The sequence below is a fragment of the Schistocerca gregaria genome, chromosome 2 (assembly GCF_023897955.1).
Source record: "Schistocerca gregaria isolate iqSchGreg1 chromosome 2, iqSchGreg1.2, whole genome shotgun sequence".
NCBI lineage: Eukaryota > Metazoa > Arthropoda > Insecta > Orthoptera > Acrididae > Schistocerca > Schistocerca gregaria.
Window position 1 is genome coordinate 469045638 of NC_064921.1, and position 123633 is coordinate 469169270.

Below are 123633 nucleotides of genomic sequence, written 5' to 3' on the forward strand. Positions count from 1 at the left end.
ATGTCGATTTGCATTAGGCCGGGAAAAAGTAGATCCGCCACGATGTTGGGAGCTACCCCGTGACATTTGTAATCTCAGTGTATGTGCCTTTAAGATTAACCATAGAGCTTACAGCCTTAATGATGAGGCAAAGAGAGATGTCTCAAGGCACAATTAAAAGTGAGAAAAATTATGCTATCTCTGATACAGTGAATGCAACACTGAGCAGGAACTGTAACGTTGATTCACTCTAAAATATAAGTTTATCAAAAGAAAATTAAATTCTGCAAAAATTACATTATTTTTTTGTGCATTACTTTCTCCAAAGTATAATTTTCTTATAACGGGCAGACAGCTACGGATCTTTCCTACTTTCCTTTCTTCTTTTTTTCCTTTTTCTTCACTCTTTCTTTCACTTTTCTTTCTGCTTAACGTATGGAATAAAGCCGGAAGATTTTATCACCACAAAACGATAGGAAGTCACGAGCAGGTGAACAAGGGTGGCATTCTAGAGCCGTTCTTCGGTATGAATTACTTAACGGCAATAGGGGATGACAGGACATCACTATGAAGGAAAAGATTAACATTTTATTTCTCTGCGGTGTCAGTCTGCTTGTAATAAATTGTCACAGTACAGTTCAAGTCATCTTAGAGAAGTTCTCTGCGTAGTGTAGATGAAATAACAAAGAAAAGCTGTAGCAAAGAGAACCTGTATTTTGCTCTCACTCATACAGCTTCACCATTTTATGGTCCATTTTCTTATATAGCACCGCGTGACCGCTACGGTCGCAGGTTCGAATCCTGCCTCGGGCATGGATGTGTGTGATGTCCTTAGGTTAATTAGGTTTAACTAGTTCTAAGTTCTAGGGGACTAATGACCTCAGAAGTTGAGTCCCATAGTGCTCAAAGCCATTTGAACCATTTTTTTTCTTATTTAGTAGTAAGAAGCGATGATTAAAATGGACCCCATCCATTCAGATTTAGGCTTATCGTCATTTTGCCAAATTACATCAGGCGAAAGCCGGGATGATTCCTTTGAACGGGCCACGGTGAGTTTCTTTATCCATCTCTGTCTAAGTGAGTTAATGCCCTATCTCTAATGTCACTGATGTTGACAGACTGTTAAACTCCGAACATCCGTCTTTACTTCCTTCACAAATAATCAACTCAAGTTAGATTTCTGTAGAGGGAATCAGCCCCCTCTTCTTCTTAGCGAATTAATGAAGTCAAAGAATTCCAAGTTTTGTGTTCTACTGTTTTTAAGTAACGAATCGAGGAAACCGTTCCTCACGAATTCTTTTGAATTACTCTCATCTGTAATGAAGGCCGATGCACACGACTGCAAACATAAGAAAGTTTGCTCTAGTTAGAAACTGTTGGAGCAGCGATCATATTGAGCATTTTTGATCCTCATTTCAGTAAAACTCTTTCTTTGGACAGACTCTTAGGTCTGTAAATGAATTTCATTAGCGAATTATGCTGGAAAGTTATGGAATGTATACCTTCACTCACCAAAAACTTCATTACGATTCGCTGTCCAACCAGAAGTATTATCTTTTGCCCATTTGATATTTGATTTTGTGAAAGTGAGACCAGGGATGAGAAGGGGAAGGGTATAGGATATTTGTACGTTCCCACTATTCAGTTATACAATCAGCAACTCCGTCGTCAATTAAAAAAGTGATTCAGTTTCAAATTGAAAAGTATTTCGAAATCACGTCAGCAGGCACTCAAAAAGTGAATAAAGATCACCTGTTATACAACAAAAAGATTGAATCTGAAAGTTTTGTTCTTATCTGATTTGTTTGGAGAGAGTCACGTCGCCAATATAAAGCTTTAGATAGCAAATAATTGAACTGAGATATTAGTGACATTACAGAGATGTAAAAAAATCTTAAGTGATAATTCTTGATCAATGACACTTATAAATTTAATCAAAGAATCTCTCACACGTACGGTGCTTTTCTACAGAATGAGTGTATGATCTACTGGACACAAACAGCAAAGAACTGAGAGATATTATTAAATTAGCGATGTGAAAATACTTTATTAATGTTGTGCACCATACATTAACACTGTACACAGGTGCAGAAAACATATTGTGAAGCAAGTCTGATTCGAAGGAGGGTTAGCATCCACATTAGAATGCTTAGTGATCGTGCACTAGCTTAGCTGAATAAACCGGGGCAGATGAGGAAATCTGTCGAGGCTGACTGAAGAGTCCATGCAGAAATCCACATCAAGTGATTTACGGGAAATATTGAAATCTTGTTTGTCGATGGTTACTCGAAGATACTTCGGAATGTGGTTCACCACCAGTTTGTCCTAGACAGACTGAAGTATTGAGGGTTGAAACTTGTACACAACAGTGACGATTCAGATAACGTTGTGGACGACACGCCAGTTCAAGGCTGCGTGTCATGTCACAAAATTTAAAACTTACAAAGACAGAACAATTTACAGTACAGTAGTTAGCTTAGTGAGCACTTTTAATAAACAACAGCACAGTTTATAGTTAACGTGGCTGATCAGTAGCAGACATAATAATTTACTTCATACGAAATTGAGGCCACTTGTTGACGTATTTCCTATTGGTTTTCGTTTTTGGGTATTTGCCTGACGTCTCTTTATCGATTTTTTTCTAGCGTTTCGCGAGCATAAGTGGCTGGCATTGTCAAGGATTCATTTTCCACTACTGGGGCGGGCTAGACTCGAGCCCGAGAACGGAGTTTGTGTGTACATGCCGAGCCAACGTCTGGGGACTATCTCTGATCATTACCGCCGTGGTTCTCTCCTGTTATCTGCAACAGCCATTCTCTGCAGCACAGGAATCCAGGATCCGTTCACCCTAAGTATTTCTCATTTCTTGTTAAGACTACTGCCATGCTCATGTATTTCAATGGCTACCCAGAGTAAACTGGCGCGATAATTCTCCACAGAGAGAACCTGCATGGTGAATTCGGTCTCTCACAGCGCGTGTTCTACCACGGCCGTCTTCTTCGCCTGTCCCATCCTATGATACTGTTTTCAAACCAAAGCGGTAATGACCAAGGAAAGGCTCCAAAAAAGACTGTCAGGAAAGGCCTTTAGTAATAGCTGCTTAGCCATTTTTATCTTCTGTCAATTCCAGTTTAGGTCCAAGACATTGACTGTTGCCAATCAGAGATCTTCTCACTAACAACTGGGTGTAAATATATGATGGTATAGATAAGTCTAGTCTGATACAGCAAACAGTTGGAGTGTTGCAAGGTGATCCACTGAGCCTCTTACTCTTCATCTTAGCTATGGCAGACATCATTGAGACAATAAAACCTGACAACGTAAATCTATCCATGTATGCAGACGATATGGCATTAACGTCAGTTTCTGACGATGATCTGCAGAAAACCTTCAACCAGTTAGGTACTGGGAACGAAAAAACGACCTATCCTTGAATGGAGAGAAGATAGTCTTCATGACCTTCATTAGAGGAGGAAGACCGGCACATTCTACGTTAGACAGACACCACTAAATTCAGTCACTAGTACCCAGGAGTTACCCTTCAGTCACAGGGAGCAGTATTCACACGCAACATAAACTGCAGAGCCTGCGCAGAAACGAGAGCTCTGAATGATATCAAGTCGATAGGCAAACTCTCCCTGGAAACAGCCCTACGACTGTTTGAACTCAAAGTTGAAACTGTTGCAATTTACGGATTGGAAGACACATGGATACATCTGAAGAAAACAGATCTCGAAAAAATAGAGAAGCTGAAGGGTACTCACTTAAAAAGGGTGCTATGTCTCTCCAAATACACACTCTCCCGGCTTGCGTTTGAATTGGCCAGAGAGCTCTTCTTCATAGAAGAACTGCGACTGAAGCACTTACCACCAGTGACGATAGCCTACCAGGACTCATTGGCAGAACTACATGAGAAGAAACGCAAGATATGGAAGGATATGTTACAGACACCATGACAAACCGTGAATTGACGCAGGGAGGATACGAACTCCGCCACATAGTGACAAGACTCTCCGTGCATGGATTCCACCGCAAACTGTGCAACACCCAGAGGTGCGGTGACCAGTGTGGGGGACATCATGTGTTAATCTGTAGGATAAGAACAGAATCTCGGGTGAAATTCTATAGTGAGGGTTGGGTTGTTTGGGGAAGGATACCAGACAGCGAGGTCCTCGGTCTTATCGGATTAGGGAAAGATGGGGAAGGAAGTCTGCCGTGCCCTTACAGAGGAACCATCCCTGCATTTGCCTGGAGTGATTTATGGAAATCACGGCAAACCTAAATCAGGATAGCCTGACGCGGGATTGAACCGTCGTCCAGTGTCTAACCACTGCGCCACCTCGCTCGGTCTTCTATACTGACTAAGGATAATAATAGTGAATATAGAATAACTCCTGTACTTCACGCACTAAATGGCCCGTTTTGATGCAGTAAATTTATCATTATGATTGCAGTTTATACACGTTCTATTTCCTTTCGCCTATTTCACTTTTATGTATTCTCCTTTCATCAAATAAACTTTTCTGCGTTATCCATTAATTCCTTCCCCCAGTTCAAGTAAGCAGTTGCATAACGCAGTCTTGCAAACGCTCGACAACCTCTAGTTCTTTCTACTTTTGAAGGTCTCATGTCCTTACTTTCTTACCTTCCTCCAATTTATCCAGTTTTTGTGCCCAACTTACGACGAATAACTCATGATCAGGATCCACATCACATGGTGTAAATGTTTTTCAAGTTAAAATCAGTTACTCTCTCTCTTATTATTATATAATATATCTGCAACCCTACGATGACTAAGCGATTCTCCCACATATAGAACATTTTTTTCATCTTTCTTAAGCCAAATGTTAGCAATGACACCGAGGGTTATCGATAATGACTCAGAGCGGCAGTTGATTTAAATCAATGGGGTAAAATCGAAAATTTTTACTGAACCAAGATTCGATCCCAGGTCTCCTGCTTACGAGGCAAATACCCTTACCGCTCCGCCAACTTCATGAACTACCCTAGCACCCCTCTCATCTCTCCCAGATTCTCAACTTACTCACACAGCCGGCCGCGGTGGTCTCGCGGTTCTAGGCGCGTAGTCCGGAACCGTGCGACTGCTACGGTCGCAGGTTCGAATCCTGCCTCGGGCATGGATGTGTGTGATGTCCTTAGGTTAGTTAGGTTTAAGTAGTTCTAAGTTCTAGGGGACTTATGACCGCAGCAGTTGAGTCCCATAGTGCTCAGAGCCATTTGAGCCATTTACCCACACAGTACTAATGTAGTGCCCCTGACCCATTTACTTCAATACTCGCGGCGTTCCGTCGATTCCCCTTGAAATTTATGACAGACCAGAATTCGAATCGCCTTCTCCTATTTACTAGACAGATGCTCTGAGCACTGCGGCATGCTCTGGCAACTTGTCCGTCTGCCAGAACATATTCTCCTACCATTTTTCCTTCTCTTTCTGTTCCTGCTATCTAATTCCAGTTCCCGATGCCATTAAGATTTCGTGTCCCTTAACTATCTGAACAATTTCTTTTACTTCATCATACGAGTGTGGTCTTTTAAACTCTTTATTAGCTCCCCTGCCAATAGGCATATAAACTTTTGTTACTGCGGTGGGTGTGGCCTTCATCTCTGTCTTGTCTACGACAGTTCGTCCACTATACTCGTACTGATCATAACAGTCAGAAATTTTCTTATTCAGTTTCAGGCCTACTTATATGCTTCGTATTTGATTTTGTATTTATAATCCTGTACTCAGCTAACCAGAAATTCCGTTCTTCCTCCTACTGCGCTTCATTAATACATATATAACATTAACCTAACTATTTCCCTTTCCAATTCTCTAATCTGGCCCGTAGATCTCCAATTTCGTTTTTCTGATGACAACATCCTCCTATACATTCCCTGCTGGGACTTGAGCTAGTGTTTAACCTCCCGAATATTTCACTCGGGGCCCTCATCATTAAACCATAAGGTAGAGCCAAATATCTTGAGTAAATATTACGGTTGTAATTTCCCCTTGCTTTTAGCTTTAAGCAGCGTAAACATGGCATTTGTAAATGCTGCCCTCTTCCGGTACCGCATGTTAATCTGTCCTTTGTACAAACGCTTTCCGACATGGTTTCGCCTAGGGTACTACGTTACCTGTATCTTTGAGGAACACAAACCACACCATCTCGATAACATACGTTGTCGTGGAGGAATTAACTTCCATGCTCTTGAACCAGTTCAGGAGGGCACGTAAGTAGTCTTTAGATTCTCCAGTAAGCTTCAAATTTTGTGAGCGTGGTTTACGAAGCGGTGTGTGTGTGTTTTTTTTTTTACTATCATTTGTTACTAGTTGTTCAATATGTAATACAAAACCGTTTAGGGACACCTTTTCTCCACATAACAATTTTGTTTAAACGCTGGGGTTGTTTTGTTAAATATTGTCATCTGATGATGAGTTTCAACGTTTTAAACGCAAAGGCAACAGGCTTGGAAAAATACGCAAAAAGATGTAAGAAAATATTGGTCGAAACTTTGCGTTGATTGATGAAAATAACACTGCAAAATCATGACAGTTCTGCGCAACACGTTTTAAAAGCTGATGATTCTCCTGACAAAGAATATATTTGCCAGCAAGTCTGCTAAAGGAGCGTCGCAAACTGTTACCGGTATTTTTAAATTATGTTTACAAGGAAATTCATCTAGCTGTAGACTAATTTGGTTATCTATATTCTTATATATATAACTATTTTAAGCATTAATTTATTCTCTTTTTACTGAAATGTACATATGTTACCTACCTGTTGGTAATCGATAGGTTCAATGTACCGAGGGAAACAGGCGTTGCCAATTCCATGGTAGGCACTGACTCAGTTCACATTTTTTTCTTGTAGTCTTGTGTAGTTTTGTTGAGTAAGAATGTACATTTTATTTAAGTACATTACAATGAAATCAAGTAACATGAAGCATGTAATTAAATATATTACTATGGTGAATTTTTGTGAAAGTACTCTTCAATGGAGTAGGACGTGTTGCATAAAAATTACTTACTTTTTTGTAAATTGCACTACATTAATCACAAAACATTTAAAACTGTCTGTCAAGCTGCTGAGTACATCTGTAGACATGTACCTGACTCTTTTATAATACTTATATTTGCCCTTCAGAAGTTGTTTTTGTTCCTAATGTTGTGTTGACGTTTACCATTTTCTTTGAGAAAAAAGACAAAGAGCGTTATCCAATAATGCGTTGTGAACAGTTGACAATGTATCTAGACTTTGAAGGTTTGATCAAGATGTTTTAGAACTGGCAGCAGACATAAATCCTATGGTAAATGTCTGCTTTTGGAATTATTGTTACTGTATGCTGAGTTTGCCAAACATTATTCCAAAACTTATTGGTGAAATGAAATATTTGGAACTAAGTTGTTTCTTTACTGTTAATTCCTATTTAGCAAGCAGCAATCATGCGCACAGAAAATACAGTGGAAAGAAAGTGATTTATTAATTCTAAGATGTGGTTTTTCTCATTAAGGTTATGGTCTAGCTGTGGTTCTAAAAACTTGTAATCTCTCCTTCGCGTTGTACAGTTTTGAATGTTTTAAGCAATGAGCAAATAAAAGAAACTGAGAAAGGGCAGATTACAGTTGACTGATGGGGAGGGCGGAAAATCGACATAACTGGTGGTAGTCTTTCCATCGTTAATAAGGTGATGCATGACCGTGAGAAGACAATTAACAATTTCAATGCGACTACTTGCTTTATAGAAAAAATGATCGTTTAAAAGTAATATCGAATTTCGTAATAACAACCTAAAGTGAAGGCACTTCTTGCAATATGCAATTAAATCTGCTATAATGGTGGCTGATCAATGACATCACCGTATTAAGACGACAAATTTGTGCTCTCCAACGATCTTCAGTGTAAAAGTATTTAGAGAACAAGACAGAACAAGTAAATGTTTAAGCAATAAGTAATGAGCAGATATTCCTCATTAAATACACAATTATCATAAAATATACAACGAGAAATAAAATCACCTCCTGCCTATCGAGCTGTCCGGAGGAGACGCAAGAAAGAAAAAGGACAGAAGCATATGCTGCACCTCTAGAGTTTTTTCTCTAAACAAAATACAAACCAAAAGTTGAGGCAGACTACTTTTAAGCTATGTATGAATTCAATCGTATCTTCTTTGGATTGAGAAGCTGTCAGTATTAATCGCACATATAATAACATTATAATACAATAATAGTAATAATAATAATAATTAATGTATGTCTACACATAGGGTGTTACAAAAAGGTACGGCCAAGCTTTCAGGAAACATTCCTCATACACAAATAAAGAAAAGATGTTATGTGGGCATGTGTCCAGAAACGCTTAATTTCCATGTTAGAGCTCATTTTAGTTTCGTCAGTATGTACTGCACTTCCTCGATTCACCGTCTCTTGGCCCAATTGAAGGAAGGTAATGTTGACTGCGGTGCTTGTGTTGACGTGCGACTCATTGCTCTACAGTACTAGCATCAAGCACATCAGTACGTAGCATCAATAGGTTAGTGTTCATCACGAACGTGGTTTTGCAGTCAGTGCAATTTTTACAAATGCGGAGTTGGCAAATGCCCATTTGATGTATGGATTAACACGGGGCAATATCCGTGGCGCGGTACGTTTGTATCGAGACACATTTCCAGAACGAAGGTGTCCCGACAGGAAAACGTTCGAAGCAATTGATCGGCGTCTTAGGGAGCACGGAACATTCCAGTCTATGACTCGGGACTGGGGAAGACCTAGAACTACGAGGACACCTCTAATGGACGAGGCAATTCTTCGTGCAGTTGACGATAACGCTAATGTCAGGGTCAGAAAAGGTGCTGCTGTACAAGGTAACGTTGACCACGTCACTTTATGGAGAGTGCTACGGTGGAACCAGTTGTTTCCGTACCATGTGCAGCGTGTGCAGGCACCATCAGCAGCTGATTGGCCTCCACGGGTACACTTCTGCTAATGGTTTATCCAACAGTGTGTCAATACTCATTTCAGTGCAAATGTTCTCTTTACGGATGAGGCTTCATTCCAGCGTGACCAAATTGTAAATTTTCACAGTCAACATGTGTGGGCAGACGAGAATCCGCACGCAATTGTGCAATTACGTCATCAACACAGATTTTCTGTGAACGTTTGGGCGGCATTGTTGGTGATGTCTTGACTGGGCCCCATGTTCTTCCACCTACGCTCAATGGAGCACGTTATCGTGATTTCATACGTGACACTCTACCTGTGCTGCTTGAACATGTGCCTTTACAAGTACGACACAGCATGTGGTTCATGCACGATGGAGCTCCTGCACATTTCAGTCGAAGTGTTCGTACGCTTCTCAACAACAGATTCGGTGACCGATGGATTGGTAGAGGCGGACCAATTCCATGGCCTCCACGCTCTACTGACTTCAACCCTCTTGACTTTCATTTATAGGGGCATTTGAAAGCTCCTGTCTACGCAATCCCGGTACCAAATGTACAGACTCTTCGTGCTCGTATTGTGGACGGCTGTGATACAATACGCCATTCAGGGATTCCATGCGACGGAGGGTGGATGCATGTATCCTTGCTAACGGAGGACATTTTGAACATTTCCTGTAACAAAGAACAAAGTGTTTGACGTCACGCTAGTACGTTCTGTTGCTGCGTGTTTCCATTCCATGATTAATGTGATTTGAAGAGAAGTAATAAAATGAGCTCTGACATGGAAAGTAAGCGTTCCTGGACACATGTCCACATGACACATTTTCTTTCTTTGTGCGTGAGGAATGTGTCCTGAAAGTTGGGCCGCACGTTTTTTTGGGTCATCAGTCTACTGACTGGTTTGATGCGGCCCGCCACGAATTCCTTTCCTGTGCTAACCTTTTATCTCAGAGTAGCACTTGCAACCTACGTCCTCAATTATTTGCTTGACGTATTCCAATCTCTGTCTTCCTCTACAGTTGTTGCTCTCTACAGCTCCCTCTAGTACCATGGAAGTCATTCCCTCATGTCTTAGCAGATGTCCTATCATCTTGTCCCTCCTCTTTATCAGTGTTTTCCACATATTCCTTTCCTCTCCGATTCTGCGTAGAACCTCCTCATTCCTTACCTTATCAGTCCACTTAATTTTCAACACTCGTCTATAGCACCACATCTCAAATGCTTCGATTCTCTTCTGTTCCGGTTTTCCCACAGTCCATGTTTCACTACCATACAATGCTGTACTCCAGACGTACATCCTCAGAAATTTCTTCCTCAAATTAAGGCCGGTATTTGATATTAGTAGACTTCTCTTGGCCAGAAATGCCTTTTTTGCCATAGCGAGTCTGCTTTTGATGTCCTCCTTGCTACGTCCGTCATTGGTTATTGTACTGCATAGGTAGCAGAATTCCTTAATTTCACTGACTTCGTGACCATCAATCCTGATGTTAAGTTTCTCGCTGTTCTCATTACTACTACTTCTCATTACCTTCGTCTTTCTCCGATTTACTCTCAAACCATACTGTGTACTCATTAGACTGTTCATTCCGTTCAGCAGATCATTTAATTCTTCTTCACTTTCACTCAGGATAGCAATGTCATCAGCGAATCGTATCATTGATATCCTTTCACCTTGTATATGTTAGCACATTAACAATGTTTTTATACTACATGTAATAAATCTTGCCAATATATAACAATGAATCACTTGCCTTAGGACCATAGGTTAAGGGTGTCAAATATTTGTTTAGGTGCCTTTCATGTAAGAGCAGGTGTATTACAGTACTCTTTATCCATGTAGCTTTAACAGGAAAGGAAATCAGATTCAGAGAATGCAATTAGAAGGTAGTTTATGTATATCAAAACCAACGCAGGTTACAAAATATCAGCCTGTGGTACATCATGTCTGTTTCCTTCAATTTTGAGTGAGCGGTGCGCTGTAATAGACAGGTAACTAATACATGCTTCTTTCAGTTAAGCATATGGTATAAAAACTATAGACATTTGTGCCTGCTGTTTTGAAATATTTTAACTTTTGCATTACAATCTCAAGGTTCCTGCATTCAAGTCATGAAATGTATTCACAGTGGTTAAGCTTCTACTTTACTGATTCTAATACATCATCTAATAAGATAAATATGGACTGTACAATTGATAATCAAATTTTAAATTCAATCTGTTTGCTAATGAGAAAGTTTTTTTGTACTAAGTATTTGTAAACTATATTGTACAAGGTATTCGCTATTATTTTTGTAGGTTCTGAAAATAGTGAGATGGGCTAGCACTTCTTTCCGACTGCTCTGTCACCTAATTTGCACAGTGGAGTGGCAATAGCAAATGCCACAATGAAAAGATTCGTTTCGTAAGTAAATTGGTGTATTACATAACAAAGATGGACAACATTTGATGCTTTTACGGCTGGTTTTGTCATAGCCACTTAACAATTTATTTTTAAGGCAGTATGGTTTTGGGTAATTCTTTTGGAGTTGTAGAATGTAGTTGTTCCTGGTAAACATTTTTATGACGGTCTTTCTGGGATCTGTAGGTTAGCTGCTAAAGAAACGATCTTTTTTAAATCATAATTAACTGATACTCAAAGAAAAATGTTATAAACAGTATCTGCTATTTTAGTACCGTACTTGATCAGTTCATTATGTGCATTTAAAGAAATTTCCTCGTTTTCCTGATCCATTTTTCTCTTCAGTCCTCCACTGTTTTTCAAACAGTTCTCATCTTGTTGCTGAAGAAGCATATTTTTTCCTTAAAAGTTAATAAATTCTGATACCTTGATGACAGATCTGCAGAACAATTTGTAATCTTTTATAACCTTTCAGTCATCTCCGTTCCGGGGCGTTAAGTAAAGTTTCTAGTAGTTTCTCATGATTTTATGATTTCATTTGTAACCCAGGGTTTAGGAAGATGTATTCTGCATGGTCGAAGTAGAGTGTATATAAAATGTGTACTGGCAATGGCAAGGAAAGCGTTTCTTCTGAAGGAGAGAAATTTATTAACATCGAGTATAGATTTAAGTGTCAGGAAGTCGTTTCTGAAAGTACTTGTATGGAGTGTAGTCATGTATGGAAATGAAGCGTGGACGGTAAATAATTTAGACAAGAACAGAACAGAAGCTTCCGAAATGTGGCGCTACAGAAGAATGCTAAAGATTAGATGGGTAGATCACGTAAGTAATGAGGAGGTATTGAACAGAATTGGGGAGCAGAGGAATTTGTGGCAAAACTTGACTAGAAGAAGGGATCGCTTGGTAGGACATATTCTGAGGCATCAAGGGATCACCAATTTAGTACTTGTGGTCAGCACGGAGGGTAAAAATCGTATAGGGAGTCCAAGAGATGAATACAGTAAACAGATTTAGCAGGATGTAGGTTGCAGTAGGTACTGGGAATGAGGAAGCTTACTATGTCATTGTGTACTTAGACGTTAAGCTACATTCGGATTATATTCCTTCCTGTTGGTTTTCACATAGTGATCACACATAATGCTGGTTATACTCGGCACCTGGACTTTAGGTTACAACATTAAGTAACTTTATCTGAATGCTTCCTTTATATGAAGCACAAAAACTATGGATTTTCTTCCTCAGTACGCCACTGTGAATGTAACACCGACAACTTAAGCTCTATTTGGATTATATATGTTTTTCTACATCTTACAGACGTTGATTTTTCATACGATTAACTTCACGAACACGTATAAAAAAAGAAAAAAAAATTACTATCAACAGTTAACTTGTATTTTGACTTATATCGCATGTGTTATTGTTGGATGATGTATTCGATAACAAACATCTGGGAATAAGGTACCATGATTATATTCGTGAAGTTCGCTTTTTGTAACCGTCCTTAATGTAACATTTATTGACTCAATTGTACCACATAAGTTTTATCCATCTGTTTACTGGTTTGTAAGGAAAGCCAGTAACAACGCTGATCATGAAACTTCCTGGCAGATTAAAACTGTGTGCCCGACCGATACTCGATCTCGGGACGTTTGCCTTTCGCTGGCAAGTGCTCTACCATCTGAGCTACTGAAGCACGACTCACACCCCTTACTCACAGCTTTACTTCAGCCAGTATCTCATTCTGAACGCTGATCATAACTGGCACGTAGACCTTAAATTACAGTTTTATTTCGCTTCATTATTCGATATTATGTATTTATAGTTTTTGGATCAGTGGCACTGTATGGTACATACTTTTCTGTATTTTAAAACACTGTACTGCTTTCAGCTGTGACCACATATTAATTTCCTTCTCTTTTAGTATGTCCTAATTTGCATCACTTAACGAAGAGCCTATGTCTGGTATATCTTTACTACAGATCTGTTCGCCCCTGGTAGCTGAGTGGTCAGCGCGACGGAATGTAATACCTAACGGCCTGGGTTCGATTCCCGACTGGGTCGGAGATTTTCTCCTTTCAGGGATTGGGTGTTGTGTTGTCCTTACCATTATCACTTCATCCCCATCGACACGCAAGTCGCCGAAGTGGCGTCAACTCGAAAGACTTGCACCAGGCGAACGATCTACCCGACGGGAGGCCCTAGCCACACAGTATTTCCATTTTTACTACAGATCTGTAGGAACTGAACATAATTCGTTGTATCTGATATAACGTAAATCCAGGAGAAAGATAGTCATGTTACAACTCTTTATTTTATTACAGAGTCATGACTTTATAAAATCTAGTTGGCCAGTAGCGCCATCTGGCAGTCAGTGTTTTCTTGTAACTTTGACGCTACTTAGTGGTCAGTTACCTTACAACCGTAAAATGCATGCTTCCCTACTGTAGCTAGCGTTGCGGGTGATGCGCCTTATTTGCTTCCACACATGTGAGGCGTAGCGCCTTGCACCGCACCTGTCTAACTAAGAGACGGAAGCGAACAGCTAGATAGAATGAGTCACAGTTGGCGCATGACAGATGCACTCGGTTCCAGTCGCTAGCTGCAAGTAGTTTCTGCTTTGGCCCAAATGAATCACCATCTTTTGGTTTATGAAATTATCAAGTAGTCAAAACTGTATATTTGGGAAATTTTTGCGAATTTCATGAGTTATTGCTAATTTGTTTAATTATTAGTGTAAATGATGGTGTGAATCAGAAGTATTAAATAAATGAGTGTTGTTATGTCTATTAACTGAGTATACATTAGAATCAGGACAGTGCACTGAAAGAGTGAGTAGTACTCAGGAGAAACTATAGAGTGCAACTAGCCAGTTTATGGGGCTGAGATATATTTTATGATAATTTTGTTATTCAAAAAGGGACTTATTTTGATATTTGTAGATTTTATGATTTTTTTATTTTGATAAAATATTCATAAAAACTATTAAGTTGTGATTGGTCAAAAGAAAAAGACGCGTGATTACGAGGTTTAATAATAATATTGGGTTGATTACGACGTGTATCAGTCAATCTGAAAACAGTACGTTCGCGCATATTTTGTGGGCTAAGAGAATAGGTTAAGCCCAAGTTCAGTTTGGAGTTCAGTTGTGATTATATTCGAACGTGAATATCAGGAGCTCTGAATAGATGTGAAAATATTACGAAATGATCCAAAGTGGATGCTAACGTGTAAAAAAGGAACAAGTAATTTCCGATTTTTATATGTAAACTGTGACTTTTGAATAATCAAATTCCTTGTGGCGTGTTATACAAGGCGTGTTCGCAAACCGAACATTCATAGTGGTCAAATTGTGTAACATTTGAGCGAGCATTCTGTCTCGGACAATCCGTTTGTTAATACTTTTGGTAACGGTTTTGTTTGTTTACTGTAAGCTAGCTATTAAGAGTGAGTGTGACTGCCTGTGAATGGCGAAACTGTAACATAAGGTTAGCGTGAGCTTAGCAATGCTTTTGTTTGAAACAAGTGCCAATACATCGAAGTTTTCACTCGCAAACTACCTTTCAATTAATCGCTCATTTAACCCGATACTGATAAAAATTTGTTGCACCCGTTGGATTCGTATAATGCTACTGGTTCTACTGCAGCTTTTCCATTAGAGGAACATAATTCGTTTTTAACAGCGAAGGCGTGTGGACAGGCCTGCGGAAGAAGAGATCACCGCAAGGTGAGTGAATATTATTTCTGCGGGACGAACCCCAAATAACCTCGCCGTTGTACATGGACTGTGTAACTACTCGTATTACCACTGTAAGTCACCTTTTATTGAAACACAATATGGCAATGTGAGCACAGGTTATTTATATACCACATCCCGACAGGAAAAATGACCAAGTAAGAAATCTGCAAAAGTAATTAACTGAAATTTAAAGGAAGCTTATACCATCTCAACATAAGATTTACAGAATTCTTTAAACCGATTTTTCTCCTTTCTCAAATATTGCAATTTTTGAGTTGTCACCGTTCTTGCAGGGGTGTGATACGATACAGGACTAGCGTTGGGAATTATGTTACCATGATGATCTTCTTTAGGTAAGACCATAGCTTTGTACAACCTACCAAATATACTTTGTATGTCTTTATATCTTTGTCAACTTTTATTACATTTTTAAATACATACATTACAATAAGAGCAATTCAGCTCACCCATTATGATGACGTGTAGTTCGTGATGGCTGATACACACTTTGTCAGGTAATATATATTTGCTATTATTCACCTCTTATATGTATTTTTGTGCGTTTTAGATCTGAAGATGGCTCGTCAGCGAGTTGAAAGTAATTATCAATAAATGCATTTTTGCGATTATGACTTAGGAGTTTCATCCACACATTCTAATTTCATAGTTGTGAAAAATAGCGGATGAAAACTACACCGATGGACAACCGCCCACTTGTGATGCGAGGATTTTAATAACGACTCATTCCTGAAACATTCTCGCTATTTAGAGAGATATGTAAAAGAAATATTCGAGCTGTTGAAATAAAATGTATTCTGGTGAGTTGCAGCTTATCGAGGCAGAGCCCACAGATGCGATAGAGATAGAAGGCATTTTCCTTCTTACACTTTCCACTGTATGCGTGCGATGCTATGGCTTCTAATCACATCAAATTTGTGTGACTGTGTGCGACAAAGAAGGAGCATTTTTATCTGCTCTCTCTCTCTCTCTCTCTCTCTCTCTCTCTCTCTCTCTCTCTCTCCCTCTCTCTCCAGCTCTCCAATTGTGTGGGATGTTCCATCCTGTTGTTGACTGCGTGAGAGAATGGTTCTGAGAGTTAAGACACACCGGCTATGGCTTTGGCTGTGAATGGGTGGCGTCAGGCAGGTGCCTGGCTCCCCAGGCCAAATGGTGTTACCAAGCAGATATACGCGAAGCAGAAGCGGTGGCAGTGTGCCCTAAATTAGCTATCTGGGTACTCGTATGGTACTACTCTTCACATTATTTTTAGTTCGTTTTAAATACAATACATTCTTCTATTATTCCTGTCCCATGACGGGGGTCAGTTACGGTAGTTGCTTAAAGTGCAAATTGTACATCGATTTTTCCCATCGTTATTTTCAGGCCTACTATAGTCTGATAGTGTCATAGTCCTCTAAGGCAACCTTACAGCGACGTCATTGTTCTGTAATACAGTAATAATGAAGGGTTGAGTTGTTTGTACATTTGGTATATATTGGTTGCGGTGTGCAGGTTGTTTAACGTGCGATGTGAGTGTATACGTTAAACTATCACGTTGTGCTAATTGTGCAGTATCATTTACAGGACGTTTCAAAAAGAATATAGGCATTACAAAATACTATATTGTCAAAACTATCGTTCGATTTGTTAAGGTCCGGTTATACGAATACGTTGTCGTTGTTTATATTTATTACCGCTAGTTGTCAGTTGTCTTCTGTTTTCTCGGTTACCGTCACATGTTGCAAAATGCCTACTCTGCAGCAGAAATCACTTTGTGTTCTCGAGTTTGCGTTGTGTAATTCCCCGATTACAGTGCAAACACTTTTCGGTTTGAGGTAACAATTGGTATCGACAGTTTGTAGACATAGGATGTGTATGTAAAGAAAAGAGTCAGAATTCTTTCCCCCGTGTTTCCGACGAAAATGTGGCACGAATTCGATCCGCTTTCCAACGCAGTCCTACAAAATCAACTCTTCGTACTAGTCAGGAGGTAAAAGTGTCTACGGAAACAACTTAGCTTGTTTTGAGACGTCGGTTGGTTACGAAGCCGTACAAGTTACTTGATACAGGCTCTACATCATGATGACGAACGCAAACGTTTGACATTTTCCGACGATCTTCAGAATGCTATTGACAGTGTCAACATTTTCTCACATCGTTTTGTGTTCAGTGATGTAACGACTTTCCACCTTAGTGGGAAAGTAAACGAACACGATATTCGAATTTGGGGCCCACAGGTCTCACATACACAAATTGAACATGTACGAGATTCACCAAATGTCAATGTCTTTTGTACAGTATTCGATTCATCTGTTCACGATCCATTCTTCTTGATGCAAAGACGGTTAACGGTCACCAGTACCTTACTGTGTTACCAAATTGGCTCTTTCTGAGGTTACACGAGGATAACTTCAATTTTTACGTCTCCCTGTGAGGTTTCGTTAACCGTCTTTGCATCAAGAAGAATGGATCGTGAACAGATGAATCGAATACTGCACAAAAGACATTGACATTTGGTGAATCTCGTACATGTAATGTCAAAGTGTCTTACCTCATAAATTACGGTACCACCATTTTTTAAGTAGGGTAATTCTTTGCTGATGAATCTCTCACTGCGGTACAAAGATGTTAAATGACGAAAGTCACCCAATTACAATAGTAATAAGAGGGAGGGGGAAGGGGGGCTTGATTTAATACTTCATATTGGCCTAGAGCGTGAGGGAGCTGGGCGAGCGAGAGGGGGGAGGGGGGAGGGGGGGGGCGGCGGCGGGTGGAGGCTGACATTCACTTATATTATTGTCTGGGCTAGAACTCTCAAAGTATATTTTCCCGCCATTTGTATGTCATGTAATTGCTCGAGAAGTCTGGGCGGTGTATTTGGTTTGATCCTGAGTTTCAACGTACCACACAAAAGTAGCCTAAAGGTGTATGCCACGGGAGGGGGGACATGTGACCGGTATTATGCAACATATGACGCAGGCAGTTGACCGACAGGCGTGGGTGTGACCTGAGGTAAGACCTTTATTTGATCTATTGATCGACAGGGGTGGGTGTGACCTGAGGTAAGATCTTGATCTGTGCCCATAGACACCCTTCCCAACTATTGGCGTTGCGTCCTTTTCACTTTGGCTTTTCACGTTGCATTTCATAGTTTTTAACATTATTTCGTGTCTTACTAATTTCTTCCCACATCAAATATCAGCCTTTTCATTTAGATTATGTTAGATATCTCCTCCGATACTATTTCCATATTTCATATCATCCACTTGTTGATTCTTCTGTCATCCTAGGTTAGAGTAACTCACTTTTCTTTTTTTGTTTGATCCTGCTTTGTTTGATATGATGAAATTAATCACTCAACGGAACTGCATGTGCTCCCTCTAGCGGATGGACGTTTGCTCCTGTCTTAAAAAGTAGCATTACAAAATGCACAGCAGTTTCAGTGACACAGTACGTGCTTGTAACTTATTTGACGAGTCATTCACCTTAACGAGCTTTTAATGGTATATTCTACGTTGATCTGTGTGTGCAGTACATGTCGTATGTACTTAGAACAATTTAAGAACAATGCTATTTTTGTTTATTGTAGATACGCATATGATTGCCTGTTCGGGTGAAAACGGTCATCCTCGTATAAATTTCGATCTAAAAAAATTATATATTGAAAATCAGTATTGTGTAGTTCTACACCAAAAACTTGACTTATTAATCTCTGAAAAAATGTTATATCAGACAAGGAAAAAAAGATATTCTGTACATTATTTGATAGGGTATTTTTTTAATTTTTTAAATTTTTTAACACAGAAGCTTTGGAGACAGCAGTATAGGGGAAGAGCCATGGGACTGGCAAGAGACCCTCCGTCGGTTTGGCCAAGCCACTCATCAACTCAAGAATTTGTGCCCAGCTCGTCAACGTGAAGGGGTGATCAGCTGATGAGCAATAAATGATCTAGAGACGAACCGACGGTTCGGATCCAGAGGCACCAGCCAGTCAGTCCGTGGTTAGCTCCCTCAGCTGGTGCAGCGGCATCTACATGCTCCTGCTCCTGCTCCTTCTGTCTTTGCTCACAGCAGTTTATGCCGTTCGACATTTGCACGTTGTGGCCTGCAGACTTCAATCACACTGTAATAGTCTGTATCGATTTTCTTTCAGTACAATGAGTCGAGATGTCTCTAGCCAGTTACAGTTCTCACGCTATGCGGGTGTCATATCGCTAGTTGCTGAGCGAGCTAGTATCAAGTGGCTAAATGATAACAACTTATTGACTAATTTTTTCTGTTCAAGTACACCGATTGCAAGAAAATCTTACCCTTCAATTCTTACAAATAGTAATAGTAGATCACCATTCAAGTCTCAAGTTCATAACTTCAGTGGTTGCTGAGAAACAAAAATTTACTTAAAACTCGAAAATTTCACTCTTGTATACAGAGTGCTACACTAATTCGGCATTGTACACTTACCATAGACGTACCATAAATATTTCGAAAACTTCATTCCCGCTTCAAGCTGTTCTAAATTAATGGAATATATATGTGCTGTCACTGAGTGTGGTGGAGTGAATAAAGATTGTATGTGAAGAATGAATTCTACAATTGTAAGTAATCAAATATGCATGACTGTGCATATAATGATGTGCAGTCACGTAGTTGATAACGTGCAGTGTATGAGAGGCCTTTTGTAAAACAGCCGACATTTAAATCGAGTTAGTAATGTGTTTACCTCAGCCCTTGAGACACGTAGGAAATGCTGTCTTGCTGTCTACAGTTTATCTGGCTTTTTAAGCCCATAGATTGGCAGAATAATACAATAAATTAAAGATCTATGATTAACTGGAATGGGGTGGTGCCTAGTTATACGAGCGAAACGACGAAGTTTATAGGCCATAGTTTCTCTCAGCCAGTCAGAAAACATTTACTTTCTTTTTTAGTAATCAGTCTTCTGATTGGTTTGATGCGGTCCGCCACGAATACCTCTCTGTGACAATCTTTTCATCTCATACCAGCAATGCAACTTATTCCCACAGTTATTTGCTGGATGTACTGTATTCCAGTCTCTGTTTTCCTCTACAGATTTTACCATCTACAGTTTCCTCTAGTACCGTGGAAGTCATTCCCTGGCATCTTAACAGATATCCTATCATCTTGTTTCTCCTCCGTGTCAGTATTTACCTTATATTCCTTTCCTTGTTGATTTTGCAGAGAATTTCCTCATTCCTAAGTTTCAGCAGTCTTCTGTAGCACCACGTCTCAATTGCTTCGATTCTCTTCCGTTCCGTTTTCCCCACATTCCATGTTTCACAACTATACAATGCTGTGCTCCAAACGTACATTCTCACAGCTTTCTTCCTCAAATTAAGGTATGTTGGATATTACGAGACTTCTAAATGCCATTTTTGCCAGTGTTAGTCTGCTTTTAATGTACTCCTTGCTTTGTGTGTCATGGGTTATTTTGCCGCCTAGGTAGCAAAATTCCTCAACTACGTCTACTTTGTAATCTACAATCGTGATGTTAAGTTTCCGTTGTCTTATTTCTGCCACTTCTCATTACCTACGTCTTTATTTGATTTACAGTAAATCCACATTATGTACTCATTAAACTGTTCATTCCATTTAATACATCCTGGAACTCTTCTTCACATTCACCGAGGATATCAATGTCATCGGCGAATCTCATCACTGATTCTTTCACCTTGATTTTCAGTCCCACTCATAAACCGTTCTTCTTCGATGTATAGATTGAATAGTAGGGGCGGAAGACTACATCCTTGTCTTACACCCTTTTTAATCACAGCATTTCAGTCTTGGTCTCTCAGTCTCATTATTCTCATTTGGTTTTTACACACGCTTCGTATTACCCGTCTTTCCCTATAGCTTAGGGCTATTTTCCTTGGAATTTAGAACATATTTCACAATGGTACGTTATCGAACCATTTTCCAGGTCGACAAATCCTGTGAGTATTTTCTTCAGTTTTTCTTTCGTTATCAACCGCAACGACAGAAACGTCTCTCTGATGCCTTTAAATCTCCTAAAGTCAAACAGATCCTCAATTTCATTTTCCACTCTTCTGTATATTATTCTTGTCAGCAACATGGATGCACGAGTTGTTAAGCTGATTTTACGATAGTTTTCGCACTTGTCCGCTCTTGCTGACTTCGGAATTGCTTACATAATTTTTTTTCCGATACTCTGACCGTACATCTACTGTCTCATACATTCTACGCGCCAAAGTGAATAGTTGTTTTGCTGCCACTTTCGCCAATGATTTTAGAAATTCCAATGGAATGCTATCTGTCCCATGTACATTATTTGATCCTAAGTCGTCCAAAGCTCTTTTAAATTCAGATTATAATACTGTGGCCCCAATCTCTTCCGTGTCGACTCCTGTTTCTTCTTCTGTTATCTCATCAGGTAAGTCCTCCTCCCCATGTTTCCTCCTAATGACTCTCTCCTCTGCATTTAATAGTTGAACTCTCACTGCCATCTTAATGCTGTAGTCCTTGCTCGTTTTTTTTATCTATATGCTGAGTCTGTCCTTGTGACTACCATGTCTTTTTTTCAATTTCATGACATTTTTCACGCAGACATTTCTTCTTACCTCCCTGCACTTCCTGTTTATTTCATTTATAAGTGACTTGTATTTCCCTAAACATTTTTGTACTTCTATCTTTCTTCGATCAGCTGATGTATTTCTTCTGCTACCTATGGTTTTGTCACATTTACCTTCCACGTATGTTTTTATTTCTAACTTCTGTGATAGCCCTTTTTAGAGATTTCCTTTTCAACTGAACTACCTTCTAGGCTATTCCTTGCTGTAATATCTATAGCATAAAAGAAATTCAAGCGTATCTCTTCATTCCTTAGTACTTAAGTCTTCCACTTTTTTGTGCATTGACTCTTCCTGTCTAGTTTCTTGAACTTCAGCCTACCCATCTGAGTCTATATCTGACCCTGGGTTCGCTTAACAATTCACTATCTGATTTCCAGTCTCTGCCTGACCATGATGTAATCTAACAGAAATCTTCCCATATCTTCCTATATCTTCGATCTTTGACAAGTATACCTCCTATTACTAGCTGAACTTTATTACAGAGCTCAATTAGTTTTTCTCCTCTCTCATTTGTAGTGCCGCGCCCATATTCTCCCGTCACTCTTTCTTCCTCTCCTTCCCCTACAAGCTCATTCCAATCCCCCATGATTATTAGATTTCATCTTCCTTCGTGGTTAATACCCTCATATACTTTCTCTATCTTTTTATCCTGTTTCCGACGTCGGCATGTGTACCTGAACTGTCGTTTTCGGTATTATTTACTGTCGATTATAATGAGAACAATCGTATCACTGAAATGTTCTCTCTGCACTAGAGTCCTATTCATAGCAAATCCGAATATCTTTATTCCATTTTCTGGTGGTGTCGATATTTCTTTATACTAATCTGACCAGAAATCCTTATCTTCTTCCCATTTCACTTCTCTGACCCCCTACTATATCTAGATCGAGCCTTAGCATCTCCCTTTACAGATTTTCAAGCTTGTCTATCATTTTAAAACGTCTGATGTTCCACGCACCGACTCGCAGAACGTTATCCTTTGTTAGTGACTCACTCCTTTCCTCATAGTCGCCTCCCCCTTTGCAGTCTCCTTCCCGAAATATAAATGGGGGACTATTCCGAAATCTTTTGCAAAAGTAGAAATTATCAGAACAATATTTCCATTACAGGATGTATGTCATCTGGATGCATATTATGTTTCTCAAATGCAGTGGTTTCCATTGCTTTCTGCGTCCTGATGTTGATGATCATTGCTGAATCTTCGGTCTTTTAGGCGGTTTCACACCCCAAGGGCAAGAATGTGCCCTGAACCTCTGTTGTAGACTACACAGAGTAATTGTCAAGGAGTTGATATCTCGCTGTTATATTGGAGGGTTATATTTGCAGTTGCTCTGAACATTTTGGTGGAGATTCAGTCATGTGTCGTATAAGGAACAGGGTGATAGAGGGCAGAGTAAATTGTTAATACCTAATTTAGATCAAGTTACTGAGAGTTTTTATTAGCTATCTGAAAATTTTCCTTTCTTCTCAGAAGTAGTAATTCTGTATTTCACGATGTACAATCTTTGCTTGAAGACAATAGTTTGCTGGTAAGGAAGAGACGGCGTGCTACCTTGGGAGGAAAATCTGATCACTCAATCAGCGAGAACACGTTCACTTAAATAAACTTATTTTAGTTGTGGTTTCAAACTAGGTCAATGGTTCGAAATCGTCACTGGCTATTAGTGATAGTGTCCAGTTTCAGTGATCTGAATGCCAATAGAAATTAATTTACAATAAACATTAATTTGATGTGATCCAAGAATAGTTTGTGAACATTTAATATTTGTACAGAGAACTATTCATTATAATCGTATACTTATTGTTTAACTCAATCTTGGTGACAGTATTTGGAAGTTTTCGTCATGAGAACAGAGTACAGTTATTTTTCAAAGAGGTCACCTCATTTAGCTAGTAAGCCTACATCTGATAGGTCGAAAACACTCTCAGGAAACTACACGGATGGGCCAAAGAAACTGGTATAGGCATGCTTATTGAAATAGAGAGATACGTAAAGAGGCAGAATACGGCGCTGCGGTCGGCAACACCTATATAAGATAAAAATGTCTGGCGCAGTTGTTAGATCGGTTACTGTTGCTGCAATGGCGGGTTATCAAGATTTAAGTGAGTTTGAACGTGGTGTTATAGTCGGCTCACGAGCGGTGGGACACAACATCTCTGAGGTAGCGATGAAGTGGGCATTTTCCCGTACTACCATTTCATGAGTGTTCCGTGAATATCAGGACTGTCATCAAATCGCTGACATCGCTGCAGCCGTAGAAAGACCCTGCGAGAACGGAACCAACGATGACTGAAGAGAATCATTCAACGTGACAGAAGTGCAAACCTTCCGGGGTTGCTGCAGATTTCAGTGCTGGACCATCGATAAGTGTCACCGTGCGACGCATTCAACGAAACATCATCGATATGGGCTTTCGGAGCCGAAGGCCCAATCATGTACCCTTGATGACTGCACAACATAGACCTTTACGCCTCGCTTGGGCACTTGGACATGAACTGTTGATGACTGTAAACAATTTGCCTGGTCGGACGAGTTTCGTTTGAAATTGTATCGAGCGAATTGACGTGTACGGGTACGTAGACAATCTAATGAATCCATGGACCCTGCACGTTAGCTGGTGGAGGCTGTATAATGGTGTGGGGCGTGTGCAGTTGGAGTGATATGGGATCCCTAATACATCTAGATACGACTCTGACAGGTGACACGTATGCAAGCATCCTACCTGATCATGTGCATCCCTTCATGGCCCTTGTGCATTCCGTCTGACTTGGGCAATTACAGCAGGACAATGTGACACCCCACACGTCCAGAATTACTACAGAGTGGCTCCGGGAACACTCTTCTGAGTTTAAGCACTTCCGCTGGCCACCAGACTCCCCAGGCATGAACAATATTGAGCATATCTGGGATGCCTTGCAACATGCTTTTCAGAGGAGACCTCCATCCACTCGCACTATTACAGATTTACGGACAGCCCTGCAGCATTAATGGTATCAATTCCCCCTGCACTACTTTAGACATTAGACGAGTCCATGCCACGCCGTGTTGTGGCAATGTGTGTAATCGCTGGGGCCCTACATGCTATTAGGCTGGTGTACCAGTTTCTTTGGCTCTTCAGTGTATTAGTCAACGTTAGCTAATTTAGAACCACGTCCAATACAGTCAGCTTTCTGTAGTTCTTCTGACTGAGTTACATTGATCTTTTTCCTAGATTAGTGAGCAGATTTGTACATTTTGCTGATGTAAGTGAGCACAAGAGCAGAAAACACTGAGCTAACCCTCGCTGCAGCAACGTGCTTACTTTGTATCAAAAATTAACTGCGTGCTGCCTATGGACGCTGCTTTGCTCACGAGCTTTGCTACTCCCATCGCCTTCGATTTTATCAGTATCCAGTGGAGTTTTTTTTGAGGTTAATGCGATCCGCAGGTCCTTATTATAGCACTTGTGTGAGCCGTTTGCACTCAAGTGTAGAAAAACCTTACTGGATATCTTTCTAGAACAATTTTTTCAGCAAATACTTCTTGACTGGCAGAATCCATTCAGTCAGATCCCTCCCCGTTCACTTATGTGGTGCGGACAGTGTGAGGATATCTTATTGCTGTGGCGGTGACCTGTTAGACGTTTCAAGCGCGTATGAATAACTGCAACCACTGCTTTTGCTGTGTGCCATAACGTTGCGTTTGCATAGTGTCGCAGGGGTGTGTAATGCTGAAAAGGGAGAAGCTCCTCTCGAGCAGAACGAATACAGCTCACATGCTCAGCTGTCTTGCCCGACGCCCACTTTTTCAACAGCAGTGGCATTAGAGAGATTTGAAATTTAACTCAGGTAGTTAGCACACACCTTTCTTTCTTATTCTCCTTTCCGGTAAGACATTAATTATAAATATTCTTCCAATAGTAGGATTCAACCTGCCTCATCTGTTATGAAAAACTACTACATTAACATCAGTTAGCGACGTGATTTATAAACACGGGAGACCGTTATACTTCATTAAAAGAAGAGTAACATCCACTGTGTCGCAAGGGGTAGGAAGAACGATTAAGGTAGAGTGACCAGCCTGTCCGTGTTCGATTAGAGAACGACGGCTCATTATTAAATACATATAGGTAGTGACATATTTTCCCCGTTTTATTGAAACGTTACTCCACCCATCAAACCAGAAAAAGTCTCTGGTGACAAACATGTGCAAAGATGGATAAAAACGATTCGCACATAAAATCTGTCGAACATAAAGCTTGTAACAGTCTGGGACAGTTGTAAGAACTTTAAAACAGGTTAATAGGAAACTGAAGCAGAATCTAAATGAATCCAGTCGAATTACTTGATTTTATGTGCAAGCCCTTCACATTAATAACTTTACGCAAACGTTCCTTGTTTTACTGTAGACATGATGAATGAGGCTTTCCTCTCAATAATGATTGCTGGTGTTACATATGCAGCTGGTATTTAATACACTGTATAGAATGAATAACAGATAATCGGTCGCACATTGAATCATAATTGCTTCTTGCGGAATTCATTACTGGAGAAAAAGAAAGGAGTAGGGATAGTTTTCTGTTCCTTCGATTTGGAAGTAACCGTACACGGAGTACTAATTTATAATCGAAGGGTTCGAGGAAAAGATAAGTGGCGGATCTTTTTAAGAAACCGACTCATCTTTCACTTAAAGTGGTTCAGAAAAATGACGGAATCGTAGTGAATATAGTGGACTTGAAAGCTAAGGTAGCCTGGGAAGAAGGTGCTTTAATTGCTACTCTACATCATCCGATGCATTTGTGAATGACACAGAAAACAGAGCAAGTAACAACCATAATATCCTCTTCCATGAATGATTTGTGTGTCGCGAATATGGATGTGCAGGACGTGCTGAAAAGTAATGCTTCCAAACTGTTACAGCCCTATAAATCAAACAAACTTTATTAACATTCCACATCTTCATTCTTCATGTCTACATATTTATTTCTCAAGATAATCACCCTGGCGACAAACACGTTTCTCACAACGAGAGACGAATTTGTTGATACCGTGAGACAGCGAGAAACTCCCCTCTGCTTTCACCGTTTCTTGGTTTTCTGCCGTTTGAAACTCGATTACAGTGCGCTGTTTCTCACGCGTCGACATACGTAGTTACGTTATGCTCCGCCATGATAATACGCTGCAATTCGTATTCCTCTTACCGCAGTGGAAAGTCGACCGAATGAATTGCATGACAGCCGGCCGGTGTGGCCGAGCGGTTCTAGGCGCTTCAGTCTCGAACCGCGCCACCGCTACGGTCACAGGTTTGAAACATGCCTCGGCCATGGATGTATGTGATGTCCTTAGGTTGGTTTGGTTTAAGTAGTTCTAAGTTCTAGGGGACTGAGGACCTCAGAAGTTAAGTCCCATAGTGCTCAGAACCATTTGAACCATTTAAATTGCATGACAAATCATACCCGAACCGATATTGATAACAGAATAAAAAATTCGGAGGCATTAGTTTTCAGCACGAGGCACATGCGGAATTTCCAGTGATAGCCGAGATAGGTTTCTTCACTGTATTCTCAAACTACTCGTATGAAAACGTATAGCGTCGGTAGTTTTCATAACTAAAAGCATGTTTAAGATGGAGCAAAAACAAACGACAAGAGCGATACTAGAAGTAGCGTAGCGGCGAAAAGCGTACATGGCATTGCCACAGCAGTGCTTACGTTGGAGCAGCGCTCTGGGCTACGTTTAGAAGCTGAACAGCCATAAGAGCATCGATAAACATTGCTTTTAGTTTTCTTCGCTAGTGACGAGAACGTATGCCGGAAGTTTTATTGGTGATATATCTGAGAGGCTTGCATCGCAGGAACGGAAAGAAGATAACCATTATAATTATATTCGTTGCAAATAAGTATTGGACGGAAGGAACTGTTTAACTGAAAGTAACAACTATCCGAAAAAGTTTTCTTTTTCACATTAATAACTGTAATAAATAACATTGGACTGCAAGAAAGATAAGTTCCGAAGAGATCGCACACATTTACAGCCTGTTAATTTGGCACAAGAAATGTATTCTTAGACGCGAATACAGTGAGACTCCAGTTGTACAGTTTATTAGCGACATAAGAAAATTTGTGAAATTCTCGCTGTGGTGTTGGCAGAAGAGCCAACACCGTGTTACTAGTAGGGGCCGAAATGCACGCGTTTTAACTCACGCACGCTGGCGTGAGGGGGAAGGACTCCACTAACGTGAGGTCTGGAACATGACAAGGAATTAGAATTCAGAAAGCGGGCGTAATTAGTTTGATACCTAACTTTAACCCATTACTGATGAACGTCGCTCTTGACGGTACATGATTCACAATATTATCTGTTCAGAAGACATAGTAACTGAATATGGCGCCTTGCTAGGTCGTAGCAAATGACGTAGCTGATGACTATGCTAAACTGTCGTCTCGGCAAATGAGAGCGTATGTAGACAGTGAACCATCGCTAGCAAAGTCGGCCGTACAACTGGGGCGAGTGCTAGGGAGTCTCTCTAAACTAGATCTTTCGTGTGGCGGCGCTCAGTCTGCAATCACTGATAGTGGCGACACGCGGGTCCGACGTATACTAACGGACCGCGGCCGATTTAAAGGCTACCACCTAGCAAGTGTGGTGTCTGGCGGTGACACCACACTCGCTTTAAGCGAGCGGTCGCCTCTCCACTTCGGCTACCGGATTATGCTTCCAAAACCGACCCAAACGTCTGTTAAGTCCCCCTGTGTCCGCATCCTGCACTTGCACCGTCACTGTGATTCCCGCACAGGAGGAGAGTTACTTATTATTGAGGCAGCCTTTGTCTAGGTTCGTAAATACTATTTTCAGTGTCTGTGTTTAGCCGTCTACTAAACAATGTCCTTCAGACATGGATGCCTGTCTGGTTTCACAACGGAAAGTGGAATGAATGATACATTTATTGGTTTGAAGTAGTTTTCACTGTAGGACAATGTTCCACATTTTCTCCACCATTTATTAAATTCTGCAGTGAGCAAACGTATTTCACAGAGTCATCAGTCACATCTACATAACTTTGTTCTTTTGTGGCCAATATTCTTCATTTACAATATGTTACGGCAAACACAAATTCATTAATTCTTCTTGATCATGATAACCTAATTTGAAATATTTTTTGTCGTTACATAACTGATGCCTTCCGTTAATTACATTAGTATTTATCTCATTACATTTGGCATCAACAATTTCCAGTAACACAATCGGACATTATGTTTGTAGGATCTGAACATAGAGCCATAACGGGAAGGGCAAATAATTCAAACTTGTTTTCCGTCTACATCCCTCAAGCAATGTGGAAAATTTTAGTGCAGCAGACATCTGTTATTTTTCTGAAATCGCTGATGTCTGCATTTTCATTTTTGACAGTCTGACGACCTACCCATTCATCTCTTTTGTAATACAGTGTGGAATAAATGGATAAGGTTATGTGATAAATTTAGAACTATCTTGGCTTCTAGTCCCTAGCAAAACAAACGCACTGGTCAACACTCCACTCGATGCTGTCGCTGAAACTCCGTTATGAATACCTTATATAAAGCCGACAGCCACACCTTTTTTGAGTCTCTGCTCTCGTGGATGCTCTTACCTTTGTTACAGCTCGAACGGACCCGGACACTAGGAAAATCCTCTGGTTCGACAAAGGACGGAGTTAAATGAAATCGCAACTGTGAACTTGTTTTCCCAGCATTAGTTTATTGTCTTGGTGTACAAAGTGGATCTACTTGCTTATCTGCAGCGAACTCAGCGGCCACCGTGGACTGAGTTCTCGTTGATCCAGTCGAGGTAGGTGGTGACGCGCGCGTAGGCTCCTGGGTACCCCAGTGAACAGCCGTAGTCAGACCCAAAAGACACCACGCCCACTTGCGTGATTTCGCCGTCTTCCTCTAGTACGACCAGAGGGCCGCCGCTGTCGCCCTAAGGCACACACAAAACATTATGTCGCCTGCCTTACACAAACACAGATGTTACATAAACGCCACAAGTAGTGGAACTGTGAAAAGATCACGTTCACATATGAAGTATCCTAGCTCGAATGGGTAATACCAAAAAAAAGTTATTTTAAAATGCGGTAACGTGACTGGTGAGCAACTCATTAAGACAATTTACATTTAAAGCTCTGAATTTGTGTACGATCGACGCTTGAATTTTAACGAATCTAAATATTGCAGTATGATGGCCCGAACTCTGATTGGGAAGGATAAATCTGACAGAATACGACTTCATGAGAACTTTGAGACTTGCAGAACATAGATAAATGTTAGTGGATAGAGAACCTCTCAAGTTTCTATTCACATTATAGTTGCTCGAATGGGCACTGCTTATGACGCACTAAACGTCAATGCGTGAGCGTTACTCAGTCGCAGTTGCTGTTGACTCCGCCCGGGAAGGGTAAAAGACTACAGACTACTTTGGAAATTGTTTACTGGTTTGCCTGTCTCCAGGCGCAAACTAATACAATGCTGCAATACCAGCGCGGTAACTTTTCTATATTAGCGGTCGCTCCTGCGCTCTACAACTACATCACTACGCCTAATACGAAACACCACCTGAACAGATGCTCTATCCACTGATATGTGTCCGTTTTCTTATGTCTCGCATTTTTCATGCAGTCATCTGAAACCCCAGAGGTACTTACAAATAACCCTGCATACTTTTAGAACGAACATACTATGAATTTTGCTCATTGGTAGAAGTATGTCAAGAGTTATGCGTGGCAGTATGTCCAAGGCATGCAAGCACAGTGCTACATTCTCCAGATTAGTTTTTCGTGTTACAATTGCGGATGTGACAGCGAGAAATGTTATATCTACATCTATATCTTCATAGACACTCCGCAGGCCACCGTACGGTGCCTGGCGTACCCTTCTCATTTCCTTTCCTGTTCCGCACGCAAATAGAGCGAGGGGAAAACGACTGTCTACATTCCTCAGTATGAGTCCTAATTTCTCGTATCTTATATTCGTGGTCCTCATGCACAATGTATGATGGCGGCAGTAGAATCGTTCGGCAGTCAGCTTCAAATGCCAGTTCTCTAAATGTTCTCAATAGTGTTCTGCGAAAAAAATGTCGCCTTCCATTGAGGGATTTCCATTTGAGTTGATGAAGCATTCGGTAGCACTCACGTATTGTTCGAACCTACCGGTACGAAATCTAGCAGTCCGCCTCTGAATTGCTTCGGTGTCTTCCTTCAGTCCGACCTGGTACGGGTCCCTAAGACTCGGGATTCTCTCCAGACCTGGTGATCTATTTGCTTTAAAATCTTTCAGTTGTTCCTCTACACCAGGTATGCTTATTACTTTGCCTTCCGTACGGGAGTCTGTCCTCTGGTCAAATGGCGGTATGTTTGTACGATACGTGTGTGTGAACGATTTCCTGAACATGAAATGCAAAACTTCGGCTTTCGTTTTGCTATCTTCAACTGCTACGCCAGACTAGTCAACAAGGGACTGAATGGAAGCCTTAGACCCGCTTAGCGATTTTACATACAACAAGAATTTTCTCGGGTTCTCTGCCAGATCTTTTTCTAGAGTGTGACTGTGGTAGATGTTGTATGATTCGTGCATAGATCTTTTCACTGACACACGGATCTCTACTAACCTTCGCTTGTCGTCATTTCTGCGCTCCCCACTGATACGTCCTATTTCTTGAACTGTGCTTCTATAGTCTACAGCAACGTCTAATACCATGTGTAAAGAATTAAAGTTGAGTGAAGCAAGAAGACATAAGCAAGATTGTTGCAAAACGATTCACTACTGTAACTGAAGATCTTAACACAGATACAAAAGGAGACTGGACAGCTATATTTACTGTAAACGGCTGCAGCACAAGCATTTTGTTGAAACTGCTTTAAGATATGCATTCAGCATCAAAATGTGGTTTGATCGATGCCTTGAACGAAGACAAAGAATGACAATATATGCATTCCAAGTCTTGTTAGAAAATAGTTGATGTGGCACTTGAGAGTACGATGTAATTTCGTTTAATCCAGCTTATAATCATGAAGGGAATACCATAATATATGTCATATTGCTTCTCACTTTTTTTGTCTCCAAATGATGAAATGCCTTAGAGGTGCAGACGTCAAGAGAATACAGAGGAAGTCCCACACAGCGGTAGTTTAATTACACGTTCACAGCTAGGGTACATAGGCTCAGTTGAGCTCTGTCGTCTGTATCCTAGTATGTCAGTTTATATAGCATCTGTAACGGTAACTTTACGGTACTTTGCAGCGCATTTAAACTATGTGCTGGATCCCTAGATGAACCGCCCTCACTCTCCTTATGTATCTGTGTATCTGTCTTAAAATCTTCTGTCACGGAGCTTACTTTTTGGTACTGAACCTCACGCCGACGTTCTCGCGTTTATCTGTTTGAATCAACTTTGATGCGTTTCTTATGGTATTTGATGTTGCTGTAAACGGTAGCCGCACAGTCCAAGCGGTAGGGCATAATTATCTCATGTCTCACTATAGCACCAACAGCTGTTAACACCGATCAACCAAGACAAGTCTTAAATAATAAGATATCTCACAGTTGATATTTTATGTGATGTTTCCAAGGCGTTTGATTGTGTAGATCATATCACTCTCTTCGAAAGGTCGAGTTTTAAGGAACTGATAGCTTTACAGCCGAATTAGAACTTTTTGCAAACGACACTTGTGTTATAATTAAACACTTCCCGAGACATTTAAGTCTCATTTTTATCTACCATAATGATAGAAGCTGAAGAAATGAATTAAAACTTCTGCCGCGGCCGGGGCTCGAATCCGCAGAAATGCTGACCCTTAACTCTATCGCAACTGTTTGGTTAATAGTCCTGCACAAACGACTCACGTCGAAATTCTTAACCAACAGTCGCTTCAGTTCATATCTTCAGCTTATTTCCCCCCTAAAATATCGGTATTGTCAGGGCTCTCCGGCACTGGAATAGCATCCCAGCGTTGAACGTACCTGTGCTACAGGTGATCTTATACAGGACTTCCCCATTGCGTCCAATGCTGGAGTGTTATTCCAGTGCCGCGGAGCCCTGGCAAAAGTGAAGATTTAGGGGGAAAATAAGCTGAAGATATGAAGTTTGTGTTGGGGAGGGCCTCCTACGGGGGGTAGTTCGTACAGAATTATTGAGCATGTAGTTACTATAGTGTAACGGTCAGCGGTGGTGTAACGGTCAGCATTTCTGTCTACTAAGTATGGAGACACAGGTTCGACTCCTGGCCGTAATACAAATTTTACTCAATTTCTCTTCAGCTCCTATCATTATCGTAGATAGTAGCGTTACTTAAACAAGTTTCGCATTGCAGCCGGTCGTCGTACAATACATTCCACGATATTTCAGCTGGGTGCCTGCGAGTCATCCCCAGGCGAGCCATCGAAGACTGATGGAGAAGTCCTCCCTTCCGCAATATAAAGTACAGAGCACCGCGAGTTTACCCGCATGTGTCAAAATCGTGTTGACGGACTACATAACCCGACGGGAGCGCTCTCGCTGGTGGAACCACAGAATTCAGCAATCCTCTCCATTGCCATTCTGACGTCTTCTACGGTAGCAGACTTTCTGGGAGCAGTGAACAACGATTTGTTATTGTGGAAGGCCGGAATCAACAAAATATCAACGTGGTATGGCTTACTTAGATAAGGCCATAGGCACCCTGAAAGAACGCTCCGCTGAACTCTGCAGTCGCTGTTTCTAACCAAGCAAGTCCGCTATTGCTGAACATTGTATTTCCACTGGACATTCAGTGGAGTAAACACAGTGATGCTGACCACGGTAACATCTTTTTGGGACTCGATTATTAAAGTACCCCTGGAAATTCGCCCGAATCTGATGAAACGTCATAGCAGCTGCCAGTTGGACAGCGTATGTAGCCATGTCACCTGCAACATCTGCTCTAATCGAAGACGACGGAGTGCGGCGACGGCCGCGGCTCTCGGTTTGTCTGTCAGTTTGATTTGACGCATGCGTGTAACACTCACAATGCGCTATACTGAACGAGGGCGTGATGAAAAGTAATGCTTCCGAATTTTGTATGAGGAAATCCTTAAAGCTTTTTAAATAAAATTAACGTTCTACATCTTTATTTTTCTTGTCTGAGTATTAAATTCTCAATACAGCCACCCGGCTGACGAACAAAATTTCTCCTACGAGAGACCAGTTTGTTGATACTGTAGGATGTTTGACTTCGTTGACGGAGTCACAATCTCACCTCTGCTTGCATCAGTTGATCACTATTAAAGTGAAGTTCTCGAAGGTGTTCTTTAAGCTTTGGAACCAAATGCAAATCGGGTGCGGTCAGTTCTGAGCTATATGGACGATGGTCGATGTAAGTGAACACAAAGCGTCGGATTGTTGCAGTGCTCGTGTGTGGTCTTCATTGCAATGCTGAATGAGAGAGTGTTCCATGTCAGAACGAACTCTTCGAATTCGAAACTTGATCACAGCATGCTGTTTCTCACCCGCCGACATAATTACACCACACACCGCCAATGTTACACGCTAAGATTCGGACGGAGCAACAAGGACATCAATAGGTGAATAGCAACGGCAAAAAGGGCATTCCTCACCAAGAGAAGTATACTAATATCAAATGTAGGCCTTAATTTGAGCAAGAAATTTCTGAGAATGTACGTCTGGAGTACAGCATTGTACGATTGTGATACATGGACTCTGGGGAAACCGGACCAGAACAGAATCGAAGCATTTGAGATGTGGTGCTATAGACGAATGTTGAAAATTAGATGGACTGATAAGGTAAGGAATGAGGAGGTTCTGCCAGAATCTGGGAGGGAAGAGATATGTGGAAAACACTGATAAGGAGAAGGGACAGATGATAGAACATCTGTTAAGAGGGAATGACTTCCGTGGTACTAGGGGGAGCTGTAGAGGGCAAACACTATAGACGAAGACAGAGATTGGAATACATCCAGCAAATAATTGAGGACGTAGTTTGCAAGTGCTACTTTGATATGGAGATGAGAGGATTTCGTGGCGGGCCACATCAAACCGGTCAGAAGTCTGATGCAAAATTAATAAATAAAAATATTCGGAGCTATCTAGCGGCAGAGGTTTGCAGCTTGCGCCAACAAAGAGAAAAGTCGAGCTAGTAATGTGAATGAAATATAACACCTCAAACGATATTGAGAACACAATAAAAAATTCGGAGGCATAACTTTTCAGCACGCCCTCGTACGTTGGTGGACGAAGGACGTCTTCGTTAGTCTTCGATGGCTCACCTGAAGATGACTGGCAGTTGAAATATCGTTGAATGTATTTTAAGACGACCGGTTGCAATTCCCAATATTTGTTTGAACTTTTAATTCTCCGACATAATTTTAAAATTCACATCGATATTAGCGCTATAAATAGTGCCATTAGCGAGAGAGCGACAGAAGAAATTTTAAATGTTTTAAAAAGAATGATTAAATGTTTCTCAGAACACGGACTCTCCTCACGTTTGGAAAATACACGCTTTATTCAGTTCTGTACAACAAATAGAGCCATACCAACAACTCATATAGCGCATGAGCAGGAGTCAATAAATGGGTAAAATGCTTCAAACATTGAATGCACATATTGATGAAAATTTGAAGTAAAAGAAGCATGTTACTGAGCTTCTCAAATTGGAGCTATTTTTGATCTTTGTATAATTGCTGATCTTGGAAAGAAACGATTTAACCTGTGATATATTTTGCATAAACCACTCAATAATGTCTTACGGAATAATTATCTGGGGGGGGGGGGGGGGGGGGGGTGGAAAGGAAGTACTGACAGCATAAAAGCGAGCAGTAAGAATAGTATGTGATCTTCAGCCCCGGCCGTCATCTGTGTCTCTTCAAGGGGCTAGGTGTTTTAACTGGCCGTTACTAAAATATATTCGCTACTGAAATTCCCTATAAATAACCCATTACAATTTGAGAACAATAACCTACAGCATTATAGGGAAGATGATATTTATTACCCATTACTAAAGCTGTTAGTTGCTCAGAAATTAGTTCAATATGCAGCAACAAAAAACTTTGATCATTCGTCGAATAACATAAAAGGTCTGTCCGATAGGCACTACTTCACTTTTGCGTCCCAAATAATACAGGCGCTTTCGTGCTTGCCACGAAGAAAGCGTACAACAGAGAAAAGGCTTAGCCGGAATCTATGGGATTATTTCCACAATGAATCTTTCACTCTCAAGCAGAGTGCATGCTGTTTCGCAAATTTAAACTTTGTGTGGCGATTCCTTCCGGTGGTGGTGGCAAGTTTCGGTGGAACCAAATTTCTGAGGTGATCGGTCCCTAGGATTACACACTACTTAATCTAAACTAAACTAACTTACTCTAAGGACAACAGATACATCCTTGCCCGAGAGAGGACTCGAACCTTCGACGGGGGGAGCCGCGCGAACCGTGGCAAGGCGCCTTCTTCTGGGACAGACTGTATATACAGCAACCTCGCGATTATTCAGGTGAGGGGTATTTGTGCATAGTCAGGCAATTTTTGAAAAGGTAAGAAAAACGGAGGTTGTCGTTTTCTGTTATAACTGGAATAAACGATTTCCTTTAAGGTTGCAACATTGGGCAAGAGATTCACGTTTTACCACTGCAAGATATGCGGACCTATATCCCACCGCCAGTCATCTTTGAAATGTTTTACAGTTTATTCCCGTACGTCAGACAAAACACGAAGACTCTACTGTTGCCACACTCCAGTGCCCGATTCGCCTACCTTATTCCCTAGGAGCTAAGGTTCGATAACTTCCAACCGATTGTCTTCTACTAATAATGCAAGCAGTGCAATGAGCTTTCATATATGATATGTAGCATGTTTTATAAATAATGATAAACGTCAGATTTTGATCAGATGTGTATTTTGGGTGATCTGTGCTCGGTTGCAGTGCTCATATCCTTGTATGTTTCTCCGATCACTATGTACTGCACTTTAAACGAAGCTATCGTTTTGATGCTTGTGGGCAGTCTGTGGTACAATTCTAGTACCTATGCACAGAGAACATGGGCAGATGTATGTAGCAAACTTTGAAGGTCTCATGAAGAAGTGCTCAGTCGAAATGAGTTTGTTTGAGGGTCATTCAAGTATAGGTCAGTTAAGTCCACCTGATTAACCGTGGGGTCTAACGCATTGCTTTCCGGACGAGAAGGCGCGTCGGTCCCCGACACGAATCCGCCAGGCGGACTGGTGTCGAGGTCCGGTGTGCCGGTCAGCCTGTGGATGGTTTGTAAGGCGGTTTTCCATCTGCTCGGCGAATGCGGGCTGGTTACCCTTATTCTGCTTCAGTGAGACTATGTCGGCGATCGCTGCGCAAACACTTTCTCCACGTACGCGTATACCATCATTACTCTACCCTGCACACGTTGTGGTTACACCCGTCTGGTGTAAGACTTAGGTTACACTTAGATTCAGAATTTATTTTAAAAAGATAACTAACACTGATTCCATTTCATCTGGGGCAGATCTGTGAGGCGCGCTAGTGAGGGTCAGTCGTCTGAGCACTGCCTGTTCTCTCAGTTTGACTCCCTGCCCGGCACAAATACGAATAACACGAGAGTAAAAGAATTTTATCATCAAACATTTTCTTTCTTTAAGTGTGTGTTGTGTGAGACGAGTACGATGGTGCAACGTAGTAGATACGTGTGATTATGCTGCAAGGGGATATAATCTGGAAAATTAAGTGTTACTGTGCCTGCATTATGTTGCGTCTTCCATAGAGACGATACTTACATTACAAGGACTTTCATTGGTGGCACCCCTTGTGCAAATGTGGTCGATGCTGATGGCTCCTGGAAAGGCCTCCTCGCAGTCTTCATTGGGGATGACTACCAGGTCTACGTACAGCAGCGCAGGGCTCACGGTTTGTGACTCTGAAACACCGTCCGTAGGACGTTTTAACGTCTTCTGCAAGACGTGAATTACAACTAGTGTCTAATTCAGCAAACTTTCTTTGGTCGGTTTTCTTAACTTACCAATTTAACTTTACAAGGAATGTACTCGTAATTGCGAATAAGACGAGATTCCAGCTGCGCAATCTACTGGGGGGCAATGAAAATTTGTGCCAGACCGGGACTCGAACCCGGATTTCCCGCATAACGTGAGCGGTCGCCGTAACCGCCTCTCCCGTCCGAGCACACTTCCAGGACTGAACCAAAACTTTCATATCTTGCCGTGTGTCACGTCCAATATTCACACAAATGCTGTGATTCCCACACAGGGATGGAGTTAACGATTATTGTCGCGGCCTTGTCTTGGCATGAAATACTATTTCACAGTGCCTGTCTTTTTTACGATGTACTCCGCAATGTCCTTCAGAGATGCATGTCCACATTTCAAAAAATGTTTTTCATCACCCCAAATCCCAGAACTTCTGAAGATAGACGTTGAGTGTGGATATTGTATGACAGAGACAGTCCCTTTGACTGTTCAGAGATATCACTAAACCCGTCCAAAGATGTAAACAACCAAGCACGAGCAGAGCCTATTAGACGTAGCAGATCCGACAGTCGATCAGTTCAACTCTTGCACCAGGAAGGACGTACACACCTCGTGTTGTCTGTAGTTCAACCATGCCTAGACTATCAATACCGCGGTTCGATCGTGTCCACATTGTTACTTTGTGTCAGGAAGGAAGGGAACTGTCCAGGCGCCTCGGAGTGAACCAAAGCGATGTTGTTCGGACATGGAGGAGATATAGGGACACAGGAACTGTCAATGACATGCCTCGCTCAGGTCGCCGAAGTGCTACTACTGCAGTGGATGACTTCTACCTACGGACTATGGGTCGGAGGAACCCTGACAGCAAGGCCACCTTGTTGAGTATTGCATTTCGTGCAGCCACAGGACGTTGTGTTACGACTCAAACTGTGCGCAGTAGGCTGCACGATGCGGAACTTCTCTCCCGGCGTTGATGGCGATCTTTGCAACCACGACACCATGCAGCGCGGTACAGGACACCAAGCAGCGCGGTACAGATGGACCCAACAACGGCCGAATGGCCCGCTCAGGATTGGCATCACGTTCTCTTCACCGATGAGTGTCGCATATGCCTTCAACCAGACAATCATCGGAGACATGTTTGGAGACAACCCGGTCAGGCTGAACGCCTTAAACACACTGTCCAGCGAGTGCAGCAAGGTGGAGGTTCCCAGCTGTTTTGGGGTGGCATTTTGTACGCCGCTGGTGGTCATGGAAGGCGCCGTAACGGCTGTACGATACGTGAATGCCACCCTACGACCGATAGTGCAACCATATCGACAGCATATTGGGGAGGTATTCGTCTTTATGGACGACAATCCGCTCACCCATCGTGCACATCTTGTGAATGACTTCCTTCGGGATAACGACATCACTCGACTAGAGTGCCCAGCATATTCTCCAGACATGAACCCTGTCGAACATGCCTGCGACCGATTGAAAGGGCCATTTATGGACGACGTGACCCACACACCACTCCCAGGGATCTGTTCCGAATCGCCGTGGAGGAGTGGGACAATCTGGACCAACAGTGCCTTGATGAACTTTTGGATAGTATGCCACGACGAATAAAGGCATGCATCAATGCAAGAGGACGTGCTACTGGGTATTAGAGGTACCGGTGTGTACAGCAGTCTGAACCACCACCTCTGAATGTATCGCTGTATGGTGGTAAAACATGCAATGTGTTATCATGACCAATAAAAAGGGCGGAGATGATGCTTATGTTGATCTCTATTCCAGTTTTCAGTACAGGTTCCGGAACTCTCGAAACTGAGGTGATGCAAAACTTTTTCTGATGTGTGTATTTTCTGTGTTTCATACAATTGTCCACCGCAGCAGGGGCTGTTCCAACGGACGTGCATGCATGTCTGAAGGACATTGCAAAATAAATCGTAAAAACTCAGGCACTGCAATCTAATAGTAATTGTAGGTTTCACCTTTCAGTGAATCACAGCTTTAAGGCTTTTGAGAACCTAAGACTGTCCAAGCACAACCATGCGCTTTTACCCCAAGGCTTGCAAATATCTGTATTTGTGGTTTGAAAGCAATTCACATAGATTTACTGTAAACCATTTATTCCAGTAATAATCATTTCTGCTTTATACGCATTCTGAAGTGGATGACGAAATGCTAAAATATATATGACCTACGTTTGTTGTTATCGTCGAAGAAACTTATTTATGATCTCATAAAGCAGTTATCGTGTTACAGGATATCAGTTTATAATAGCTGGTTTATAGTACGTCAACTTGTTTCTAAGACCAGAAATATGTTTTTTCCACGCTGTCATACCACGTAGACAGGTCAGATTTATTGTAACATTTCAGCATCTCCTTGAGAAAGGCTCTAAATGCGAAACATGACTGTGTGAAATAAATTAGCAGTAATATACAGTTAAATGACGGAAAATTTTTAAGGAGATACGGAAAGAGAGAGAGAGAGAGAGAGAGAGAGAGAGAGAGAGAGGGAGGGAGAGAGAAGGAGAGAGAGAATTTCATGTTCGCTGTCCGTAGTTCTTTAATTCAGCGATACATTTAGGGCAGTACTGTGGTTGACAAAATTATTTTTGGAGGCACGGCACACAACGTGACGTCCCCTCACTCCTTACCGTCTGACACCTTGCCCCAGCCGCTAAGGGTTGCTGTCCAGTAATTGTAAGTCTTGTCCACCTGCGACGCCAGCCTCACAGTCTTGATTGTGTCTGTGAACAAACAGCGCAAGGTTCAAAAATGGTTCAAATGGCTCTGAGCACTAGTATGGGACTCAACTTCTGAGGTCATCAGTCCCCTAGAAATAGTTAAACCGAACTAATCTAAGGACACCACAAACATTCATGCCCGAGGCAGGATTCGAACCTGCGACCGTAGCGGTCGCGCGGTTCCAGACTGTACCGCCTAGAACCGCTCGGCCACTCTGGCCGACAACAGCGGAAGATCTCGAGTTCGTAACAGAGAGAGAGAACGTTCACATGCTCATGACTGATGCGACAGGTTCTACGCATGCTGTTACGTTCAGCTGTAGCTACAAATTAGAACTGTACTACACGTCCTACTGTCAGCAGCAAATCTAAATAAGAAAAGACAGCAAAAAATATCCTCTAGCGAACAGGGGTTACTTCTAATTGAGAAACCATATCGATTAAATTAACCACAATTTTATGAACATAATCAGTTGAAATCACCAATAACTATTTGAATGACACCGTCTTCCCAGTTACTTCGTAGCTGTACAAATATTTTGAGCATTAATTAACACGCCCACACTCAGAGCTGTCATAGAATGAGTATGTTCTAATAAAAACCACTTTTAGTAAATTACAAATGAAGTCAGAAACACAATTCTCGTAATGAACACATAAGTAAAAATGTACAGAATTAATCATTTTTACTCACAGATATAACGGTGAAGCCTTTCTTAATTGTCGTTCACTGAAAACTGTAGGGATGCTCAAGTTAACTTTACAACAAACATAAAAGTGCCTAAAAGTAAATGTAAATAAGAATACTGTTAATATTTGCAATCAGCTTCTTCAGTTACTACCTTCAGTTACGCTTCATCACTGTAGATAATAAAAATTAAGTATTTTACAAGTGAATTTATTGTCCGTATGGAACATGTTTCGCCCATAGATGCTAGGCATCTTCAGTGGTCCATAATACACAGAAAAGTATGTAATTAACCTGTCCTGATATGAAATGTGTAGTGATTCTTTGGTAGCTTATTTCAATTTAGCTTTTTCTGTTTACATCTGTATGAATGTGCTTTTTATTTACATTCATTTTTTGTTCTTTTTATGCAGCCATTTGTTTCTCTATATGTGCTAAATGAATAATGATATAGTTGCAAATAGAATTAGCTGCATTTAAATAAGCTGCCAAAGGATCACTACGAATCTCCTATCAAAACAGGTATATAATATAATTTTCTTTTTATTGTAGAGCACTGAAGATGTTTAGCACGTATAGGCAAAACACGTTTCGTACAAAAACATAAATTGATGCAAAAAGAGGGTATTTTTATTATCTATATAGATAAAAAATAATTAAATAAGAATAGCTAGGTATGAGTAGCAGACCAGCGAAAAAATAGGTTCAATGAAGATTTCAGTAAGAAGTTTGAATGCTATCTGTAACAGCCATCTTTCATGAGATTATTATTTGTAATGATTCATGGTATTTAAACTGATTCAGCAGGTTGCTTTTCTGCCTTTTGTGTATCATATGGCCATGTCTTGGAGAAGGATTGCGCGGAGAACCAAGTATATTGTTTTTATTTCCTTTCTTTGCGTATCAGTATCGTATATAGCCCATAACTTCAGTTAGCTTTGTGATTTATGTATGTGTGTTTGATTGGGAACGGATGTGTGACTGTAAGACCAGTTTAGTTTTTTTGGTTTTCGTCGTAGAACATCTATTGAATTAAATGAAATTGCATGGTTTCAAAGATCTTTTCGAGTCTCAGACATCTATGATACATATATACAGACTGTAAGTAGGCTGTTTAGGTTTTATGTTGGTAACGCCACGTAGCGGTCTATATTAAAATCACTGACTGTGCTGTGTTCAGTCTGTGGCTGGTTTGCATTGTTCGAACATTTGCTATTGTAGTGCTGAGCAGTTGGATGTGAACAGCTCGTAGTGTTGCGCAGTTGGAGGTGACCCGCCAGCAGTGGTGGATGTGGGGAGAGAGATGGCAGAATTTTAAGAGCGGACGATCTGGACGCATGTCCCCCAGAAAGAGTAAATTTGTAATACTGGATATCATGAACTGATATATAATGATGACTTTTGAACATTATTAAGGTAAATACATTGTTTGTTCTCTATCAAAATCTTTCATTTGCTAACTATGCCTATCAGTAGTTAGAATCTTTTATTTAGCTGGCAGTATTGGCGCTCGCTGTATTGCAGTAACGAAGATTTTTGTGAGGTAAGTGATTCATGAAAGGTGTAGGTAATTGTTAGTCAGGGCTATTCTTTTGTAGGGATTGTTGAAAGTCAGATTGCGTTGCGCTAAAAATATTGTGTGTCAGTTTAGTGTTGATCAGAGTAAGAAAAGAGAGAATTGCCTGAGTACGTTCAGTTCTGCTCAGCTGTTTGAAAATCAAATAACGTAAGAGGTTTATCAGCACAGTAATTCATTAATTTTTCTAAGGGGACGTTTCAAGACTAAAGTGACGAATGAAAATTTGTAACGAGGCCAGGATTCGCACCCAGGCCGCCTGCTCGTTGGGCAGAGGCGCCGAGTCTGGCACGGCTTTGCACAATTGCACGGACTACCAAGCACGCCACTCTACTCATTCCAAATTTCCATTCACGCCTCTTCTGACTTGGTATTCCTCCTAAAGTAGATCAGCACTGCAAAGACTCTCCACCTGTATTGGCATAGCACCTTAGCATCGAAGGAAGCGGAGTATCCTGCGTGAAACCCAGTAGTAGGTGCTTTAATCAAATGAAACAGTATGGTCCTAGAGACTTTTTCAAATGTCAGACATCTATGATGCAGATTGAAGCGAAGAATGGAAATTGTCTCCTTCTCACTAGGCAGGTACGCCAACCACTACGCCACCCTGGGACAGTGGCTTTGCACAGCTGCACGAACTACCTTAGCATGTCTCCCTCTTCAATGAAAACTCCCATTCACACCCCGGCCCACTTGGTATTAAAGCACTTGGTGTTAACGTAATAAAACTCAATCCCTGAACAGTCATTCTGAAGTGGCTATAGTCAGATTGCGGTGCGCATTGCAGGTTAATCAATGGAACAAATTCGTTTAAATTCTCTTAATGGCTTAAGACGAGATTGTACTGAGTGGAACCTGTAATTAGAGAGGCACTGCCTGCTCAAGATGAGAACCACGTCGACTTCATCAGGTCGATACGATATGGCAAAAAGGAGGAGTCGTACTTCAAGGAAATTCAGTTACAGAATCAGTCAGTAATCAAGCAGTAGGTAACATCATTACATTAAGTAAATAAAAAAAGAAAAACAAATGGCATCTTTTAAGTTACATCTGTTCGCTATAAAAGTTAGTAAAATGCTACACTACTGGCCATTAAAATTACTACACGACGAAGATGACGTGCTACAGACTCGAAGTTTAACTAACAGGAATAATATGGTGAGATATGCAAATGATTAGCTTTTCAGAGCATTCACACAAGGTTGGCGCCCGTGGCAACACCTACAACGTGCTGACGTGAGAAAAGTTTCCAACCGATTTCTCATACACAAACAGCAGTTGACCGGCGTTGCCTGGTGAAACATTGTTGTGATGCCTCGTGTAAGCAGGGGAAATGCATACCATCACGTTTCCGACGTTGATAAAGGTCGGATTATAGCCTATCGCGATTGCGGTTTATCGTATCGCGACATTGCTGCTCGCGTTGGTCGAGATCCAATGACTAGCAGAATATGGAATCGGTGGGTTCAGGAGGGTAATACGGAACCCCGTGCTGGATCTCAACGGCCGCGTATTACTAGCAGTCGAGATGACAGGCATCTTGTCCGCATGGCTGTAACGGATCGTGCAGCCACGTCTCGATCCCTGAGTCAACAGATGTGGGCGTTTGCAAGACAACAACCATCTGCACGAACAGTTCGACGACGTTGGCAGCAGAATGGACTATCAGTTCGGAGACCATGTTGCGGTTACCCTTGACGCTGCATCACAGACAGGAGCGCCTGCAATGGTGTACTCAACGACGAACCTGGGTGCACGAATGGCAAAATGTCATTTTTTCGGATGAATCCAGGTTCTGTTTGCAGCATCATGAAGGTCGCATCCGTGTTTTGGCGACATCTCGGTGAACACACATTGGAAGCGTATATTCGTCATCGCCATACTTGCGTATCAGCCGGCGTGGCGGTATGGAGTGTCATTGGTTACACGTCTCGGTCACCTGTTGTTCGCATTGACGGCACTTTGAGCAGTGGACGGTACATTTCAGATGTGTTACGACCCGTGGCTCTATCCTTCACTCGATCCCTGCGAAACCCTACATTTCAGGAGGATAATGCACGACCGCATGTTGGAGGTCCTGCACGGGTCTTTGCGAACACAGAAAACGTTCGACTGCTGCGCTGGCCAGCACATTCTCCAGATCTCTCACCAATTGAAAATGTCTGGTCAATGGTGGCCGAGCAACTGGCTCGTCACAATACGCCAGTCACTGCCCTTGATGAACTATGGTATCGTGTTGAAGTTGCATGGGCAGCTACCTGTACACGCCATCCGAGCTCTGTTTGACTCGATGCCCGCTATTAAGGCCATGGGTGGTTGTTCTGGGTACTGATTTCTCAGTATCTATTCACCCAAATTGCGTGAAAATGTAATCACTTGTCAGTTCTAGCATAATATATTTGTCCAATGAATACACGTTTATCATCTGCATTTCTTCTTGGTGTAGCAATATTAATGACCAGTAGTGTATGCTGTCGTGGTGTTGGAGGTGATTATCTGTGTAATTGACGACGTTTTGTCTTACCAGTAAGCGTGACCATTTCCGAGAGGTGAACGACCGCGACGTCGTTGTCCGTGGTGCTGCCGTCCGTCCAGTAGTCCGGGTGAACGACGGCGTCCGTCGACGTCTGCGTCAGCGCCCCCTCTGGGTTTTCAGCGGACGACAATGTGCCCAGGCTTATCGTGAACGACGTTGTCCTAAAGGCAGGAAATAATTACCGAAGAGCATTTCATACAGCGGAATAAAAAGAGAAGTTTCTCTGCTGTTTCTTGTTTTACATCAGTTACACAGCACTAACGAAGTTTGGCTTCGGGAATGTGTAACAGAGAAGTTCTGAAAATGAGATGTAGATCAGTTGCCATGACAAACTGAATAATATGATGAAGCTAATGGGTGTGAAGCTACTTGTAATGAAGACGAAGGCAAGTTTCCTTAAAAGCACAAACAGGAAGATGAATTAAAGAAACTAAAAGGCATGAACACAAAACGGAAAACGACCTACGCATTGATGGATAACAATTCTTTGGCCATTGTACTGAAGGATATATTAACTATTGTGCAGGTTTCGTTTTCAATAGGCAAATAATAAAATTGAGAAATTTGGGTGATAAACCATACTATCCAAGTTGAAATGCTGTTTTGTAACATTTTACTTTTGTACTGTAGAGGGGTTCCTCACAGTAGTTCATTCCCTTCCGCTACAGCGCAGTATTTATTATGTATACAATTGTATACTGCTGATATCGTACATATATTTGTTATTTAAAGTTTTTTAAAATTTAATTGTCCTTTTCTTAATTTTAAGTTTTAACATTATGTATTGACTCGTTCCATGACCACTTTCCTTTGACTGCCTAGTCTTTCGGAACCTGATGAATAAAAATTAAACCACTTAATATGTAGAATAAGGAATGAATTGAACACAAAACTGTGCACCTTGTACAGGCTTAACCAATTCTGTTAGTATCTTTTCAGCTTACTAGGGCGTCATGTGCGAGTCTAGTGACTACCTTGTAAGACGAATACTGGTTAACGAAATAAATTAATACTGTATAACATCCACAATTTCGTGTCTATCGCTCATAATTGAATCAGTGAGGTGGAATAGCGGTCATATCTCAGAAAACAAATTTTTCAGGAGACAAAAAACTGTTTGACTACACAATGGACTTCAATATGGTATCGTGGAGATGCTATAGGCTCCAGGATGACACAACATACCGTACTTAAGCCATCGAGTGTGGTAAATTCTCCATTTTGAACGTACTGGAATATGATAGTTACTGACGCAACAAGTGTTCTGTCTGCAGCAGAAGGATTGTGTTATGCAATTTTATATTATTCATATTAGTTATAGCAATAAAAGGGTGTTTTATCAGCTCATAGGTCTATTCATAATGCAAGAAACAACGACAATCAAAATATGGCAAAGCATTATCATTCGATAATCTTTATCCTGTCCATCCTTCGGTGGCCACTGGCAGATGCTGTTATAAATATTATAAAATAGTTTCCGCTCGTCAAGCATGTTGTGTACGATTTTCTTTATATCATCTACATTCTCATTTGAGCAGTGGAAACTCGAAAGCAGAGAGTCCCATAAATGAAGTTGCTGTATATAGATATCTGAAACTTCAGTTTGTATTGCAGTCATAAGAGAGCATGGAGGTAACATCGCTTTTGCAGTGGTTAGGCCACCAGACCTTAAGTCTAGACTATCGTCCGTTTCCATATTCATGATGCGGAAGTTCTGCTTCTGAGACCACGAACATATCAATGTTTCACACTCCTCTCGATTCATCTTCAGACATAGCCCCTTGTCTGACTCAATACCAATCCAACGACCACTTATGTTGATGGGACATGACCCCTTCTTACACCAAACGACGCATACAGATAGAACGGTCAGATATCTGTGGATAACATAGTTTGAAGAAAAGTGGACATGCCACTTTTGGGTGTTGACGTGACACTTTATTCATCTCACCGATTCAGTTATGAAGTTGTTCACGAAAGAAGTGACAGAATATTCACCTAACATAAAATTATATAAGTGCGATGAAGGAATAAAAACACATATGTAACAAGAACAAAGCTAAGTTTTTGTATGAGAGAGAAAATATTCTCTGCACTCATGGAGAAGCAGCTGAAGAAAACGTTTGTATGGTGTAAAATACATGGTGGTCATCTCTCTTCAGAGAAGTGAAGGCCAGTTTTCAGGCGTTTCATCGTGTAAAATAGACTTTCACGGCCGGTATTGGGGTATGAATTTTTTTATAGGCGTCAACACAGTGCTTCAACGCGTATTTCTGTGACTTTCCGTCTCCTAGTGTTGGGGATACCATCCGAGGCTACGAAGACTCAGATAGCAGTTTCAGACTTGAGCGTATGGGGTTGTTGAGTTTATTTAACTTTGAACCTGCTGACCGCGTTCTTATAGCGTCTGATTGTGTCTCCAGCATTAGGAGATGGGACATTAGGCATAGAATTAAGCCTTGGCCCACGACCCAATGTCTACGAAACAAAATTCTCAAACGTTTAGGCGTTTTTGAAGAGTGAATCTACATTGAAAAAGAAGGTGGAAATCACAAAGATAAAAGCGATAAGAAATGAAAACTAAATCAGGAAAGACAAGTGCGAATCGAAGACTGAATATCTCATGGAAGTGGCTTTCTCTCACATTTAATCACGGCATAGGCGACCACCAGTGGTGATAGAGAACGCCCATTTGGACGGATAAATGTCACAAAGCTTTGTTTAGCGATGAGAGCATATTCAGCCTTATTTGCGAGTGCGGTGTCGCACAGGAGAGCGGAAACTATTTTGGTGTACCAGGCAACAGCATCATGGTGTTGGGAGCAGTAGCCTCAATGACAGTACCATCTCCGGTACCAGGATACCTGTAGAATACCATATAGGCAATTCTGTTAACGCACCTGCGTTATGGAGATGTGTTCTCCAGTAGAACAGTGCCCGAGAACGTACTGCTCGCTTTATGTAATGCACCCTTCGTGATATTTTAGTCCCATCGCAATCACCTAAAATTTCGCGCGTCTTGCTTGTGCGAAGCGATGTCAGGTGGAATCTACATTACAGGCGACATTCCTTGACCAAACGCAACACCATATAGAAACAGCTTGGATGACTGTCTCCTGAGATGACATACAATACTTACATGGTCGCGTCTACGCACAATTACAGAAGTGTATTGTACCTTGCGATTAGTGTAACAGACTATCCGTATAATGTGCGAATATTGTGGATCCATTGCTCCTGAATGCTCATTTTCCACGGTTTGCTAATCAACACAAGAAAAAAAAAGACGATTGGCATACTGAATTGGAACAGAAAGCATATCAAAATATGCGCCGAAAAAAATTTGTTTGGTTACAAGATCAGGTAAATTTCAATGCTCTAGTCCGACAAGGAAGGAATTCCTTATTACCACGTTTTATGTCTTCATTTATAAACTATACGACAGCGTTATTTCCGAGAAAGTGGGCTGTCGAGTCAGAGTGGGAAAATGAAAAGTGCCAAATTCAAATGTCGGCCGTGGTGGTCAAGCGGTTCTAGGCGCTTCAGTCCGGAGCCGCGCGACTGCTACGGTCGCAGGTTCGAATACTGCCTCGAGCATGGCTGTGTGTGATGTCCTTAGGTTTAAGTAGCTCTAAGTCTAGGGGACTGAAGACCTGAAATGTTGAGTCCCATAGTGCTCAGAGCCATTTGAACCAAATTCAAATGGCTCTAAACACTATGGGACTTAACATCTGACGTCATCAGTCCCCTAGACTTAGAACTATGTAAACCTAACTAACCTAAGAACATAACATAGATCCATGCTCGAGGCAGGATTCGAACCTGCGACCGTAGCAGCACCGCGTTTCCTGACTGAAGGGCTTGGAACCACTCTGTCACAGCGGCCGGCGAAAAGTGTCAGTTCGGACCGATACGTTTCAGGTCGCGTAGTGTGAACCACATCTGCAGCATCTCGTAAACATCCAAGGTGCTATCCAAACTTATGCTGAACGTTATAGAGCATCAGTCTGGTTTTCAGCCAAATAGTAGGTGAGCTGTTAGTGGAGCAGTGAGGTTCTCAAATGACGATACACAGTAGGAACTTACCAGTGCCAGCATACGTACAGGGTGATTATAATTAAAGTTAAACTTTCAATCCGCTATAGAAATAACACCGCTAGTCAGAATAACGTCGAATTGCAACGGAATATTATCGGAGAAGGGGAAAAAGGTATGGCAGAAGAAAAATAAATAGTTACAAAATGTAGCAATAGATGGCGCTGTAAGCATCATAATTTAATAGTGGTCGACTACAAATCAAAAACAAACTGTACTACTCAGTGTGGATGGGTGTACTGGTGTGAGACTGTAAGTTACGTAAACCCATGTACCACGGCAAAGGCATAACACATCGGATGAGAAAAATTCGTTTTGAAATTGGCCTGAGGCCAAAAAACGCGTAAAAAAACAATCATATCTGTTTTTAGTTGTCCTGAGGCCAAAGAACCGCAGAAAAAACATCAATTAAAGTCAAATCGGATTATTAACTTCCATGTGACTGTCGCAAAGCATGTTCAATATGGTGACCACCGTTTTCTGCAACAAGTTGAAATCGAGAAACAGCTTTTTCCAAAACCAATCGATGTGTTTTCGCGGTCACGTTCAGAATATGTTGCTCAATGCGTGCCTTCAATGCAGCTAAGTTCGCAATTGGAGCACTGAACACATCTTTCAGATAGCCCCACAGCCAGAAGTCACATAGATTAAGATCAGGGATCGGGACGGCTAGGTTGTAGGGAAATGGCGGCTGATAATTCTTGCATTTCCGAAAGGCGCTTTAACAGCTGCTTAACTGGATTTGCAATGTGCGGAGGTGCGCCATTTTGCATAAAAATGTACCCATCCACACATCCACGCTGTTGGAGAGCTGAAAGACGTGGTTGTGGAAAAGACACTCATAGCGTCTACCAGTGACCGTACAGGTAACAGGACCGGAAGCACCAGTCTCTTTGAAAAAAATATGGGCCTATGATAAATGATGCCATAAACCCGCACCACACAGTGACTTTTTCAGGATGATGTGATAATGTTTGATTTGCTTGTGGATTTTCCGTTACTCATATTCGACATTTCTGTGTAATAACACATCCTGTCAGATGGAAGTGGGCTTTGTCTGTCCACAAAATCTTCCACAGTCAGTCATTGTCCACTTCCACACGAGAAAGAAAATCTAAAGCAAATGTCTCTCTTGCTGGCAGTTCAACAGGGAGCAAGTCGTGCACATGGGTAATTTTGAATGGATACAAAGAAGGATGTTTTGTAGGATTCTATGCACCGTGCTCACGGGTATGTCCAATGTTTGGGCAATTCTCCGTGCACCACACGTTTGCACACCACCACTCGTCTCCTCCTGCATTGCTGTGGCCACTGCTTCCACTGACGAATCAGTTCGATTCCTCCCTCTACCCGGTTGCACACCAAAAGATTTCGTCATTTCGAATTTCCGAATCATTTTCTCCAGACCCACGGCAGTCATCGGACCAACACCTTTCTTCAAACCCTTCAGTGTCCGGATCTTCTGCAGAGCGACGTTTGCACAGTCATCCTTCTTTTAATACAGCTTTACAGCCACAGCGCGATCATGCATTGAGAAGGGTCATGGCGAACATCGCAGACGCGAAAGGAGGAAAAGCCGTGTACTCGGCATCTTTATACCAACTGCAATGGGTCATGCACATGACAGGTATTTTCATTTGCGTATTCTGTCACATACAGGCCATCTATTGACCAATTTTCACACTATTTTTTTCTTCTGCCATACGTTTTCCTCTTTTTCCGATTATATTCCGTTCCAATTTGACATCATCCAAAGCAGTGGTGTTATTTCTACAGAGTTTGAAAGTTTAATTATAATCACCACGTATGTGTGAGGGCGGATGAGAGTGAGTGAATGACTGATGAACGTTTGAGCAAGTTAATGCAGTTTACTTTGTCCTTTTGTAAGGTATGGGTAAAAATCCTCCGCATGTGAAACTTGCACTCAGAAGGGGGAGGCTTCAGATAAGGACAACAGACTCGGCTCAGATTTGGCAGGTCGCTTGTGTACAACCTAAAATGACAGGGAAGAAATCTTTAAATCTTTTCGACATCCGCTTATGTGCCGACGAGATAAAGGCCATGGAAGGAAAACGCCACTTGCGTACCGACCAATGGCTGGTGAATATAGAATCTGTGTTGGATTCACAAGCGCATTCTTTTTTTATTTTTTATTACATCCTTTTCGAAATTTGTAGGAACAGTAGGGTAAATAAGCTAAGTAAATTATTAATGAATTATAACAAGGAGGGAAAAAGTTTCTCAAATAACTTGGGTTAGTAAATTCTGGTCGGTTTCCAATAATTCTTCCGATCTTTATGTTGCATGCCTTCCATTTCTTTCGAACAACTACATGGATAGTACTTGTCACATAATGTTAGGAGCAAATATACTCGGAGCAGCAAGAACATTTAATGCATTCAATCTTCGGCAACTAAATCGTCCCTTCCGAGGAATATGGGGAAAACATATTTCGTTTACATTTAAAAATATTTCTTTTTTCAAAAAAATGGCTCTGAGCACTATGGGACTTAACATCTGTGGTCATCAGTCCCCTAAACTTAGAACAACTTAAACCTAACTAACCTAAGGACAACACACACATCCATGCCCGAGGCAGGACTCGAACCTGCGACCGTATCAGTCGCGCGGTTCCGGACTGAGCGCCTAGAACCGCTAGACCACCGCGGCCGGCATTTATTTTTTGGGAATTAAATTTGATACTTGCCACACATACGATAACAATGCCTGAAAAGCCTGCACTAAAAGTTGAAAGTGAATTATGCAGTTAATTGTTATTGCATCCATGAGGAATTCCTGTTGGATTTTCAGAACATAGAATGGTTTGACTTTTATTTAAGCAAAGAGTTCCAACATGGGAGTGGAAACATGGAAATGAATGGGCAGTTACTTGAAGATGGGCACAGGCCCGAAACCGGTCGCGTCTTAAGTCACCTTCAATTGTGAGTGGTAGCGGATCTTATTCTTTCCATGTAAAGGAACAGTCACAGAATTCAACAGCACCCATTATGTATAAAATTAACAGAGAAATGGAATGTCAGCTAGAACCACGCCTGAGAGAGAATCAGTTTTGGTTTCGGAGAAACCGAAGAACACACGAGGCGTTACTGGGCACGATTTATTTTTGGAGCCAGATTGAAGAAACGCAGATGCACGTTTGTAATATTTGTAGATTTAAAAAAATCTTTTGAATATGTCGAGTGGAATACACCTTTGAACCCCTGAAATCATCACGAGTAGTGTATAGAGAGCAACATTTTATCTGCAGCATGTAATCGTACATAAATCAGCCTGCAATCGTAAGTAGGAGGTCATGATACGCAGACAGTAATTGAGAAAAGATTGAGATGAGAGCACACCTTACCTATTATATTAATTACTCTATACATAGAGAAAGCAGGAATGGTAATCAAGATAATTTCTGGGAGAAGAAATAAAATTTTTGAGCTTTCTATAAAAATATCTATAAATAAAAATACGGAATATCCTTTTTCAATAACTTTCTCCTCGTGTAACGCTTGCTTTAGATAAAGTATTCAACTGCTGAACAATACTAACTGTTAGTTGACCCTGTGTTGCGTATGTGACTGTGTCTTAGTGAAATAATAAATTTTAAGTAATCGTAAGTAATATAATTAAATACCAAAATCAACTATTTGTGAACTAAGTGAAACAAACTGAAACTCAGTGCAGAAGTACATTATGAAAGTTGCGTGACATGAAGTGCATTATCTGACTGGACATGTCCACAGCAATAAAATAATGTTCTACTCGGAACGCTTCACTGTCAATTAGTCTGCTTGCTTAGCACAACACCTGATAATTCTGACTACGAACTGTTTCCTCATAAAAGTGCAAAGTGTGATCAGTACTGAAATAAAAGTAACTTATCGCATGCTCAGCATGTTGTTAGGAAGAACTGCGCTTACAGCTGGTAAAATTATGAGACCTGAGTTTCTCCTGACTTTCAAATAACTTCCGGGAATACAGCCAGGTAACACTTTTAGCGCCTGCCGATATTTCGGCGGGAGAACACCCCGCCATTTTCAAGGCAAACTGCAACGGACAGGTGGCTTACATGCAAATTTAATACCTCGTTTCTCGGACAGAAGCAGGAAAGATAACACGTACACACACACACTGAACACTAGTGCCACCAAAGATGACCAGAGTCAGAGCTATCGATAGTGAGACTATGGATTGGCAGGTGAGGTAGCATTGACTCTGTTCAAAAATGGTTCAAATGGCTCTGAGCACTATGGGACTTAACATCTATGGTCATCAGTTCCCTAGAACTTAGAACTACCTAAACCTAACTAACCTAAGGACATCACACAACACCCAGCCATCACGAGGCAGAGAAAATCCCTGACCCCGCCGGGAATCTAACCCGGGAACCCGGGCGTGGGAAACGAGAACGCTACCGCACGACCACGAGATGCGGGCACATTGACTCTGTCACTCTGTTTTTTGACAAGGGAGAGAGCCGGATTCCAAACAGAGTTTAAACAGAAACCTCCATCTCTGTTAACGAGGTTGCTGGCTAATTTAATCTCAACTGCGTCCCTAATAACACTGTCCCAATAGCTGGACGTGCATGCCAATATCTCGGTGTTATTATATAACATGGAGTGACCAGTATCCAAGCAATGTTCGGCAATAGCAGATCTACTTGGCTGCTGTAATCGTGTGTGCCGTTTATGCTCAGTACATCGGTCCTCCACGGTCCTGATGGTTTGACCAGTATATGCCATGCCGCAGCTACAAGGAATACGATATACACCCGCCTTACGCTGTCCGAGATCATCCTTAACGGAACTCAAAAGTGCTCTAATTTTAGATGGAGGTCTGAAAACACATTTCACATAGTATTTCCGTAAAATACGACCGATCTTGTTGGACGTGTTTCCTACGTAAGCCAAATGGCAGTAGACTTAGGCGTTGACTCAGAATTATCATCAACCACCCGATGTACAGTTGGTCGATAGCGCAACACACGTTCAATCTGTCTATCACTACAACCATTTTAACGAAATGTAACTTCAAGATGGGACAGCTCAGCTCGCAAAGTCTCAGCGTCAGAAACGACAAGTGCCCTGCGTACGAAGGTACGAAGTACCCCTTCACGCTGAGCCGGATGGTGACAACTATTGGCTTATAACTACACTATTTTTCTCAGTGTTTCGAACATTTTGCACCATTTTACGATATCAAACGCTTTCCCAGGTGTACAAATGCTGTGAATTTGACTTGATTTTTCTTCCTTTTCTCTTCGATTATCAACCGCAAAGTCGGAACTGCCTCTCCGATGCCTTTACCTTTCCTAAGCGAAATTGATCGTCGTCTGACAGATTCTCAATTTTCTTTTCCATTCTTCTGTATATTATTCTTGTCAGCAACTTGGATGTACGAGTTGTTAAGCTGATTGTGCGACAATTCTCGCACTTGTCGGCTCTTGCTATCTTGGGAACTGAGAGGATGATATTTTTCCGAAAGTCCGATGGTATATCGTCAGTCTCATACATTCTACAGACCCAGAGTAAATAATCGTTTTGTTGCCACTTACCGCAAAAATTTTATATATTACGATGGAATGTTATGTATCCCTTCCGGTTTATTTAAAGTCTTCCACAGCCTTCTAAATTATGATTCTAATACTGGATTCACTGTCTCTTCCTCCGGTTTCTTCTTATATTACCTAGTCAGTAAGTCCTCCCCCTCATTGAGTCCCTCAATGTACTCTTTCCACCTATTCGCTCTTTTCTCTCTGTTTAACAGTGGAATTCACATTGCGTTCTTAATGTTACCTCCCCTACTTTTAATTTCACCTGAAGTTGATCTGACATTTTTGTATAATGAGTCATTTCTTTTTCGATTTCTTCACACTTTTCGTGCAGCCATTTCACCTTAGCTTCCTTGCACTTCGTATTTATTTCATACCCAAGTGATTTTAATGTTTTGTGTGTCACGAGAAAAGGCAGTTTTGTTTAGTATGTTTGCCATTATGAGCGTCCTTGGATGCCTGAACACGTGAATGATATGTGTTATTCTTTGAGTACCAGTGGTTGTATTAGAAGAGAGAGAGAGAGAGAGAGATAGATAGATAGATAGATAGAGAGAGAGAGAGAGAGAGAGAGAGAGAGAGAGCGAGCGAGAGAGAGACGAATGGTCAATGAGTGAGAAGCTTTGATGGCAAACGTGCTGAATAGGGAATGAATTTTATTTGAGATGCTCCCTGATGTGACTGAAGATAGGGGTTGCTTTTGAGTTGATTTCATGGAGTGACGGAATGTTTGAAAAAAGTTAATGTAAAAACAGTTCCTATTTGTTGCAAAGCACTATTATCGTAATTTAAAGAACCAATTTAGTTCAAGAATATCTACGTTTTGAAATCCAGGACAAATTATCGGTCATTTGTTTGATATTCTAATTATTCTTTACCCTTCACTTGCAGTTAGAAGACTATATAGGAAAAACAAGGAGTAAATTTAGTAACTTTAGTACTGTTTGTCCGAATCAGTTTTCATTGTTCATAATAATGGCAAAAGGAGTGCATAATTTTCAAGTTAATGAGATCTGTCTTAATGTTATTAAATAATCGTAATGTTATTTCAATTTCAAGCAAGTTTTTGATTCATTTGCATACATTTCCCTAAGTTAATCCACACAGTTTAAACACAAATCGTAACATTAGTTCACTGTCACGCCTTGCATTATAGCGTGGACAATTAGACGCAGCCGGCAGCTGTGGACGAGCGGCTCTAGGCGATTTAGTTCGGAACCGCGCTGCTGCTACGGTCGCAGGTTCGAATCCTGCCTCGGGCATGGATGTGTGTGATGTCCTTAGGTTACTTAGGTTTAAGTAGTTCTAAGTTCTAGGGGCCTGATTACCTCAGATGTTAAGACCCATAGTGCTTAGAGCTATTTCAACCATTTGAATTAGACGCAGTTTTGGAAAAATAATAAATTATGAGAAGGTAAAGCTGCTTAAAGTAAATGATAAGGCAAGTAGCCACACAGTGATTTCTTTCAGGTACATGCAGTTCATCATTTACGTAGATAAGCAGAAAGAGCAGAGTTGAGTTATCCGTTGCAGGTAAGAATCAAGGGCAGGGTCTAAATGAACTTTTTTAGATTGAATTGTGAAACTATATTCATTTCTAAATTCTTCGTATAATTTGGTTGGCGCATGTTCTAAGAGGGCACAGTTTCAATACGTCACAATTAGCCAGTGTCTTGCGACTGTTTGATAACGAAGCCATTCTTTGTATTCGGTTTCATTTACAGATAATCAGATTTAGTTTATAGTAATTGGCACCATACACATGGAAAGTAATTTACATAGTTAATGTTCATGTTGAAATGCAGCATGGCGAAGGCTGCTCTAGATCAGAGTACATGGGCGACAATGTAATCTGAAACAAAATTGTTAAATCTTTAGTGGCCACTTGTTGACAAACTGCCTATTTGCTTCTGTCTTGGTTTCTGCGGCCGACGTTCGTCTGATAATTTTACTGACGATGGTGAACTCCGGCAGTGGAGGGTGAAGCTTTGAGAATGCCAGCCACTCGTGCTGGCAAAACGTCAGTACAATTATCATACGAACGTCGGCCGAAGAACCCGAGACAGAAGCAAATAGGCTGATTGTAATCCGAGTTTAAATTCCTCACAGTTTTGAGTTAAAAGTTTCACCTGATTAGCAGGAACAGTAAACTTTCACATTTATTTTCGATACGCTATGACAAGAATGAAAAAATCGTAGTAGTAATCATCGCACTTTCGATTCTGTATGGATGAATTTCCTCACAGCACATTCCTTTTATTCGCCAGGGAGTTCCTGGAAAAATGTGAGCAAATTCCAGTGTTATATTGTTGATTATGCGGATGTACAGGGTGTTCAACTGCCCCTACCTATAGGTTTTATGTAATCTGCAAGGCCTTCAAAAATCAAGTGCGAAATTTTCGTCTTCTTTAGCTCGCTACGTGCGAACTATTTGTCATACGGAAAGAATGAACAAGACATTCTTGTAGGAAATTTAATGTAGTTAAATTTTATGCTGGGATACGTTCTCAGTGGAGGCCACGGTTTTCGAGTTATTCAAGAAAAATGCGTTTGGAGGTCACTTTCATACGATTTTCTTGAATAATTAAAAACTACGGCCTCTAGCGGAAACGTAGCCCAGTACAAAATTTGTTTAAATTAAAATTCCTGAAAAAAGCACTGTTCATTTTTTTTCTGTGGGACTAATGCACTGAAGCGCCAAATAAACTGGATTAGGAGTGCGTATTCAAATACAGAGATATGTAAAGACGCAGAACACGGTGGTGCGGTCGGCAAGGCCTATATAAGACAACAAGTGTCTGGCGCAGTTGCTAGATCGGTTACTGCTGCTACAGTGGCAGGTTACCAAGATTTGAATGAATTTGAACGTGGTGTTATAGTCGGCGGACGACCGATGGGACACAGCATCTCCCAGGTAGCGATGAAGTGGCGATTTTCCTGTACGACCATTCCACGAGTTTACCGTGAATACCAGGAATCAGGTATAATATCACATCTCGTATAGCATCACATCTCCGACAACGCTTCGGCCGGAAAAAGATCCTGCAAGAACGGGACCAACGAACTGAAGAGAATCGTTCAACCTGACAGAAATGGAATCTTTCCGCGAATTGCTGCAGATTTCAATGCTGGGCCATTCAACGAAACATCGATATGTAATTTTGGAGCCGAAGAACCATTCGTGAACCCTTGATGACTGCACGATATAAAGTTTTACGTCTCGTCTGGACCCATAACACCGAGGTTGGAGTGTTGATGACTGTTGCTTGGTCGGGCGGGTCTCTTTCCATATTGTTTCAAGCAGATGGACGTGTACAGTTATGGTGATAGCCTCATGAATCCATGGACCCTGCATGTCACCAGGTGACTGTTCAAGCTGGTGGAGCTTCCGTAATGGTGCTTGGCGTGTGCAGTTGAAGTGATATCGGACACCTTATAAGTCTAGTTACGACTCTGACAGGTGACACTTACGTACTCATCCTGTCTGATCACCTGCATCCATTAGTGTCCGTTGTACATTCCGACGGACTTGGGCAATTCCAGCAGGACAATGCGACACCCTACACATCCAGAATTGCTACACAGTGGCTCCAGGAACACTCTTCTGTTTTTGAATACTTCCGCTGGTATCAAACTCCCCAGGCATGAACAATATTGAGCATATTTGGGATGCTTTGCAACATGCTGTTCAGAAGTGATCTCCACCCCCTCGCACTCTTACGGATTTATGGACAGCCCTGCAGGATTCATGGTGCCAATTCCCTCCAGCACTCCTGTAGACATTAGTCACGTGCATGCCATGTCGCGTTGTGACGCTTGTGCATGCTCGCGGGGGACCCACACGATATTAAGTTCAAAATGGTTCAAATGGCTCTGAGCACTATGGGACTTAACAGCTGTGGTCATCAGTCCCCTAGAACTTAGAACTACTTAAACCTAACTAACCTAAGGACATCACACACATCCATGCCCGAGGCAGGATTCGACCCTGCGACCGTAGCAGTCGCACGGTTCCGAACTGCGCGCCTAGAACCACGAGACCACCGCGGCCGGCACGATATTAGGGAACGCTTTCTACGTGCTCGCGGGGGACCCATACGATATTAGGCACGTGTACCAGTTTCTTTGGGTCTGTGTAGTTTGCACGTAACGAACGAGAGAATAAGAAAACTTGCACGTTGTGTTTGAAGATGTTGCGTGCGGCATGAAAGCCAAAGGTAGGCGGTGCTAAAGCAACGTGTATACTCAGGAGGTCGTAGTCTTCATAAGATAGGTGAATTTTTAAATTTTTTAGTATTAAATTTTCTTGTGTGATTTCATGTTCCAACTCATTCCATGACCAAGGAGATTTCTCAGTTAGTTCTGCTGGACAAGGCGTGCAAATAAAATAGAAGAATATAAAGCAGAGAAGAGAGGAGGGAAAGGAAGGAGATTGGTTTTAGTGAGGTCTCTGTACGTCCAGATGCAACAGCAGTCTTTTGTCTTGGGCCAGTGCAGACGTTGATCCTACCAACTGAGCTACGAGAGAGTGGTGCGGCTGAGTCGGGAGACGTACCCGTAGGCGCAGTGTGCCGCGGTGAGGACGCAGTTCTCCGTGATGAGCGAGCCGCCGCAGAAGGCGGAGCCGTCCAGCCGCACCGCCGCCTGCCACGGGAACTGGCCCAGGCTCGCCTCGACGCCGCCGATGATGCGTCCCCCTCCGGGCGCCTCCTTTGTGTCATCTGAAACTAGAAAATTTTCTGTTACGAATCTGTAGGGTTAACGGTGTCAGTATGGTGAATGCTTACACAAAAACATCTGTGTGACTGTCCGCATCAGGTGGAATGCATGTGTCTGGATTGGTTGCGTTGGGTTGTTTGGGGGAAGAGATCAAGCTGCGAGGTCATCGGTCTCATCGGATTAGGGAAGGACTGAGAGGGAAGTCGGCCGTGCCCTTTCAAAGGAACCATCCCGGCATTTGCCTGGAGCGATTTAGAGAAATCACGGGAAACCTAAATGAGGATGGCCGGACGCGGGATTGAAACGTCGTCGACTGGAATGAACTTAATAACACCGATTAGCAACGAGACAACGAATGTTTAAGAGTAAAGAATTGTATAAGATATCTAACAGTTGTGCATGACATTATGCTTCTAAGTGCTGCAGTAACCCTCGAAATATATCAGGGCAGGGTGTCGAGGTTAATTTATGCCCACCTTTTGAAAATATTGCAACATAATTAGTTACTTCGTTTTTTAAAATTCTGAAAAAAATTGTTTTTGTTTTTAATAAACTCTTCTAACTGATTACAACGTTCCAAATGTTTCAGTTAAACTTAACCGAAATATTTAAGTTTTAGTGGTAGGTACCACTTTCCACAATATACAGTACTGTCAGGATCCAGAGTCTATTTACACATCAATATCTCCTTAAAAAGTATGTTGTGAGAATAAGTCAACAACAATTAACGAAAATTCAATTTATAATTTTTTTATGGTGAGCATGAAATATCCCCTCCCTCATCTCGTTAGTACTCGTTACTAAAAGTACGTTGATGTTGATTATGGTTGGAACGTGCTACAACATATTTTCATGTTCTAGACCACACTAACACATCAGTAAGCACACTCCGTCTTCAGCCCACAAGTGGCCCATTGGGACCACCCGACCGCCGTGTCACCCTCAGCTAAGGATACGGATAGGAGGGGCGTGCGATCAGCACACCGCTCTCCCGGTCGTTACGATGTGACCGGAGCCGCTACTGTTTGGTCGAGTAGCTCCCCAATTGGCATCACGAGGATGAGTGCACCCCGAAAAACGGCAACGCCGCATGGCGACCCGGATGGTCACCCATCCAAGTGCCGACCACACCTAACAGTGCTTAGCTTCGGTGATCTCACGTGAACCGGTGTATCCACTGCGGCAAGGCCGTTGCCTAACGCCTCAGTACCTCTTTAAAATGTTTTGTTAATATGAATTAACAATAACTAGCGAATTTTTATTTTTAAAATGTTTTAGGATGGGCGTAAGACCCCCTGCCTTTTAATGGATGTATGGGCGTTACGGAAAAAGACTTTTTATTGCTAGGGTTTAATGTTGTGAGGGGTCTGCACCAGCAAAACGCCAAGGTATCTGGAGATGCGGAATACGCTGAGGCAGTTTGTCAAACGTCACTGCAGGCGCCTTCTGGAAACTGGTCGCAAGACGGTTGTTCGGAAAGAAAGAAACTGTTGGTCACGAAGTAGAAACCACCCAAAAATCAAAACTGTTTTATTTACAGCAGTTACCTACACCTTCCAGCTACTTCTGTACATAGTCGCTGCTCCGACTTAGGCATCTGTCGGCGCGTTACACCAATTTTCCAATACCCTCGTCATACAAAGCAACCTCCTGTGCTTACCACCAATTTTCTACGCAGGACTGCCACTCGTTGTCTGTGCCAAAATGTTGTCTTCGTAGCCAACAATTCATTTGAGCAGACATGTAAATCAAAATGAGACACGTACAGGCTTTATTATCAAACACTAGCCGGCGAAAAAGCTACAGGAGTGTTCTGATTCAGTATGTGGCCGAGAACTGTCTTGAAGAAGGGAATGCACGACAGTTACGTTATGTGGGGTTGCATGAAATCACGCGAAATCTTTCGGCACGTAGCCATACTTGGCGGGAGGCACTGTTTTCGAGGCTCTTTGCTCTGCGCTCATAACTGAGAAGAGCGACGTCATGCTGTAAGTAGGCTGTTTAGGTTTTTTTTATTGGTAACGCCGCCGCCACGTAGCGCTCTGTATTAAACTCACTGGCTGTGCCGTGTGCAGTCTGTGGCTGGTTGGCATTGTTGTAATACTCGCCATTGTAGTGTTGGGCAGAGGCAGCTGGATGCTAACAGCGCGTAGCGTTGTGCAGTTGGGAGGTGAGCCGCCAGCAGTGGTGGATGTGGGGAGAGAGATGGCGGAGTTTTGAAATTTGTAAGAATGGATGTCATGAACTGCTATATATATTATGATTATTAAGGTAAATACATTGTTTGTTCTCTTTCATTTGCTAACTATCCCTATCAGTAGTTAGTGCCTTCCGTAGCTTGAATCTTTTATTTAGCTGGCAGTAGTGGCGCTCGCTGTATTGCAGTAGTTCGAGTAACCAAGATTTTTGTGAGGTAAGCGATTTGTGAAACGTATAGGTTAATGTTAGTCAGGGCCATTCTTTTGTAGGGATTATTGAAAGTCAGATTGCGTTGCGCTAAAAATATTGTGTGTCAGTTTAAGCACACTCGTGTATAATTTTTCTAAGGGGACGTTTCAATGCTATCTGCGGGCATACTAGAGACACTGCCCAACACATCTGTGCAAACTTCATCGGATTTTCACTGCAGTTTCCATTTCGCAAAAGATCGTTCTTTGCTTTCCGAACAGTCCTCGTAGTTAAGAGTGTAAAGGACGCTGCCCAAAGCTTATAGACCATTGCAACTCTAATAAAACGGGGGACAAAGTCAATGGAACGTGGCGGATCTATGATCCAACAGAGCATGCAGAATTTGAAGACATCACTAAAGTAAACAGTACTCAAAAACGTATTGCGTTTAGAAATAAACACAGACGCGAATGTGTATTTCCTTTATTGTGGGAAAGTAAAGCTTTACACAATAGCAACAAAATCTGTTAACGAATTATTTGACTGACGAGAAGAAAAATATGAGTTAGTCAGTCAGGTGTAAGGACACATCCATAACAAGTTTTGCAGGTCACGTGAAGAACGGAGACGGAGTGCTAGTCGTACTGTGGGAGCAATGCTGAGCCAAAAGTGTGGTGTGTCAGTTTCTGTTGGGAGGTCACTGGCGTAAACAATTACAGTAATTTGCAGTCATTGTCAGCGACCACCTCGCCCAGCCCTGGCTGCCACACCAATAGCCATATTTCCAGCTGCAACTGCAGCTACCACCCACGTATGCCGCCGATGCAACAAGTGTGAGTTGCAATTTTGTTATACGATCACATGGTTGGAGACAATGGCTGTTATTTGAAGGCAAATGTTGATGGTGTTGAGACAGCAACCAGCCACAAATTTATTTTCAGTTCCTTTATTCAAAGTGTACCGTTACCGGTTTCTAATCGTCATGATTCGTCTTCAAGCGGTTTTCATGCTTTCATTACAACATTTTTCCTGATTAATTGTCCTAAAATATAAATAATACATAATTATAAGCACGCAACACAGATGGTTGCGTTACAGATTTTCATTGGATGTGACTTACGTGAAATGTCGGTTTGGAGTGTTTGTTTTCATTACATTCGTCCAACAGATGTGAATACATCCTGTGTGAGTTATTTGACGCTTCATACTGTCACAGATTTCCTGCTAGCGAAATTCACTACAACATCCAAGTAAAAAACACAACTGCCAACGTTCTGTTTGTCTCGGAGTAACAAGAGCACACAGAAATAACACCCAACAATACAACGATCATATTAATTTATTTTTATCCTTAGTGTGTGATGGAATACGTTTCTTAGCTGCAGTCCTTTTGAGTACAGTCCTGCGCAAGATAAGACGAATTATGGTATACTTTCATTAAAGTGCTGCAACTGGGCACCATATCTTTTATTTCTGGCTGATTGTACTTATATCTTACATTCCAATGACAATTATTAGGAACAATGAATGTAATTAATATTAAGTAACTTCTCGGTCTGAGTAGTATGATAAATCCACCAGCACCTACAGTGGACCTAACAAAAATAACACATGAAAATGCTAAGAATTAAATTGCTCCCTACAATGTCATGGTATCGAAACAAAGAGGCTCTTGATATGTTTTTCCAGAATAAGCCTCTATATTCAAGGAAGGCAGTAGGAGTAATCCTCGAAATTACAGGCCCATATCATTGAGGTCCATATGCAGCAGGATTTTGGAACATATATTGTGTTGTAACATTATGAATTACTTCGAAGAAAACGGTCTATTAACACACAGTTAACACGGATTTAGAAAACATCGTCCTTGTGAAACACAACTAGCTTTTTACTCGAATGAAGCGTTGAGTGCTATTGATGAGGTTTTTCAAATTGATTCCGTATTTCTGGATTTCCGGAAGGCTTTTGACACCGTACCACACAAACGGCTTGTAGTGAAATTGCGTGTTTATGGAATATCGTCTCAGTTATATGACTGGATTCGTGATTTCCTGTCAAAGAGTAAAAAGCAAGTGATTTCTAGCGTTCCCCAAGGCAGTGTTACAGGCCCTTTGCTGTTACTTACCTATATAAACGATTTGGGAGACAATCTGAGGAGCCATCTTAGCTTGTTTGCAGATATGACTGTCATTTATCGACTAGTAAAGTCATCAGAGGATCAAAACAAATTGCAAAACGATTTAGAAAAGATATCCGTTTGTTGCGAAAATTGGCAATTGATCCTAAATAACTAAAAGTGTGAGGTCATACGAATGGGTGCTAAAAGGAATCCGTTAAATTCGGTTACACGATGAATCAGTCAAATCCAAAGACCGTAAATTCAACTAAATACCTGGGAATTACAATTACGAACAACTTAAATTGAAAGGAACACATAAAAAATGTTGTGGGGAAGGCCAACCAAAGACTGCGTTTTATTGGCAGGGCACTTCGAAAATGTAACAGTTCTACTAACTTGACCGCCTATACTACGCTTGTCCGTACTCTTTTAGAATATTGTTGCGCGGTGTGGAATCCTTACCAGATAGGATTGACGGAGTATATCGAAAAAGTTCAAAGAAGGGCAGCACGATTTGTATTTGAAAGAGTGTCACTGAAATGATACAGGATTTGGGATGGACATCATTAAAACAAAGGCGTTTTTCGTTGCGGAGGAATCATCTCAAGAAATCCCAGTCATCAGCTTTCAACCGTGATAAAATAAAGGAAATCAGAGCTAGCACGGAAAGATATAGGTGTTCGTTGTTTCTGCGCTATACGAGATTGGAATAATAGAGAATTGTGAAGGTGGTTCGATGAACCCTCTGCCAGGAACTTAAATGTGATTTGTACAGTATCCATGTCGATGTAGATTGGACTAGCTATTTCTCATATTGTTCTATATTTATACAATATAGCCCTAAATATTACACTTGCGATTTCCTCAGTGTATCATTCACCACAGCGAGGTGATAGTCTGCGATTACCACGGTAGTGCCTACCGTGGTTCGCCCCCGATGATGGCAACGTAGTTGCTTGCCGAAATCTTGTGCCCGTTGGACACAGACATCGGACCGTTCACACGGAAAATTATAGTGAAGGTAGTACAGGCTTCCAGTGTGAGATAAATGTTAAAAGTGGTTCAAAAATACTCATCGGAATCTTTTACAGACCGCTGCCTCAGGACCAGTAGTGGTGAAAACTTTGAGGGAACTATTTTGCGTAAATTTCCTGTTCACGTCATAGTGTTAGATGGGGATTTCAATAGACTGCGAGGCTCAAGTGATTAAGGAGGGTAGTGTGGAAATGGAATCATGTGGAATTGTTCTAAATGCCTAATGCGAAAATTACCTTGAACAACTAATCACAGAACCGTCTCTTGAAAAAAAAGAAAATAACATGTTATATCTCCTGATCACCAGCAGATCGGAACTCTTCCATATTGATTAGCATAGACCAGGGAATCAGTGGTCTTACAGCCGTTACAACATCCCTGAATACGGCTGTAAATAAGAGTAAAAAGAAAGAGAGGAAGGTATTTTTGCATAGCAAGAGCAACAGGAACCGCATTTTAGATTACCTGAGCGATCAACATGAAAATTTCACATCCAGGGGTGACAATATTTGGCATCGGTGGACCAAGTTCAAGAATATGGTATTGTAGAATACGCATTATACAGGTGCGTGTCGAGAAAAATTGTGGAGGTTGGAAAGACTAACTGTGACTGGACTATCATGTTAGGAAGCTGCCATAATAGCAAAGGGAGCTTCACTGCAAATGGAAAAATAGCCAAAGCCTCAAAGACAAACAAAAATTGAACGAAACCATAATTGGCCAAAGGAGAGTCATGCGTAATGAGTTCAGTAAATTTAAACATAAAATTATATCTACTGACTTGACAAAGAATCCTAAATCAGTAAACCTATAGATGTTCACACCCTTTGTGACCATAATCACATCGACACAGAGGAAGACACGGAGAGGGCCCGAACATCAACCCTATTTTTTCAAAAACTATTTCAGTTGGGATGATTGACGTTCGTTTCTGAAATCGTCGCACGAACTTCGAAAGGCAGTATTGAAATAAGTGACCATGGAATAGAAAACAACTACAATCACCGGACAGAGGAAAGGCTGCTGGTCTTGCGGGATAATACTACATTCCTAAATAAAGTATTCTATAGAACTTAGTACTCTTCTTGCAACAGTGTATCGAGGTAGCTGGAGGTGCGAAACGTTCGTAATGATTAGAAAAAAAAGCAAAAGTTATTCCCATTTCCAATAGAGGTCGCGGGACAGACAAAAGAACTGTAGGAATTTATCGCTAACGTTAGTATGTTGTAGGATTTTGGAACGTGTTTTTTGCTCGCATATTATGACATTTTTTGGAGATCGAAAATCTCCTGTGAAAATATCAACATGAGTCCTAAAATAACGATCGTGTGAAATCCTGGTCGCTCTGCTCGACCACGAGGCCCAGGAAGCAGTATGTACCGGCGCCAAGGTGCATACCATGTTCCCTGACCCCCGGAAGGCGTTAGGACCAAGACGTTGCGGTTTATGATGGAACAAGACTGAAGAAAAATCATACACGTTCATAGGATTTGTGGCTTGGATAAAGCGTTCGGCAGCTTAAAATGGTGCCAGATGTTCGAAATTATGAGAAGAATAGGGGTAAGCTATAGGGAAATGCTGCCCCGCCCTCCAACGTACGATATGTACAAGAACCAAGAGGGAGCAATAAGACTGGCAGACCAAGAACGAAGTGCTCGGATTATAAAGGATGTACCGCAGGGATGCAGTCTTTCGCTCAAGCTGTTCAGTCTACGAATTGAAGAAGCAATGGCCGAAATAAAAGAAAGGTTCGAGAGCGGAATTAAAATTCAAGGTGGCCTGGGCAAAATCACTAATTATCTCTCACTGTGCACTCGCTTACTGGCGACTGGGTGACTTGCTGTGATGGTTCAGATGTCTCTCGGAGCCTTGGTCTCACAATTCCAGGACTGGAAACTCTTATCTGGTAGATGGCTCGCCAGCATGTGCGTTATGTTACACATCTTATTTTCTTTCTGATCCGAACATCTCAGTAGCAGAGAGCATGGTTACATTTGGGAAGTTGGGTTACTTGGTTGAACATCGTTCGTCACCTATGTACCAGCAATTTTGATGCTAGTAATTTTAGTATTAATGTCTTGTTTTTTTTTTTAATAATGTACTAACGTGTAAGTTTTTGCAGGTGCACTCGGTAGTGATATAGGGTCTCGCCTGGTGATGGAAGTCGGCTGCCACATCTCGGTGAGGCGGCGACGCTTCCGCTACAGGTTTCTGACTCCGTTTTGTGGATTTTCCTCAGTTTCCGAGGAGAATTTTGTTCACCGACAAAGAGCATTTCAACAGGAAAGGTGTTTTGAAACGCTCGAAATAGCTACATTTGGGACCAAGAAAACCCCAAAGCTACGTGTAAACGGAGATTTCAGCACCCCCTCGACATCAATGTCTGGGCAGCTATCTGCTATGGTCATGTGTTTGAGCTGTGCATACTTCCTCCCCACCTAATGAGTGCCCTTCAGCAAGTTCCGGTGGAGTTTTTGGAAGGCGTGTCATTCGACATTCGGGCGAATTGCGGTTCCAGTATGATAGCGCTGCAGTATGTTTTGCAGTTCACATCCAAAACCACCTGATCGTAGTCAACTGGGACAGGTGAATCGGTAGCGGTGGACTGCATGCTTGTCCACCATCATCCCTCTAAAGCCCTCTGGAATTTTTCTTGTGGACTAAGATAAAGAGTTTTGTTTACGAGGCCCCGGTCCAGTAGCAGGAAGATCCGGTTGCTCTGATAATGGCTTTGGCAGAAGTGATTGACCATGTATCACGCTTGTTGGACAGAGTTTATGCTAACTCATTTCGCAGATATATTGTGTGCACCGAACTTGGTGGTCGTCATATCGAACAGCTGTTGCAATATCACACCCTAAACAGACTGAAATCTGTTCATCTTCTTTCCTTTTAACATGGAAACGATCCATTTTCTGACATGAGTTCCTATATAAAACTTGATCCGCTTAAGTCTCCCCTACAACCTCTAGAAGTGTGTAACATGAAACGTAAAACGCCCTGTTATGACCTAATCATTGTTGCTGATGATTATATCAGTCATAAGAAGCAACGATGTGGCCATAGAAATTGCTTCGAAAATAAAGCAAACTGGCAACAGTTCTTGAATAACAAAGACAGTTGTAATTTTATGAATAAATATCCAACAGTCGCGTATTCATCTTCAATAATAACCTTTCGACTGCTCCTCTAAAAAACTTCATAGCCTAGAAGCCACATCATCAGGTTAAATTGTATACCAGTCAGGTTCCTCTCAGAGTATGCTGATAAAATAGCTCGTATATACAACAACTCGCTCACAGAAAGATACGTACCGAAAGATTGGAAAATTGCTCAAGTCACACCAATACCCAAAAAGGAAAGTTGGAGTAATCCGCTGAAATACAAGCCTTTATCACAAACGTCGATTTGCAGTAGGGTTTTAGAACATACACTCCTGGAAATGGAAAAAAAGAACACATTCACACCGGTGTGTCAGACCCACCATACTTGCTCCGGACACTGCGAGAGGGCTGTACAAGCAATGATCACACGCACGGCACAGCGGACACACCAGGAACCGCGGTGTTGGCCGTCGAATGGCGCTAGCTGCGCAGCATTTGTGCACCGCCGCCGTCAGTGTCAGCCAGTTTGCCGTGGCATACGGAGCTCCATCGCAGTCTTTAACACTGGTAGCATGCCGCGACAGCGTGGACGTGAACCGTATGTGCAGTTGACGGACTTTGAGCGAGGGCGTATAGTGGGCATGCGGGAGGCCGGGTGGACGTACCGCCGAATTGCTCAACACGTGGGGCGTGAGGTCTCCACAGTACATCGATGTTGTCGCCAGTGGTCAGCGGAAGGTGCACGTGCCCGTCGACCTGGGACCGGACCGCAGCGACGCACGGATGCACGCCAAGACCGTAGGATCCTACGCAGTGCCGTAGGGGACCGCACCGCCACTTCCCAGCAAATTAGGGACACTGTTGCTCCTGGGGTATCGGCGAGGACCATTCGCAACCGTCTCCATGAAGCTGGGCTACGGTCCCGCACACCGTTAGGCCGTCTTCCGCTCACGCCCCAACATCGTGCAGCCCGCCTCCAGTGGTGTCGCGACGGGCGTGAATGGAGGGACGAATGGAGACGTTTCGTCTTCAGCGATGAGAGTCGCTTCTGCCTTGGTGCCAATGATGGTCGTATGCGTGTTTGGCGCCATGCAGGTGAGCGCCATAATCAGGACTGCATACGACCGAGGCACACAGGGCCAACACCCGGCATCATGGTGTGGGGAGTGATTTCCTACACTGGCCGTACACCTCTGGTGATCGTCGAGGGGACACTGAATAGTGCACGGTACATCCAAACCGTCATCGAACCCATCGTTCTACCATTCCTAGACCGGCAAGGGAACTTGCTGTTCCAACAGGACAATGAACGTCCGCATGTATCCCGTGCCACCCAACGTGCTCTAGAAGGTGTAAGTCAACTACCCTGGCCAGCAAGATCTCCGGATCTGTCCCCCATTGAGCATGTTTGGGAGTGGATGAAGCGTCGTCTCACGCGGTCTGCACGTCCAGCACGAACGTTGGTCCAACTGAGGCGCCAGGTGGAAATGGCATGGCAAGCCGTTCCACAGGACTACATCCAGCATCTCTACGATCGTCTCCATGGGAGAATAGCAGCCTGCATTGTTGCGAATGGTGGATATACACTGTACTAGTGCCGACATTGTGCATGCTCTGTTGCCTGTGTCTATGTGCCTGTGGTTCTGTCAGTGTGATCATGTGATGTATCTGACCCCAGGAATGTGTCAATAAAGTTTCCCCTTCCTGGGACAATGAATTCACGGTGTTCTTATTTCAATTTCCAGGAGTGTATATTGAACCAAACGTTATGAAGTACCTCGAAGAAAACGATTTATTGACATATAGTCAGCACGGATTCAGAAAATATCGTTCTTGTGAAACACAACTAGCTCTTTATACTCATGAAGTAATGAGTGCTATCGACAGGGGATGTCAAATTGATTCCATATTTTTAGATATCCAGCAGCGTCTTCTAATCAAACTGCATGCCTACGGAGTATCGCCTCAGTTGTGCTACTGGATTCGTGATTTCCTGTCAGAAAGGTCACAGTTCGTAGTAATAGACCGAAAGTCATCGAGTAAATTGGAAATAATATCCGGCGTTCCCCAAGGAAATGTTATAGGCTCTCTATTGTTCCTGATCTATATTAACGACAATTGAGACAATCTCAGTAGCCGTCTTAGATTGTTTGCAGATGATGCTGTCATTTACCGTCTTGTAAAGTCATCAGATAATCAAAACGACTTGCAAAATGATTTAGGTAAGATATCTGCATGGTTTGAAAAGTGGCAATTGACCCTGAATAAAGAAAAGTGCGAAATTATTAACATGAGTACTAAAAGAAATCAACTAAATTTCGACTACGCAATAAGTCACACAAATCTGAGTGCTGTAAATTCAACTAAATACTTAGGGATTACAATTACAAGTTACCTAAATTGGAACGATGACATAGATAACGTTGTGGGTAGAGACTGTGATTCATTGGCAGAACACTTAGAAGGTGCAACAGGTCTACCAGAGAGACTGCTTACACTACGCTTGTCCGCCCTATTCTGGAGTAATGCTGTGCGGTGTGGGATCCGCATCAGGTGCGATTGACGGATGACATCGAAAACATACAAAGAAGGGTAGCTCGTTTTGTATTATCGCGAAACAGGGATGATAATGTCACAGATATGATACGTGAATTGGAGTGGCAATCATTATAACAAAGGCGTTTTTCGTTGCGACGGGATCTTCCCATGAAATTTAAATCACCAGTTTTCTCCTCCGATTCCGAAAACATTCTGTTGGCACCCACCTACATAGGGAGAAATGATCATCACGATAAAATAAGAGAAATCAGGGATCACACGGAAAAAATTAAGTGCTCGTTTTTCCCGCTTGCCGTTCGAAAGTGGAACGGTAGAGAGACAGCATGAAGGTGGTTCATTTACTGGTACTTTATTGACAGGTACTTTATTGTGAATAGCTGAGTAATCACGTAGTTGTAGATGTAGATGGTGATTCACGACATTAAGGTTACAACATATACGGGACCGAATATTCCTTGTCTATGAATAAATAAAGCAATTAGCGGATCGTCAGGTAAGCGGGAAGTATGGGTCCACGGTTCGTCAAGGGTGCCATGAATCCAGATGAATGACACTAGAGCAAGCATATTCATCACTGTATTATAAATGTTATAGCCTGACGTTGCAACCATTGTTTTTTTCTTTTTTCCCCTCTCCTTAATTTATACCCTGTTTTAAGAAATTCCCGTTTTTATGACGTGAGATTGTTTTTCGTTAGATACCCGTTTAACTGTCATAAATGTGGTTTTCTCAAACTGTAGCCAACAGACGAAGCCCGCAGACATTGTCAGCAGATTTGAAATAATGCGTTGCAGTCTCTCAACTGCACCAAGAGAACTTTATTCCTCTACCGGTTTCGGTTCATAAAACCATCATCACTATTACAAAAATTATAGTGGAATACCATTGTACCGGTATGTATGTGTAAATCACCAACCTGTCACGTATTATTTCCGTATTTGAAGTTTGTGATCTTCATGTTCTGACATAAGTTGCTGCAGTGATTAGCAAGTCATGTGAACCAAGATAGAGGAAAGTTGTAGTGAATTGCCTTATACCAATATGTATGTGTAAATGCCGATATCCGACTTTCCCTCAAGTGATGGTGGTTTTATGAACCGAAACTGGCAGAGGAATAAACTTGGAAGTTTTGAAAATTGAGCTAAGTTATTATGGGACCAAATGGCTGATGCCATCGGTCCCTAGGCTTTCACACTACTTAAGGGGGGTAGAACGTCAAATGGGCCGACTTGGAGCGGGAGAGGCACCACAGGACATTTTAGTTTCCACTGTCTATACTTTTACAAATAAATTCATAAAACTTTGTCAGCATCACCAAGGAGAATTCAGGATTTACACTCATTGCAGTGGAAGTTCGAAAACATAACAAAAAAAAATTTACGTGTCAAATTTCATCATCTTTTTCACTTACTAATGGCAGCATTTGTTGCTATTGGTACACTTTTCTTCATACGTTAGAGAGATTTTACGATGAATTTTGCGCAGCACACGTACCATACTTACAGGTGTATGGAACTCTAGAATTTATTTAATTTATAAAAAAACGAATGAGCTGTTATATTTTAAACTCCATGTTTACAAAAAACACAAATTTTATAGTTAATTACCTCAATTTTTATCACAGTTTTAATAGATTTTGAAAATTCTGGAGTTTCATACACCTTTAAGTATGGTTTGTATGCTGCGCAAAATTCATCGAAGAATCTCTCTTACTTATGAAGAAAAGTGTACCTACAGCAACAAATGCAGCCATTAGTAAGTGAAAAAAATTATACAATTTCACATGTAAAAAAATTATTTCGTTATGTTTTCGAACTTCCACTGCTATGAGTGTGAATTCTGAATCCTTCCAGGTCATGCTGACAATGTTTTATGAATGTGGTGCCTCTCCTGCTCCAAGTCGGCCCGTTCGACGTCCTGACCCCCTTAATCTAATTTACGCCAAGAACAACACATACACACCCATGATGCCCGAGATAGGATTGGAATCTTGGAACCTCCGACGGGGGAGGGGGGGGGGGGGGAGGGAGGGGGGAGTCGCGCGAACCGTTGCAAGGCGCCTTAGTCCATGTGGCTACAATCGGACGGCAGGAATAACATTGTGTCGGTACAGCTGGTGGTTTGCTGTGCATTATTTCAAGTACTTGACAGCTGTAGATTGTTGCTTCGAGAAAAGTATTAGCAGAGGCTGTAGGCGTGGACTCACCTTGGTGACTGCCTGACGGTCTGAGCACCACGGTGTCCATAGGCCGCCTCGCCCTGCCCGAGGGGAAGCGACGCACATAGCGCTGGGGGTCTCCCTGCAAACAACGGAAACGTACGACATTCAGATACTCTGTGCATTGTGAAACTTATTCACTGCATGAAGCTCAAGTTAACATTCAGGGTGTATTCATGGGTCCGATTAATATACGTTACTGAGGCCTAACAGCAGTATTACTTTTTTTTATGTCAATACTATGTGGCCAGGTGTCAAACCACAAATATTTAGGTCCATGCTTTGATTTTGTCTTACTTAAATGTGATTTTCATCACTGTCAGTGCATGTTGTTTGGGAAACAAGTCAAATTATCCGCGATTTGAATGTCACATAAAAGTGATGGATGAGTCGCGTCTCACACCAGAGAAAGCCAGAGACGTCCCAGCTCTTATTATATCACGACTAAATAACTAACCACTTCTCTACAAAACGCATTTTCCCAGGAATGTTAGTGCAGCAAGGTATGCAGAAGGGCTCCTAATGAGAATGGAAATCAGGACATGGGGCCCTGAAACATGAAAGCTATGACACCTGTTTGCTCACTTGATCAGAACATTGCCCGTGGGAGGCAAGCTTCCATTTCAAAGCTCCGTTCCATTTCACATATTTAATCTGTCAGGAGCTTACGCAAGAAGACATACGCTACAGACTGAAAAATTTACTCTGAAATGGAGAGAATTATTGTTCTCTTTCGTTACTGAAATCAAGTTAATACGATTTATAAAACAGGCAGTGTTGTAGCTGAAAGTCACATTTGATCCGAACATTTCACTGTTACACACCTACTCACGTTGCTATCGCATGTGTTTTCTGAATCTTACTTTGCGTATGCTTTGCCAGAAATACCTTTATTACTTATTTTGTAGTATCATTTCCACAGATACTACTACAACGCTGCGCCAACACAAGATTGGCAGCCCGTCGTCTGCCGAGCACAGCGTACTCTAGGCTTAGGCTTAGGCAGACACACTTTCAGAATCGGCCCTCAGCCAGTTCTGTTTGCATTGATTGTCTGAGGAGGGCTCATCAGGCTTAGTCCCTGAGAATATGTTGTACTAGTTCGTGGTATTCTATGTTCCGAGATTTAGTTATAGCAGCAGCTGCAGTCCTACAAACTACTGAAGATAAGTAACTTTCATTGTACTATGTGTTTCTTGAATAATAACCCTTCTCTCTAATAGTGTGCCGTACCGCATATTATTGCAACCTGGACTCCTTCATCTCCTATCAACTCCGCCTCCTACTTATGTGCATTTAGTATCGAGCTGAAAACACCCACGCGTTTTGTGCCTCTAAACAGTGAGACACAATATATTTAATGTTCAGTTTCTAGTTTCCTGAAACAACTGCTTTACAGTTTCGACATTTTTGTAGATTCTTCTCCGAAGTGTTTCACGTACTTGTAGAAATGGGAGTATTTTTATCCTCTCTCTCTCTCTCTCTCTCTCTCTCTCTCTCTCTCTCTCTCTCTCTCTGTACTCCGAGGTGACAAAAGTCATGAGATAGAGATCTGCACATATACAGATGGCGGTAAGATCGCGTACACAAGGTATAAAAGGGCAATGCATCGGCGGAGCCCTCATTTGTACTCAGGTGATTCATATGAAAAGGTTACCGACATGGTTATGACAGCTCGACGAGAATTAATAGACTTTGACCGGGGAATGGTAGTTGGAGCGAGACGGATGGGGCATTTCATTTTGTAAATCGTTATGGCTCTCAATATTCTGAGATTCACAGAGTGTTTCGAGAATACGGTATCTCAGAAATTACCTCTTACTGCATACAACACGGTGGTCGATGGCCTTCACTTAACGACCGATAGCAGCGGCGTTTGCATAGAGTGACAAGCATCTCTGCGCAAAATAACCGCAGAAATGAATGTGGGAGGTATGACGAACGTATCCGTTAGGACAATGCCATGAAATTTGCCGTTAATGGGAATGAAAGGAGACGACCGACACGAGTGCCTTTGGTAACAGCACCACCTCGCCTACTGCAGCGCATCTCCTAGGTTCACTTGGAACCTAGACGACTGAAAATCCGTGGCCTGGTCAGATGAGTACCGATTTCAGTTGCTAAGAGTGTGGCGCAAATCCCACGAAGTCACCCCCAAGTTGTCAACAAGGCACTTTGCAATTTGGAGATGACTCCATAGTGGTGTGGTCTGTGTTTACGTGAAATGGACTGGGTCCTTGTTACGTTCCGCTACTTGGGATCATTTGCAGTCATTCCTGGACTTCGTGCTCACAAACGAAGGTGGAATTTTTTGGATGACAATGCGCCATATCACCATTGTACAAACGTTCACGATTGGTTTGAAGAACATTATGGGCAATTACAGCGAATTTTTTGGCCAACCAGATCGCCCGACATTAATCCGAACGAACATTAATGGGACGTAATCGACAGATCAGATCGTGCACAAAATCCGCTTCGGCAAGACCTTCGCAGTTATGGACAGCTATAGAGGCAGCGTTGTCATAGTCACTTACGTGCAACACTTATTATGATATCGTTTTAGACGTGGCACTTTTACTGTGAAATTAATGTTAGGTTATCGTCTCAATACTTCCATGCCTTCACTTTTTGACATTAACTTATAATTGTGTTGCTGTGGATGCGTTGTAAGCGCTGAGTTTCTATGCCTTTATACAAAAATCTAAACCATTGAATTATTTTTCCATCACACTATCCGTCGAGTCTATAACGTTTTAATTAGTAAATACCTAATTTTGCATTACGTTTGCATCGTTTGTAATGAGCTGTAAATTTCGTAGCCTATATTTACGTTTATCCTTTGAGATTAGCTGTATCCTCATGTGAGACTGCTTTTGTATCTTGTGTTTCAGTTTGATTCTTCTTTTCTTCTTTTCATACCTTATGAGTCGTTAGTACTTTTTCTTGCTTGTACGTTATGCTGTACTGCTGTCGAACGTGTACACACTTTTGCTAACGCGTTTATTCCCTTCTTAGTTATAGTTTCAAACATAGATGTTAGCTACACTCACCTAGTGCTTATCTGCGTTGTAGTGGTCAGTTATATGTGATAGTTTTCTATTTTAATGCCATCTTCATGAGTGTGCGGATTGTGTATTTGAGTGACGCTTGTTTTGCGAACATGAATTACTAATTTTTAGATAATTGGTTCAAATGGCTCTGAGCACTATGGGACTTAACATCTGTGGTAATCAGTCACTTAGAATTACTTAAACCTAACTGACCTAAGGACATCACACAACACACAGTCATCACGAGGCAGAGAAAATCCCTGACCCCGCCGGGAATCGAACCCGGGAACCCGGGCGCGGGAAGCGAGAACGCTACCGCGCGACCACGAGCCGCGGACTTAGATAATTGTTTTCTTAATTCTGAGTTCATGGTAAATTTCGAATGTACAATGAATGGTTTGGTATTGAGGATTACTTATCTGGTTTCTCCTGTCTTTATGTTGCAGAGCGTGCTGAAAAACTACTTCTGGACCTACTGGACTGCATGAAAACAGAGTCCTCTCGATAAGAACGTCGGAAATGGAAAATGCTACATTTTTCCCTGGGAAGTTATTTACACACTGATAAAAGCGAAATACTGACAGTAGTAGTTTATTTCTAGTACTCTTTATTAGTGACATATTGTTACGATGGTGAAAAAGTAAGTAAGTGTACTGACATAACGAATAACGGCTCCCCAAATCACTGTAATGGTGGATGTGTTTCTTATCTTCGGAATACATCGATTCCTCGGCAGGGCATCCCGCATATAATCCACTGACGTAACATATGATGACGAAGTGGCAGGCAATAAATTCTCCTCTTCCAAGAACTGCCGCCGTCAGAGCAGTATTTAACCGTTTCTGAAGTCAGTTTCTTGCGACCTGTCATCCATCAATGTTTGTTATAGCAAATTTTTTTCCAGCTGGCGACTGTGTGACTGACATGCAGTCACTGTGTATGCCTGGGCCTGTTTCCTGGAGCCGCGGAAGGAATCTTATGTCCTGCATGGAGAGGACGGGCTGGTGTTTCTCTAATCCTTCTGAATTGGTTGTGGCTGGACCAGGCAAGGCTGCTTCCGGAGCTTATGATTTCCGAAGATTGACGGTGTTTTCCCAAGACCCGCTGTAAAGAAATTGGTGAAAGTCCTAGCAGTAGGCAGCACCTGTCGAAGCTCTGCTAGCGGGAGAAGGAAATGGCCCTTGAAACTGCTACCTTCTGCTCCTAATCGTGATCGGCGGCAAGGACTCATTGTGAAATTACTACGTAGGTCAGATTTGGATTTCACGAAATCAAAGGCCAGTCGGAAAGCCTCTCGAGTGTAGGATGAGAGTCGTGGACGTTGTGGCGCAGTTGAGGCTTTAAATGTGTTGCGCGGACGAAGTTTCCTGGTACGGAAAACTGAGGGAGTTAGCAAGTGAGTTTACGGCGCACGTGATCCGACTGAAGAGCGGAGCACGTTTTCGGTTTTTGGGAGCAAGGGAGCAACTGTGTGGTCATTGGTCAGGGGCCTTAAATCAGAAGGTGGAGGCATCAGCTAGTTGGAGGTTGTGTTTGATAACAACTTGGCGGTCTTTCCGAGTTCTTATAGAAGGCAATAAATTCCAGTTGGTGCATTGGAGGCTTGGAGTCTTGGAGTACGGTGTTTTTGCGCGTGTCCCTCTATTGATGTTATGTAGGAGACGCTAGATCGCAGGTGTAGACTGGGTGCTTGTTTCCAGTATTGTAGTCGGATATGAGAGGCTGTTGAAAGTACTTGCACTGGAACGAGGTACTTATTAGTTGTATAGAAATAGTGACTATTTTAACCTTGTCTTGCTGGCTAAAACAAGGCTCGTGACACTTACTTAGCCTGGTACAGGGCGTCCCACATAAAAACGGTACGCCTCGCGCCCGAGGTTCAAGTAACAGTGAACTAACTAAAAAGGAATAGAAAATAGTAAGGTTAAAAAAAATGTAGTTGCCTGTTCATGAGAGATACTGGAAGTGGTGGCCATGGGAATCGAGGCAAAGCCGGCCGGGGTGGCCGAGCGGTTCTAGGCGCTACAGTCTGGAACCACGCGACCACTACGGTCGCAGGTTCGAATCCTGCCTCGTGCATGGATGTGTGTGATGTTCATAGGTTAGTTGGGTTCAAGTAGTTCTAAGTTCTAGGGGTCTGGTGACCTCAGAAGTTAAGTCCCATAGTGCTCAGAGCCATGTGAAACATTTTGAATCCAGGCAATGCTGACTTCGTATGACGACGTTACCAGCACCGCTCTGTAATTGTGCAGACATGATGTTGTTGATGTCACTAGTAATGTTTCGGTTAAGATCGACTGTTGTGCGAGGAGTGAAAGCATACACATTACTTTTTAATGCGTCCCATAACTAAAAGTCACACGATGTTAAGTCCAAATACCTTGGGGGCCAGAGGGCACCATGCTTTGGTTGGATGTGTGAGCGGCTGCCTGGAACACTGCATACAGCTTCCCTGCATCTGTTAACTGTGCATAGAAATAGTCAAAGATCTTTAGATATGTGGTACTGTTTAAGGTGTAATTGAAAATTATTGCCCAACATTGCGCTCGTAGCAACGCAAACAAACACCTATCCTCTTTGAGTGGAGAGATTCTTCATGCAGAATATGTAGGTTGTCGTGTGACCAGTATCTGAAATTCTGAGAGTTTACATAACGTGACAATGAAGCCAGGTGTCAACTGATGTAACGCAAAGCGCAGAGTCCAAGTAAACGTTAGCAATTGGCGTTCACAGTCAGTTGCAATAAGTCAGCAGAACTAACGCCATCAAAGCCAGAATGGAGAAATCAACGAATGAAACAAAAAGTGCAGACTCTGCAAAGAAGCTGAGTAAATAATTGATCATATCTTGAGCTGTTGCGAAAAGTGGAGACACAATGGTTCAAATGCTTCATATGGCTCGAAGAACTATGGGACTAAACATCTGAGGTCATCAGTCCCCTAGTTAGAACTACTTAAACCTAACTAACCTAAGGACATCACACACATCCATGCCCGAAGCAGCAATCGAACCTGCGACCGTAGCCGCAGCGCGGTTCTGGACTGAAGCGCCTAAAACCGCTCGGCCACATCGGCAGGCGGAGGCGCAATGATATGGCACAAATCATCCACTGAAACTCGAGCTAAAATCATCACCTGCCACTGTGAAGGTACTCACGACACCAAAAGCCAGAGAATGTTCTCGAAAACGAGCAATTCAGACTTCTGAGACACTTCAGACAGATCGAATTCAGGAATACAGTACCATCAGACGACACTATTGTCGATAATATGAAAGTGTGGATTATTAAGATTGCCGTCCCAGGTGATAGCAGAATCGACGACAAACAACTTGAAAAACTAGGCACATACGAGGACTTGAAAACTGAGCTTCGGCGACTCTGATGCAAACCACTGAAAGGTGTCCCTGAGGTTCTCGGTGCACTGTTAGCAGCGCCATGGGTTCTGAGTGAAGAAACGTTTGGAAACCACTGCAATTGTTAAAATATTTACCTTCCAACTACAAAAATCCACTTTATTTGGATCTGAACGAATCATCCACTGATACATCAAGTAGTCCTAGACGCTTGGGAAGTGTGATAAAAAACGAAATGCAACATTGTGAACTAATTTTGTAAACGAGATGTATTACTCTCAGTGGAAAACTCGTAAGAGAAGTTATTTGCAGTACAACTACAACTAAATTCTCTTAGCAGTTTGCTACTCAGAGTAATGAAGAGAATCACTGCCAACCACTTGCACATATAACCTTGCTCCACAAACCTCTGCCTCATAGGCAATACGCGTCCTACGTCAGTCCTATATAGAAGTTATTTATCTCAAACGTCTAAGTGTGTCACTTCCGTATATCTAATAACGAAGCAGGTGTCGCCATTCTGCGGTATCAGCTCATACAGATGAAGGGTAACTGTAACCTTTGTTTCAGTCGTTCATTTTAATCTCAATCTTTCCATCGTGCCTTTATCTCGCCCAACATTTCAGCGCTTGGTATACATTGCGTCAATACTCACTGATATGTAGGAGATGAACACTTGTCTAGAGCTGTTGCCGTCTGGTTTATGAACAAAACGCAGTTTGCATCAGTTTCTTTGTTAAATTGTAATTATCGGTTCGGGCAAACCAGGTCATTTCCAGTTGTACACCAACATCAGCCGGTGGTAGCAATCCTTATCGTGCTACTTGCTTATAAAGTTACATAAAATAGAACCACAGTGCCAACTCTATTTGAATTTTCTTAGATCGCACGTTGCCATTGTTTCTTTGGCTCCACGAAATTCTAACGATTTCTAAAGGTTCAGGAGAATGACGCTGGGTATGTTCATCTAAAATTTGTGCGAGTAATTAATTAAAATATCTACACAACTATTCATTTATGTATACGCTGCTCGTCAAATATGGATAAAATGAGCAAAGGTTCTCTCTGTATGCTTTTCAGTTATCGGGGCAGATGTGCGTTAATTACTAATTAAGTATGCGGCTGATCACGGCGGAGGTTCGAGGCCTCCCTCGGGCATGGGTGTGTTCAAAAATGGCTCTGAGCACTATGGGACTTAACATCTGTGGTCATCAGTCCCCTAGAACGTAGAACTACTTAAACCTAACTAACTTAAGGACATCACACACATCCATGCCCGAGGCAGGATTCGGACCTGCGACCACGGGTGTGTGTGTTTGTCCTTGGAAAATTTAGGCTAAGTAGTGTGTAAGCTTAAGGGCTGATGACCTTAGCAGTTAAATCCCATAAGATTTCACACACATTTCAACATTTGAACTAATTAAATTATTGCATTATTGTTGTTGCCTATCTTTCTCTCATTTAGATCACCATTTTACACTGCCAGTGGTAGATACAAGTAAAGCTGTTTGCCCGCATTTTACAGCACCTTCTCAGATAAGTATGTATAATAATAAAGCCATACGCCTTAGTGATGGTTAATGGATGCAACCAGAGTGGAGTATAATGTACAGTAAAGACGTGCAGTTGCGCAGCTTCGCGAATAGCCTTCGAATGAGGTAAATTGGATGTAGTGAATTCACACTGGAGAATTAAAGTTTGCTGCCCTCTAAGTTAAATGTGTATTTATCCCAGTCACTGAGGTGAAATAGATAAATAGAGTCTACTACCGCCTACGCCTTCCTATACCGGTGCAGAAGAAAGAATATTGTGAGTAGAGGACTGAGTCGGTACCTTACTGCACAAAGTTTGGTTAAATGGACTACGACACTGACGTAAGGAACACGGCTGGTTCCACAACCTTTTCTGTAGGGTCAACGAATTGTACAGTATTGGGATCTAAAGACAGATTGTGGTGGAGAAGGAGTATATCATAAAATATGTTGCAGCAGAATGATAAGAAGTCCACCAACAAATGAAAATAAAATAAAATTAAAACGAGGACATATGAGGGCTATTAAGGAGACAAAACAGAAAATTATGTTTTCGTGCGGTATGATGACAGTGACAAACAACAGGGAAGAAACTGTAAAATCGGTTCAAGATTTCTATGAAACTTTGTATATTCCAGTAGATGTATCAGTAGCACAGATATTTAATACTGAAAATAATGACTTCACGTTGTGACGCCAGATGAGGTGTGTACAGTCAGTCGAAGAATGAGAAAATGAAAGGCGCCAGGATATGATGTTTCGATACACAAGTAACTAAAAAAATTATTTACTTTATGTCTGGGGAAGAAAATAATTCCAGAATGAGATTTTCACTCTGCACCGGAGTGTGCGCTGATATGAAACTTCCTTGCAGATTAAAACTGTGTGCCCGACCGAGACTCGAACTCGGGACCTTTCCCTTTCGCTGGCAAGTGCTAGTTCTGCATGTTTCGCAGAAGAGCTTCTGTAAAGTTTGGAAGGTAGGAGACGGATACTGACAGAAGTAAAGCTGTGAGTACCGGCCGTGAGTCGTGCTTCGGTAGCTCAGTTGGTAGAGCACTTACCCGCGAAAGGTAAAGGTCCCGAGTTCGAGTCTCGGTCGGGCACAAAGTTTTAATCTGCCAGGAAGTTTCAAGAAAATAATTTTTCAAATCTGCAACAATGATGCAAATATTCTATTTCGCCTTAATGGAGAAAGACATGACATAAAAACCTATAGACCTGTCAACCCCCTCTCAATTGTGTACCAGATACTCAAGAAAACATCTTTCATTCACATAATGAAACAAGCTGGATTTGTGTCACGAATACAGCACAAATGGAGGATTTTCAAACCGTGAAAGATAATTGTGAAAGAGCTTTCGAATCAGTTGTAACAAAGTTTGCACAGAAAGACACTCGATACGCTGGGCAAACATTCAAAATATCACTACACTGAAGAAGTCACTATCTCATCGACAGTATACGGACACCTCTTAGTGGAGATTATTATGGGGCGTGTACGCTGGGGAGTCTATCAACGAGGTGTCTGAATGCTTGTGGAGGAAAGGCAGACTACTTTTTCTCAAGCGTGGAAAGAGGAAGCAGTGATGTTAGTCGCCATTATAATTCATTACAAAGGTGTTCCACTCGATATGGGTCGGGGCTATAACAAGCCAGTTCATTTCAAGAATCTGTGTCCACAAACCATTGCTTCATAGAGGCTGTATCGACAGAATCTTGGCGTTCTCGCTTCCCACGCCCGGGTTTCCGGGTTCGATTCCCGGCGGGGTCAGGGATTTTCTCTGTCTCGTGATGATTGGGTGTTGTGTGATGTCCTTAGGTTAGTTAGGTTTAAGTAGTTCTAAGTTCTAGGGGACTGATGACCGTAGATGTTAAGTTCCATAGTGCTCAGAGCCTTTTGAACCATTTGACAGCATCTTGCGTATGCATTATAATGTGTCACTTTCCATTCACGTTATGTTGGGTTTCCCTCCTGACAGTAGAGTTAGGCAACAATTCTGGTTGAACAATGTATATTAAGAGTTGTCCAACAGCTCTGACCATAACAGAGTTCTGGAAGCCAAATGGAGTGAAATGTTGCTGCGGTGAAAGTAGTCTGTCAAGTCATGACATTCCAGCCTCTAAGGGATGCGATATAACCTACAGCAAATCTCCATGTGTGGAAGTACAAAAAGGCCAGTAAAACCAGCTGTGTCGTGGGTACTGGAAGACACACTTCATCTGTGTAACACCTTCTGTCCCAGAACACTGTTACAGGTGCGACATTCCATGCCTCTCTGTGCACCATTATATCCAGCGGTGTGGGTTGATTTTATACGAGGTTGGTCAGAAACAGTTTGAAAAGCTTGTAAGGGTGTTGCAGGGTAGGCTGTACTGAGAAAAAATTGTCAAGAAAGAAATTCGATACGTTGTACGGTTTCCGAGTTAATAAGCATTGAAGTTAGGTAATCAGGTTGCTAGGCACGGAGACGGTGTCGTAAAATGTTTTCCTCTTGGTTTCCTAAATCCGAACAAAAGAACAATAAAAAGATTGGACATGGAACGGTGGTAAGTATAGAACCCGAGCCAAAGGATCACTATGAGAACAACTGAAACTGGCGGGCCGCTTGAATTTGATCCCGCAACGGCCTGATTGGCTAACTTCAATTTGGAAAAGACGCAACCAATAAAATTCTTTTCTTAACACATATTTCCCCCCCTCCCCCCCCATGAACCATGGACCTTGCCGTTGGTGGGTAGGCTTGCGTGCCTCAGCGATATAGATGGCCGTATCGTAGGTGCAACCACAACGGAGGGGTATCTCTTGAGAGGCCAGACAAACATGTGGTTCCTGAAGAGGGGCAGCAGCCTTTTCAGTAGTTGCAGGGGCAACAGTCTGGATGATTGACTGATCTGGCCCTGTAACACTAACCAAAACGGCTTTGCTGTGCTGGTACTGCGAACGGCTGAAAGCAAGGGGAAACTACAGCCGTAATTTTTCCCGAGGGCATGCAGCTCTACTGTAAGGTTAAATGATGATGGCGTCCTCTTGGGTAAAATATTCTGGAGCTAAAATAGTCCCCCATTCGGATCTCCGGGCGGGGACTACTCAGGAGGACGTCGTTATCAGGAGAAAGAAAACTGGCGTTCTATGGATCGGAGCGTGGAATGTCAGATCCCTTAATCGGGCAGGTAGGTTAGAAAATTTAAAAAGACAAATGGTTAGGTTAAAGTTAGAATAATGAGAATTAGTGAAGTTCGGTGGCAGGAGGAACAAGACTTCTGGTCAGGTGAATACAGGGTTATAAATAAAAAATCAAATAGGGGTAATGCAGGAGTAGGTTTAATAATGAATAAAAAAATAGGACTTCGGGTAAGCTACTATAAACAACATAGTGAACGCATTATTGCGGCCAAGATAGCCACAAAGCCCATGCCTACTACAGTAGTACAAGTTTACATGCCAACTAGCTCTGCAGATGATGAAGAACTTGATGAAATGTATGATGAGATAAAGGAAATTATTCAGGTAGTGAAGGGAGACGAAAATTTAATAGTCATGGGTGACTGGAATTCGGCTGTAGGAAAAGGGAGAGAAGGAAATGTAGTAGGTGATTATGGATTGGGGCTAAGAAATGAAAGAGGAAGCCGTCTGGTAGAATTTTGCACAGAGCATAACTTAATCATTTCTAACACTTGGTTCAAGAATCATAAAAGAAGGTTGTATACATCAAAGAATCCTGGAGATACTAAAAGGTATCAAATAGATTATATAATAGTAAGGCAGAGATTTAGGAATCAGGTTTTAAATTGTAGGACATTTCCAGGGGCAGATGTGGACTCTGACCACAATCTATTGGTTATGACCTGTAGATTAAAACTGAAGAAACTGCAAAAAGGTGAGAATTTAAGGAGATGGGACCTGGATAAACTGAAAGAAGCAGAGGTTGTACAGAGTTTCAACTAGAGCATAAGGGAACAATTGACAGGAATGGGGGAAAGAAACACAGTAGAAGAAGAATGGGTAGCTCTGAGGGATGAAGTCGTGAAGGCAGCAGAGGATAAAGTACGTAAAAAGACGAGGGCTGCTACAAATCCTTGGTTAACAGAAGAAATATTGAATTTAATTGATGAAAGGAGAAAACATAAAAATTCAGTAAATGAAGCAGGCAAAAAGGAATACAAACGTCTCAAAAATGAGATCGACAGGAAGTGCAAAATGGCTAAGCAGAGATGGCTAGAGGACAAATGTAAGGATGTAGAAGCTTATCTCACTAGGGGTAAGATAGATACTGCCTACAGGAAAATTAAAGAGACATTTGGGGAGAAGAGAACCACGTGTATGAATATCAAGAGCTCAGATGGCAACCGAGTTCTAAGCAAAGAAGGGAAGGTAGGAAGGGGGAAAGAGTATATAGAAGGTTTATACAAGGCGATGTACTTGAGGACAATATTATGGAAATGGAAGAGAATGTAGATAAAGACGAAATGGGAGATAAGGTACTTCGTGAAGAGTTTGTCAGAGCACTGAAAAACCTGAGTCGAAACAAGGCCCCCGGAGTAGACAACATTCCACTAGAACTACTGACGGCCTTGGGAGAGCCAGTCATGACAAAATTCTACCAGCTGGTGAGCAAGATGTATGAGACAGGCGAAATACCCCCAGACTTCAAGAAGAATATAATAATTCCAATCCCAAAGAAAGCAGGTGTTGATAGATGTGAAAATTACGGAACTATCAGTTTAATAAGTCACAGCTGCAAAATACTAACGCGAATTCTTTACAGACGAATGGAAAAACTAGTAGAAGCCGACCTCGGGGAAGATCAGTTTGGATTCCGTAGAAATGTTTTAACACGTGAGGTGATACTGACCTTACGACTTATCTTAGAAGAAAGATTAAGAAAAGGCAAACCTATGTTTCTAGCATTTGTAGACTTACAGAAAGCTTTCGACAAAGTTTACTGGAATACTCTCTTTCAAATTCTGAAGGTGGCAGGGGTAAAATACAGGGATCGAAAGGCTATTTACAATTTGTACAGAAACCAGATGGCAGTCATAAGAGTCGAGGGGCATGAAAGGGAAGCAGTGGTTGGGAAGGGAGTGAGACAGGGTTGTAGCCTCTCCCTGATGTTATTCAATCTGTATATTGAGCAAGCAGTAAAGGAAACAAAAGAAAAATTTGGAGTCGGTATTAAAATTCATGGAGAAGAAGTAAAAACTTTGAGGTTCGCCGATGACATTGTAATTCTGTCAGAGACGGCAAAGGACTTGGAAGAGCAGTTGAACGGAATGGACAGTGTCTTGAAAGGAGGATATAAGATGAACATCAACAAAGGCAAAACGATGATAATGGAATGCAGTCAAATTAAATCGGGTGATGCTGAAGGAATTAGATTAGGAAATGAGACACTTAAAGTAGTAAAGGAGTTTTGCTATTTAGGGAGTAAAATAACTGATGACGGTCGAAGCAGATAGGACATAAAATGTAGATTGGCAATGGCAAGGAAAGCGTTTCTGAAGAAGAGAAAGTTGTTAACATCGAATATAGATTTCTGAAAATATTTGTTTGGAGTGTAGCCATGTATGGAAGTGAAACATGAACGATAACTAGTTTGGACAAGAAGAAAATAGAAGCTTTCGAAATGTGGTGCTACAGAAGAATGCTGAAGATAAGGTGGATAGATCACGTAACTAATGAGGAGGTATTGAATAGGATTGGGGAGAAGAGAAGTTTATGGCACAACTTGACTAGAAGAAGGGATCGGTTGGTAGGACATGTTTTGAGGCATCAAGGGATCAGAAATTTAGCATTGGAGGGGCAGCGCGGAGGGTAAAAATCGTAGAGGGAGACGAAGAGATGAATAAACTAAGCAGATTCAGAAGGATGTAGGTTGCAGTAGGTACTGGGAGATCAAGAAGCTTGCACAGGATAGAGTAGCATGGAGAGCTGCATCAAACCAGTCTCAGGACTGAAGACAACAACAACAACAACAACAACAGCACATATTTCTGATCACAGCATGCATTGCAACACCCTTACAAGCTTTTCAGACTGTTTGAGACCACCCTCTATTCTACTCTGCTCAATATACCTAGAACATGCAAGAAATGGTGAGACAACTGGGAAACTGTAGTTTTTCATACATTCCACTTCTAATTAGATTATATAATTAGATTATAGTTTTAGCGTAATGCATGTGATAATAATATGGAATGAAAACTACATCCATGCGCACAACACCTACATTCAATAAAAAACAACTTTTAGTGAATTAATAGTGTGTGTCACTATCTTGCTTCCTGCTTCACATAATTTGTGGAGCGGTATTCCAAACGCCAATATTCGTTCACAGATTAGCGGTAATGTTCAGGCGTTTATCTCCAGACGGTAGTAACACCTGCATTTTAATTGATTATCTACTTACTTTGTTTTTTATTTTATTTTTATTATTTGGCGTGTTTTTACCATGCTGGAGCAGCTTCAGACAACTACAAAAACCAAATAGGACGACTCTCTGAAAAGCAATGTCTCCGATTTTCTTTATGTGAAAACTCTTAAAACTTTTTTATAAAACAAATGTTATTAACATTCTGCATCTTTACTGTTCACTTCAACACATTCGTAACCCTCTGCCGCAAGAGGGCCCCGAATTGTTGGTGTAATAATGCGATGTGTAACGTAACAATGTCGGTCAGTGAGAAACGGCATGCTACAATCCATTTTTAATCGCAAGAAACGTGCCGCCAGTACAGATCCTTAGAAGAATGAATGCTATACACGGTGGTGATCGTATCGACGTCAATAATGTACAATGTTGGGTTATTCGTCCTCACTGCCATCTATCATACTCCATACAGTACCGACTTGGCCTTATCCGATTTTCACCTGTTTCAAAACATAAAGGACACCTTCGAGGCCTTCATTTTGGTAGAGATGAAGCGGTGGAAGGAGAGGTGCAATTGTGGCTCCGTCAACAATGTCAGACATTCTACAGTGATGGCATCAAGAAACTGGTCTCTCGTTGAGAGAAATTTGTTCCACACCAGGTGGACTACGATGTGGAATAAATATGTAGACATGAAGAATAATGATGTTGAATGTCAATAAAGTCTGCATCATTTAAAAGGCTTTAACAGTGTTACATAAAAATTCGGAGGTATTATTTTTCAGCACGCTTGCGTATACAGAGATATCATAATATATAGTATATCCACATAGGTACAAGACTTGTGGGTAAACAACCTGTTTGGTTCTGTACTAGGACCTCTAGAGTTCCGTATAAGAATGAGTGGAGGCTTCATGAAATAGTATTTTTGGTATGTAATGGTATGAAACGTTGTTCCGTTAGACTGGTTTCTATTTATCACTGTAATTTACTTGCGGACCAAATTAGAATTATTACTGATAACTGTTACATGGTAGGTTGGAGAGAATGTGTGTGTGTGTGTGTGTGTGTGTGTGTGTGTGTGTGTGTGTGAGTGAGAGATAGTGAGGTGGGGGAAGGAAGAGGGGGTATGGTGGCTATGCGAGCTGAATAGTGTCTGTAATGAAAGAGAAGTAATTTTTCATATGTCAAATTATTTTCAACATGTTTCACAACTGTAAGTTAGCTAGGAATCTTGTACTGTTTTCTCTTATTTATGTTAAGCAGTTTACGAGAGTTGGCACTTTGGTTTTTGTGAGGCCGTGGAAAACTTCAGACATATTCTTTGTTAGGGAAATGAGTCCTATATTAGCCTGGGCAACGGAGAGGTCTATATCAGACAGTTTATATAACCCGCACGATAACAATAACACGATTTTTACACGTGTCCTGATTACAAATATATCAGTTCGCTGATGTATCACGTCGGTGCATGTATTCTGTATAACACTTCGTGAATCAGTAATAGACTTCTCACTCACCTGCGCCACCGCCACTGACAGGAGAATGCACGCCAACAGGAGTTTCATGTCTAGTCGGTGAACGGAGCAACGATGGAGTCGACCAATTTATACACCTTCTGAAGAGCACCAACACAGTGGTTTTGAATGTAGCTCGATAAGATTATTGCCACATTTATGAGTCGCAGATAAGAGTTTGTCGTCCCTGACTGGTGGAATACTGTGTAAAGTGCTTAAAAGCATTTATTTTGAAATCTCAGGTTCGAGCTCGCTCAGAGCATGAGGCTGTCATACATTTTATATCCTGATTGTGCAAGTGGAAATTTTCATGGAAACTAGGTGAGGTGAACAATTTCTGTTGCGCTACGATCTGCAGCTGGTGGTGTCTGGTAGGCTATTTCACGTGTAAAGCAGCATCGATATAGAGTAACCACCAGTTATTTGTTACTGAGGGGACCTACGAATTCTGGTCGGTATAAAACAAAAAGGAAGATTAGTGTGTAACGTGTCGTTGACTATGACGAAATTGGAAGACATTCAGATCTTGTCCAAAACAAGGTTAGGGAAGGAAACATTCTGTCTTCAAAGAAACCGTCCAGGTATTTGTCTTCATAGAAACCAAGAAGAGCTAGTCCTGGATGATTGGAGAGGGCTTCGAAGTCTGATCCCCCTGCCTACGGGAGCTCTGTCAGATACCCGCTGCCCTGCCTCGGTTACCTTCTCGCCCTGAAGCGTGACCGAGCTAATCCCAATACTCATGCCGGCCGGAGTGGCCGAGCGCTTCTAGGCGCTACAGTCTGGAACCACGAGACCGCTACGGTCACAGGTTCGAATCCTGCCTCGGGCATGGAAGTGTGTGATGTCCTTAGGTTAGTTAGGTTTAAGTAGTTCTAAGTTATAGGGGACTGATGACCTCAGATGTTAAGTCCCATAGTGCTCAGAGGCATTTGAACATTTGTACCAGAATATTTCAAAATCTAAATATAATCAATCTACACAGTAAATATGCAACCCAAAGGAGTGTATTACTAGTTTCTCTCGTCAAGCGAGAGCATCTTAAGGTATTCATTGTCCTGATGGCAGTACGCTGAAGATGCACATCGAACTCACACCACTTTGTATTCGCGATGGTGTCGAGTGGAGATTTAAAGCTTGTAATGAACCAGTTTGTGAGACAGAAATATTAGCGCGCTGTGTCACTCACGTGGTCTCCTCGTGAACGTCGCGCACTGTAGACGCAAAGTCACGAGTTGCAGTCATTCCCTCCTTTATTTTTTAATCAGCGTTTCGACTGTCTTCTAAAGGTATCAGTCCGGTGGAATCTCAAAGATAATCCTGTTCACTTTCTAACCCACCAGTAATAACGAAAACTTCCAGAAATAATTCTGCAGAACAGCTCGCGGCTGCGTGAAGACCAGAGCAGTTTACGCTCTACAGTTCCATCACCCTACAGCGGCTACGCGCCACGGGCCACCTGATATCGGGCATCGTCCGACCGATATCAAGGTGTTTATCAACTGTTATCTTCTTATTTGAAGTTCGGTATTTATCTAGTGTTACATAATAGGTTTTGCATAGGTCAAATTTATGAACGTTGTGTAAGCGATGGAAAGTTGAGTTGAAACCTTCCCGTCTCCTCTACATATCTTTTGCTACGGAACATTCCCTTCTACAATAACCTATGAAACCTTTCCTTAGGATTTCTATCTCTTGCTTAGTAATAACAAATGATTTCTTGTCTTTGAAATTTATTCTCTTTCTCAATCTTCGTGTACAAATTTAATTGATGCTTATTAAAAGTGATTTTCTGATTATTTCGACGAAACATAGAGTGGCCCTCAGTCGTTATCTGTGATAACCCAAAACTGTTCCTTACCTTTCTTACTGTTACTGGATCACCATCTGACCGCTACATCGAACTGCGACATGAATATACTTACTCTGTTTTACTATACTCTATTAACTGCTGATGGCCTATCATAGCAAGTGGCTGTATTTATTACCAAAGCTGACTTTATTCTTTAATTAATTTGACTGAAGTTACGTAATTCATAGTTACACTTTTTCTTGACAACAATAAAATTTTTGCAAAGTTTTACGTTGATGGTTTTTGGGATGGATTATAATCAGTAATGCAACATTGCTGGCAAAAATTAATTATATTCTGAAAATGTTTCTTCAAATATTTACTGCTGGTAATGAAATGATTTTACAAACATTTGAATGGGACTTACTTTTTACAATAATCTTACAACTAGCATTGCGCTAACATACCTTCAGTAGTCTTGAGTTCCGCAAAGAAAATAATTCAATAATATTAGTTCCTCTTATGATAATAGTTTGCTGATGTCTCTGTACATCATTTTATAATCTCTTGTAAATCATAGCTGGTGGCTGACAGGCACACCGCTCCTCTCAACCTCTCGCTTCAGATCTGCTACCGACTCTCTTCACATCTCGCTTACTACTGACTTCCTACGAACGCTTAAGTGCGGTCTCTCCTGCCAACAATGCTTTCTGGTGCAGACAATCCCTGCTACCATTACAAAATGTATCAATGCGCGGTCTTTCCCGCTCTTTTCTTAAAATGTATCCGTACACCGTCTCTCCCGACCTTTTTAAAATTATATCAACTTGCAGTCTCTCTTGCCAACAATACTTTGGTGCAGATATTCCCTTCTACCACAATTATTTCCAACATATAATTATTCCTACATTATCCTATTAATAAAATATAAACATCTTTCATAAATTGTGGTTTGACAAGACAATAGAAATATACACGTCTTACAGAGTTGCAAGTGGAAAAATGTATACTAGCGGTATATTTGCTTTGGGTGTGATAGAAGGGTGAAGGTAGCGGAGGCGAACGCCTTTTGGAGAAACAGGTCAGAAAATGTTTTCCGGAAAGAACGCTCTGGCATGAATGATAACTCACCTATGTGATGAACTACAACACTTTAACCTTGGTGCTACAGATAGATTTGTGTTTGGAGAGAGTCCACCTTGCGCAAATCATATTTTTTTTTAAATTTTATTTTTTGGACATGTTTCACTGAAGTTTCACTATCGTCAGTGGATTTTTGTTATCTTCTATAAAACAGGAAACATTTATTTTACCACCTGTACACTTATATATTTCAGTTTTCAAGACAGTAGTTACGAATTAAAAGAAACAGAAAAACTTTGCATATATAACGTGTTACTACGTGCTGCGGATTTCCTGGAATTTATTTTATTTAATGCAGTTGTTTTATTTCACAGTTTGTCATTTGCAACCGTGTGGAACTTAATGTAGAGCGTTATTTACTTCGAAAATTTGCGACTGTCTGCCTACCATTAACTAATACAATTTGGCATATTGTGTGAGTTTGTTTGCAATACGTTTCACTTACTTTTGCTGATTTCCTCATGATCTTCACTGTAAAGACCCAACATACTGTAAAACAGAATATCTACATTAAATAACATAAAATCCAGGAAATCCGCCGCATGTGGCAACAAGGTAAATGTACAAGATGTCTTTTTTTCAAGTACGGAAATACTGTCTTAAAAACTCAAATTTATGTGTGTACAAAGAGTAAAAAGCATTTTTCCTGTTTGATAGAAGATGGTAAAAAGCCCACTGATGATGCTGAAACTTCAGCGAGACATGCATGGGGAATACAAATAAAAATAAAAAGTGTGTTTTACTCAAGGCGGGTCCCCCGAAAAACAGATGTGTTTGTAAGCAAACACGGACAGAAGAGAAGCAACCTCAAGATGATTACTTTGAGCTACATTTGAATTAAATAGGAAAGGTGGAGAAACCGGGTGTAGGAACACTGCAAGCTTTAATTAAAAGCAATAAAAATCAAAATGGCAAGTATTACTAAACTTTTGCTTCAACGTCTTCGGTTCGCTCATTAAGGATGCCTACGCAATGTTTTTACTGGTAAAACTATTTGTTTTAACTCAATGGCCTGCTGCAAGTCTGTCAGTTTGACGTCACTTCGGCGGCTTGCGTGTCCCTAACCTACCCCAGCTACCCAGCGGGGGAGAGAGGGAACAGTTTAACGTGGAATCCGAATCAGGGCCGTTTCTGGTGGATATCAGACATCTACTCCGTATAATCGCTTTAAAGTCGCCAGCGAGTCCGAAGGCCCCGTCGCGGTGTGCCCGTAACTCGACTCGTGAGTCTCCGCAGCTGTCATTTATCTGCTGTCGGGTACAAAGGGGCTCGACTCGATCAGAAAGGAGGGTGAGAAGACGAGTTCGCAAGTAAAGCCGCCGTCTTACGACATTCCCGCTACATACTAACCGTTTTGAAAGAAATTTCCGACATGAAACTGTAAATTATTATCCATTTATCTCACACGATCTTGATTTCGGCTTTATAGTCATTATCAAGTGCAAGTTGTCACAAAATATCTGACCTGTCTATATAACAGATCAATTTCTGTACCAATATAACGACCGGTTAGCAGTGCATATTGTTATGACTGCTAATACCCCAGCGCAAGGAACATAACTGATGTAATTGGCTTCGATGCTGTCCACGCTAAAATCCCCATGTTAGTGTCTATTGATCACCAGGCATCACATTCGTTGCATAATCATAAAAATACTGGATGTGTTTGTCCACACGTCTTTCAAGAATTCGAAGTCGACTCCTGTAGCTTGCATTCTCTCAGAAGTTAGATCTTGGCAGGAGAGCTAACCACCTTGTATTCATTGTGGCCAAGCACTAACCCTGGAGGTGCAGTGGCTGGACAGGGTTACCCATGGTGATGTTGGAGAGAAGCGGACGTTACGACTGACATCATGGCTCACCGATCACAGACCTTCCAGTATTGTTCAGTCCTCAGTGGGCCCCATATCGCTGTCCTGCCCAATCTCGACGTCCTCTGCCCACGACTTGGGCGCAAAACTGTTTATAGTCCATGACATCGTAGTGGTTTATAGGATGAGACTTTGTGGCTTCGTAACCTGCACTAGATCCTTACTGGTCGCCGTGGTCACCTCAGAGGAGTGGTAGATGGACACCGCCCATCCTGCCGTCCGTTCCACACGCTGGAGTCGGTATAAATGGTGTGGGCCCCTTGGTGGCGTTCTGCGAGATCACTTGTTCTTCCTCCAGCGAGTGGGAACTTCTGTGACCTGACACGGTCCCTTGGCATCGTTTCCTGGGTTTCGGTGAAAGTTGTTTTGGCGTTTGGCCTTTCATGTCGAACCATGGCATTGACTCACGCCTCCCAGACTTCAGTTGGTTCGATAAGTGAATCAATCGTCAGTGGTGCCTGCAGTGGTCGTTGGTATCAATGGCATTGGACTGTTCAAATGGCTCTGAGCACTACGGGACTTAACATCTGTGGTCATCAGTCCCCTAGAACTTAGAACTACTTAAACCTAACTAACCTAAGGACATCAGACATATCCATGCCCGAGGCAGAATTTGAACCTGCGACCATAGCAGTCTCGCGGTTCCGGACTGAGCGCCTTAACCGCATTGGATGGCCAGGCGTCGATCCGCAGTGGTTGGGTCTGGTTTAGCAACGTCGGTCTGGTGTGTCTGGACAAGAGGAGACGTCGTGAGTGTCGCCGCATTAGTCTATGGGAGCCCAGGGGCTCGGTGTTGTGATGTACTCACCATAATCATTTCATCCTCCATCGACTGCAGGTCGCCGAAGTGGCGTTACATCGAAACACCGGCACCCGGCAAACGGTCTGTCCGAAGGGGGGCCCTAGCCATACCATTAAATAAATAAAGTCTTTGGGAGGATCTTTGGCGTCGGTGGAGGTACCACGTCCTGTAGAGCAAGCTGTGTGATCCGACGTTAAAGGCTCTCGGAGCTCATTTTAGGTTGGCGTCATAAATAATTATCGGTCGGCAGCCTCCTATCTGCAGGTACAACTACGTGTCATCGAAATTCAATGCTCAATGCGCACTTGGCGCACTCTGATGAGGACTGGTCATGTATTAAATTGGGTCCACTTTGCTGGCACGATTTCTTGTTCCATGCCATAGGGCCGCAACACAGCCATGACGTCTGGTACTGGGAGTTTAACGGGTAGTTCGAATATGCATACAGTCAGCTGTCCCAACCTAGCATGGTCACCTTCCACGTTGCCAACATTGCCGTAAGTGTAGCAAAAGTGGAGTCCTTGTTTCGTCTCTCGAAGGACCTTGCAAATGTAGCATCGTTAATAAGATTCACACAGATGGTTCTACTTAGGATTGAAAAGTGGATGCGACGATGTCACAGCCGGGATTTTGGCCCCCTTATTCAAAAAGCACTCGATTTCATGTGATATTGGCCTAGGAAAGTCGTTTCTAAACAAGACCTTCAATTCTAGACGCTACAGTCTGGAACCGCGCGACCGCAACGGTCGCAGGTTCGAATCCTGCCTCGGGCATGGATGTGTGTGATGTCCTTAGTTTAATTAGGTTTAAGTAGTTCTAAGTTCTAGGGGACTGATGACCCCAGAAGTTAAGTCCCATAGTGCTCAGAGCCATTTGAACCATTTGAAGACTTTCAATGTCGATTTCCTGTATTCATTCGCCATCATCTTGTAGCGCTCTGGGCCGAAGAAAGTAGACAAAGCGAGTGTGCTCGCGCTGCAGGCAGAAACACACAGCACGACTATTCTGATCGGCTGCTTAAGCAGCTACACCACTACACCACTAGGCGCTGTGTCACTGCTACTGAGTTATGATGAGATTTCGTTGAAGTCTTAAGAATTAATGGCTGTGCTCCAACAAGCGACATATACTGGAGCAAAAAACAATATGAACATAATATCTTTCATCCGGTGACTCAAAATAGGTGTTTTCCACTACTAACTGTCCCCAACAAGGCGTGTGCCCATTGCAGATAGCATTTGTTTCCAACAATGAGACACCATTAGGTCACGGTGTTAGGAAAACAACAACAACAACAAAAACTTTACTTACTGCAATAGTAGAACTGTTCAGTTTGTGGAGACATCCTTCATGCACTTATTCTTCTGATGTGCTCTCACATATATACCTTACTCGCTCTGTATAGAAAAACTATTAACAAAATTTCTTTGCAAACGAATATAGAATTCAAAATTGTCTTGACGACTTATAACAAGCGGGTTTCTACAGGTTGGGAATCGGTAAGCGATGTGAGCATTGTCAGTCTGTGAGAGAATATATTGTTGATGACTAATTTCTCTCTTATGTTTATTGTTGCGTTCATTAAACTAATGTAATATGATGTTAAAATATGCACTATTTTAATAGAAACGAATTACAACAAGAATCTGCAAAACGCGCTTGCCTATACCGGCACAAGTAAGATATTACTCACTTTGGACCTCGGAAATATCTGTTTTCTTGCCGTGTCACTTGATAATTAAGGTATGACTTGTCGGGAGTTCATTTTTGCGTGCGACACGTGGGGAAGATTTCTGTTGCGTGCGTCCTTCTCTTATGATTTGAAACGGTCGGCCGGCCGCAGTGGCAGAGCGGTACTAGGCGCTACAGTATGGAACCGCGCGACCAGTCCGGTCGCAGTTTCGAATCCTCCCTCGGGCATGGATGTGTGTGATATCCTTAGGTTAGTTAGGTTTAAGTAGTTCTAAGTTCTAGGAGACTGATGACCTGAGAAGTCCTATAGTGCTCAGAGCCATTTGAAATGGCCGGTGCATGAAAGTCTAGGGTGTCATGGCAGACACAGGATAAACAATATTCAGAGCACTATTGCCACGGTAACTATGTTTGATGTCCCAGGTATAAAGTTGCGTTGTGAGGTTTGTGTACCGAAGTTGCCAGCTGCTAGGAAAGCACTTATCCTGTGGCAATGTAGTTTATTTTGTGGCTGCCACAGCGAGTGTATGAACACACAGTAGGGTTTTTGCAGTTTCTGTCTTGTGGTGACGTTTTGTCTTTTACCAAGAGGTGTGTCGATTATCATCGCTACACATATGGGCCATTTTAAGACGCTAGGGACTCCTCTGTCCGTCGCAAGATTTGGAAATAGGTTCTCTTCTGAGCGTGAGAAAGAGGATGGAGGGGGTGTGTCCATAGATGGCTACTGATGACAGAATAACAATTGATTGATTTATTGATCAACTGCAATGGTGGTGGACCCTCTGGGCGAGGTTTGCTTCTGCTCGTAATATTCGACGAAGGTGGCCGGCGGACGTTCACATGGGCGCACACTGCAGCAACTGTAGCTACCATGGCGTGACTGGGATCTGCTGCCTCGGTCGCGGCGAACGGCCTTGCTGGGTCGTACTACGGCGGTTGAAACCACAAGCGCCATGGACCATCTCCTGTGGTGGTGGCTGGCAAAATGGAGGTGGGGGGAGGGAGGGCGGGCGTGGAAGTGTGACAGGTCAGCGATTTTCCCCGGTTGCAGCTGTCGGGCGTCGGCGGGCCAGGGTTCCTGGCTCGGACTCTAGTCACTGCGTTTGTGAAGGCAGCGCACCAGGTGCGTTATCACAACACTCCCGAAGTCATGACCCTCAGGACGGACGGCTGCCTGTTGAAGGCGTCCGACGACCGTTACGGTGGAAAGGTCAACGTGGGGGCTCCTAGGTGCGTTACGACGGTGACTGCTACGATGATTCCGATGGCGGTGACGACTCTGAACCAGTGGCGTCGCTAAGTGACACAGGTTCTGCGTCACTCCAACGCCTCACGATGGACGATGATGACGAGCTGGCTGCCAGTCCCTAAATATTGCTTTCTGCCGCTAATGCCTGCGGTTCTTGTTCCCCAGTAGGTCGTTGGAATATTTTGGTGTTGTTTGGCTGGCGTAACTGACCCCAATCACCTCCCTCAGTGTTGAAAATCTGGTGTGCAGCGACCTGCTTCTTGTCATATCCTCCACTGGCCATTGATACAGCGTTCTCCTGTGTTGATGATGATGTTTCGTTCGTGGGGCGTTCAACTACGTAGACATCAGCGCCCGTACGAAGTCCCAATTTTTTACACAGTCCAATTTTTTTTTCATTATCCATTTTAACCATTGTGACGAATAATTATGATAATGAAATGATGAGGCCATGCGGATTTTCGTGGATGATGATGTAGTATACAGAGAAGTTGCAGCATTAGAAAATTGCAGCGAAATGCAGGAAGATCTGCAGCGGATAGGCACTTGGTGCAGGGAGTGGCAACTGACCATTAACATAGACAAATGTGATGTATTGCGAATACATAGAAAGAAGGATCTTGTATTGTATGATTATATGATAGCGGAACAAACACTGGTAGCAGTTACTTCTGTACAATATCTGGGAGTATGCGTACGGAACGATTTGAAGTGGAATGATCACATAAAATTAATTGTTGGTAAGGTGGGTGCCAGGTTGAGATTCATTGGGAGAGTCCTTAGAAAATGTAGTCCGTCAACAAAGGAGGTTTCTTACAAAAAACTCGTTCGACCTATACTTGAGTATCAGGTCGGGTTGACGGAGGAGAAGATCCAAAGAAGAGAGGCACGTTTCGTCACAGGGTTATTTGGTAAGAGAGATAGCGTTACGGAGATGTTTAGCAAACTCAAGTGGCAGACTCTGCAAGAGAGGCGCTCTGCATCGCGATGTACCTTGCTGTCCACGATTGAGAGGATGCGTTTCTGGATGAGGTATCGAATATATTGCCTCCCCTTACTTATACCTCTTGAGGAAATCACGAATGTAAAATTAGAGAGATACGAGCGAGCACGGAGGCTTTCCGGCAGTCGTTCTTCCCGCGAACCATACGCTACTGGAACAGGAAAGGGAGGTAATGACAGTGGCACGTGAAGTGCCCTCCACCACACACCATTGGGTGGCTTGCGGAGTATAAATGTAGATGTAGGACACCCAGTCTCCAGGGAAAGAAAATCCTCAACTCGGCCGGGAATCGAACCATGGACCCTGTGATCCAGAGGCAGCAATGCTAGCCGCTAGACTACGAGCTGCGGACAGTGTCCTTCGTGGTGCTTAACATGGCGCTCCGCCGACCCACTTACGTCATCGTATCATACCACTCAACTGTGCAATAGAATGTAACACACATACTACTTCTGCCTCCCAATATTCCTTCACATTTTAACTGACTTCATTACTGTAAAACTATCTTTAACTAATTTAATCACTCTGATTATTCGACCCTCTACTCCCCCCACCCCCTCTTCATGGAATGAATGCGTCCCCACATTCTGTCTATACATCTATTTACATTTGACTCTATTTATCTAGTTTTGACCCCTCCATCGTTCCGGAATTGTACCTTACTTACACAGTTCACTTCCTTTGAAACTATATATTGTGGCTTGTCATAATTAATTACACCAAAATTCTTCCTCATATACACAATTGTTCAATGTGGCCCTTGGGCACACTTGGTCTTTGCCTTCAAAACTGTTCGCTCAATAAACCACCTTCTCGGGGGCCGAGTTGTTCAGTTCGGTTCAAACCCATAGGCTGATGATATTCTTCTCGGGTGTGCAGCCGGATCATATCGTCATCTTGACTCACTATTTCCGCGGTACAACTGCCCGCCATCTTCAGGTGAGGGTGCTGATACACGATCTCGCCGGAACTGACTTCTCAGCGCAAGCGGCGGCTCCTATATAGGCCGCAGAAGGCCCACAACGCGTGCGCGAGAAGGTGCCGTGACTGCCCTCTAGCGCCGCCATTGGTGTAAACAGGCAAAATCGAGATATCGCTATCAAAAATTAAGAAATTAAAAATTTGTTCCGGCGATCGAAACACAGACCGTTGTTTTTTAATGTCTGAAAACACCGGGTTCCAAGTCTTACTTAAAATATAACCCTTGTCTCTATCAATAAGATTATCAGATAAACGAATCTTTATGGATTATTTTAAAACACAGTCCCAATAGCGAGATGCAGGGGTAACCATTTGTGTCTCTTCATACACCTTTCTATGTCCCTCGGCGAGATAGTGCTCCGCCACTGCAGATTTCTCAGGTTGAAGCAACCGTGTGTACCGCTGGTCCTCAACACATCGGTCCTGAATGGTCCGGATTGTCTGACCAGTATAAGCCTTCCCACCGTGGAAAGGCGTCTTGTACACACCGGGCTTCCTCAAACCCAAGTCGTCGTTAACAGAGCCAAGAAGCGCTCTAATATTGGCTGGCGGACGAAAAATACTTTTGATATGATATCTTTTTAGAATTCTTCCTATCTTCGAGGAAATGCTCCAGCAAAAGGCAGAAATGTCACCGATTTGCAGGTGTCTTCTGGTGGTTCAGGCGAAGGTCCAAACTGGAAAGCACGACGGATCTGTTTATCTGTATAGCCATTCTGCTTGAACACAACCTTAAGATGGTCCACTTCTTCTGTCAAGCTTTCTCCATCTGAAATGGCATAAGCTCTTCTCGCCAACGTCCGCAGGACCCCCGTACGCTGGAACGATGGATGACAGCTAGAAGCATGCAGGTAGCGGTCCGTGTGCGTAGTGTGCGTAGCCTTTCGATAAACACTGTGTCCCAGTGTCCCATCATCCATTCTGTACACCATAACATTCAGAAACGAAAGCTTTCCATCACTTTCCACCTCCATGGTAAACTTGATACTAGGATGCAGGGAATTAAAATGCTCTAGGAGGAGGTCAAGAGCTTCTCTCCCATGAGGCCACACCATAAACGTATCGTCGACGTACCTCCAGAAACAGGTTGGTTTTAAAGACGCCGTCTTCAGCGCCATGTCCTCAAAATCTTCCATAAAAAGATTGGCATATATTGGGGTCAATGGGCTCCCCATAGCCGCTCCGTCAGTCTGTTCAAAATATTTGTCATTGAATAAAAAGTACGTCAACGTCAGCACATGGCGACTAAGCCTGGTTGTTTCCTCATTCAGTTTCTCACCAATTAATTGCAAGGATTCTTCCAAGGGAACCCGGGTAAAAAGCGACACATCAGAGCTCACAAGCAAATCACAAGGATTAAGAGACAAGGACTTCAATCTCTGAATAAACATCATAGAATTGGGAATGTGATGTTCGCTTTTACCGACGAGAGGGCCAAGAACATATGGTAAATACTTGGCTAGATTGTAGATAGGAGCACCCAAATTACTCACGATCGGACGAAGCGGGACCCCTTGCTTATGAATCTTGGGCAGACCGTATAATCTCGGCAGCACCAGGACGAAGTTTTTTGAGAACGTCATCAGGTAAAGAAATCTTCTTCAGCAGTGAAAGCGTCTTCCGTTTTATCCGTTCAGTTGGATCGTCCTGCAATGTTCTGTATGCTGCGTTCTCAAGTAAGAGATCCATCTTTCGCAGATAGTCATCACGTGACAGAAGAACGGTTGCGTCGCCTTTGTCCGCTGGTAGAATTATCAGATCTGCGTGTTCTCTAATGGACCGGACTGCTGCCCTTTCGAGAGAGGAGATGTTACTCCGTGGAGGCGGCGCCCGACGCAATGTGTGTGAGACCTATTGCCTAATCTCTTCAGCTTGGTCCTCAGAAAAGCTGGACACCGCTTGTTCGATAGCGCAGATGAATTCGGTGATAGGCACATTACTCGGTGTAGGGGCAAAATTCAGGCCTTTCTCCAACACTGACCGCGTGGCGTCGTCCAGTTCTTTACTCGTGAGGTTAATCATTGTCCGTCATCAGATATCATGGGTTGAGTGGCTATGGGGAGCCCAATAGTCGTCAAAGGTTCGCCGATACATAACGAGGTCACTGGAAGGTCTGTACCAACGAGAATCCAGACTATTTTTCCTGTACCTTTTGGTATGCGATCCCGCTAATTGACCGTAAGGGCCTTGTACGCAGTTTAATTAGTTTCCCCTGGCCATGGGTCGGACCTTGCGACAGTGAAGGTATTCTGACTGCAGAGCAAAGCTGGAATAAAATTACATCCAACTCTATTGTATGCTTTTCCAGATCAATTACGGTGCGATGAGCAACCAGGAAATGAATTCCGAGAATCTCACCATACCTAGTACTTACCACTGGAATAATTTCTGCATCCACTTGGAAGTTAACCTTCCCAATTCGGAACCTCAACACACCAGCACCCATTGAATTTACAAGCTCTCCACCTACTCCACTTAACGTCCAGCAAATACTCGTTTACTTGCAACCGATATCTGAGAAACTGTATCCAACATTTTACGTGATTTATCCCTTACATAGACGGTCAGAACAAAGTCTGCCACTAAGTTTTTACGTGCGCTAACTCTTACTGGGACCGTGGCACAGTGGACACCCCGCCCCCTGCGCCAGTTAACTGCTGCTCGCATGATCTACCTAGCGTTTGAAACTTCCGTTGTTGCTGATTTCTGTTATTGCATTGTCGATCCAGCTGACCAAACTTCCTACAATGCCTGCAGCGTTGGTGTCTGCAACGACGGCCATTTCGTCCTCACCGAAAAAATTTTGTGCCCATACTTAACACTGTCCAACATTCACGCGACTTAGCCAGTGACCCAATTTCTTCTACTGATAAAGTAATATCCATTACTTCACTCAAATACTTAGGAAACTTCAAACGAATCTTTCTCGGCGTTTCTGGTCGTAACCCCCTCAAAAATGCGTCAATAGCTTCCCGAAAAATTACCGAGTTAATTCCTAGCATCATAGGTACGTACATTGATTTTACAAATCAGGTCGCCGAGCACGTTTAGTCGATTTATACTGCTTACGAAAAACCCTAATAAGTCGTTCCCGACAGTATTATGTCATGTTGTTCTTCCGATATCTCTCTGTTAATCCCTCATGAAAATCCTCAAATGTTGTAGCTTCTCTCAGATTCTCATTACACATAATATGTCCTCTCACATCTTCCATTAACTTCAGCCTAGCAACACGCAATAAATGCTCCTTGCCCCATCCCCTCCAATTTGGCGGCTGTAGCAAAATTATCAAGAACGACAAAAATATCTTCCCCTGTTTCCCTAAAAATGGGGTAACCAATCCCGCAGCAGTGCCATCCAGAATTGGCGGGCTGGACTGTAACTGCTCCCTCTCCACCACTCTGAGCTTATTTATCTCTGTCTGTAATTTATCTACCTGTTTCTCAAGTTGCTCGATAACCTCAGTGGCTGAATTTTTCTTCACAACGACTACAATTTAATCAAGAAAAAAGTATAACAAGTTTAAAAAGTATACTCAAGGAATAAAAAAGATGATCCAGGCAAAGACAGGAACAGAGACGATGCTTCAGCAGTATTCCTGACACCAATGAAACTGGACTGTGTTAACAGGCACAGGACTCCACAGTCCATCGCCAGGTTCGATAGCGGTTCTGCCATGACTGGAATTGCTGCCTCGACGATGGTGCTATGGCCTTTCTGGGTCTTACTACGGCGGTTGGAACGACGTGCCTGACGGCTCAACACAAAAGTTTTGTCTCAAGTACAGATAGTGTTGAGGATCAGTGGACAAAGTTCAAAACCATCGTACAATATGCGTTAGATGAGTATGTGCCAAGCAAGATGGTAAGAGATGGGAAAGAGCCACCATGGTACAGAAACCGAGTTAGGAAACTGCTGCGGAAGCAAAGGGAACTTCACAGCAAACATAAACATAGCCAAAGCCTTGCAGACAAATAAAAATTACGCGAAGCGAAATGTAGTGTGAGGAGGGCTATGCGAGAGGCGTTCAATGAATTCGAAAGTAAAGTTATATGTACTGACTTGGCAGAAAATTCTAAGAAATTTTGGTCTTATGTCAAAGCGGTAGGTGCATCAAGAGAAAATGTCCAGACACTCTGTGACCAAAATGGTACTGAAGCACAGGATGACAGACTAAAGGCCGAAATATTAAATGTCTTTTTCCAAAGCTGTGTCACAGAGGAAGATTGCACTGTAGTTCCTTCTCTAGATTGTTGCACAGATGACAAAATGGTAGATATCGAAGTAGACGACAGAGGAATATAGAAACAATTAAAATCGCTCAACAGAGGAAAGGCCGCTGGACCTGATGGGATACCAGTTCGGTATTACACAGAGTACGCGAAGGAACTTGCCTCCCTTCTTGCAGCGGTGTACCGTAGGTCTCTAGAAGAGCGAAGCGTCCCAAAGGATTGGAAAAGGGCACAGGTCATCCCCGTTTTCAAGAAGGGACGTCGAACAGATGTGCAGAACTATAGACCTATTTCTCTAACGTCGATCAGTTGTAGAATTTTGGAACACGTATTATGTTCGAGTATAATGACTTTTCTGGAGACTAGAAATCTACTCTGTAGGAATCATCATGGGTTTCGAAAAAGACGGTCGTGTGAAATCCATCTCGCGCTATTCGTCCACGAGACTCAGAGGGCCATAGACACGGGTTCAGAGGTAGATGGCGTGTTTCTTGACTTCCGCAAGGCGTTCGATACAGGTCCCCACAGTCGTTTAACGAACATAGTAAGAGCATATGGACTATCAGACCAATTGTGTGATTGGATTGAAGAGTTCCTAGATAACAGAATGCAGTATGTCATTCTCAATGGAGAGAAGTCTTCCGAAGTAAGAGTGATTTCAGGTGTGCCACAGGGGAGTGTCATAGGACCGTTGCTATTCACAGTATACATATATGACCTTCTGGATGACATCTGAAGTTCACTGAGACTTTTTGCAAATAATGCTGTGGTGTATCGAGAGGTTGTACCAATGGAAAATTTATTGAAATGCAGGAGGATCTGCAGGGAATTGACGCATGGTGCAGGGAATGCTCCGCCCGCATTTCGTGGTCGTGCGGTAGCGTTCTCGCTTCGCACGCCCGGGTTCCCGGGTTTGATTCCCGGCGGGGTCAGGGATTTTCTCTGTCTCGTGATGGCTGGGTGTTGTGTTATGTCCTTACGTTAGTTAGGTTTAAGTAGTTCTAAGTTCTAGGGGACTGATGACCATAGATGTTAAGTCCCATAGTGCTCAGAGCCATTTTTTGCCGGGAATGGCAACTGAATCTCAATGTAGACAAGTGTAATGTGCTGCGAATACATAGAAAGATATATCTCTTATTATTTAGCTACAAAATAGCAGGTCCGCAACTGGAAGCAGTTAATTCCATAAATTATCTGGGAGTACGCATTAGGAGTGATTTAAAATTGAATGATCATTTAAAGTTGATCGTCGGTAAAGCAGATGCCAGACTGAAATTCACTGGAAGAATCCTAAGGAAATGCAATCCGAAAACAAAGGAAGTAGGTTACAGTACGCTTGTTGACCCACTGCTTGAATACTGCTCAGCAGTGTGGGATCCAACGGAGAGCAGCGCGCTTCGTTACATGATCATTTAGTAATCGCGAAAGCGTTACGGAGATGATAGACAAACTCCAGTGGAAGACTCTGCAGGAGAGACGCCCAGTAGCTGGTTACGAGCTTTTGTTAAAGTTTCGACAACATACCTTCACCGAAGAGTCAAGCAGTATATTGCTCCCTCTTATGTATATCTCGCGAAGAGACCATGAGGATAAAATCAGAGAGATTAGAGCCCACACAGAAGCATACCGACAGTCCCTCTTTCCACGAACAATACGAGACTGGAATAGAAGGGAGAACCGATGGAGGTACTCAAGGTACCCTCCACCACACACTGTCAGATGGCTTGCGGAGTATGGATGTAGATGTAGATGTAGATATGCTGCGGGCCTCTGTTATGGTGACGGCTGGGGGACGGTGGCACCGCGATAGGTCAGTGCCCTGTCTCGTCGACCATCTTCAGTTGCATGTGGCTGGAGTCGGCAGGTCAGAGTCCCTGGATCCGGCCCCGGTCACGGTGTTTGTAGAGGCAGCGTCCCAGGACGATGTCAACAGTGTGTTACGACAACAGGCGGCTGCCCGTTGGCGGCGTCTGCCGATAGCTACGGCGGTAGTGTCACTCAGGCTCGTCCTAGACGACGACCTACATTAGGGCGTTGATTATTGCTAGGGCTGTGATGAGACGACTGTGATATGGTCGCGGCGCTAAGTGACACAGGCTCTGCGTCACTCCATCACCTCACGATGGTCGGTGATAACGAGCTGGCTGCCGGTCCTTAAATACAGCTTTCTGCTGCTGATGTCTAGGGTTCCTCTTCCCCAGTATCTCGGTGCAATATTCTGGTGTTGCGTGGCTGGCGTATCTGACCCAGTTACCACCTTCGTTGTTGACAACCTGGCGGGCCTCGAGCTGCTTCTTATCACTTCGTCTACTGGCCGGTGACACAGCGTTCTCCTTCGCGATGCTTACCTCAGTGCTTTGCCGACCCACTTGCGTCACAGTATCATACCACTGAACTGCGCAACAGAACGTAACACACATACGCCTTCTGGCTCTCAGTGATCCTTCACGTTTTAATTAACTTCATTACCGGAAAATTCTTACCTTTAAATAACTTAATCGCTCTCATCACTCGACCCTCTACAACTAGTAGAGACGATTTGATCAAGAAGACCATCGTTCAACGGCGGGTTATAAAGAGGGGTAAACCATAATGTGTGGAGTGATATGAGAGAGGAGTATCATGCATGACCATCGAGGACTGACGAGAGGAGCGAGGATAGAAAGTAGACGAATTCCCAGTTTGGCACAGATTATTAGGGCAAGATACGTCAGGTACCGGACGAAGATAATGAGAGTAAATTTGTCGTCGTATATTGTTACGAGTACGTGTGCCCGCGTTGCTGAATAATCAGCGCAGTGAATGCCATGCGAGCGGCCTGGGTTAGAAGATTCCCGGCTGGGTTGGAGGTTTTGTCCAGTCGGGGAAAGTCGACGAAGTGGCGTCAAACAACAACAATTGCATCAGGTGCCCGAACTCCCCGAATGGGGACTCCTGGCCAAAATATGTCACCATGGATGCCCTGGAATACGTTAATTCAATTTTTTTCGATTTAAATCTAAGAACAAGCATACAAGTGGATATTTGTTATATTTCAGAGAATTCGTTGTACACCATTAAAGGATAAAATAGTGCTATAATTTGCAAATGAACGTGGCAGAGTCTATATTGAGATATACTGAGGTCGTTTCTGAGTTGTTTCGCAGACGAGCCTTTAAAGAATTACGTTTGAGACATGTCGAGACTGTGAAATGTAGGTGTATGATACATTTTGAGTAGTTTATGGGGACCACAGTTGAGGCGCCAGCTATCGAATCTGGCGATTCCTCTTCCCACTATCAATGGATTCTAGTTGGCGTCTCACCAGGTGGCGCGTGTTACCCCCTTGTGAGATCGTCCCTGCCGCGGCTAGGCTTCAAAAACAGCCGCTAGAACGGCGTCGAGAGGAGGCCTTCGAAAGGCGCACTGCACGTAGTTTACGTGAAGTCTTCGCGCATTGTGAAACTGGAGCCAGCGGCAATTCTTCAAACAACGGACACGTGGTGTGGATCGGGAAGACGTCTTTTTCAGGTCGTCGTTAACCCTTCTTCGCCAGGACTGGGTAGAAGGCAAAATGTTTGGTTCGCCTGTGTTGTGTGTATCTGGTTGTTCAGTTCTGTGCACTGGTTTCCCGCTCCGCAAGTTGCTTGAGCCGATGTTTTGCGTTTGTATTCACTGAGTCGCCAGGGATACCTTTGTTATTTGACACTATGTGATTCTGGGACAAATTTGTTGCCCTACCTAGTCTGCGTGTTTTTTTGAAGTGACTTGTGTAAAACTGCTGACCTGGGTTCTCTCTAAGAATTTGCGTGGTTAATTATTCTTGCGAAGACCTGTTCATGTAATATGGATCTATCAAATTCGACTCGGCCTTAGGCTGTAGGGTTTATGCCCCGATTTCTATTGGGTGGACACATTTAGTCAAAGTTGCTTTATGGCATTGGAAATTTGGTGCCTTGTGCTACATCTGGTTGTTCTGGGCGACTTGGGTTACTACACAATGTGACCAGTTTTCAAACATGATTATATCAGAAGCCTATGAATTCTCTAGTTATTTTTAAAATTTTGCGTTTTGTTTTCAAATTGTTTTATGTGAGAGAACAAACTGTTGCTCGATTTTGTTTTCACAATGTTTTAGAAGCTAGTCTGCTCCTTGGTATTGTTGCTATCCAGCCCCTTAAATTTTGTGTGTTATGAGCTCCAACTAATGGCAAGACCCTAAAGAGTTATTATTTACATTCCGTCCTGGAAGAATTTACACCTCCCTTTGAGCTGTTTTCTTTTACACCTTACATTTTTAGCGAGGCTCATTTCCTAGGGCGTATGGTCTTATTAGAAAGGTTCTGTAAGTGCAATCGTGGCTAAACAATAACTATCAGTTGTGATTCAGTGATACATTTATGTGCGGTGTTTGCTGACAGCACCAGCTAAATTGCCGGGAGAGCGTTCTGAGTCGACGCCTTCTTACTGCTTGGGCCTGGCTTTCTTGTGGCCGTGTGGCCGGCTCTCGAGCATTTCCTAGCGCCGCTTCATATCTGTCTGCACTCACATGTCGTGGCTGCTGTGTTTCAAGTTGTTATCTGATTGTATGATACTGTAAATGAAATTTTACTGTCTGTTAAGAGGCCTTTATCTGGTTAATTAGCTTTGCACAGGGAATTTTCCCTTTAATGTTATTTTTCTGCCGGCCGGGGTGGACCAGCGGTTCTAGGCGCTACAGTCTTGAACCGCGCGACCGCTCTGGTCGCAGGATCGAATCCTGCCTCGGGCATGGATGTGTGTGATGTCCGTAGGTTAGTTACGTTTAAGTAGTTCTAAGTTCTAGGGGACTGGTGACTTCAGATGTTAAGTCCCATAGTGCTCAGAGCCATTTGAACCATTTGTTCTTTTTCTGTTTAATACATATTGTAACCTTGTGCCAAATTCTATTTTAAATTATTTGATGTAAACCCGTTGGGTAAGCCATAAAGGCGAACTGTTATGTCTTCAAATGGTTCAAATGGCTCTAAGCACTATGGGATTCAACATCTGAGGTCATCAGTCCCCTTCACTTAGAACTACGTAAACCTAACTAACCTAAGGACATTACACACGTCCATGCCCGATGCAAGATTCAAACCTGCGACCGTAGCAGCAGCGTGGTTCCGGACTGAAGCACCTAGAACTGCTCGGCCATAGCGCCCGGCGTGTTTTGTTTTGTTAACTAGTTAATATGTATCTCTTGGGAGTCTGCTTAATGTATTGGTCTTGAGCTCGCTTTCAGAAATTCATCTAGAGTTCAGTTTTAATTATTTTACCGTTTTTTTTAAATTTAAAGACTGGTATTGTTATAGTCTTATCTTCTTGTATCTTGTTTAAGGCCATTAAAAGATTACTATTGTAATTGAGTAACTGTGCTTTTACCATTTTGAACGCTGTTCAAGTATGTAAATTTAACGTGGCAAAGTAACTTGAAATTTTCCTACCTGTTTCTCTTAAGGGAGTCCTGTTGTTACTTTGCAAAACAGATGTTTGTTGTCAAAAGAATACATGATGTTAGTTAAAGGGGCCCAGTCCTTTCATGTCATTTTGCTGACCCTGGTAATTCTTGATTAACTGTAAAGCTGTCGATGTTGACGGAATTACTATTTTCAAAACCACGAAAAACCAGTACAACGTTTCAAATTTTAATTTTTAATTCCTTGTATGACTAGCTTCAGGCCGAGACCCATTTTCACATTATCGTAAAATAGTCTAAAAAGGCATTTCCGAAGATTTCAAAACCTTGTCAGAAATGTGAAACGAACAGTTGCAGCGTATACAGATAACTGTTTATGCCTCATTATTTATCCCGTCTCCAGCCATCCTGATTTAGTTTTTCCGTGATTTCCCTAAATCGTTTCAGGCAAATGCCGGGATGGTTCCTTTGAAAAGGGCACGGCCGATTTCCTTCCCCATCCTTCCCTAACCCGAGCTTGCGCTCCGTCTCTAATGACCTCGTTGTTGACGGGACGTTAAACAACACTAACCTAACCTAACCTTATTATTTGGCAGATGATAGAACCGTTTGTGGCAGGTATATGTCCATAAAGGGCGAAAATATAAGTACGGAACGCGAGTGGAACAATTATCAGAACCATTTTTATGAACTACCGTCTTCTTCATCACTATCACACAGAGCGAAAATATCCATATCTGTTGTCGTACGGTCTGTCTATAGGTTCACACACAGCTAGACAACAGATATTGTGTTCAGGGGTGATAGATTAGCGAACAAGATGTGCATAACCAGAGTGACATTTTCACTCTGTAGGCTGTGGCTAAGCCCTGTCTCCGCAATATCATTTCTTCCAGGAGTGCTAGTTCTGCAGGTTCCCAGAACAGCTTCTGTGAAGTTTGGGAGGTAGGAGACGAGATACTGGCAAATGTAAAGCTATGAGGACGAGGCGTGAGTCATGTTTGGGTAGCTCAGATGGTAGAGCACTTGCAAAGGTCCCGAGTTCTAGTCTTGGTTCGGCACACAGTTTTTAGCTGCCGAGAAGTTTCAAGATGTACATATGAATGCAAGAAACAATACGAATTATTATCAGCATGTTTCAAAGAAACAAATAATAATGTGTACATGGAACATCAGTGCGAGGTAAAGTGAGGTCTGCGTAACAGGCGAGTCATACTCTGCCAATGGCATCATCCAATACAGGATAGAGGGCCATGTTTTCACCACACCACTCTTCCGCTTTTTGTTCTATTTCTTGACTTTAAAACTGCTACTAATCAGACAAGTAGCTCATCAGTTGACCTTACGAGACTGAATGCACCATGCACCACTCCTCCCACCAACACCAATGAAAAAATTAAGAAAAACCGTCAGTACTGGGAATCGAACCCAGCTTCCTCACATATCAGTCAACCATGCTGAGCTCTCAAACACAGAGGTGGACTATCCGTTCGAGTACAAGTGGAAAAAAACACATCAAAAGCTTTTTATATTCGGTCGCTGGTGAACATGTTGGCCAGAGTGGTCTGTTAGTTTGCAATCGTTGGTCACGACACAAAAGCTACTGTCTGACTGAAGAATATTTTCCAAACAATGGCTTTTACCTTAAAATTACTGCCACCAAAGACAACCTAAAACTGCTAAGCTCTTGAATGGTTATTTTTCCACAAAGTACATATTCTCTATCAGACGTGTGGTTGATTTTACATCTTGCAAATCAACAAATGGTAGGCCACGCTTTGCAATCAATATTTTATCATGCGTCTCTACTCTGTTATTTACAAACAAATTTCTGCATTGAGATACAGGGCTATGTTAACACACAAGTACCAAAGATCTTTTTATGAACACGATATTCCCCTTTGCGTCATTGATACCTACCGAGATTTTCTATTATCTGTTTAGGGCTTTTGACAGTGCAAATTACAGAATTATTTTGGAGAAAATTTATGGTTTATAGGATGCAGTGAGTAAGTGGCTCCATTTATATTTAACCGATAGGAAGCAAAGGATTGTGTTAGTCATGCACCTGTCATGATCAGTCTTCTTCTGAGTGGGGGGAAAATTTTTACTCGCGTTCGACAAGGATAAGTTCCGTGACTGCTCCTGTTTGGGCAGTTCTAGCGTTATCTGTTGTGTAGCTGTGTGTAGACTACACATCAGATGTTGATTTTTCGGCTATGCATGATCGTGCTGAAGAAAACGGTACAGCTGAGCCGTCCACAACTCGTGTTCATGCCGTTTATTGCTTGTCACCTTGTCTTTACGGTACTGTCGCCTCCTTCTTATTCGACTTACTGGCGTCACCAAGTTGCTGGTTAGCTTGCCCGTGAGTGGCAGCAGCAGCGCTTATCGATACGTGCACTGTCGTACTATACCAGGAGCGACTGTTACTATTTCCGGCTCGTCGTCTGGTGGAAGTTCAGTCGGGGACGGAGCGCCAGTGACCCGCGGGCAGCCAGTTCTTGCCAACTGCTGGCCACACACATAAACTGTGTAACGGCAGGAGATTGGAGCGGGAACGACCGCTGCTTGATCGTTCGGTTGGTCTTCTTATTGGGCGACGTGTATTTGGTCTTTTGACCGTTTCTGGGCTTCGTCAGTTGGTGATCTTGCCGGACGTGTGTCGCTTCCTTCCTCGTGCAGAAATGTCGTAGCCGATGGGCAAGAGTTACCTCTGTATAGGTGGGTCGCCGTGTCTCCGAGTTCCGAACAGAGATCGAGTTGAGTCAGGTTGGAGCTGCAGTGAGCTCTGGACACCTAAGAATCGCCCGACCTTGGAGGACACTCATAACTTGAGTGGGGACGACCTTGGTTGGTCGGTCGGTCTGTCGTGTCATCAGACAACGTGTATTTGCTCGCCGACCGCTTATGGAAACTGTGTGTGTGTGTGTGTGTGTGTGTGTGTGTGTGTGTGTGTGTGAGAGAGAGAGAGAGAGAGAGAGAGAGAGACTTGTCATGTATCCGTATTTTTAGGATTGTCGGAGTTCTTGGTGCAAGTGTCTATGCGGGACTGTGTGTAGCTTCTGTGATTTTGCCTGAGCAGATGAATACTGCCTGCATACTGGAGTAGCCAGTCGGTCGGTAGCGACAGAGCAGCAAGGAAGTCTCCACTGTGTGAGATCAGGCTGGGGCCACTGGCGGTGTGCATGCACGGTCAGAGTTGTGAGAGCTGGTGTTTGTTGCTCACCAAACCTGGATACTGGAGTTGAGTAATCAGTTAACCTGTTATGAAACCTCAACTGCGTGACATCTCTGCGTTCATTGCCGGTTGTTGCTTTCTGGGCCATTCCCGCAAGCAGCAACGTATGGTGTGCTGCAGTCGGCAAATTTTGTAGGCGTCTTTCTGCATGTTGTTTGACTATTGAAATGATTGTAACTTATTGGTGAAGTGCACCAGCGGCATCTTCTGCCTTGTGGCCGTTAACGTTCCGGTTACCTGCCAAGGTCGTTAGCTTAGTTTCTGGCAGTGTGTTTTCCTCATTGTGTTGATGCTGTCTGGCATGGCATGTAGTTCGACAGCTTTGGTGTTTTTCATTTTTTGTCTTTGAGTGGTTATTGTGCCTTGACTGTCTTTAGATGCCAATTGTCAAGACGTAGGTCTGCTGGGATTTTGGTCCTCACTGATATTTTCTGTTGTTGTGCTGTTGGTCACGTGGAAGGAAATTGATTAGGTTGTTGGTTCGTTCGTTAGCTGTCCCAAGTTCTTGCTGCCACCCGATTATTTAGTGTTACGCTTGGCTGCCTGTCTCACCTAAACCGTTGTTAGAGTTTCCTCCCCAGGCCGACCCTTGGAACACTTCTGAGCACCACTGTTCTGTTTTATGTGATTGTGGTTTTCTTTTGTCGCAAGTACTGTGCCTGGCCTTCAGCCGCGTATTACTTTTGTCTGTTCTATGTTCAATGTATGGAGTTCAGCCATGTTTTATTTAAAATTCCTGTTTACTCTGAATTGAGGTCTTCTGCCGCCTTTGTTTAAAATCTGTGGCTTTAAGCTGTTAAGTGTAAATTAATGTCTGTAAGGTTTCCCTTTGATTATCTCGAATTCTTAAAATGGCCTTCAGCCGTACTGTGTATATATTGTTTGGGCCTTCAGCCATCAAGATATTTCAAGTTCTTAAGATGGTTTTCTGTTGTACTGTGTAAATGCTTTTCTTTAAAGGTTGCCTTTTATTATGTTGTTCGCCCTGATAGCTGAGTGGTGTAGTGCTACAACGATGAAAATTAATATTACGACGATGTCAAAACTTATTTTCAACGATTTAAAGTAGTATTCATCATATTGAAAATGTAATTCTAATTTTATTATTTTCATTTTTGTGCTTAGTGTATCAAAGACTTTCTAGTGCACGGAATAAATTAGCATTGTTTGTACTACGAAACTATATATGATTGTTAAGCATGTAATAATTCGATGTAAGACTTTTGTTGAGTCTGAATTTTGTTCTCGTACTGGTCGGTAGAGAAGGAAAAGTTCCTTAATCGATGCGAAGGTATAAAGGCTGTAAAAAGGAGAGAGAGAGAGAAGGTAAATACAAGTTATTCAAAACAAATATCTCTAAAGTGTAACGTATTATGATTTCCTACAGCTAAAAATTGCAAGGTCTAATCTGAGCCTGTCCTGAATAACAGCTAAGAACATTTATGTTATCATATATTTTCTTCGTTTGATCACGGTTGTGATTCGCATGTTTCTTTTTGTTACGCGACGTGTTATGAATATTTTCATTATACGCGCGAAAGTGCACACAGCTTTAATCGAACCTGCGTCTTTCGGAAACGATAACTTTTAATCAGTACAATTACGCAAATACTTTCTAAATCGCCTCCGTGATCGCAAAAGTGTTTCCTGGACCAAATAGTTCTTATAAAATGTGTGTTCTCCAAAGCGAGCAGCATTGCACTATCGCTGACTCGCAACAATCGAAAGAGTAAAAACAGTGCTTAAATAAAACTGCCACCTTTTAATAATTATTAATATCCCATTAAATAAATAAATAGCAGTTCAGTGGCTATCCAATCAATAAACAGAGAGGGCAATTCAGTGGTCAGCGCAGCGGTTTGTCATGGCAAGGGGCCTGGGTAGGAGATTTTCTCCGCTCAGGGACTGGGTGTTATGTTGTCCTCATTATCATTTCATCCTCATCAGTGGAAGGCCAATGGAAACCGTCACTGGAATCACTTCCCTAGACGCTTATGCGGTGGACATCTCTGACAAGGCTTCCTCTATAACAAGACCTGTCGTATGGCAGAATACAAAATTAAGTTTATTATGTTGAAATATTATTGGGCTTTCAGCCGGGGAATTAATTTATATTTTCCTTATATGTCTTTTAGCCGAAATTTGAAAATGCTTTCCTTTTAAATAATGTCCTCTGCTGATGTGAAATATTATTTGGGCCTTTAGCCGTGAAGGTATTTTAATTTTACTTAAGTAAGGCCTTCAGCCGTTTGTATAAATTCTTGTGCCTTAAAAGTAATTATTAAAGGATATATTTATGTTACTTAAGTAAGGCCTTCAGCCGTTTGTCTAAATTCTTGTGTTTTAAGAGGAATTATTTAAACTTTATTATTGAGAAGTTACTTGGACCCTCAGCCGTGCATTGATCTTCGTTGTTTTAAAGAGAAATCTGTGCATTGGTTTTCGAGGAATAAAGTCGTGTGTAATTGTGTAACTAACAGTAACTCCTCTTGGCCCCTTTCCACAACCTGATCCGCTCGGTCCTGCGAAACTAGATTTCAACATATTTCATAAAAAATTTGTTTGCTATTATACACGAATAAATCGGAAATAAAGGTGTTTGCTGATGATGTGAGCATTATAATCAAACCGAACAGAGCTGCAACAACAGAAGGAGTAATAAATGAAATATTCAATAGGATTATTGTTTGATTCTCGGAAAAAGATATATCATTTAACTTTGAAAAAACACAAATCATCCACTTCTGTACAAGACTCAATATATAGCAATAACAGTATAGTCTGATGGAAAAAGTAGTGAGTGTAACAGATTTTTCGAAACTTCAAGGTTTACATACTGACCAGATAGATCTCCTCAAGCATTTTAGTCAAGCAACATTTTCTGTAAGTGTAACTGCTAATTTTGGTGATGAACTCTATCTGAACAGACCTTGGAAGGCTCAACAGTACCGACCGAACGCTACGCCATCCTTAGTCGATGGGTGTATCTACATGCAGATACTGATGGTCATGCAGTCAGCACACCTCTTTCCCAGCCGCTGTCAGTTTCCGTGGCCGGAGCTGCTACTTCCCAATCAAGTGGCTCCTCAGTGGGCTACACAAGGGCGGAGTGCATCCTGCTTGCCTACAATGCTTGGCAGATCTGGACGGTCAACCATCCAAGTGCTAACACAGCCTGACAGTGTTTAACTTCAGTGATCTGACGGGAATGGATGTTACCACTGCGGGAAGGCCCTTGGCTTCTGTGATTAAAGCTTCAGAAAAGAGATTACTTTGCATACTCCCATTCATTGATATCACACAGAGTACTTTCCTGGGACAATTTCATGCACAGACATAAATTGCTCATTGCGTAGATACATGATCTAAGGATAAAATCTGGTATCGGTTCTCAGATTTCTATAGGCAATCATTTAAAAAAATTTAGTGTACCAACAGCAAACTCACGATGTAGTCACCTTTTTTATAAAGTTTGTTATGAAGACTCAGGTGTTCTTTGCAGATAATAGTGCTGTTAATAAATATAACACTAAGAACAAAAATAGCATTCCCGATGTGCAACTTAATCTTATCTTGGACAGAAAGACTGTATCCATAACAATATTTGATCACCTCCTCATGAACTGAAGGTGCTGGCAGACATAGAAAGTTTTGGAAACAAATTGGAATCATTTATACATGACCTGTTTCTAGTTCAATTTGTGAGTGGGAAGCATGTGTGAGGTTTATTTACATTAACTTTTATTGTAGAAGATAAAAAAGTCAGTTATGTTAATGGCCAGCTTGTAGCAATGTTTTGACAGCGAAAATGTATTTTATTTTAAACAAAGACACTTTCCACATCATTGTGAGTTGTCGTGAATGTTATGCGCTGGTCATTTTTGTCTACAGAGTTGCACGTATGAGTACGGGGCTGAAGGAAGAGGGGGCGAGTGTAGAGTCAAGGACACTTAGTCAACAGGAATATTAATGACTGTTTAATGCCTTCTGTACAGTATTTCAACGGTAGCTGACTAGATGCCAATTTGCACCTAGTGGGCAGCAAGTGTCGTCCCCAGTGGTATACTGAGACAGTGACGGCTGTTAGTGGGCAGTGACCTTGATGAAGCAATTCACGTCAACCAAGTCAGTCAGCAGTCGAGTACCTCCACTGCTGTGTGATGCTGCTGGGAACTATGGAAGTCCACATTGAACCTGGGATCCTCAGAGACTGGCTGGTGTGTCAGACGATAGCTCTCATTCAGCGGCCTCGCCTCAATAGATCCAGTTTGAAGCCGAGAACCATAAGGACCAGCTCATGGCTTGCAGGCCGGGGATTTTGTCTAGTTGGTGACGCTTCTCGATTGGACTGTCGTAGTTAACTACACATTCACCCAAAGACTCATTGATCAAATGCATGACACTTAAGAAATGATGCTATTTGCTGAACTGGGAACATTATACTCCACCTGGGTGTGCTATGACATGTGGTGGCTCTCGTCACGTGGAAACACTGTGGTGTATAGCAGGATAGTCAACCAATGACGGCAACCTGCCACATAGCAAACTGCTGAGCCAACACTAATGCAGTGTTCTGTTGCAGAATTACTTCATAGGCCTGAATCTCAGGCCACACCATGAATGTGACACATGGAACATCCAGAAAAATAAAATAAGCCAGCTAAACTAAAGCGACCACTGCAGCTCTTTATACTGGACTCCTGGATTGCAGAGACTCTGGAAATAGTGTTGTTCACTCCCCTTGTCAAGCATGTGTACGATTTCATTTGTCACGTCACAGCTTACGCTCAGACTGTCACCCACCCTGTTTAATACATAACATGCACATCCCAATAATCATTATGGACCGTTCTTTACTGCTGCATGAAAACTGCAGACAATATTCACTACTGAAAACGATTGCACAGCTAGACACTCTTCCTTTTCTTTTGGTGTGGTGAGGAGGACCTACTATTTTCTGGGCGTTGGGAGCTTTCTTTAGCTCGTTCTTGACATGGATGTTAACATAGGTCAGAGTATCATAAACTTGTTTCGCAGTGAAAGCACTGCCGAGCAGGTAAAGAACAGCCAGAAGTAATATTATACCATCTCCATATAGCACATGTTGGAGGGTAGCCTGAATACCCCAAAAATGCTTTGTGCTAGATTTTAGCATGTTAGAAGGAATCTCTTTTGGCAATATAAATATCTCAAAGCCAGGTGAAGTGCTCAGAACTTGAAATCATGGGACTGGCCATTATTTGCGGCCACACTATGAAGGAAACATCCCTGAATTTTGAGCAAGAAAGACTCAGTTGTGGGATTCGCCATTGCTCGTGGTCACACCACGAAGAGAACTTCATTTCAATTGATCAAGAAGGACTGATTGGCTCACAACAATTCTTTAGGCAGAAGGCGCGTTTTATTACGTGTGTCTCCACGCAAAGATTTTCGTTGGCTGGGGCTGGATGTCATGTAGTGGAAGAGATTTTCTGCCTTCCTTCCCACATCATATCATTAAAATTTGCCCAAGCACGAATTGGTTAAACTTGTTTATAAAATTATTACTGGCCAGAACTCACAAGGTCTGCTGCAATTGGCTAGCGAGGTCCCTACACTGGTAGAACCAGCTACGTTTTGGGAAGTAAAGTCAGAACACACTTACTGCCGCTCATGACTACACTTGCTTTCTGGGCACCTTTGAGAAAGCATTTCACTTTAGGCAGCGGCAAGGACACCTGTCCCTGGCTCAGAGAAGAGTACAGAGGTCGAGTTGGACTAAGAATTTCGAGCTGCCACTGGAGTGTCTTCCACACTTATTACGTCTCAAAGTAGTAAGTATGAGCCATAGATGCTGTCACTGAGCTGAGGAAGACGTGAAGCTATTTAACGTACATTAGATTTAATTGTGCAGCTAAAAAAATGCACCCAGTTAGTTGCACTTGTCGTGTGTTACGGTGAATCTATTGGTGGTTTTCCTGGGATCTTTCTTCAAATCACTAATCACTTTCACAGTCACTGGGCGAATCTGTCATGTAGCTTCACAGTATGCTTTCTTGTGTTTACTAACCAGTGCCGAAGATATAGTTCATGGTTACAACCTTGTGACAGTTTAATAAATGTTTCTATGGTTGATTCAGTGGATAGTTAATTTTCTTTGATGTCTTGTGATAACAGGTCAAATTGTTATAGTGATCGTACTTTCCTTTGGAAGCTAGATAAATCCCTTCATTAATGTGAGGTGTGCTACCTGCACGTTTATACTTAACTGGGCAACCCCAGGAAATCTTCATTCAACAAGACGTTATCCGTTGTGTGACGTCGTTTCTCTTAAATTTGCTGGATTTTGCGGGCGGCTTTCCCGCCCTGTAGGTCAGCGGGCTTTGGATTTATGGTATCTTAGGAGGAGGTCAAATAGTCAACCGACATCTCACACGGTCCACTATATCATATTCACTTCACGGAAATCCTCATTGTGTTTTGAAGATGGCAGCACAGAAAGTTGTTTCTTTTTAAATATGACTTCATAAGTACTGCATATGTTAACTCTTAGTGATTCAGGCGTATGCTTAGCTCTTTGCCAGTTAATACACGATTTATGTGTCTTGTGAATCTGCTGGTCATAATTGTCTATTAAACGATATTGCTTCTTCAGCAGCTTGTGCTACTGTCACTTTCAGTTTCGTCAACCTTCAAACATCGCGTGCACATAAGTACAGGGTATCACAGATAAATAACCTTGCTGGGTGATACAGCAGTTACATCACTTCATTTTGTTCGGTTGCAGACGTTGCTGGAAACAGGCCCCATGGTATATTTGTATTTATTTGTCGTATAGTTTTTAAGCACAATATTTAATATAGTTAAAACAATAGCACTGTAATTTACAAACAGACATCCAAATCTTTAATACACCGGCGGAAAAAAGTCGCAACATGAAGAAGGAATGTGACAAAAACGAAGGTTGGCAAGCTTATTCCTACATCTGAAAGATGATGTCTATTCCAGATTCTCGCCAATAGTAGCGTCACTATGAGGATGAAAATCAGTTTTGTTTCCAGTACATGCTGTAACGGTCGTGAGCGTTATTTACCTTTGAGGTTGGACGTAGTGAGTCGATGTTAGTCAAGAATGCATTTAAGACGACGACAAAGACGCCATTATCAATGCCTCACTTAGTTTGAACGACGTCATGTAATAGGACTGCGAGAAGCTAGATGGCGCTTCTGCGATACTGCAGGAAGACTTGGCAGGAATGTAGCCAGTGCATATATTTGCTGGCAGCAGTGATCACGAAAAAACGGTTCAAATGGATCTGAGCACTTTTGAGGTCATCAGTCCCCTAGAACTTAGAACTACTTAAACCTAATTACCCTAAGGACATCACACACATCCATGCCCGAGGCAGAGTTCGAACCTGCGACCGTAGCGGTCGCGCTGTTCTAGACTGTGTAGTGCCTAGAACCGCTCGGCCACCCCGGCCGGCAGTGGTCACGAAAATGTACGACTGTGAGAAGGCAAGGTTCCAGACGTCCACGTGGCGCTACCAAGACAGGGAAGACCATAATGTTCAGTGTATGGCTTTGGCACATCGTACTGCACCTGCAACAGCAATCTGCGGAGGAGTTGGCATCACTGTGACACAGCGTTCTGTTTCAAATCGGTAACTGCAAGGACAGCTTCGAGCCAAAAGCCCTGTAGCGTGCATTCCAGTGACCCAAAAGCACCGCCATTTGCGATTTCAGTGGTGTCAAGAGAGCTCACTGGAGGCTAGGGTGGAGGCCTGTTGTTTTTCTGAGGAAAGCTGGTTTTGTCTAGATATCAGTGATGGCCGTGCGTTGGTTAGAAGGAGGCATTTTGAGGGCTTGCAGCCAACATGTCTGTGTGCTAAACACACTGGACCTACACCTGGAGTTGTCTGAGGTGCAATCGATTTCGTATCAGCAGGAACACTCTCTTCGATATCCCAAGCACACTGACTTCAAATTTGTACGTCAGTCTGGTGATTCGACCTGTTGTGCTGCCCCTCATGAACAGCATTCCAAGGGGTGTTTTCCAACACGATAACGCTCGCCCACAAACTACTATTGTAACCTAACTTGCTCTACATTGTGTCGTCATGTTGTCTTGGCTCCCTTGATCGCCAAGTCTGTCTCCAGTTGAGCACATAGTGTGACATCATCGGACGATAACTATACCATCATACACGAACAGCATTGAACTGTACTGACCGACCAAATATAACAGTCATGGACCTCCATCCAACAAACTGGCAACCGGATCCTGTACAACACAATGCATGCACGTTTGCTTGCTCGCATTCAGCACTCTGCCGGTAATACCGGTCATTAATGTACCAGCATTTCACATTTACAATAGGTCACCTCGTGCTGCAGTTAACCTGTGTTCTTGCAATGGTAATCACTTAAATGTGTTATCTAGACAAATGTATTCCCGAAATTTCATTGTTCTACATTACATACCTTTGGTATTGCGATTTTTATTTCCATCAATATATAATCAACTGCGTCGTTCGTTGCTATCAGGAAATCGTCGAAAGTACCACGACAGGACCTGTTGGGACAATCTGTAACTATGTGACGAACGGTTTACCTGGCTGCTCCACACTCGAAATTTGGAGATGGAGCCTTATCTATTCTACGAAGAGGGAGTATGCTTCTGCCATGACTGGAGAGTATTCCGTTAGATATAGTCCATGTTCTGTGTGACTGGTCAAAGGCAGGGGTTTATATTTTGTGCAGGTCAAGTTCTGGCCATGTAGAGGGCAAACTTGCGCCCAGTCTCGTTCCCATGAGACTCTTAATTTGAAACAGTACGTGTGCAGTTCCACTAGCGCTGTCACTATCTTCACATATGAGTGCTTCAGTCCTTGAAATATCATTTTTATCACAGCTGTTGGTAACGATAAACAAAGATAACCATGACCCACAGAAAACAGCACCCAACGTTCTTGATTCACACAAATGATACATCAGTATCATTACTGGATTGTCGGTAAGGAAGTTAAAATAAAGTCCTTGCACAAGATGGTCTAGCTTCTTATATGCACCCTGTTCTGGTCACGCAACTTTCCGTTTCGTGCCTTAAATAATATATTATTAGCCCGTCCTTATTCCTCTTATTTTCTTCTTTTGCCCTTTTTTTCTTATATTCCTGTTTTCTTAATGTCGCTCCTGCTCTCTTCTTGTGCTCTAACGTAACTTAGGTGACCATCATTTGCATACGCAACTGGATTTCTTAAGTATTCCAAGCTGCGCTTTCAGTACCTTTATTGCAACTCAAAATTTGATTACAAGTCTAAGATTCCGAGCTACACTGTTGAGCATTTCCTCTGCACTTCGATAAAAATCGGACATCAAGTCTAGAATATCAAAAGACCAAAGAGGTGATTAGGAACGGAATCGATAGAGTTACAGTAGGAGCGAGTAACCCGAGATAGAATAAAAGACCTTATTTGTCGTTTGGTATCATGACTAGAGCAGCCGATTGCTTTGATTTCAGGGTCACCCTTGCAGTTTGGCCACTTCTGACGACAAATATCGTCTGTAGCATAGTGGTCAGACGAGCTCGGACAAGTCAAAAGCTGGACAACCACTTATAGCCACTAGCACCTCTATCCGTTTCGTAGTAGTAGAAGTAGTAGTGTTTTTGATCTTTTTAAATAAAGTATCAGAAATACATAATTAATACATTATTTAATACTATCCAGGGAAGTGCTATCTGTATGGCCTATTTTAGCTTTTCAGATAGTAGGCTATAATTATGAAGGATAAAAAAATACATCCCAACACCCCTATTCCCCGGTTGTACGCCCAGTCACTGCTGTCCATGACTTTCACAATGGATCCAAAGCAGATTAACGACAAAAAGAAAATTTTGTCTAAATTTTTGGTCTTCTTGTAAAACTTACAACAAAACGCGGCTGTAGAAGATGGGTTTAGAGACTAAATGCAATTCAGTTAACTTCTATTCAAGCGCTACTTTGTAGTGAATCCTGGTGGATGTATGCACCAGCTGTGGGTGTCACCTGTCTCTCGGAAGTAGAAACAAACTTTTAATGTGTATCAACCGTACATTTGGCCGTGTCAGATCAAAAGGACAGTACCGGCGAATGCTCCACCACGTCGATCAGGACGTTCAAGACCCTCAGCTGGAGGATGTGCTTTCTGTCGTGGGATAACCAAGAAATTGACATTTTAGTAGACACCCAGACTAATAGTTGCTTCATAACGTACTGGTTAATGCAGTTTTTAGTTGTTCCCTTTTGTGTTCGTTTAAAATTTCCACAGTATAAAGTACTGATATGCTATTTCTTGTTTAGTGTGGAAGAACTTCACCAACTGTTAGTATTAATGATGTCAATACTGCGCCCACATTTGAGCGTTAATGTTTGTTTCTTTAAATACTAGAGCGTGTTTTTATAAATAATTTTTTATTTTACTAAGAGCAAAAAACAGATAATCAGTAATGCCCTTACTCCTGGCATTCTGCTAATGGCCAGGAGTGAGGACATTTCTGCTTATGCTCATAATCTCTGAGGTAAAAACAATAATTCATCCATGCTAATGAGGGCACATGATTTAGATGTGTCATACATTGTTAAAATTTGTGTAATGTTCATTAGTTCATCGTCCTACATTTTGTCGTTTGATATGACTTTTTTTGTTTTGTTTTATCGATGTAAAGAACACAGTAACTGAAGAAATAGAGTATCATCTTTTTCAATCAAAGGAAAAGTAATTTTCACTCCTTTTATGGTTTTAGTTAACAAGAGAACCAATACCACATAATGCCTGTGCAGCTCACAACGGACGTGGATGTATATAAACATAGTTTAATAGCCCCCTGAATCCCATCCACTGTGTTCCATGTTCACACAGCTTTTCAATTTATTTTTTTTTTTCATTGTCCCATTTGTGTTACAGGCTAAGAATATATTAGCAATCATTCCAGTCATTTTGAATGCACACACAGCAACTGACATTTTAATTTTCCTATGTGCAAATCTACGATATATAATAGATAAACGTGTTCAGTCACGGCTTTGTGTTATACGACACCCATTACATGCAAAACTTAACGCACACAGTAAGGTAAGCAACTTACATGTCACTTCTGCGAGGCCTAAAGGCAGGAGAATCAGCAACGACCAACGGCATGAGAATACAAAAAGCTATGGAAACCATTGCATTCAAGCCATATAACGTGTATCCACAGGACAGGTATCCTGTAATTGGAAAAGTGTCATTATGACCTCTCCGCGAGGGGACTGCCAAGGTGGAGATGACCATGAGGAAAAGATTGATTGACCAACGGAAGGGTAACCTCCAACGAGTCGGGGCGTAGAATGTTATAAGTTTGAATGTGGTACTTTATCCTGTGCAGGATTCTTCATTTCCCAGTACTTACTGCAACCTACATCCTTC

General features: G+C 42.4%; 1 protein-coding gene across 1 annotated transcript; it reads right to left on the reverse strand.

Annotated features, from left to right (window-relative positions):
- Positions 1 to 29360: 29360 nt before the first annotated feature.
- On the reverse strand, positions 29361 to 88871 carry LOC126326323 (brachyurin-like). Its single transcript, XM_049995630.1, has 7 exons — positions 88789 to 88871; positions 72947 to 73040; positions 59372 to 59537; positions 45147 to 45319; positions 40269 to 40361; positions 37412 to 37551; positions 29361 to 29602 (listed from the first exon to the last, which is right to left on the reverse strand). The coding sequence occupies exons 1-7, from the start codon at positions 88834 to 88836 to the stop codon at positions 29429 to 29431; spliced, it is 888 nt and encodes a 295-aa protein (XP_049851587.1). The 5' UTR covers positions 88837 to 88871; the 3' UTR covers positions 29361 to 29428.
- Positions 88872 to 123633: the final 34762 nt, after the last annotated feature.

Bases quoted from the DNA above. Each gene is read 5' to 3' on its own strand.
- LOC126326323 (XM_049995630.1), bottom strand. From the start codon at position 88,836: ATGAAACTCCTGTTGGCGTGCATTCTCCTGTCAGTGGCGGTGGCGCAG. The intron at 59,538-72,946 runs GTGAGTCCACGC...TTCTAGTTTCAG, and splicing joins ACCGTCAGGCAGTCACCAAG to ATGACACAAAGGAGGCGCCC. The intron at 40,362-45,146 runs GTAAGACAAAAC...GTTTGTTCACAG, and splicing joins GGAAATGGTCACGCTTACTG to ACACAATCAAGACTGTGAGG.